This window comes from Botrytis sinoallii (assembly GCF_014898435.1).
Source record: "Botrytis sinoallii strain Bc 23 chromosome Unknown BSIN_013, whole genome shotgun sequence".
NCBI classification, from domain to species: Eukaryota; Fungi; Ascomycota; class Leotiomycetes; order Helotiales; family Sclerotiniaceae; genus Botrytis; species Botrytis sinoallii.
Window position 1 is genome coordinate 837,741 of NW_024066040.1, and position 144,179 is coordinate 981,919.

A 144,179-nucleotide genomic window follows, 5' to 3' on the forward strand; every position below is an offset into this window, starting at 1 on the left:
CCGACCACGACCCCCTGAAAACCTACCTGCTCCGCCTGTACCACGAATCGCCCGCCGCTGGTCACCCGCACCGTACCCGAACCTTCGAATTACTGTCCCGAAACTACTACTGGCCTGGATACTACGATTATGTTACGCAGTGGGTCCGTAACTGCCATAGTTGCCACCGCGCTGCCCCGAATCGCAGAGGCCAGGAGGGAGTTTCTCCGCCCGCTCCCGATCCCGCAGAGAGCTTGGCAAGATATCTCAATAGATTTCATTACGCACCTGCCCGAAAGTACCGGTTTCGATGCTATTATGGTAGTAGTCGACCGATTGACGAAAATGAAACATTTCTTGCCCTGCTATGGTACCTGCAACTCCGAAGAGGTCGCCCGCCTGTTCCGGAAGAATATCTGGAAGCTCCACGGCTTACCCCTGACCATTATATCTGATCGTGGAGCTCAATTCGTCTCTGAATTCTGGAAACATATCTGCAAGCGCTTGGGCGTAGCCGCCAAGCTTTCAACCGCTTACCATCCTGAAACTGACGGACAAACCGAGAGGGCTAATGCGATGCTGGAACAATACCTCCGGTCGTATGTAGCCTACCTGCAAGACGACTGGGCAGAGTGGCTCCCACTCGCCGAATTCTCTATCAACAATGCCTGGTCCGAAAGCACCCGAATGACCCCGTTCTTCTCGAACTACGGGTTCCACCCCCGCCTGGGCTTCGAGCCCGCATCGTCCCAGAGTAACCGTCCTGCCGTACGAGATGCCGAAGAATTCGTCGCTAAAATGGAAGCCATCTCCTCACACCTACAGACCGAACTAACTGCCAGTCAAGCCCGATACTCGAAGAATGCCGATGCCCGCCGTTCCCCTGCCCGTAGATACCTGCCCGGTGACCTGGTCTGGCTGAATGCCAGAAACATCAAGACCCTGCGCCCACAGAAGAAGCTCGATTGGAAGAACCTCGGGCCCTTCAAAATCCTGAACCCGATAGGCCCCTATGCCTATAAACTGGAGCTCCCGGCCTCGATGAAGATTCATCCTGTTTTCCACGTCAACCTGCTATATCCTGCACACGATGATCCTGTTCCTGGGCAGCGTAATCCGCCACCACCCCCCTGTAGAAGTAGACGGCCTCGAGCGTTTTGAGGTTGCCGAAATCCTGAACTCCCGCTGGGAAAGAAGAGGTCGTGGAGGACCTCGCCTGAAATACACTGTCCGTTGGGTCGGCTACGATACGCCGACCGAAGAACCTGCGAGCTACCTGGAAGACGCACAAGAACTGATCCGCAACTTCCACCGTAGATACCCTGACAAACCCGGTCCCGCTTGACCGGGCCCCGCCTGCCTGTAGATTGTAAACCGTGACGTGCCGCCTCGACGGAGCTCGACCCTTAGGAGGGGGGTAATGTCACGGTGTGAGCTCACGTGATATGCTAGTCCTATCGGAGAGGACCGAAAGGAGCGCTCACACCGGAGCGCAAGCGAGCTAGGGCCCGATCGGGTTAGCTCGCTGTGAAAATTCCGTATATCTTCAACTCAGAAGATCCTGTATTGTAGCTCTTTGAGCTACGTCTTAATCCTCAATCTGAACCTATTACCCGAATCAGTATAACTTTGCCAGATTAGGGTAAAGTTACTAGAACCCTATCCCGCCCGCCTGCCCCGTGATAAGCGGATAGAAGTTATTAGGAATCTATTATTATTTGTATTCAATTTTCTATATATCTGTTAAACGAATCTGTATAGATTAGAGTGAATACTATCAAATTCTTTTGAATTAGGGATATATTTATTCAATCGAGTGATTGGAGTAGATATAATGGGTTTGGGGATAGAGTTAATAGAAGTTTTAGGGGATATGGTTTTTAAACGAATAAATATAATAAATATAGATTCGGTAAGGCAATCGAGTAGACAAACATTTTGAATAGTAATCTGCTCGTGTAAAGCAACTTGAATATATTCACGAACTAGGGATTCGGAAATTTTGTGTTCAAATAATCTATTAATCTCCTCTAGTTTGGTATAATATATAGATACCGATTGGAGGTATTGGTATCAAATCTGGGGGTTTTTCGATACAGAAGTATCAAATTCTGAGGAGTCTCTAAACTGGTTAGGCGGGTGTAAAGCAGTTATCGTAAAAGTAATATTTTAATAGGTAAAAAACTATATAATATTATAGAGCAGACGGGCAGGATAGGGTTTTAATAACTTTGTTTTAATCTAATAAGGTTATACTGATTCGGGTAATAGGTTCAGATTGAGGATTAAGATATAGCTTAAAGAGCTACAATACAGGATCTTCTGAATTGAAGATATACAGAATTTCTCCATAGCGAGCTAGCTCGATCAGCTCTAGCTCGCTTGCGCTCCGGTGCGAGCGCTCCTTTCGGTCCTTTCCGATAGGACCAGCATATCACGTGAGCTTCACACCATGACATCCCGCCGGTTCTAATAGATATTGTTCTAGTCTTTATATACTTTCTATTATTCCCCTTATTATTTGTAAATATCCGATTCAATATATCTGCAGATTGTATATATTATTAGATTGTGAAAACTCTATATACTAGTATTCCAAAAAGTGGTTCTATCGATTTCGTTCATCAAGTTAAGGATATCGGCTTATATTCCCAATATAGGTTTCAATCAGATTCAGTTATATTATAAAAGCTTTATTATTTATTATTTCAAGAATTAATTCTATTTGCAAATGTTTTATTATGATATACTTTGGCTTTGCTTTTTATATAGATTTGTAGAGATATAGTTCTATATCAATCCTGTTTTTTATCTCTTTTTTATTGTTGAATGGTTTTTATTTCTATTTGTGCTAGTAATCCTCTATTTCGAGTATCTTTATAATTACTCTTTAGTAATTAGTTGTGTGTACTTTTGGGTCTAATATAATTTCCGAGAATGTACAATTATTATCTGGCTTTAGCTACACTCTATTTAACTTTTCGATTGTATGATCGAAGGTTTGTAGGATATACCACATATAGGTGAGAGTTATCATATTCCTAGGAAGATTAGTAGATTAATAGATAGATATCTAATTATAGTATATCTAATAAGTATAGTAAGTAAGTATAGTAAGCATAGTAAGTATAATATAGTATAGTATACCTACTAACTATCCCGAAATAAAGCTAGTATTTCAAAGCGTCTAATATTCGAAACGTCTAATATTCAATATCTAATAAATCTCTAAACTTTTAATCTCAAAAATTAAAAATAAATTATATTTATTATTCTTATTCTTTATTCTCAATCTCTCATTTCTTAATTCTCTATAATCTTATAACTAATCTCATAATAAAAAATATAATAAAAAATATAATAAAAAATATAATAAAAAATATAATAAAAAATATAATAAAAAATATAATAAAAAATATAATATAACTATCTAGTATTTATATCTAAATTATATCTAAATTATATCTAAATTATATCTAAATTATATCTAAATTATATCTAATAAATTATATCTAAATTATATCTAAATTATATCTAAATATTCTCATATCTAAATTATATCTAAATTATATCTAAACTATATCTAAATTATATCTAAATTATATCTAATTATATCTAAATTATATCTAAATTATATAACCACCTATATATAAATTAAATTTCTAAATATAATCAATATAATTAATATTGTTGGAAATCACATGTATAGTACATATCTAGCACGTGCACACCACTATAAAACTCCTTCTTCGGACTTCCCGGATATATAGATCTGATATACATATTTCAATATATCACTCCTTATATATATTTTACTGTCTATTTCTAATAGATTATGAGCGCTGCATCATTATAAGCTTCATTTTATATCTCTATATCCCCTGAGTCTCGAGTTCTTATTTTCCCTATAGCTATCCCTATTTTTGATATTATGACAAGTAAAACCATTATCAATATAGTCTAAACAAAATGGGGAATACTAATTACTTTTAATAGTTATAATTGAATAGATTTCTATAAAGCTATTCGAATTATTATAATAACAGTATTTGCATTGTTTTTGTGTATAGGGAGAAGTGTAAGACTAATAAACGATTGAGCCGATATCGCTAAATAGGATAGAAAAACAGGAATGTGCATTCTCTATGATCAATTCCTATATTATTCCTATATATTACTCTCAATTTATACATACAATCAATATAGAAGATATTACAGGAATCTGGGCGAAACTCTTAATATTGTCACGGGGTGACACTAAGCCCTTTCTGTCCTGTCCTGTCCTGTCCTGCTATATATGTGAGAGTAAGGTAGAACTTCCAGTTCTACCTCCTAGTCTTTTGGGCGTTTAGCTCAGCGGTAAAGCTTCTGAATACTCCCAGAAGTGATCCCGTGACAAATATTCAATAATAATACAAATCTTTAATACACTCAGAATCTCCAATAACAGTTCATCTACAAGCAATTCGATTTTAAAACAGAAACGATTTAATTCTTCTTCGATTAACTCCTCAACTATTAATATAAATTATCTATAATAATACAATTTCTATTCGAAATAGAGATTTATTCTTATCTTTTGAATATACTGCCAGATATAGAAATCTAACAGATATAGTGAAACTTTATTATATTATTAAATATAAATATACGAAATGTATTATATACTTTATAATAAGCTAAGAGAATTCCTTAAGGTATAATAAGTTATTCAATAACAGTTAATATTGTATAAGGAAATATAAAGGAAAAGGTAATAAAAGAATTCGAAAAAGGGATGGAAAAGGATATAGAGAATATCATAAGAATGGAAGAAAATATATATTTGAGAAAGGCAATAATACTTTGTCAAGTTTTAGTAAAGTTATTAAGGCTGGATTTTATATTTGTAAATTCTATAAGAAGAAAGGATATTAGCAAGATGCTTATTGGGAATATAATAAAGTCAAAGAAGTCTGATATTCAAATAAAAATATTAAGAATAATGATTTTGTGTAAATAACTATAGCAAACGAATATACTAATTCCCTATATTCTAATACTACAATATATATCAAAGTCCAAAATGATATATGAATTTTTGATTTAGAAGCCTTTTATCACTTTATTAATTCTATTGAAAATCTCTTTAATATTATATAATAGGATACTTCATAAAGAGTCAAAACTATGAATAATATATATTCTATAAGTATTATATACAAAACAAAACAAAAAGACCATTATTCTCCGTAAGGAGTGGCTGGCTCAGTAGTAAAGTGATTGGTGCCCACTTCTGCTCAGAGTTATATTCTGATCGATATCTGTTTTTCGAAGTCTAATTATTTACAAATCTATAGCTTATTATCCGCATACAATTAAAGAAAAACATCGTGCCCCTTCCTGATTCTCTAGCTTTAACATGGAGAACTTCCGCTCCATCGCTATCCCACCTCCCCACTAGAAAAAGTGGTTCCACCTGTACCCAAGCGGTTACAATATATCTCCCTCTCTTGATAATAATAATCACCTGCTTATAGTAGCCTATAATTGCCTTAGCCTTCAACAATTTGATTATTTCGGCCTTACTAACCTATAATCATTCCAACCCTTACCGGCTAATATCCCCTACCTTTTCACAAAGGCTCCAAACAATCCCTAGACTCTTCAGTATGAAGTGAGTTGGACAGCCTGAACTTGTAAGTTGGAGTGGAGCGATAAGAGCACTTGTAGCACGACTGCTTTGCTCACTACTAGTATTACAGCCGTAAAAGAATGGAACACTTAGCTATGCCAGTAATTGTATATATATAGAATTGTTAGTTTAGTCCATCCCTAGTACCCCCTGGGAGGTCGTGGCGAGCCCCTGTGGCTTGCCCCCCGGATGTAAAATAATAAATAAATAAATAAATAAATATATACAAAACAATTATTATTGAAAACTTTATACTAAGAGATGTCTGATATATCAAAACTTTTGAAACAATCAATTTATCTTAATTAGAATATTTGCTGAAACAAATCGAAAAGTTATCTTTAAAGGGGGTTTAATATTATATTAAAAAAATGGTTAATTAGAAATAGCTGCAAAATATATTAATGATAGTTATATTATTCAATAATCATTTATTCAATAAATATATATAATAAATATAGATTTGGGATACGATGACTCTCACCTGTACGTGGTATATCCTACGAACCTTCGATCGTGTGATCGGAGAGCTAAGTAAAGTCAGCTAGAGCTGGGTGGTGGTTGTATATTAATCGAAGGCTGTATTGAAAGCGAAGGTACACATAACTGATCACCAAAGGGTAATCGCAAAGATACTCGGAATAAAGGATTATTAGCAAAACGGAGATGAAAATCATTTGATAGTGGAAGGGAGATGAGAATGGGATTGATATGGAATTATGCCTTTACGAATCTGTATAGGAAGCAGAGCCAGAGTATATCGCAGTAAAAGTATTTATGAAATGGAATTAGCTTTTGAAATAATAGATAATGAAGCTTTTATAATATAATTAAGTCTGACTGAAGCCTGTATTAAAAACAGGGCCAATATTCTTAACTTAATAAACAAAAATCGATAAAACATTTCTAAGATATTAGTATACAGAGTTTTTATAATCCAATAATATATACAATCTATAGATATATCGAATTGGATATTTATAAATAATAAGAGGAGTAATAAAAAATATACAAAGACTAGGATAGTGTTTATTAGAACTAGTAGGAGTATATATGGAATAAAAGAAGGGATGTTTTTAGTATTTTATCTTCGAGTATATGGGAATAATATAATAATGAAGAAGTTTTGATATAAAAAGGATGCTTTAGCAAGCTATATTCGATAATACTTAATCGGTATTATAGCAATAGAGGATCTTAGGTAAAGGCTAATTCTATAATATATATATGCAATATGCTTCTAGCGCTCTATTTTCAATTATAAACTATATATTAGGGGAATGGATTTTATAAGTAAAGCTTTGATTAGTAGATTAAAAACACTATAAAGGACTATCTGACTAGGGATTTGAAATAGCAAGCCTGCAAGATATAATCAGCTTTATTGTATAGAAAAGATCTGGCAAGGTAATACGAAATGGTTATTAGTTGTGAGATGTAGTATATAATGACAGCAATAGCGATACTGTCTATATAGCTCGAGAGGACGGATATGTGTATCGATCTATAATCGGATATTATAGGGCAGAGGCATAATGGAGGTATTAGATAGGCTTAAGAAGCAAACAGGAATGGAGGCGTGAAGGAATGGTTTTGGTTCTAACCGGAACTTCCGAAGGTAATTATATAATAGATAATTTAATATAGTCAGAAGATTCTATAGAAGTCTAGTACTAGTGGCTTTATTACAAGTAAGCTGGGAAAGTGTCTGTAGGTGTAGCGAACCTACTTTGTGTTATAATATATTCTAGAAAGTAGTTATAATATAATTCATTTCTGCTGAGGGATAAGAGCCACCTACTCCTCCGGCAGCAGGGAAGGCCAATTGCAGCCAGTCAGAACAAAGGTCCAGGTGATCAGCCAGTGCCTTCCCCAAATCAAGGAGACGACTTTAGCAGGGCCCCACTACACACCAGGGTGTCGAACGAATCCCACTAGAGGCCTTACGAAAGAGATAGCAACAAAGCAGTTTCAGGAATAATGAAACAAGCATACACACGATCAGATCACCATATTCTCTGATAAATCGAAACAGATCAATAAGGATGGTAGGCAAATAGAATATGGATATATTATATATAAAGGATAATGGTAGTATACAAAGAAAACATGAATTGCATTACAACTCTCATATATTCGATACGAAAATAATCGGAGCATATCAAAGCCTCCAAGTAGTAATTAGAAATATCATTGGTATAAAATAAATGGAAATCTGTATATGTATCAATAGTATATTGGTGATATAGGGAATAAGAGGTATAGTCTTTATTATATTGTAGTAGGCTTTTCTCAAATATTACAAACTGATGTAAACACACTCGATTCAGATCAAATGGTTATCAGGCTATACAGGGATCGAAAAGAATGAGTGTGCGAATGTATTTGCTAATAAAGGAATAAGAAAATCAGCCTCAGGGTATACAAATTGATCTATAGCAAACAATATCCGCTTTATAGCAAAAACTATTATGGAATCAGCAGCATAAACATAATAGATCAATAAATACTAATGCTTTTCAAATAATACCAGAAATAGAATTTAAAGAGTATAAATAAATACCCTAAGGAACTAGAACTCTTACAAGCAACTCTCCACTACATATTAGCAATCCGCTTAGTACATAGCGATTTTGAAAGCTACCACTGATAATTTAAATATGAAAAAACAACAATCCATTACTTATACGGAGCATTCAAATCCTCTGAGCATATTGTATATTGCCGTAAAGTCCTTGCGATCTATAAAACCTGGCCCCTAGATATCAAGCCTAAATACCCATTCTGTAATCAAGCAGTTTAAGAATAATTACTGAAACAGTTAATATATACATTAGTCAAATTCGCTAAATTCATTGTTATAATAGATTTCTATAAAAGTATATGCCCTAAAACACTATTAGAAGAATAAAAAGAAAAAAGGAAAGGAATCGATTGATCCAGGCGAATATAAGCAGGGAGTAGGAGGGATAGATCTAGAAAAGCTATGTGGAAGAAAATTGAAGCACATAGCATATTATACTGCAATAGAATATATACAAAAGCTACCCTTACAGGATAAAGCAGCTTTCAAACAAATACTATATAGGAGATCGGAAAGCGTGTATGGAGGTGCTCAGAGGATTGAAGACAAAGCGCAAGTGCACTAGCCATCGCTTGGGAGGTTATTGAGGGTATTGAAACCCCATCCCTAGAAAAGGGGGATCATATAAACTAGAAGATTATCCCGCAGTTAGCCCAACCGTAATGCCCCTGGGAGGCTCGCCTATACGGCCCGGTTGAAAATTACTAATAATAATAATAATAATAATAATAATAATAATAATAATAATAGATTTAAAAATAAAAAAGATTGATGTGAATAATAACAAAGCCAAGATTATATATCAATATTAAATTATTTCAATTATAATTAAATAAACAAGCTAAAGAAAGCTTTAAATAGATTATATTAATATTAAAAGAAAGAAAAATGTTAATCAAAAGCTTATAAGCCTTGCCTTATAGGGAAAATGAATAAGCATTTAATAAACATATAGCTATCCATATATTTACAAAACTATAATATTTATATATAGATTTATTAAAGATTCAAGAATTTTCTGAAATGAAAACAGATACTTTATTATAGTTGTTCATAATGCAACAAAAAAAACTTAATTTAAATTCACAAAAAATAAATCTGCAGAGATTGTTATACTTATACTAATGGATTTTATTATCATATTGAAAAAGAGTTTAATTATAAGGTTGCTATTATTAGATAGATAATAGGAAAGATGACTTTGGAATATCCTTTCAAATAGAGATTAGAAAGAGAGGATTGATATTCAAATTCTTATCCTCTAGAAAGTACTTTATAAATAGAATAGCTGAAAAGAAGATTCAAGATTCAATATTATAGTAAGATTATTATTAAGTGAATTAGATATTAAGCCTTAATATATAGAAACTTATTATAAATTATTTGTATATTTTAAAGAATAGATTTATTTTATTAAAATATTATCTTTTGGAAAGGCAGAATATTCTTATAATAATAATATTATATAAGACTATATACAATAAATAACCCGATTTTAAAAAGCTCAGGAATATTTGGTTATAAAGTATAAACTAGGAATCCCTAGTAATCAAATCTGATAATTAAGAAATTCAAGTTTAGAGTATTCAAAAAAGAGTATATTATAATTGGAATAGATAGAAATAAAATCTATTCTTTTTCAATCTTTATATTAAAATTATTACTAGAATAATAAATACTGACTTCAATAAATATAGATATTTATTTAAAAGAATTCAAGAAAAGAATATTCCAGAATTGCTTAGAATAAAGAGAAAAGGAAACTTATTATATAATAAACAAAAGATTATGAAAAGAAGAATATAATTAATAATATAAAAAGATATATAAGAAAATATATATATTAATAAGCAAGAGAAAGCTCAAAATTCAAAATGAATAAAGGAAGCTTGAATCTATTCTTTATGAATGCTATAGTAGTAATAACTATAGGGAACTGGATATTTAGTACAAAATATATAAATATCTTTATTTTCAAAATAAAGAATATAAATAGTTATAGAGATTCCAAAAGTAGATTTGTTCTGATAATTGCTCTAATTCGAGTACTCTAAATAAAAATTGTAAGAATAATTGAGAAAGATTTTTAGTAATCAGATTATTCAGTATATAATTGTATTGTATATTATTTTTGTATATTTTGAAGATCTTCTAGTTGATGACTATAATTCAATACTTGAAGAATCAATAGAGCTCGAAGATATTATATAAGGGAATATTCAAATATAAATGAAGTAATCAGAAATGAATTACAAAGTCTTAAGGATAATAATATCTTCGAAATCATGAATAAAGTTGTATCTATAAACCGAAAGCGCGGGGGAATACCAGAGGCAACAAGCCCTGTTTAGCTAACATTATACTACTATGAGCGGCTGGAACGCTAGCGGCCCGTAGGCCCGCTCCTTAGTACGTCTAGATACCCCTTGGGAGGTCAGATATTAGACGTTAATCACTATAAATAAATAAATAAATAAATATAAACCGAAAGCTATTAAATAGCAAATACGTTTTGAGAAATAAACTAAATTACTTTAGTAAGTTGATTAGGAGAAAAGCAAAACTAATAATCAAAGGGTATCTTCAAGAATATAGAATAAAATTATTAAGAGACTTTTGCTGGTGTGGTAAGGTATTCGATATTGTGTATTTTATTAACAAAAACTATAATAGAAGATCTAGAGATCAACAATATAGATATTGATATTACTTTCTTAAATAATAAGCTAATAGATATAAAAATCCTTATAGAAATATTAGAATTTTTCGAAGAAATCTTCTCTAAGATTAAACTCAAAAGCAATTATATCTAAACTGAAAAAGTCACTTTATAGTCTAAAACAAATATCAGAGTTTGATAAACTGTAATTCGAAATTCTTTAAAGAGATTAGATTTGAAGAATCGATAGCAGATTCGAATCTCTTTACAAGAAAGGGAGTATATATCCTATTATATATAAATGATCTGCTGATAATAGGAAATCGCATTAAATGTGAATTTAATAAAAAAGACAATTGGAAGTCGATAGAAATGCAAAGACTTAGACAAACCAATATGTTTCTAGATATTCAATAGAACGATATTGATGAAATCAATTACTTAAAATACACTAATCGAATTATATAAAAAAGATTTTACAAAGATTTGGGATCGATCTTATTGATATAAAAGATTTACTCTTACCTTCTAATACAACTATACAAGATATAAACAAAAATGAATTCTTTTATTAAGATAATATAATACTATATCTTCAGATTATTGATAACACTATCTATCTCTCAAACTACACTCAATCTAATATAACATACACCATTAACCAGCTTGCTCATATTATATATACACTAAAAGAAAGTTAGGGATACGATGACTCTCACCTGTATGTGGTGTATTCTACGAATCTTCGATTGTATAATTGAAGAGCTAAATAGAGTTAGCTAAAGCTGGATAATGATTATATATTAATTAGAGACTATATTAAAAGTAAAGGTATATATAGCTAATCATTAAAGGATAATCGTGAAGATACTCGGAATAGAGGACTATTAGTAAAACGGAAATGAAAATCATTTGATAATAAAAGAAAAATGAGAATGGGATTGATATGGAATTATGCCTTTACGAATCTGTATAGAGAGCAGAGCCAAAGTATATTACAATAAAACATTTACAAAATAAAACTAGTTTTTGAAATAATGAATAATAAAGCTTTTATAATATAGTTGAATCTAATTAAAGTCTATATTGAGAGCAAAGCCGATATCCTTAACTTGATAAACGAAAATCGACAAAATATCTTTGGGGTGTTAGTATATAGAGTTTTTATAATCTAATAATATATACGATTTGTGGATATATTAAATTGAATATTTATAAATGATAAAGGGAATAATAGGAAGTATATAAAGATTAGGATAATGTTTATTAGGGCTAGTAGAAGTATATATAGAATAGGAGAAGGGATGTTTTTAGTATCTTATTTTTGAGTGTATAGGACAGTATAATAGTGGAGGAGCTTTAATATAGAAAGGATGCTTTTAGCAAGTCATATTCGATAATACTCAATCGATATTACAGTAGTGAAGGATCTCAAACAAAGACCAATCCTATAATATATATATACATATACTTCTAGTATTCTACTTTCGACTACAAATTATACATTAGGGAAATAGATTTTATAAATAGAGCTTTGATTAGTAGATTGGAAATACTATAGAAAAGCTATCTGATTAGGGATCTGAAATAACAAGCCTGCAAGATTAATTGGCCTTGTTATATAGAAAAGATTCAGCAAGATAATATAAAACAATTATTAGTTATAAGATATAACCTATAAGAATAATGATAGTGATATTGTCTATATAGCTTGAGAGGATAGATATATATATCGATCTATAATCGGATATTATAGGGCAGAGAATATAATAGAGATATTAGATAAACTTAAAAAACAAATAGAATAAAGATGTAAAGAAATGGTTTTGGTTCTAACTAAAACTTCTAAAGATAATTATATAATAAATAGTTTAATATAATTAGAAGATTCTATAGAAGTCCTAATACTAATAGCTTTATTATAAGTGAGTCGGGAAGCGTTTGTAGATATAGCGAACTACTTTGTATTATAATATATTCTAGAAAATAGTTATAATACAATTCATTTCTGCCATCGCAACAGGACGGGGTGAACCCTGGAATACAAGACACCAAAGGAATACAAGAATCTCCTGTAAGACGAAAATCGCATACGGCTGATCACCACACTTGGTACAAATAATACTCAAGCTACAGAGACCTAATACAACTATATTGTACCTCAAGTTTTTTATAACACACTGGGCACACTCACAATATTTCTAGATACAATTATTCAAAAAAAGATCAAAGTGTAGACAAAAAAAAAATTAATGTAATATAGAATCTCTAAGTATAAAGTGAATCCTTTCATAAAAAAGGTTAATTAAATTATTAGTTTTAAAAAGACAATAAAACCATTCCGGTTATTTAATGTTAGTGAATACTCGAAGCCCTTTGATAGGTTGTAATGCTCTTAATTATAATAGTACTCTAATGGGTATTAGCTATACTATAATCTATATATATATTATCGCCCAGCTCACTACTCTAAATATAACAAACTAACTACTAAACACACCAACGGAAAGATCCATAAGCAATATCAAAACGATACTCAATATATAGAATGTTTAGAACCCTTCCGATTTGCACATAATAATTGCCTAGCAATATCACGATTAGTTAATAGAAAACTGATTAGGCTTATTTATTAATAAATAAAAGAAGTCAGGATTGCTAATTAAAGAGAAACTCAGAAAGTATGTAAGGAAAAGGTATCTACTCCAATACTAGTCAAATAGTTTCAAGTGGTTATTCCTAGATTTCTTGTATTGGGGGTTTGTATTATTACTTATGAAAATAAATAATAATTGATAAATCGATTATCCAAATGGGCTTGATTAGGGAAGAGTTTTTTTAATAATCTGATTTATATTTTGGGCTATAATTCTCCGTACTATATTAATAAAGGAATAAACTATAATATAGTAGCTATAATTAAAAAAGCCTTCTTACCTCCCAATTCTAAAATAAGCAAGGAAAATGAGTTAAACATTAACAAAACTATTATCATTTCTATATAAATCATACAATCAATACAAACTCAATAAGGGAAAAGAGGCTCACAATTGTATGGGCAAATGTAGAGCGTGAATATTTTAATTATATTATCTTTTATAGGTTACTGAAAAAACTAATATAGATATTATTTATATTCAAGAACCCTAATTGTATAATAACTTGATAATCCAAAATCATACTATATATAACCAATATCAGCTAATCAACACCTAGAGGATAGCTAATAGCCCTAAGTATAGGCCATAAGTGATCACTTATATACAAAAAGAAGACAATTTGAAGATCAAACAAATAAAATAAACCGAAAACAAGAATCTATTTTAAATCAATATTAATGGATATTCGATTCTCAATATCTATTGCATTCTATTTGATCTGCTGATAATAGAATATATATTCGGATTAGAAATTGCCTCAAAAACTAGTATAATTATTGGAAATGATTTCAATATTAAGTATAATCTATAAGAACCTGGAGTAGCAACTATTAACTAAAGTAATATATTTGTATAATAAATTATTGAACAGAGAATAGAATATATCGAAACTCCTGATGCCCCTATATATACAAAAGAATATATTCTGGATCTAACCTTTTCCAATCTGATTATCATTATGATAATGATTAATGACAATCTGTACAGCAGCTCCGATCACACCACTCAAATCACTACTATCTCGAACAAAGAAACCTCTGAATACAAGTAAGCGCATATCCAGATATACAATTCAGATTTATCCTGCCTGGTAGGTATAATAGCTAATCACTTAATGAATCTTCAGAATCCGGATTTCTGGTTTACCTACAATATCGATAAACTAATCACCAGATTTATAAGTATATTAATACCTCTATAATAGCTGTAGGATAGAAAGACCACAAATCCTATCGATTATCCCCATAATAAATTAATGAGTATAAAGAGACACACCGAATATATATATAAACCAAAAGAACTAGAATTACTAACAGAATAACAATTGCCCAGTAGGATCTACAGAGGGTTATACAAACATCGAAACAAACCTATTAAACTAAGCACTTAAATGATGTACAAAACAATTAAAAACTATATAAAGTTATGAACTGATATAAACTAATCCTAAAAACAAGTTTTAAAACTTCTCCTCTGGTAATCAAAGATTAGAAGATTATTAATATTAAAGAAAAAGCTAAAGTACTTTTTATAATAGTATTCGATTGCTTTAAAGTATTGGATGATTTATAATATAATTCTTTACAGAAATAGGGCTAACCAAACACCTTATTATAGAAAAGAATAATTATTATGGAGAAAGTGGAAAAATATAAATAGAATCAGAAATATATTATCTGAAATTGATTAAATAATTGTTTATCTTTTTAAGATATATTGATTTAATATAAAAAATATAATATATAAGATTTTCGTAGTCTGCCTCAGGCTCAACTATTATTCTAATAAATAAAAACTTATTAAAATAATTATATTATCTAAGATTGATAAGAAGAATAGAATATTCTTAAGATTGTAAAAGCTAATTATATTAATATTATATATTGAAAAAAAACTAAAAAGATATATTATTAGTTAAATTATATAAATAGTCATGAAATACAATATTATCAGCCCTTAATATTATAAAGCACTACCAAAAAGAGCTGGTATTAATCTTACAGCTGTCTTTATCTATAATACTAAGCTTGCTTTAACAACTAGCAAAGTGATTATACTAATAATAATAAATATATAAAGCGTTTATAATACATTTCTTAAAAGATAGCTCCTATACATATGAAGAAACAGAATTGACCTATAGCGTTCTTACAACTTATTGATTATTTCTAACTAGGAAATATATATATATAAGATTTAAGGAAATTATAATATGGATTCCTGATTATATATAATATTCCCCTAGAAATTGTTACTACTCTTTTTATTCTATATACTCTTTACCTTGTTAGCTTTTCAATTAAGATAAAGTATAGCACTTTGAATATATTGATGATATAGCTATATATTATATATTTAAGAATCTATCTATAAATATATATATATTTTGTTAAATTATTTAATATATTCTATAATAAGGAAATCAGAATAAGATCTTTTTACTTTAGAAAAGTTTGAGTTATTTTATATATCAAGAAATATAAAATTGCAAATCTGGCTATAAGAATAAATCGGGATCTACTTATTATATTAATCCCTTTAAAACTTATTAACAGAGTATAATCAATCTTATACTAGTTTAACATCTTTTTTAATCAATGTCTAATATTCCTATAATATATCAAAATGCATATTGCAAAAGCTATATATATTATATCCCATATCCGATTAATAGTTTATATAGTTTATAGATTATCTATAGTCTGCTTATGAAAAGCAATTATTATTTGTATACTCCCTATTACTCTTTTCGGCTCCGAAATATAATTCGATAAGCTATACAAACAATATCCAAATATAAGCCATATTTTGGTTAACATTAAAATCAAGAAACATATTGATTTAATCAGCAAACGATTTATAGTATAGTATAGGGAGCTTTATCTGTTTATAAAACAACCCCAATAATCACATTCCTTGTAAAAGCTAATCTCCTAGCTAGAATTATTATATTAAAGTAAGTCAGATTAAGGTTATATTTTGGCTTTAGATAATAAATGCACAATATCTATTTATAAATCAATTAAAGCTATATATTAGGAAAAGAGAATAAGATATAGATATTCTGAAAGGTTCTAATACAAAACTACAAAGAATGACATAGGCAATCCCTGCTATCAAACGCCCCAAACTCTTACAGTTTCACTTCTCTTCCGAATGCTGTATTGATTCAATAAATAGTGTAAAAGAGTAGAAGGTGATAGGGTCGTAAAGTAGTCCTTCGTAAATACCACAGATAAGTCACTGAGACGTAACTCCTCCAGCAGAGGAGAGGAGAAGAAGGCTCTACATAGCATATCACAAAATATACAAGAAAATAGATAGGAACTAACTGCTTTCTTTAAACTATACAAAGAAGATCTATAAATACTAATTACAAAAAGAGGTCACATAACTAATATTAAGTTTTACTCACATTCCTTTTATATAGAAAGATTGATTGTTCCAATCAAATCAAAGGAAAAAAAAAGCATATTCTAAAGAAAAGAGAAATAAAAAGAATAAGATAAGAAAAAATACAAATACTAATACTTCCAGAAACAGCGATTCGTTAATTAGTTCTTGATATCAATCAATATAACTTTATTGAATTTTGGTAAAGTTATAATAAACTAATAATTCAATAGTTTAAAATCATCTCTGAGACCCTTTATTGAACCCAATTACTCTATTAACTTAAAGTTTTAATACTTTTATCCTATTTGTATTGCTTAAAAGTTCTCTTTTATATCTCAGATTCCAATTCTTTTTTTATTTTCAGGATTCTATTATACTTAGGCCTTTTACATCTTGAAATACTTAAGGATCCAGTTTTGTTTTAATCTAAATCTGGATCTGAGTTTTTGTTCAGATTTTTATTTGAATCTTTATCTGAATCTTAATTTAGATTAGAATTAAAGTTCTTATTATTATTAAACGAAATAGATCTGATTTCTTCTTTACTATCCGATTTAATATTTGTACCTTCATACTTACCCTCCAAAAGATTTTCAATAATTTCAAATAAGATTTGTTTTTATAGCTTTTCTCAATAAACTTAATATTGTTAAATATTTATATAAAAAAAACTTTGATAACTTTTATATACTTTTTATATTATTAATCGAAATCCTGGTTATTTATAATGAAAAGTCTCATCGTTTTATTGAAAACAGATATGTTATTCCAAAAGAATTTATTAACGAAAGTTTGTTCAATAAGGTTTTGCAAAGTTAAATAATATTCAATTAGGAATTTGAGAATTTCGTATTACTTATTATCGGTAATATATTTATTGAAGATAGGTTTCAAATTGTGGTGGGCTTCTATAATGTTTTTGTATTTTATTTTATTTCTGAAAATAGAATTTAAGCTACCATCAGGAGCTAGTTTTATTGTGGTATATAGAATAATGGATACAACAAGCGGTCTATTTCCTTAACTATTTGTATTTCATTTAAAGCTTACCAGATTATTATTAATAATAAGAGTTTAAAATATATTACTTACTTTATTGAATTGTTCAGACTTAACTAGCTTAATATAACCCGCATACTTCTTTTTCAAGGTTATATCTTAAAAGTATCCCTTTTCGAAAAGCCCATTAAACTTCCAAAAGTTTTTTTAACAAGTTTATATTATATTATATTTTGCTCAACTTTTGCTTTTACTTTGTCATAACAAACTTTGCATATCAACTCATTGATACCTTTGTTTGTTGAATGGATAATATACACAATAAGATTATCAGCATACATTATATTATCTTTTATATACAGTTCTTTTACATTACCATACACAAAGATATAATTAAAAGCTTTGCTGATTTATATAATAATTATAAGAAAAGGAATAGAGATTAAACAGAATTTTCGATTTATACACTGTAACGCAATATTTCGCTAAATTTTTAAATCTTGTTGAAAGACTTGCTATTAAAGGGAATAGTAATAATAATAAGCGAAGTCGAGGCTTATCTTTTTATAACAGTTATAGTGATAGTATATTTTCATAGATTCTTAAATTAACAATACAAAAATCTTCCTGTAGAGGTAAAGATATTGTTTCTTTGATATATAAACGCCGATCTTGTGGATATTAATCAACCTAATTGGAAAAGCTTATACTAATATTAATATAATAGCATTTTGATTAATAGGTTTGAATTTGAGAACACCAAGGAATTTATCTTTTTACTCTTTGCTAACCACAAAGCTTTCCTTAAACTAATAGAAATATTTTTCATAAATATAAATATCATCGATTCAATCCCGGTTTTTATATACATATTGAAGGCATTTGAATAACACCTTTCAATTGATATAGACCACTTTGAAATCAAAAATACTAGCAAGTTGGTAGATATAATATCCACAAAGATTAGGAGGCATTTGATTAACTAGTATTATTATTATTTACTAATCAATTTGCTTCACGATATACTTTTTTTTGAGTATATAAAACTAGTTCTGAAAGTTTAGTGTTTTCTGATTATATTTATAGACTTTAGATTAAATAATATCTGCCTTCTTTTTATCCTTTAACACATTACTTTTCTTTTTTAAAAGATTATCTTATCAAAATACAATCTTGTTTATTAGATATTCCTAAAGGGGCTTGATATTTTCATCAATTATTAGTACACTGAGTCTCTTTTACTTTTCTAGATTGATAATAATGTTTTTAAAAGGTAGAGGAAGTGGGATATCTTGAAATTCAATAACAGAATTTCTAATAAGCAGAGTATTCTCGAAATAGTTTATATTAGCCTCTTTCAGTATATCAATTATATTATATCGAAGATTGAGTTTATATTATTATTTATTATTTTATTCAAAAGCAATATTAAGGAGATCTTTATTAAAAATTCTAAAGGCATTCTTGAATTTAAAGAATATTAAATATCTATTAATCTGGATATTTGCTTTTGGTTTTGTTATTAATCTATATATAAGTTCTTTATTAACTAATTTCAATATTATCTCAAAATCGACTATTTTGATTAGTTTAAAGAGTTTATTCTGAAACTTGGTTCTGTAAGTTATAATAAGGATTATAATAAATGTAATATTTTTTTAAAAGCAACCTTAATATACACTAATCTTATTAATAGCCTTTTGCCTCAGCTTACAGGATTTTTCTATTTATATAAGAATATCCTTATTATTGATTTTTATTTGCTTTATCATTACATACACCTTGATATATAGATTATCTTATAGGATTAGCATTATAACCATTTTTGTTAGAATATCAGCTTTTGCCTTTTATACTTTTGTTTAGATATTGAATTCTGTAAACTTTACATATTAAAGTTTCTCGGAAAGTTTTTGGATAACCTCAAAAGTGTTTAATATATTAGTTAATTGGGTGTTATCAATTATTATCACCGTATTACATCATATATATTGTAATTAAACATTCGAATATTAAATAACTAAATCCATATCTTCAAATTACTCTAAAGCATTATTATCTTCGAATTAGTTTGTTATTGTAAAGGATTTTTGTGTAAAAGATAACTTTACTAAAAAGTGACAAAGTTATAAAGGCTTTTGAAATGATTGAAAAAGGGAATCGCTTTGAAATAAGCAGTAAGCATTTTTCTTTAAATAAGATAGAGGGTTATGATTAAAAAGAAAAGAAGTTATGAAGAAGAAAGGACTAATATGATATAAGAAGAATAAAGTGAATATAGATAATCGATTTTGGGAAAAAAGAAAAAGTATTTATCTCTTTATAAAGGATATCTTTATCTAGCTTTTTTAGTTTTCCTTATTCTTTTATAAAATAAAAAAAAAGATATACTTAAAGATAAATTTCGGAAAAAGAAAAGATTTTGAAATTTTCAAATAAGAATAAAAACAAATACTTTTTTTCATTTAAATTTTTAATAAGTATCTATTCTTTTTATTATATAAGAAAAAACACTACTCTTATTAATAAACTAATAATCGGAATTTTCATAAATATATAATTAAAATCTTTTAAGATAATTATTAAAGCTTTAAGAATTTCATCTGTTTATATATAATCTATTATTATTTTTATATTATCAAAATATTAATTTATTCAATCTAATCAATATAGTTCCAACAAGGCTTCCAACAGGTTCTCATATTCCGATTAATTATCCTCCTCCTCATTTCTTCCTTTAAAAATAGATAGATATTCCCCTTTTCTTTTAATAAATTTCTTAAGACGGAAATCTGTATAGGTTTTGTTAATTGGAATGCTATTCATTTCTTCTAGAATATAAATACTTTTATTCAGGTTAATAGTTATTACTCGGTATAGTTTAAGCTATCAATATGCAAGCTTTCTTTTTTACAATATATTAATTTTTGATTATAGATTATATTAAAGTATAATATTCCCTACCATAATATTTTTGTTTGTTGTATTATTGTTTTTGTCAAAACGCACTTTTTTATTTAAATAGTAATGCTTTTTCCGGAGTGCAGCTTCTTCTATATTAATATCCCATATTTCCAGTTATCGAAGGTATAATACTAACAATTCCATTCGGATTGTTACAGATTCCCAATCAAGGATTCTCCAGATATAGAATCTTGTTTCGATAAGCAGTATCAAGTAACGGCTATAGATTATATAAAATAAAGTAAGATTAGTTGATTAATATGTTATAACCCTGTTAGCAAATAATATTATATTGAGATATCTAAATCAACCTCTCTTTTTATTTATTATTTTAAATAATCCATTAGTAATAGATTGATGCCCTCTTTCAATTTGATCGTTTGCTTTAAAATTGTATACAGAAATTTGCATTCGCTATATACTATATTTTTTCAGGAAATATATTATATATACTTTGTTCTTTAGTTTTCCATTAACCAAAACCTTATCAAAAACAGAATATGGATAAACAATACTCCAAATAAAAGTAGCTATAATTTGTAAGATTGTATTCCGAAATATCTTTCCTTCCATCTATTCTAATAAATCATTTTCAGAAATATAAGATATTTGTAATTGTTATTAAAAGATATATATATAATATCTAAACTATATTTTTGCTAATATATATTTATTTATATAAAATATAAAAGCTTTTCTTGAAGGTTCAATTATTGAAATTAATAATTTAAATAGGAATTAACAAATTTCTTAATAGTTTTATATATTCCTATTCAGTAATACAAACGGGATATCTTATCAAAAATACTTTTTATATCTTTATATCTATATGCCTTATATAGATTTTTGATGAGCTTATTTTGTTCTTTCTAATTATCAATTATTTTTCTTAAAAATAACTATTTTGTATTGATCTTGAAGAAGTAATTATTATGAACACAGAAATTGAGAGTTTTCTTTTTGAAGTTTCTAAAGATCTTTTTTGTTATATCTTTAGGCTTTTATAGTATTATTAGATATTTGGCTATTTCTTAACTATTCTTATTATAAATCAATTTTAATATATAACTTTATTGGTTTTTAGCAAAATTATAAGGAATGAGGATATCTTAAATGTTATTTAACTTATCGATAATTTATTTATCAATATTATTATCTTAAGCTTTTTTTTGTTGAAATTCGAATAAAATACTTGATTTATAGGAAAGTTTATTTATTATAATGTGGGTTATTCCTTTTATGTGTTAAACTTTAAAGTTAAAGAGCCTAATCCACACAATCTATCTTGTTATTAGCATTCCTGGGAAATCTATTACAGTTTTGTTCAATTGAGTAACAAGGACTTTAGCATTAATTTCAAAAATGAAATGAACTTTATATAAATTATATCTATACTTTCGAAGAGCCTTGAGTATTTCTTTATATTTTTTTTTTATAGCATTGTAGTTTTTTTTTATATCATTTTATAAATCACTTTCAAATCTAGTTATTATATATTTATTATTGAATTCTTAACCTAAAGTTGTATTTTAATTATTAAGGCTAGTGTCTACACTTAAGATAATTATTCCAATAATCAAGGTGTCTCCATAGTTTAATAACATTAGGACAGGGGGTTTGGTCAATTTAGTTTTTAGCAATTCCATAGTTTTTGCTTGTTCTCTTATCTAGATAAACTCCTAATCTTTCTTCAATAAGCAATACAACAATTCGGTTTTCTGAACAAAATTCTTGATTCATATGCGGTAGTACATATATATTCCCAGAAACATTCATACTTTGGTAATATCCTTAAATTCAGGTTAATCTATAATCCGAACAATTTTCGATTATTATAAAATCCGTCCTTTAAAACCAACTATATATCCAACGATTTCTATATTGTCATAATATCATTTTGATTTTGTATTAATCGAATATTCTATCCTTTCTATATACTCTAAAGTTTTGTTAATCCCTTGAATATATTTGAAAATAAATTTTTGTATTCTAAAAACTACTTTCTTATTATTAAAGTTAGTCTTAAATCTCTTTATTTTTATATTGTTTAGAAACAATATTACTATTCTGAATACTAGATTACCCAAAATTTTTATAATGATTCTGCAGAATTGGGCAATAGAATTTATAATATCTTAAGATAATATAGTATAGTACAATAATCCAAAAGGTATTTGAAATGCAGTTATATCACAATTTTTCATAGCTAATGGAATCTGATTATAATCTGAGAAGAAATCGATTAAAAATACAATTCGATATTCTATGAAATTTTCTGTAAAGATATTAGTATCCGGAGATAAGTTAGTATCTCTGATCAAGTGTTTATTGAATTCTACTATTATATTTATCAATCAATAAACACTAAGAGTCTTTTTCTTAATCAAAAATCACAGATTTCTGTAAAGGCTATCTGCGTACTCGAAAACTCCTTAGTCCATTTTCTTATAAAGCATTTTCGAAACAGTTTCAACTAAAGCTTTTGGAACTGGAAAACCAGGTGTTTACCATACTTTGTAAAGAACAGTCCGGATTTTCTATAAAGAGACTACTTCTTCCTATACACATTCTACATAAATCTAATTAAAAGCAAAAGCTCCTTTTCGATTTAGTAAATATACGAATAATAGTTCTTATTTCTAAACAAAAAGTATTTCTTTAAAATCAATCTTTTTTCATCTTTTTAAAATTAATTGATAGCTTTCCGATTCTTTATTAAATCAAGGGATAAGATAATCTTTCTATTTCCCTAACAAATACAAGTAAGGATTCCATTCCCTATACCTTTCTAGCTAATCACTTCTTCCTCCCAGTCCTTTATCTATCAGATTCCCAGATTGACTTGAAGGAAACACTTTAATCGTTTTATTCTTGTATAGAATATTAACACATAACCTAATATAATTTTATCAGATTTTAGTAAAATTATATTTTGATAAAAAACTCATATTTATTTTAACACACTACTCTTTAAAAACATCAAATTCTAATTTCTTATAAAACAAAAAGAAATGGAAATCTTTTGCCCAATATATTATACACTCACTTAATTCTTTCTATTATTATTTACAATCATAATATATTGACTTCTATTTTTATATACAAAAATAATTTTATCTATAATAATCTATAGTATTTTTAAAAACAAATTATTATATACATTCTCTATTATAAATAAACTGATAATATTTGATATATTATTGAGAGATATTTGTATATCCTTATAAAGTCCTTTAATGCTTATTTCTATAGGACTAATATTAATAATCATAATTTATACTAAACTTATCAGGAGGTTTAGCTTTATTACTAGATTAATATTAATTAAATTGATTATCGATTCGGAATCTGAAATTGCTTTAATAGATTCATAACTATTAAGAAATATTCTAATATAAGGAAAGTCTTCTCTATTGTTCTGAGAGAGTATATTTACTATATTATAAATGATTCCAAATAAATTGTTTCTAGAACTCCAATGTATTCTACCGGTTTGAAAAGAGTGAGAAGTTTATTGATTATCTTTATTATGAAATTATCAAGTACTAAAGATCTTATTAAATCATCTATCTTCATAATCTACCTTTTCTATATATTAAGGTATTCCTTAATAATAAAATCTATAATAACTAGAATCTCAATTAAAAATATCTCTTAATCAACAGCTTCCACCATACTATAACCATTATTTATTATATGGGAAATCATTCTTTGCCTTGGTTTCTTAATCTTATTTAATATCTTTTCAACCATAATCTTTATAATAGAATCTTCTGTATTGTAAAATTGAATATTCATAGGACTTTCTTATATAATATTCTGTGATGATATATCAACGATAGATTGTTGATAATTGAACTTAAGGATTTTATTTACAAATGAAATAAAAGGTTTTGAAAAGATATTTGGGTATACTTTTGTTACTCTATCTGAATTGTTATATAATAATCTACCTTGCTTTCTTTATACATTTTCTATAGCATTGATATACTCTTGGACTATATATATCTTATTATTCATTAGGATATTAATTGGTTTACTCTTTATATCCACAAATTGTATAATCTTCTTATCTTCCTCAAACTTTATCCAATTATTCTGAAAAGCTTGTATTCTGATTTTCTTAACTAGACTTGGATCGCTTCTATTGTTATACATGATTAGGATAGGATTATCTAATTTATCCCTAGGTCCTCAGTTCAATTAACCCATCTCGTTATAATATACGAATCCTCTTTTGATATATTCTCAAAAGATTGAATAATCTTTCTTAAGATTATATTTCTTATCTCTAGATTATTCATTATTGTAATCATAGTATATCTTCTTATAGACTAAGTATATAGCTTCCAAATCGCGAACTCAACAGGGGGAAGGGGGCTCACGATCGCGTGGGCGAATGTGGGGCGCGGATACTCTAATTATATTATCCTTCTATAGATTACTGGAGAAACTGATATAGATATTATCTATATCTAAGAACCCTGACTGTATAATAATTTGACAACCTAAAATCATACTGCATATAATCAATACCAGCCAATTAATACTTGGAGAGCGGCTGATGGTTTTAAGTATAAGCCATAAGTGATTATTTATATACAAAAAGGAGACAATTTGAAGGTCAGACAAATAAGGCAAATTGGAAACAGGGATTTATTTTGGATTAATATTAATGGGTATTTGATTCTCAATACCTATTATACTCTGTTTGATTTGCTGATAATAGAATATATACTCAAACTAGAAATTATCTTAAAGATTAATATAGTTATCAGAAATGACTTTAATGCTAAATATGATTTGTGGGAATCCAGAGTAACAATTGTTAACCAAGATGATATATTTATATAATGAATTGTTGAATAGGGAATGGAGTATATCGGGACTTCTAATACCTCTATATATACAAGGGAATACATTCTAGACCTAACCTTTTCCAATCTGATTATTATTATAACAATAATCGATAATAATCTGTATAGCGATTTCGATTATACTACTCAAGTTATTATTATCTCGAATAAAGGAATCTCTGAATACAAGTAAGCATATATCCGGATATACAATTCAGATCTACTCTGTCTAGTAGGTATAATAGCCAACTACTTAGCGAACCTCCAGAATCCGGATCTCTGATTTATTTATAATATTGATAGACTGATTATCAGACTTATAAGTACATTAAGTACTTTTGTAATAGCTATAGGGCAGAAAGACTGTAAACCCTATCGATCATTCTTATAATAAATCAACAAGTGTAAGGAGGCATACCGAATATATATATAAGCTAGGAAAACTGAAACTGCTAACGGAATGATAACAGCCCAACAAGATCTATAAAAAATTATACAAGTATCGAAACAAGCCTATTAGACTAAGTGCTTAAACAATATATAGAATAATCAGAAACTATACAAAGTTATAAACTAGCATAAGCTGACTCTAGAAGCAGGTCTTAAGGCCTCTTCTTTGATAATTGAAGGCTAAAAGATTACTAATACTAGGGAAAAAGCCGAAGTACTCTTTATAACAATACTCAACTGTTTCAAAGCATTAAATAATTTATAGCACAACCCTTTACAAGAATAAAGCTGTCAGACAACCTTACTATAAAAAAAAACAATCATTACAAAGGAAATGGAAAAATATGTAATAGGAGTCAGAAGTATATCATCCGGAGTCGATCAGGCAATTGTTCACTTCCTCAAGATATACTGGTTTAATATAAAGAATATAATATATAAGATTTTCATAGTCTGCTTTAAGCTCAGCTATTACCCTAACAAGTGGAAATTCGCTAAAGTAATTATACTGTCTAAGGTTGATAAAAAGGATAGGATATTCCTGAGATCGTGAAGGCTGATTGTATTGATATTATATATTAGAAAAGGACTAGAAAGGTATATCGCTAATCAAATTATATAAACAACTATGAGATACAACATTATCAGCTTTCAGTATTGCAGAGTACTATTGAAAAGAGCCGATATTGATCTTATAGCTGTTTTTACTTATAATACTAAGCTTGTTTTAATAGTTAGCAAAATGATTATACTAATAATAATAAATATATAAGGTGTTTATAATACACTTCTTAAAAGACAGCTCTTATAATATATAAAGAAGCAGAATTAGCCTATAACGTTTTTATAACTTATTGATTTATTTCTAATTAGGAGATATATATATATAAGGCTTGAGAGAATTATGATATAGGATTTCCTGATTATATATAGTACCCCTCAGGGATTGCTATTCTCCCCTATTCTGTATACCTTCTACCTTACTAAGCTTCTTAATCAAGATAGAGTATAGCGTTTCGGATATACTGATAATATAGCTATATATCACATATCTAAGAACTTATTTACAAATATATATATACTTTACCAAACCATTTAATACATTCTATAATGGGAAGATCAAAATAAAATCTTTTTCGCTTTAGAAAAGTTTGAGCTACTTTATATATCAAGAAAATATAAAATTGCAAATCCGATTATAAGGATAAATCGGAATCTAATTATTATGTCAACCTTTTTAAAACTTATCAACAAAGTATAATCAACCTTATATTAACTTGATATCTTTTTTGATCAGTATCTAACATTCTTATAGTATATCAAAATACATATCACAAAAGCTATATATATTATATTCCACATTTGATTAATAATTTATATAATCTATAAACTATTTGCAGCCTGCTTGCGAAAAGCAATTATTATCTGTATATTCCCTATTGCTCTTTTTGGCTCCGAAGTATGATTCGATAGGCTATACAAATAATACCCAAATGTAGGCTATATTCTGATTGGTATTGGAATCAAGAAATATATCGATCTAGTTAGCAAAACAATTTACAATATAGTATAAAAAGCTTTATCTATCTATAAGATAACCTTGATAATTATACTTCTTATAAAAGCTGGTCTCCTAATTGGAATTATTATACTAAAGTAAGTCAGATTGAGGTTTGTGTTTTAGCTTTAGATAATGAATATATAATACTTATTTATAAACTGATTAAAGCTGTACATTAGGAAGAGAGAATGAGGTATAGGTATTCTGAAAGGTTCTAATACAAAACTGTAAAGAATAGAATAAGCAATCTTTACCACCAAGCACCTCAGACTTTTATAACCTTATTTTTCTTTTGAATATTGTATTGATTTAATAAATAATATGGATAAAGAGAATACTATGAAAGTATTTAAGGAATAATAGGATTTAATCCCTCAAGAAGACTATTCTGTATTTTCAAATAGGTTTAAATAATATAATAAATACGATCACTATATAGGGTATGGCTTTGTAATCTACTGTGACAAGTAACAAATTGATAGCGATTATAGCTATGTATACAAATAGTCATATGTTTTTGATGCTGAGGTGATCGGTGTGTAGTAAGAACTAAAATGCTTTCTGAACATTATTGATTGTTTCTATTAGAGATAAATATAGTTATATATTGATAGTATCTTAGTAATCTAGGAAATGCGAGGAAGTGTTTGCTGCCTTTTTTTAATGGGTATATTATAAGTATTATCAAGCGATATAATATTATAATATTATAATTAAGTAGTTCTTTAAGTATACTGAGATTGAGGACAACAAGGCAGCCAATCGCTTTACTGATTAGAGTACAACTGGGCCGCTTGACCCTGACCTATTCTGTTTTCTTATAGTTAGCAGTTTTCGTTTTATTCTATATACCAAATATCGGTATTCCGAGAATAGATAATAAAAGGAAAAAAGAGGTCTGATCTTTGAAATATATAATATATGGAAACTGATATATAATATCTCAAAGCCGGAAAGCCTCAAGCTCTCTCACAGAGTATTATACAGACTCATAACAATATGGATTAGATATAATGACTTTATAGCTTATTATATCAGATTCAATCACAAAAATAATACGAATATCTGTATATACAGGATTAAGAAAAGCTTATTATATTTCTTTTAATATTCAATCAATAATCAGATGTGTAGTGATTAACCGCTTGTATCAAATCGACTTCGATCTGAATGGGATGCGATAATATATATTAACCACATCCTGCAAATACAATATAGCTTTACTAATCTTTTTGCTAAATTCAGATTCTATATTAGAATATACTTAAACTATACAGAACTATACAAATTCCAATCTATTCTAATATCCTAAGGATAAGCTCTTTATTCCGATCAATCTAAGATCCATATTGAATAGCTATAAGCACTCCGAGCGCTCTCCCGATTGATAGCGATCGACCTGATTATCTGCCGATACCCGGATAGCATACGAAATAAGGCCTTCTGAAACAGAACCACAAACCTTTAGACAGAACAGTCGCAGGATTGCTATGAGTAATACTGAGCGGGGAAATATCAAAGGCAACAAGCCCTTATTTAGCTAACATTATACTATTATAAGCAGCTGGAATGCTAGCAGCCCATAGGCCCGCTCCTTAGTACATCTAGAATACCCCTTGGAAGGTCAGATATTAGATGTTAATCACTATAAATAAATAAATAAATAAATATAGCTTCCAATATTTCAAGATCGGTAATAATATTGTTGGTAACTATATTAATAATAATAAAAGGAGAAATCTGAACTAGCTTACAGATTACAATCTAAGGTATTTCTACAATACTAAAATCAAAAAGAATCCTTTTTATCTTAATCTTTTCTCCAGTCCTAGATCCTGCTATAGCTTGTTCCTTCAGGAAGAATATAAAATCTTTAGAGTCTCAATCATTTTCTTTATCTATCCACCCTTTAAACCACTAAAACTTTCTTTTTTTCTCGCATTTTCTTAATTAGAATAACAGATTTCAATAATTCATTAAATCAGAATCCTTGCTATTACTAGTATTGAAAAGGATATATTGAAATTCAGATTTCGTATACTATATCATCTAGTTATATACTCTATCCCAATCTATTATATTGGATTACTTTATATTATATTTGACTATAGTAATATATTTTTGAAAAACTTTGGGCTATATACTCCTGAAAAAGAGTTTGGTAACTTTGCTTTTTGTTAAGGCTTTATTCTTAATAAGCTATTATACAATCTAATTAAATTATTGAATATAACAACCAAAATCCTTAACTTTTATATCTTTTTTTTTTTTATACTTTTTGATAAGCTTTTGCAAATAATCACAGAAGTATATCTTTTGAATAAAGTTGTTGTTGAAATATTCTTTAAAAAAACAGATTTAAAATACTTCTCCCAATTCCATTCTTCTGCCTGCTATTCCTTTATAGCTTTAATCTCTTCTCAAAGTAAACATTCCATTTAAAGAGATATGTATATTCGGAAGTTTTCAGCTTGCATTTGATAATTCCAAAGAAAATATTCTATCCCTTTATATTATTCAATAGTATTGAAATCTTTGAACTATAGTATTCCAGTTATTTTAGGAAAAGAAACTGGAAGTACAAGAGCTTTAAAGAAATAGTTCAAACAAGCTACGAACTGTTCGGTATTAAGATTTCTTTTATCTATTTTGGATCAAAACTTTTATCGGGTTTCTTGCCATCACTTATCTTTCAATCAGCTGGAGTTGTATTTGGTTTTGGAAAGTCTTTTTTTTAATTATCAATATTAGTAATATCAATACCAAGTAATGAGTTTGAGAACTCAGATTCTGTAATGGATAGATTATCATCCCGAAACTTAATTCCAAAATCGAGAGTAGATATATTGTTAATTGATTGTTATTCTATACAGGACTGTATTAATATAATATGAGGAGTAATTAAGTAGTTGAATAAATAGCACTTCTGTATACAATATAAGTACAAATTCTCTCATCCCCTCTCCTAATAACTTTACCAAAATTCGGTAAAGTTACATTCTCTGTAACTCCTATTCCCTCAAACCTTATAAAAGAAAAAAAAATAAAAAAAATATAATTAGCATTTGTTATAAAGAACCTCAACTACAAATTTCTTTCAAAATATTTTTGGATATTTTGATCTTAAACTGAATAGGTTTTTCTTATAAGTAATCTTTTATTTAAATTAAATAACAATTCTCCTCCAACCTTATTATAAACTATTTTGAATTTCTTGGAATAATCAGGTTCCATTTAGGTATGAGCGATATCGGAGAGCTAAAAGGTTTTTTAGAGAATTCAAAATTTTCTATATCTAAGTATAAGAAGTGAATCTTGCTTAACCCTTTTTAGATCCACTTTGTAAAAAAGAACTTTCCTTTTCAAATCAGATTGTTTATTCAGATTCCCATAAATACCATCGAAAAGATTCCCACGAATTGTTTTTGTAGCTTTTTCGCAGTGATAAGGTATAATCCATTTAAGGACAATATTATCCTATTCAGGTTTGTACAAGGCTATAAATCGATTTTAAAGAGAGAGGATTGTTTTTCCCCTCTCTATTCGTTATCGGATTAACATCATCCGATTCTTTCACAATATTGGATAACTCCTTATTCCCCTATTTCCTATTGACTTTTCCAAACAATGACTTTCTGCTTTTTGAAGCAATTCAAAAGCTCAGGTTTGTATACAAACTTCCTAACCTTTTAATGTTTTTCTCCCTGTATATTTATTTATTTATTTATTTATATTAATTAACGTCTGTTTTGGACCTCCCTAAGGGTATTTAGACGTGCTAAGATAAGGAACTATTTAAGCGATATGATTGTCGCAACCGAATTTAGCAATTTAACTTTAATACCAGGAGCTATTCGCTTCTCTACAGATACAATCCGCTTTTGTTTCCAAAAGGGAATGTTTGATCCGGGTTGTTATTGAGGCAAAGCTTAGTTCCCAGATGGATAGGCTTGTTATGGGCTTCGATTCTTATAGTAAAGGAGAAGAAGCGAAAGTGGATTACTATTTGTTTAGTCAACAGCAGGGCTCTTATATTATATATTAGATTTGCAGTTTTTAGAGTGTAGTATATTTGAGTAATCAATTGAGTGATAAATTTATAAAAAATAAGCAGCAAGCTTTATTGAAAAGATTATTGCTTTCTAAAGGTCCTTTAATAGTTAGAACAAATCTGAATATAAAACTCTAAGTCAATAATCAACTGAATGAACTTACTAGATATATATAAGAGTTTCTTGATATATATGATCGCCTGTTTGTTAGATTGCATTTCTATAAGGGCAAAGGGCTAGTCTGAACACTTTAGATTGTTTATAGTTGTGTTTAAAGAAGTGATATGGTTCCTTAGCACTACTGCATGAACAGTTCAGCTTGTTGTTTTGATAACCAAATCACTGATGGTAAGCGGCATAGTTGTTATGACCTGTTTTCATAATTATCAATCGATGTAAAACTGCTTTTGATAGAATTAGTTCCTTTGGCTTCTTTATATTATATCTAGGAGACCACTCCTTATAGCCAACAAAGAAAAAGGAGTTCATCTTTTCCCACCAGGTAGATTCTATATATAAACACTTCTAACAAATAATTGTTCGGACCCCATTGATTATTGATAGTTTATTGATTGCCTAATTCATAGGCCCAATTATACCTACATTTGCTAAGCAATCTGCTTCCTCATTATCTTCGATCTCCATATATCCAGATGATCACTTTATCCTGATATCGAATTGTTTTATTGCTTTATAACATTTATAGAAAGCCTATTGTATTATAAACAATGCATTTCTGTGTATACCCCAGATGACTAATATACTATTAATACATATCCAGATCTGGCTGTTTAAGGGATCTTCAAATATAATGATTAGATATTCCAATCCACGTTATACTTTTATTGCTTTTATATTGAATATATATAAGTTGCTTTGGATCTACTTAAATCCAAAGGCTATTTGAGTGCTATTACAATATATTGTATATCTATAGTCAACATAATATTTGCAATCAATAGTTTATTCTGATCTATCAAAAAAGATTGTATAATCTTCAAGTAGGAGTTGTCGTTATTACTCTTTGAAGGCTTGAGCTGCTTTTTTCTTTGATTAATCCTTTTATTGGATTTGTTCTACAGTTACTCGAAAAGTATAAACGGAATAGCTTCAAGTATTATGTTTTTGGGATAAAACGGCTGAGCCGCTGGATTTTTGTAAAAGGCCCTCTTACTATACCTGCTCCTCGTTTGTGTTTTTATATTATTAACTTTAAATGATTTACTAGCAAATATTGATTGTCGATCGTTTTTAATTGGAATGCAAATCATAGCTTGACATGTTCTAACACGACTATCCCTGATAGCAGGTCTGCTTTTTTGATAAAAGCTATGATCAGTATAATCTTGTATACTGAAATCGCTTCTTTTACAGCAGTATTGATTATTCTATTGATATAACGGAGATAACCTTTTATGCCTACACTTATACTTGGATCGCTTTGGCCTAGGCTAGGCTTATATTTACTAGCGTACTATACTTCCGTGCCGAATAGTGCTACTGGGAGAACACAAATGATCATTACTTTTCTTAAAGAAAAAGCTAACAGCCCATATATAATGCAGACAATCAATCTGATATACAAGGCTACTTTCATAGCTTTCGCTATACGTGTTTTGATGTATTGTAAAAACGAGAGCCGGCGATCGAAGAAGATGCCCAGCTATCTTAAAGTAGGCTGAGCGCTTCCACTCGTTGCAATCGGTATTGGAGTGATTATCAGATCTGGATTCACTATTAATAATGGATTAATGATATTATATTATCTGGTAATATAAAGTAGTTCGAACTTCTCAGGAGCGAATAGGATTCTGTTCTCCTTACCCCATCTGATGATCTGCTGTACTTGTCGTTGCAGGATCCTAGCATTCGTAGAGAGATGCTTGGAAGAGTGGTAGATCGCGATATCATCTGCATAGCCGAAACGGAATTTCGTATCTCGATTGAGGAGCTCAGCAAGATAGAGCATATAGAGTATAGGTGATAGTGGGGACCCCTGAGGGGTACTTTCTCCCTGTATAGATTATCAATATAAAAGAGTAAAAAGTGATAGGGTTATAAAATAATTCTTTGTAAATATTACAAATAAGTTACTAAGATGTAGTGCCTCCAGCAAAAGAGAGAAGGAGAAGGCTCTATATAGTATATTACAAAACGTACAAGAAAATGGGTGGGAACTAACTGCTTTCTCTAAACTATACAAAGAAGACCTATAAATACTAGCTACAGAAAGAGGTCACGTGACCAGTACCAAGTTTCGCTCACAATAGTATAAACAAAAAGAATACTATAAAAGTATTTAAAGAATAATAAGACTTAATCCCCTAAGAAAACTATTCTATGTTTTTAGATGGATCTGAACAATATAATAAATATAATTACTATATAGAATATAGCTTTACAATCTACCACAACAAATAATAGATCAATAGTGACTACAGCCATATATATAAATAATCGTATGTTTTTGATATTAAAGTAATCTGTTATATGGATATATATATAGTAGTAAGCTATCAGGAAACAATCCCTGATACTGTGCCTTTTGGACAGATTGCGTGTGTGGCGTAGTGGTAAAGCTTACAACTCCTATTGTGTCCGCTTACGTAACATAATCAGTATATAGCAAGAACTAAAATGCCTCCTGAATATCATTGATTGCCTTTACTAGAAACAAATATGATTATACATTGATAACTGTTGGTTCAATAATGAGATCAGGAATACGGGAGACGTGGTTCCCACTATCATTAGTAGGCCCCTAAATGTCTGTATTGTATTCTGTCTAAAGAGCTAGCTAATGAGGGGAAATAGTAGGCCTTATATAGGCACTACTGAAAGAGCTAGTCTCCTTCGCATTCGCCTAAATATCTTTGATACAGTAGCTATTGTATTGAAGTCATTCTTTTGAAGTGAATTCCCTTGTTCACACACTTGGAACTCTCTTTTATAGCTTCAAATACAATAACTAAAAAGAAATTCGTAAAATCATAAAAATCCTCCATCTGCTGACTAAAGTCCCTGACCTCTTACCAGCAAAACCAATCTCTTCCTTTAATCCCATTCTACCCACTTTATTACCTTGATTATCAATCTTATTCGTATTGATCAGATCAGCAAAAACTTGACATAGCTTTCCTTTCGTTATCGCATTAACCGGATTAATTGGACCATCAATCCAGATCATTTTAACAATCTCCCTCTACTCATAGGATTGATATAATACTATGATATTAATCATTAATCTCTTTCTTCCTAGATTTCTTATACATAATAGAATTCTTAAGATTAACAGCAAAACATTCGGAATAGTAATCTTGTATATAAACTTGAATCTGAGATATAACTACTCACAGAAAAGATATTAGTATAGATATCTGATCGTTCTTGAATAAATCCAAAAAAGGTTCCTCTGGATTTGTTATACATATAATCACTATTCCTAAAGGAGGTAATATAACTTTACTGGAATTTGGTAAAGTTACCTCAGAATCAATATCATAATCCCTATCCCTACCACCTCTACCACCACTTTTATCACCATTATCACCGCTTCTACCATTATTACCATCTTAACCACTATCCCAATTATCATCATTATCCAGATCATCATTATCACCAGATAATCCTGCAGAAACATCAACCGGTGGAATTCTAAAGCCTGATTCTAATACTGGTAAAGATGCACATAGGACTCGTACATCCCCAGATTGGAATAGAACTGATCCTCTATACATATCAAGAGGAATAATCGAACCACTTATAACTTTGCCGAGTTTTAGCAAAATTAGATAACTAGCTGAAATACTATTCTGAAATTCGATGAAAGATTCGGTTTGTGGTCTCAGACCGAGTCCGATAAAAAGGTAGGCCCATTTTGTAAATATGAATAATTATACCTTATTAATCTAATATTCCAAAAGCTAATCCGCAGTCCAATTGTGATACTCTTTGCAGAGAAATGTTTTTATTAAAGCATTATCGAGATTTGCATTCATATTGATATAAATTCCATAACATCACAAAACCTTGCAAAAGTCATATAATATCAATTTATTAATACTCTTAAATAAAGCTTGTCGAATGAATTCGAAATTGAATATAATTATATTCTAAAGAGATATATCGATAATCCTTATATTCGAGTATGTAGTTATTCGAAAAAGAAAGTATCCATTGATCTGATATTCTATCCCCATCTTAAATATATATCCTTTATAGAACTATCTAGCTTTATTGAGATCTTTTGGAAAGGAATAATTCTGAGATTCTCCTTTGAACTTCAAATCCTTAGTAGTTTCCTGAGTTTTTCTTTCTTCAACTATTGTTTTGTCAGGAATATAGAAATTGAAAGGAGTAGGAGGATGAGGAGGAGTACTGGTTATATCTTTATAAAAGAAGTCTTGAACTTCTGTTATAAAAGATCAATATCGTCAATTATCGTATCGATAAATCCTTCTATACCAATAGATTAATCAAATAAAATAGGTTTCTTGCCAGCATCAGGTTTCTTACCAACTTGCTTAGAGCTAATGCTAGCGCTTCCTCAGAATGTTATAATACTAACAACAGAAAATAAAAGAAATAAAAGTGAGAAGATATTTCGAATAAGTAAATTAAGTAATTTATAATATCACTAATTAATATTGATTCAATAATAAGATTAGGAATATAGGAGATATAGTTTCCACTATCATTAGTAAGCCCCTAAATATCTATATTATATTCTGTCTAAAAAGCTAGCTAATGAAGGGAAATAGTAGGCCTTATATAAGCACTACTGAAAGAGCTAGTCTCCTTCGCATTCGCCTAAATACCTTTGATACAATAGCCATTGTATTGAAGTCATTCTTTTGAAGTGAATTCCCTTGTTCACACAATAACATTTCAATAATCTAGGGAATATGAGAAAGCGCTATTGCTTCCTTTCAATAAACATACCATAAATGCCATCAAGCAATACAACACTACAATATTGTAATCAAATAGTTCTCTAAACATATTAAGATTGAGAATAATAAAACAACTGATTGTTTTGCTAATCAAAATATAGCTAGACCGCTTGATTCTGATTTATCCTATCTTCTTATAATCAGTAACTCCTGCTTTATTCTATATACCAAATATCGGTGCTTTAAGAACAAATAATAGAAAGAAAAAAGGGATCTGATTTTCGAAATATACGATATATAGAAACCGGCATATAATATCTTGGAGCCGGAAAGCCTTAAGCTTTCTCACAAGATACTATACAGACTTATAGCGATACAGATCAAATATAGTAACTTTGCAGTCTATTATATCAAATTCAATCATAAAAATAACATGAATATCTGTATATATAGAATTGAAAAAAGCTCACTATACTTCTTTTAATATTCAATTAATAATCAAACACATAACAACTAACCATTTATACCAAATCAACTTCGATTTAAATAAAATGTAATAGCATATATCAATTACATTTTATAAACACAATATAGCTTTATTAACCTTCTTGCTAAATCCAGATTCTATACTAAAATATATTCAAACTATACAAAACTATACAAATTCCAACCTACTCCAATACCCTAAAGATAAACTCTTTATCTTAATTAATCTAAAACCCGTATCGAACAACCATAAGCATTCCAAACGCTTTTCCGATTGATAGCAATCGATCTGATTATTCGCCGACACCCAGATAATATACAAAACAAGGTTTTCTAAAACAAAACTATAAACCCTTAAACAGAATAACCACAGAATCATTATGAGCAATACTAAGCAAAGGAATATCAGAGATAATAAACCTTTGATTAACTAACATTACATTACTATAAGCGGCTGGAATACTAGCGGCCTGTAGGCCCACTCCTTAGTACATCTAGAATACCCCTTAGGAGATCAGATATTAGACGTTAATCACTATAAATAAATACAATAAATTATACTTAAGGGTAATAATATTTATTTTGATTAGAAAAAGTAATACAGCAATCTACAGCTTATATCTATAGAATTTATGAATATATATAATATACATAACAAGATTTGGAAACATACTTTTATACATAAACAATATATTATACAACAAGCCCGTAAAGCATACATTGCAATTATATATCAACCCAAGGCATCTTTCGATCTATTCATAGTAATACAAACGATTCAACCTAACAAGGATGATATTGTGGCGTTAAACAAGTATATCAAATGGCAAAAAGAAAACTCTGTCAGAAGATTTAAATACATATCACTTAACTTAAATTCACTTAAGATTATTATCTTTACTAATATTTCTTTTGTAAACAATAAGAACTATTCATTCCAAATAGACTATATGATTATTATAATGAATAAATACAATAATACTAATATTATTCATTGATCATCCATTAAATGTAAAAGAATCATACACAATATTTTGACATCCAAGCTATATAAATTAATTTAAAGATTCGATATCAGTACAATAATCACTTCTACAATTAATGCTATTCTCAGTGAGAAGATTCTATTAGTTTTGTATACTAATTTCAAATTATTATATAATCTACTTATAAAACTAGGAATAACTAATAAAAAGAGATTAATGATCGATATCATAGCATTATGTCAATCCTATAAATAAAGGGAGATCATTAAAGTAATCTGGATTAATAGTCCAATTAATCCAATCGATACAATAACAAAAGAAAAGCTATATCAAGCTCTTACTAATCTAATTAATACAAATAAGATTGATATCAAGGTAATGAAATAAATGGAACAGAATTAAAGAAAGAGATTGGTTCTACTAATAAAAGATTAGGGACTTTAGCTAGCAGATAGAGGATTTTTATAATTTTACAAATTTCTTTTCAGTTATTATATTTGAAGTTATAAAAGAGAGTTTCGAGTATATAAACAAAAGAATTCACTTCAAAAGAATGATTTCAATATAATAACTATTGTATCAAAAGTATTTAGGCAAATGCAAAGGAGACTAGCTCTTTTAGTAATACCTATATAAAGCCTACTATTTCCCTTTATTAGCTAGCTCTTTAAATAGAATACAATATAGACATTTAGGGGCCTACTGATAGTGGGAACCACATCTCCCGTATTCCTGATCTCATTATTGAACCAACAACAACAATACTAATATCATTCATTAAATATTAATTAAATACAAGAGAATTACTAGAAGTGTACTAGCTTTTGAGCTATATGCACTAATTCTAGGTTTTGATATAAATGCTACTATTAAGGATATTATCAATACTATTCTCAAGTTTAAAAAACAGATACCGTTGATATTATATATGGATTCTAAGTCACTATATGACTTATTAACTAAACTCAATACTAGTACGAAAAAGCACCTTCTAATCGACATTATGGCTATACAACAATACTACGAGAATAGGGAAATCGGGGAGATTAAATGGATTGACAGAAAGTCGAATCCTGTGGACGCTATAACTAAAACGGTGTATATCAAGCTTTAAAAGATTTGATTAATATTAATAAAATAGTTATTAAAGTAATATATTAAATGGAAAGAGAATAGTGAAATGGAAGCTAAGGGAATAGAAATAGAATATTGTGTTTAAGATTAAATAATGGGCTTAGGCATATAATTATATTCAATTTAAGAGTTATTAGTGTTGGGATATCAATTATATAATCTAAAGAGGATATCGTATTATACTAATACTAGTACTAGTGCTTATACTTTTATTATATCAAGTACTAGCTTCTTATAATTAATAATGATCAAGATGAATAATACAATCAATCATATTGATAAGACTGAAGTACTTTACACTTTAATCAACACCAAGTTGATACCAACACCATTCCTTCACGCCTCCATTCCTGTTTGCTTCTTAAGTCTATCTGATACCTCCATTATGCCCTCTGCCCTATAGTATCTGATTATAGACCGATATACGCATCCGTCCTTTCGAGCTATATAGATAGTGTCGCTGTTGCTGTTATTATATGCTATGTCTTGTGGCTAGTAGCTGTTTCGTATTATCTTGCTGGATTTCTTTTATACAATAAGGCTGACTATGTTTTGCAGGCTTGTTATTTCAGATCTTTAGTTAGGCAGTTCTTCTATAGTATTTCTAATTTACTAATCAAAGCTTTGCTTGTAAAATTTATTCCTTTAATGTATAGTTTGTAGTTGAAAATAAAGCACTAGAAGTATATTGTATATATATATTGTAGGATTGGCCTTTACCTGAGATCCTTTATCATTATAATATCGATTGAGCATTGTCGAGTGTGGCTTGCTAAAAGCATCCTTTTTATATCGGAGCTTTTCTGTTGCTATACTGCTTTTGTGTATTTGGAAATAAGGTACTAAAAACGTCCTTCCTCCTATTCCATATATACTCCTGTTGGTTTTAGTAGATATTGTTCTAGCCTTTATATACTTCCTATTATTTCTCTTATTATTTATAAATATCCAATCTAGTATATCTACAGATTGTATATATTGTTAGATTGTAAAAACTCTACACACTAGTGCCCCAGAAATGTTCTATCGATTTTCGTTCGTCAAGTTAAGGATATCGGCCCTACTCCCAACACAGGCTTCAGTCAGACTCAGCTATATTATAGAAGCTTCATTATCCGGAAGATGAAGTTAAAACGAAGATAAATGAAGTTAAAATAAAGGGAAGATAAAGGAAAGATAAAGTTAAGATGAACTTAAGATGAAGATAAAAGTATAATTTATTTATTCATTCGATTTAATTTATATAATATATCAAATCATATAACTTTATATCAAATTATATATATACATACACATATAACACATATAAACACATATAAACACATATAAACACATATAAACACATATAAACACATATTATTATTATTATTATTATTATTATTATTAGTAATTTTCAACCGGGCCGTATAGGCGAACCTCCCAGGGGGCATTACGGTTGGGCTAACTGCGGGATAATCTCTAATTTACATGATCCCCCTCTTCTAAGAATAGAGTCTCAATACCCTCAATAGCCTTCCAAACGATAGTTAACACACTTGCGCTTTTATCTCCGATTCTTTGAGCACCTTTGTACATGCTTTCCGATTTTTTATATAATGTTTTAATTAAAAGTTACTTTATTCTGTAAGAATAGTTTTTGTATATATTCTAATGTAGTATAGTATATTGTATATATTGATTTTATTCTTTATAGTCTTACTATATCAATCGCCTTCTATTCTATATTTGTATTCACCTGGATCGATTGATCTATTTCTATTTCCTTTTTCTATTTTTCTAATAATATTCTAGGGTATATGTTCCTGTAGAAGTCTATTATAGTAATAAATTCAGTAAACTTAGCTAGTATATATATTAACTGTTTCAATAGTTATTCTTAAACCATCTAATTATAGAGTAAGTATTTAAGCCTGATATCTAAAGACCAGGTTTTATAGATTGTAAGAACTTTGTGGTAATGTATGATATACTCGGGGAATTTGTATATACTATATAAATAATGGATTATTGTTTCTTATATTTAAATTATCAATAATAGTTTTCGAAATTGCTATATACTAAGCAAATTGTTAATATACAATAGAAAGTAATTTGTAAGAGTTCTAGTTATTAGAATATTTGTTTATATTCCTTAGATTCCATTTCTAATACTATTTGGAGAACATTAGTTTTCTATTTGATCCACCACATCTATACTACCAATTCCATAGCAGTTTTTGCTATAAAATAGATACCACTTACTATAGATTGATTTGTATGTCCTGAGACTGATTTTCTTATTCCTTTATTAATAAGTATATCTATATATTTATTCCCTTTAATCTCTATATGATTTAATAATTATTTGATCTGAATCAAGTGTGTTTGTATTAGTTATAATATTAAGGAAAGTCTACTATAATATAATAAAGACTATGTCTTTTATTCCCTATATTACTAATGTGCTATTGATATATATATAGATTTCCATTTGTTTATACTAATAATATTTCTGATTACTGCTTGAAGGCCTCAATATACCCAAATCGCTTTTATATCGAATATATGAGAATTGTAATGCAATCTACCGTTTCCTTTGTATATTATTATCTATCCTTTATATACAATATATCTATATTCTATTTACCTATTATTCTTATCGGTCTATTTCAATCTATTAGAGAATATAGTGATTTGATTGTATATGCACTTATTTTACCATTTCTGAAACTGCTTTGCCACTATTTCTTTTATAAGGTTTCTAATGAGATCCGTTTGATACCTTAATATATAATAGGATTCTATTAAAGTCATCTCCTTAATTTGAAAAAGGTATTAGCTGATTACCTAGATCTTTGTTCTGACTGGCTGTAATTGGCCTTTCCTATTGCCAAAAGAGTAGATGGCTTTTATCCCTCAATGATAAAAAGGGTGTTTTGAATTAATAATTTGAGCATAAAGGGCTGCTCTCTATTTTATTTATTCTAGTACTATTTTTATTAATAGAAGAATGCTATTCCTTATTATTACTATATTGGGATTGTTCGCTAGACTGAAAGGACTTTTCTGATTACTATTCGAAGAACCTTATTAATAACTAAAATCGCTTTTTCTAATTAAGTATTTACTATTATTGATATCCCATCTCAATACTATTCAATAATTTTGTTTATCCTGTATATTATATCTCTACCCCATAAAATAGAATTGAATATAAGCAAATAATCACTATTTTCTATAAGAATATTGCTAGGGATCTGTTTGTAATCTAAGCTAGCCCTTAAATATAATAAGGCCTAATTTCCGACCTTTAGCTACTTGTATTTCGATATACTATTTGAATATAAACTTACAATCAAATCATATGCCTAGCCATTATAGAGCCAATCCTGATATAATCGGAGAGATAATGCATCACAGTTTATTTCGTATATCGGGTTAATAAAATGCTTATACTATATTATATATAGGCTGTAAAATGGGGCCCCATGGGTCGAGTTTTCGATCTCACGTCCTACCCATCGAGACCCCATGGGTTGAATGGGTAATAGTATAATAGATGTCCTATCTATGGGTTACCCAATGGGTTGTCAAGATTCTAATGGGTTGTTAAGAACTCAATGAGTATCCAAAATACTATGGATAACCCAAGACCCAATGGGTAATCCAAATATTATGGGTAACCAAAGCCTAGGATCTATTAAGTATCAATATAATATATATAAAGAATTCTACTAATATTCTATTATTATTTTCTTCATATTATATTTCGATTATATTTCTATTATAGAGTTGGAAAGTGTTTTATTGTATTTATAATATTCAGTAATTCTTTTAAAAGAAATACATTTATGAATTTGTAGAATATCAAGATAATCAAGTTAATTCTATTAGGCATGAGAATTAGTTAGTATAGTAAATACTTCTAAAAATACTATTATGTATAGTTTGAACTAGAAGTATATTCTTTTGTTGAATTGTAATTCGTTTTGTATAATTGCTATTAAGATTTATTATATGAAATTAAATAATTAGTATAAAACTTAATAGATATTAGAGAGTTAAATTAAATTTATATTCAAACTTTTTAACTAAATATACTTCAATAGTTTTTTGTAGAGCTAAAATGTAGTTGATTGTTAGCGAGTAACTTTTAGAGTCAATTCTGAGTGATTTTTTCGAACAAAATATTGAAGGAAGGAGCTTGCAGATTAAATAACTCGGTGTTTTTTTGATATCTTCTGATTTCATATAATGTAATCGCTAGAAATGGGTTTAGTATATTATTCTCTAATATTTTTTATTAATCAATTTACTATCTGGCTTAAAGCGATAATACTTTTTTAGGAACTTTTTTAGAAACAGGTTTCTTTTGTATATTTTTTGTTGCTTTATTTGGAAGCGATCGATGATTCTGAGTGCTTGGTATTCTATTGAAATTAGTAGATAAATTAATAGAATGAAATCAATTAATATATTTTGATAATATCTTCTGAATAGTGTATTGTTGTTATAATAGTAAAAAAATAAAGTTGAAAAAGAGGTTATTTGTATTATATACTATTTTGTATGGATATCTTAGAACTTAGATTGTTGTTTTGGAAACAAAAAAAACAAAAACTTTGAAATTCATTATTATATTACTATTTTCCAATTCTTATCTTTCTTTAATTTTTCTATTATTCTAATAAATAATATTCTTCGATTTCTTATTACAGAATCCTTTTTTGTAATCAAATACCTTTCATTTTTTTAATTTTTCTATTAATCCAAAATCTTTATAATATCTGGAAAGCGAAAAACATTAGAGAACTTATTGCAAAATCCTAATACAATTAAAGTATATAAGAGGAATAAAACTTTAGAAAATAACCTTATTCATAGAAAAATTGAAAAGGCTAAAGCAAGAAATCAGAGTATTATTACCTATACAAAAAAGAAATTGAAGATAATATAAGAATATATTAATGCTTCCAATAATACTCAATACTAGATATTAATTGATTGTAATATAGAAACTTGGTATAAATGGTATATATATATCTTTATTCAACTAATTTTTCTATTAATTCGATTAATAGAGTAATGAAAGGCAACGATTAGAAAAGTATTGCTATATTTTTAGACTGGGGAGATTATAGTGGGCAATTTATTATTATAAATAATAACAATAGTGTATAGGAGGATATTGAATATAAGAAAGAGTATAATAGAGTATATAAGAGTTTATAAAAAGATAATAAAGTTTTCAATCAAGAATATAATCAGAAAGAAAAGGATAATAAAGAGTTTGAAGAAAGAAAAGTACTTTTGATTTACAATACCCATAATTCTTCAGAGATAAATAATATTATATAATTAATGGAAAGATTAATAGAAACTGATCTTTATTAGAAATACAAGTATTTGCTATTTCAACACTAGCAAAAAACTTGAAGAAGTACTGGAAAGATGTTATTCAAAAAATCCAGGAAATCGGAGGATATTGTAGAGGCCTTTTCTATTTTTAGTTGATGAGAAATCTAAAAAGGATTAAGATAAGAATTTTTCCTTGTATTGATTTTCATATAAATTGATTAATTTGATTAGATACTTTTCTTTTTATTATCAATTATAAAAGAAACAAGACAAGTTAGTAAAAAATATATACAAATTTCAATTGTAAGTTTATATTCTCACTCTTGAATCTTGTTTCAAAATTTAATTAGTTTAGTTTATTTAATAAACTTCGTGATTTGAGAAAGGAATATAAGAAAGCTGTAGAGTATGATATACTATTTCTACTAATTTTTCTATTAATTTTTCGATTAATTTATTAATCCTTATTAGAAAAACTTTAATATGGAAATCACCTGCAATTTTCTTTACAAGTTCCGAGAAAGTATTCTGGAGAATATATATAGTTTATTTTATAAATGATTTTGAAATGGATGATTGGATTGATCTTTCTAATCCTGTATTTTGATAACTAGAGTTTATTAAAAAGATCGATGATATAGGATTTTTTATTCTAGAGGATGATTGAAAGCAATATATTGATGTAAGGAGATTGGTTTATGATAAGAAGATCAATCAGGAATTGTGGGATTTTTAGTAATTGGTTCTACCTGTAAATGTAAATTTATAAGTATTATCTGATACTCAAGCTAATCAAAAGCTTATTGAGAGTTTCTATAATTAAAACTAGTATTTTAGTATAGAATAATCAAATTGAAGTTTTATTATATACTTTTTACTAAGTTTTCTACTAATTTTCTACTTAATACTTTTGTTCTTTATAAGAATAAATTTTATCTTTCAAAATTTATTAGATATTGAAATCTATTTGAATAACTTTGTTATATCTTCCAGTTATCTTTCAAATATTTCTAATTCTGAACTATTCAATCCTTTTCATTCTTTACCTCCTTATAAATTGTTTTTTGAATTATATGGAAAAAGTAAAAGGTTTTTTAAATGGATATAAGAAGTTCATCAGGATTTTATTGAATAATAGAAAACTATTCAATGATTCAATAACCAGATTAATAACTTAACTAATTTAATAAAGAAGATTTATTAAGATTCAACTATTTGTAAATCAATATATTAAACTAAATACAATCAGGCTGCGAATAAGGGAATTGGAGAGCCAATTTTAATATATCGTTAATATAATAAAGAATGAATCATTCTGGGATTAAGAATACTGATATCAATATATTATCTAAATATTTTCAAAGTGATACATATCGAAAAGCAGTTTTTCAAAATGAATATTAAAAAGAATTAAATGAATATTCTGTTGTAAGAATAAATAATAAACGATTAATAGAAATATTAATAAAAAGCTAATTCTTTTTAGATAGATTTATTAAAACAATTTATAGAAGAAGTATTTTATAATTAACTTTTATAAACAATTATTTCTTTATAAGTATTTTTTCGAGTTATTGAGGATAAAAGAATGATAATAGTTTATTTAAATACAAAATCCTGAATTCCCTTTTTCCCTTTGTATATATATTTCGAAAACGATTGATAACCCAAATCGAAAATCTTGAAAAGAATATATTGCTTTCGAAAATAGTGAAAGGAAATAAGGTTGCTTTATTCTTAGATGCTTGGTTTAGTACAAACAGATTATCTTTTCTTGGAATTTTGGTTTATTATATTTCTAAAGATTGGGAATTAATTGAAGAGCTTATTGGATTTGAAAGTTTAATAGATATTTATTCAGGATAAGCTTTAGCTAAAGTTGTAAAAGATATTATTAATAAATTCGATATTATTGATTAGATTATTTCGATTATTATTAATAATGTATTTAATAATTTCAAGATAATAGAAAAAATCAATTAATATTTTGAGAAGGTATTTAATAGAGATTGATTTCTAGATAAATATATTCAGTATATATTTTGTTTAGTATATATATTCAACTTACTTAAAAGTACTTTTTGAATCAATTTGTTTAACTTAATTAATGAAATATTTATTCGAGATTAAAATAATAATATAGAAATAAACAATCTAAAAAGAATTCGTTTACTTAAAAATAATATTATTCTTTTATTCTTATTAGGTAAGTGATTTGATTTTTCTATTAATCTTTTTATTAATCTTTATCTAGATTCGAAATTAGTTATTACTTTTGAATTCTAGTACATAATGATAATTGAGGTTTCTGAAATATTCAATAAGAATTATCAGGAATATTAGATAAGTTAAGAAGGGCCAATTACTCTTTTGATGGATATTTTTTAACTCGATAGGATTCGATTGTTATATATTGATATATGCAATATGTCTTCGAAAATGCAATCAATAAATACTATCAGGATTATTCTAATACAAGAATATTTTCTTTATCAGAAGTAGAATGAAAGTAAATTGGATATCTTATTGATTTTATTCGTCCATTCAATTTCTATACTATATATATAAACAGAATAAAAGAAACTACTTTGTTATATACATTAGGTATTTACCATAATTTATAAGCATCTGGTTGAAAGTCGTTGTCATTTGACTAAAAAAAGACGAAATATTTATTAGATTTGAAAAACTAATAAAGCTATTGATAAAGCAGAGAGAAAATTGGATAAATATTATAATAATATATATAATGATCTTGATAGTATTTACACAATAGGAGCTTTGCTATATCCAGTTTTAAAAATAATTATTTTTCAATTCAAATTCTTATTAATTGAATTATCAAAAATCGAGATTGGTAAGCTGAATTTGAAGTACAATTTTTGTCGATTTTGGAAACCGAATATTAACAATATATATCATCTAGAATTACTGAATTTCAAGCTTTACAAGATTCAAATAAGAATAATCTAGTAATTGTTTTGGAACAATCTTGTTGGGATACTTCTGAATAATACAGATTTCAAGAAATTGCTATAAATGAAGTAGATTCTTGATTATACTTTTGTAAGTCTTTCTATTAATCTTTCTATTAATCATATCTCTAATATCTATTAGCCTCTTCTGATATAGCTATTTTCTTTTATTAAAAAGCAAAAGAATATAATTATTCAGGTTTAACTAGAATAGCTAGGGATTTCCTCTATATTCCAATAGTAGGAATTAGTATAAAACGAATATTCAATTATGCTAGGGATTTATATTCATATCAACATAAATAACTTACTTCAAAAACTATTCGTAATAATATTTTCCTTTTTCATTATTAACAGAAATCACAAAAGGAAATTCCAAATAGAAATAGAAACTATTATATATTCCGGGATATTATACAAATTACTAAAGAATCTATAGCTTTAACTAAAAAGAAAATCGAAGCCGAAATTGCGAATTTACAAGATAAGATTGATTTTAAGATTAAATAATTTAATAATTGAAATCAAAAGAATTATATTAATAATAAAGAATCAGATATGAATGCTATATATACAGTACAAAAGGAGTTTCGAAAATATTGTTAATTATAAAGAAATATATTATTAATCAGGATATTATAATATCTTTTTCAAAATGATTATGAAGTTGAGCAAGATATATTAAATCAAATAAATAAAAGATTGGAAAACGAAGATCCAGCAATTTATAACGATTTATAGATTACTGCAAAAAATCAAGCTACACAACCCGATTTACCAAGCTATAATTCGAAAAGGCAACAAATTGAAGATAATAAGATTATAATTGATAGATTTAATAGAGAAAGAAGTCAAAAAAGGTTTTATAATATATTTAATAGATATAGATAGTTATCCGAATTGAGAATTGAAGAATATTCTATTAATCTTTTTATTAATTTTGAATAATATACTTTATAATCCTAATTACTATTTATTATTTATTAAATTATTTATTACTCATTAAATTATTTATTATCTATTAGATTACCCATAGTATTTTGGATTACCCATAGTATTTTGGGTTATCTATAGTATTTTGGGTTACTTATGGTATTTTGGGTTACCCATGGTATTTTGGGTTACCCATAATATTTTGGGTTATCCATAAGTAATGGGATAGGTTTTAGAAATCCTATTTATCTATTGGATATCTAATAAAATGTATTACCCACCCATTGGGATTATTACCCAATGGGTGGGGTCCTACCCACTGGGTTTTCTACGCAGACTAATTATATAGATCATCTCCATTTTTTTGAATATAAAGATTATTTTGTTTTTAGTTTCTTAGTGGAATATGTTTTTTATATTTCTTGTTAGTATTACAATATTTTATTGAATACTTGCTAATAATTAATATAAACAGATGTTATCTGTATACCCAAATCAGAGTTTAGAGTCTTACTAGAATAACTCTGTAAGATAAAGTATATATAGGACTAGCAAGAGGGGTAAGCCTTGTAAAATATTATATTTCATTATACTATAACTAATTATTGCTTTATTAAGTCTAACCCTAAATTACCTTTAGATTAAAAAGAAGTCGATTAGAACAATCAGGTTTTGTGAGAACCCCTATCCCCTTATTTGTCTTAGAAGTCTGTTTTTAAATAGAACATCGAATACTCCTTGTATATCCAGTATAACTATTATAATCTTATAGTTTTTGTTGAACACTACTTTGTATTATAAACAAATAACGCTATTAAGTCCATAGCCAATCGTTTCGGAAGGGTACCGCAGTATTATAGGCTGAGTATTTCTTGTGTTAGGGCTATTCACGCTAGACGTCTTGCTATGATCCTTATATAAACACATATAAATACATATAAACACATAAATATAGATATAGATATCTAATTCATTTAATTCATTTAATTCATCACCCCTCCCCTCATCTATCCTTCCTCATCTATCCTCCCTCATCTATCCTCCCTCATCTATCCTCCCTCATCTATCAATCGATACAATTAACATCCCATCCCCATCCATGCCCATCCCATACCCATCCAGTCATAACATATCCATATCCATAACCCTTGAGAAAGAAGCTCTCATTCCTTTCCCTTCCATTGGGATTAAGAAAGTTTTCTCTTCGCGTAAGTGGAAAAGAGGGAAAGTGATAAAGTGGAAAAGTGGATGAAAAACAAAGGAAGATGGAAATGAAAAAGAAAAGGATTTCTTCCTTAAATTCAACTCTGATGGTTCGTTCTTTCTTTTGTGAGAGAGAGTGTGTGTGAGAGAGAGAGTGTGTGAGAGAGAGTGTGTGTGAGAGAGAGTGTGTGTGAGAGAGAGAGGAACAGAGAGGAACAAGAAAAGAGATGATGAAGAAGAAGAAGAAGAGATGAGATGAGATGTACTCAATCAACTTATTAATTGACTGACAAGTCAAAAACTAGCTTTGATTTTATTTAATCGAATGGATATTACATTTCTCCGAGGTTGGATGAGATGGGTAAAAGGACGATGAGAAAGAAGAAAGTTTAGAAATGAAGTATGTTTGTCTTTTTGTTTGGCTATCCGTTTGGCTATCCACCCATCCACCCATCCATCAATTCTCAATCTCCCCTACCCATCTCCAGCCACCAGCTGCACAAGAACCAGAAATAATCTCCCAAAGCAAAATCAATGAAAGCCCGCGCGTTGAATTAGTCTCGAAGCGAAAAGGTATAAGACGCCACCGAAAAAAAAAAGTCATCTAAACATTATCGGAACGCGAAATGGGTTCATGAGTATTCAATTCATGACCACCACCCAACTTCTCCTCATGACCTTCAGGAACCACATCTGCGAGTGTTTCATCGGTGCCTTGTAAATCTTCTTCAACGGTAACGGTATCCTTGATTCTCAAAAAGATAACAGGAGCAGCGATGACGCAAGACACGGAGAGGATAACCCAATTGCTGATGAATTCATCGTGGTAGGAAAGTTTCTTAGCATCCAATGCCCACATGACGGCACCACCAGCTGATTGAATACCCTTGTAAAAACCGACATAGTTGGCAGATTTACGACCAGAGTTAGAGAGGGCACCCATGAACCAGTAAACTGATCCTTGCCATGCGGAGTCGAAGAATCCATAAAAGATGTAGAGGAACATAGGACCAATGTATTTTTTGCCTCCATCAGTCCAGTCGACTGGAATATAGTCTCCGGTAGCTGAGTTGGTGCTCTCACGGGTATAGGTTTTTTCGAAAGCATATCCACCACCCCAAGTAATCATGGTGATGGAGAAAAGGAGAGCGAGAGCGGACTTGGCACGAACCGAACGACGGAAGTTACCAGCATCGAGACCGAAACCGAAGATGATGGCACCGAAAATTTGTGCAGTCCAGTATAAAACGTTGTTGAGAGCACGAGTACGGGTATTGAAAACCGCGGCGTTGATTCCATTTTGTTGATAAGTGTAAAACCAATTGGAAGCCCAGAACATGGGGAAGAGGAGGATGATGAATGGTTCTTGAACAATGGTGTCATAAAGACCGATGAATTCGGATTTCCAGGATGGATGCTTCATGAGAACAACTTTGGTACCATCAGGTCGAACGATATCATCGGCGTTACATAAAAAGAGAGCTAGAACAGCACCGGCGAACATGAGAATGATGAATGCGATGTAAGTTCCATCGGTGACAGTACTGTTGGTCTTGACATTGATATTTTGACCAAGTGGGATCTAAAAGAATGTTAGTATGTGATCTTCTGAGGTTTATTAGAAGTGCCTCAAGTGAGGTCTTCCCCCCGCCCTGAAACTTCAAATAAGAAGAAACAGAAAAGTCGGGGAAAGCAATCAAGTTATAGATAAACTCGATTGCATATAAGGTGAACGAAAAGTATATCGAAACTTACCAAAGCACCAAGAACAGCACCAAAGTTAAACACTGCCCAGAAAACACCAAAGTATTTTCCTTTGTCACCTTCATATGGATAAGAAACCATGATGGTTCCTTGCGCAGTCCACAATAGACCAGCACAAACACCAAGAAGTGCACCGGCAAAGATGTTGAAGCCACCCACATTTGCGTGAACCGAGGCGAGGAGAGAAATTGCATAAATACAATATCCAATACCACCAAAGGCCAAACAAGTCTTGATACCCAATTTGTTGACGAAAGTTCCACCGAAGAAAGCGAAGACTGCAAAGGTGGAGTAGAGAGCGGTGTTCTAGAAAATCTCATGTTAGTAAGAAATTCGTGACTTTGGAACGTCTTGATTTTATATGGGGAAATTCCATCATCATGAATGTCAAGAGAGACAATCAAATTCGAGGAAGCATCAAAGCAAAAGAATAAATAACTCACCATATGATCTGCAAGAGTAGGATCTGCTTTTCCACCACCACCAAGACCACCGAGCGCATTAAACATACCAGGACAGAGGAAGCAGACGAATGCAACCATGGTAAGTTGAACTCGAGGAGATGCATACCAAAAGGTCATGCCAAGGAATCGACGTTGCTTATACTTCCATCCTTGCTGATCGACGGCGGTAGTAGGAGTATTGGTGCGGAAATCGACATTATCTTGAACTGAGGCAACCTCTGGGGAATGCGCATGCGCAGCTTCTTTCTCCATATTGAATGGACGAATGGAGAATTATTGTTTGGGGATATCAGGTATGATTGATGTTATTGAGAAAGAGTGTAACGTAAGTTGAGGGATCGATGTTGAAGGAAAAGACGGTGGATGGGCGAAAAAGTTGTTTGTTGTGGGAGAGATTTGAGAAGTTGTGGGAAGAAACTCTTATGCAAATTACTTGCTGCGGTAGAGATTTTTTTCCCAGCCGTCGTGAAGAAAAGATTCACTCTTAGTGCGTCTTCCAATCCTCGATACGTACGATCCAATCACCTTGTTGACCTGTACACAAATAAAAGTGATACAAAAGGTATCAAGCCGTTCCCAAGCGTCAAGCCGTTTTTCCGATGAGATTGGCAACAAATCTACGGTGAATATTATGATTTGCCTTGTCTCGTCTTTCACAGCCTGGGAAAGTGAATCGGAATGAGAATATATATTCAGGTCGGTGAATAAAGTGAGGTCTAAATGAAGTGACGTTGAGGCGAAGTGAAGTGAGGTGAGGTGAGGTAAGGCGAGGTAAGGCGAGGTCAAAGTGATATTATACTTCTCAACCTACGAAGCACTAGCAACAACTACATCGTATATCAACCACGATGCAGTTCTTAAACTACTTATATATGCAGCATCTTCATTCGTAACCCCTACCTGTCCCTGCACTGTGCATCCACAGTTATATTCCCCCATGTTTTTCGAGATTCGATGTTGGAATCAATCACCCACCAAGCGGTTCTGGATTTAGTCATAAGTTTGATGTAGGATGAATGTGTGAGGATGTGATGATCATTGATACGTTATCTATCTTTGCCCGCCAATTCTTTTTTTTTTCTTTCCTCTCCTCTCTAAAAGGAGTAATCTCATGCACGACTTATCAAAGCCCCGGCGGTTTAATTGGAGCTTGGGCTGGTCTGGTCAGTGAGAAATGATTCAAATTAGTAACTTTCTCCGCACGATAATTGACATGGGGAAGGGAAGGGAAGCGATTTGACTGGTGAGAAATGTAAGTGTAGGGAAGTGTGTAGGGGAGTGAAGACTGGATGGAGTGAAGGCTGGATGAAGTAAGAGACGTACAAAAGAATCTTGAATCATGGGATTTGTTGAATGGAATGAATGGATTGTATGGATTGATAGGATTAGAATGATTGATTCCTGAGTAATTAAGCTTACAATCTACACCACTTGATCCAAATCTGGAGAATACTTTCTTCATTTGGGATTCTACAGGAAGTTCCAAGTCCCCAGTCCCAGGTCTACGATCCACAGACCAATATCCCATATCCAACCTCCAACATCAAATATCCAATATACAACATCCCATATCCAACATCCAAAATTGTGAGAACAACAGTAACAACTCCCATCAACCATACAGACCAAAATGCGGGGCAAGGGTTCCAGTGGATCCATGGGACTTGACCTTTGAATTGATTCTTGGCTGCATGAAAAAATCTCTGGGTTTAACCCTCAACGGATGGTTGCATGGCATACTACATTGAATGGGGGTTGGAGAGTTCATCTTACCACCCATTTGAAGATGCTGATCATTCTATGTAACGTATGATATTAATATTGAGAGGGAGGAAGGAAGGAAGGAAGAAGAAGGAGAAGAAAAAGAAGAAGGAGAAGAAAAAGAAGAAGGAGAAGAAAAAGAAGAAGAACCGGTAGTATGCCTTTCCACTCTTTGTAATGGATTGGATGGGATGGGATGGGATGGAATACTTGGGATGAGTTTCAGATAGGACCAGATGTTCATTTGATCTTTGATATCGTATCAGGATTGGTATCAGTCGTGACATCAATATCAATATCGATATCAGTATCTCTCGAGTATCAACACCCACACCGTAAGGAAACAAAATAGTGGAGAATGTAGTAATCCATATCACGATACCAAACCCAACTGATTGGAAATAAATCGAGTGTGGTATCACCTATCTAGTATCTAGTATCTATAAATCCAGATAGATCAACTAATAGAAACGTCTCATCATCGTCCCTCTACCAAAAACCAACGAATTGAACTGATGTATGGATGTATCTTAGCAATCTAGAATTCACGAGATAGATATTAATAAAATACACCATGTCTCATCCATTTATCATTTTATCGGTCTATCAGTCTATCGTCTACGATATCGTCTCATCGTTTATCCCTTCATCACCGCTCCATCCAATCCCATCCCCACACCTACTACCCATCACACCGTGGATTCTCGCCCGAATGCCTGGTACCACATCACATATCACAATCCATCCGGCCCTATTTGCAACTTTCCCCTGGTGTGCTGGTGATGGTGGTGGTGGTTGTTGCAGCCGATGAATTATTTCCCTCCGTCCCTACTCACCTCATGATTGCCATCTGGCAATTCTGTATCTATCCGAAGAATGATCAGAATATTTTTCTCGCTCTGCAGTGACGGTCCATTTGCTTCGTTCGTATAAGAATGAAGTTTTGTGGACTAGGTATGAATTGAATGGTCTACAAATCCTTGACGTGTTGGTTGTTGGATATCGATCTAATAGAATAGACACTGGATACTAGATACTATAATACACTTAGTCCGCGCCAGAACTCAATTCAAGCATTTCATTTGGCCTGCTCGGTATTTCATGTTCTCTTTTGCGAGACTTGCCGTACTCCGTCGCATCCTCGGAATTGGCTGGCTTTCCTTCCATGGGTGATCGAATACCTAGTACGTACTTAGGTAGGTATAGCTAAATTTATAATATCCCATGGGGTACGAGGCCATGCTTCCTTTATAGGAAATGAACAGAAGGGACTCGTATCTAAAGTTCTGACTGCAGCCCCAAGGGCCAAAACACGGAAGGTCCACCGGTTCTCACCACTCTCCCGAACTTTTCATCCTTCCTTTCAACCACTGGTGAATCCAACCCAATCAACGCAAGAGAAATATTCATATATCCATCCCGAGAAATCATAAGTAGGCATGAGTAACAAGCATCGCCATCAGAACGAGCACGAGACAAAAACAAGGATCCCTAATCGCACAGGAAGCGAGGACTGTAAATCTGCGATCCATTGGTTCTATGCTCATCATCGTGTCTCACCCCTCCAAACTTGAGTCCATGCCAAATATTACATGTCCAATTCATTGCGATTCAACGTCCCACGTACGAGCCATATTCATGATGGATTGATGATCCCGTCTATCATTATGTATGTATATATGTATATGTGTGTAGGTATGTATTCTCTCTCCATAAATGATAAGGCTCGACGCTTGAGTCATGGGAAATTTCAATTTCATGGTAATATGGTGGTAGAATCAATTCAAAATTTCAATTCAAAATTTCAATTCAAAATTTCAAATACCTACCTACCTACCTAGGGAATTATAATTCATCCGATTTGCTATCCACTATCTTTGTACACGAGTAAATAATCCATTCTATCATTCTATCATTCTATCTATCAATCATTCAATCAATCAATCCATCATCAATCAATCCATCCCTCCCTTCCTCCCCATCCTCCCCTTCCCCATCCTCACCCTCACCTCCCAAGACAAGATCCCCAATGTTACAATCAACAAGTGGATCCCTCTCCATACATAAAACCTCACGTTCCCATCCCAAAAGCGATGTTACACTCACCCACCCCATCCAATCCAACCTCATCCTATCCTATCCCATCCCATCCTATCCTCCCAAATTCCAATTCCAATTCCAATTCTAATGAATCATATTTACGATTATCGATAATGGGAATACATACCTACCAGGTAGTATAATGGTTAGTTTCTATAGTATGTACTTCGTTTGTATGTGGGTAGTGATAGTTCACCGCCGTCTCTCCCTTTCATATCATATCATATCATATCATTTCCTATCCTGTCCTTGTAAGGAGTACTGGTAAGAGTATTTGCCTTACAACACTTATTTATGTGCGTGTGTATGAATCAATGGATAGGTAAGATCTTACCTATCCAATACAAATTCCCAATCCCAAATTCACACACCCAGAACAGGACAGGACAAGACAAGATCAAAAAACAAAAGCCCTCGGATATGAATCACATGAGATGAATATGAATACCATACCTAGGTATGAATGATGGATGGTTGGGAGATGGGAGATGGGAGATGGGATTGATTGGGAGATGTCGTATCGTATTGTGAGGTCACTACCCGACACCATTTATTTTCTCGATTCTCCGATTTCTCAATATCTACCTATCTAGTATATTCTACTACATAGCTTCCTTATTTCCGTGCATTTCAATTCATTCATTCATTCCATTCATTGCATATCGCAATTACTATACTATACTTACAGTACACACAGTACAACTACACACAGTACAACTACACACAGTACAACTACACACAGTACAACTACACACAGTACATACTCACAATACAATACACACAGAACAGACATCTCCACACAAAACACATATATAACCTATTATAAACTCCTCACCCACCCTCCAATCCCCATATCCACAAGGTTAACTTAAAGTATCTACCTGCCTACCTAGTATCATTACTCCATCCATAAACTTCTCCAGAGCCTCCTCACAATCCATCTCTCTCGATGACTTGACCACCAACTTTCCACGATATACTACTTACTACAGTACCTAATACATAGATAGGTAGATAAATGCAACACACGAACCATGAATCATTTTGCACCCAGAGTCGCGGAGGTCTTTCCTGGTGTTGATTTTTTGTCGACGAGGTGGATGAGGATGAGGATGAGGTATGAGGTATGATGTTCATGATGGTTGGTTTGTGTTGTGTTGTGTTGTGTTATGTTATATTACATCATGTATCCTAGTATAGTTACATCGGGTTACTTACTTACTTACCGTATCGTATCGTGTCGTATGGCTTGCTTGGTGGATCGAGAGGTTGCAACTTGCCATGCCATGTGTGATATGGGGTAGCTGATGAAGCTTGTCTGGGTAAATTGTCTTGGTAAATTGAGGCTTGAGGCTTGAGACTGGGCTTGGATGGTTTTCGATGGTTTCTTGGAGCGGAGTGTGTGAGTGTGTGATGTTTGTTGTGGTATGTATGTATGTATGTAAGTGGATGAGGATGGGATGGGTTGTTGAGTTTTATGATGATGATGTTTTAGATTTAGATCTATATTTATATTTAGATTCTAAACTTCTTTTCATACCTATCTGTCTGTCTATCTGTCTGTCTGTCGAGCATTCAGTACCTCATCTAACTGAACATTTTCCAAGGTTTCCGAAACGGTAGATATCGATACAGTATCGAGATTCCTTTCATTATACTATTATATCTATATTCTTCTGCATCATGTCATTACAATTTTCATACCATGTCCTCACTCTTCCTCTCTTTTGCGTTCGCATAGTTGCTTACATTATTCTCTCTTCTCTTATATGTAATACAATACAATACAATTCAATGTAGCAATCTTTTCTATTTGTGATCTGATTCATGGAATGATGGAGATGCAAGTGTGTTTATATTTATATTTATATTTATATCTACATCATGCGAGAGAAAAGCTGGAGTGGGAAGTTACGAGCTGGTAGGGAGTATAGCTCTTGGTTTCTCAGTGAGTTTGATGGAACGCGGAATTTGTGAAGGGGAAAAGGAATGGGGTGGGTTTTGGTATATGGTTGATGGGTGATGGGTGGATTGTAGATTTGGAATCTTATATCAATTTGAGAAAATGTCTGGATTATCGGAGGATGGATGGTTGCGGGGAGAGGATTGTATGAGTTGTATAGGATTTCTAAGATGGGGGAAAGGGGGAGGAGAGGAGAGGAGAGGGAAGTCTGATTAACTTGTGGTAATGAGGATGGAGTTGAGGTCTTGATTTTGCTTGATTTGATTTGGTTTGAGTTGAGTTGAGCTAGGCAGACAGCGAGATAAGTGATTGATATTGAATTCTCTTGTCTGAGTAGCTGCGCATCGGTTGTGGATGGAGGGGAGGAGATTTCTGTGACCTCTTTCTTTTTGTGATATTTCTGTTTCTGTTAGGCATGCAGATATCGGATTTGGAATGGAAAGTTGTTACTATTCGGAAATATTTAGAGTAGGTGATTTTTTTTATTTTTGGGGGGAATGGATTATGGGTCTGATAGGTGGGTGATGAGAATATCGAAGATGTTGAGGTTAAAGAGGTTAGATTGGTATGGTATGATGGAAGACAAGGCGGGGTGCTGGGGGTAATGTATAGTTGATCATATGGTTATAGTAAGATTACAAAACGAGTCCTCAGAATTTTCTCAAAAGGAGTTGGAAATTAAACTGCCCGGGCCTGGATAGTTTGGGATGAAACATCTTTCTCGGTCATCTAGTGGCATATCACAATCTAGCCGGCGTTTCTACGCTGTTCTAGACAAGCAGCACATTAGATGGCATTGGGGGTGAATACGATCGCTGATTCTTCACGAAGATCTCGCTATGGTGACGCGAGAGGACATGCGAGTTTGAAGAATTGAACGGGATGGGAATGTCTTCTGAGTGGTAATTGTTGGTTTGAGAAGGATACGAATGATGTAGAAGCTAAAATGTAGGCTCTGGTTGTTAATGTGTATTCCGTTTAATGAGCTAGTTAATTACGAATGGAATGGCCCTTATATAAGGGCTAGCCTTCGCTTTTGCTGAAGTGTGACTATAAAGGCTTGGAAATTGAGTCTATGTTCATATAGTAATTCATATGAGCGTCCTGATATCCTTTGTGTTGGCGTTTGGGGGAAGTTGTGAGTGAATGAATCTGGTTGTGTGTGAGGAAGTACTGGGGTTGTGATGTTGAAGTTGTGGTTAATTGATATATCTTCCTGCATTGGTATTAAGCCAATGCTTCTTCAGTCATCGTTCGTGTTTTCTGTAAGTTTATGATATCATGAATTCATCAGAGTCAAGTGATGAGAAAAGAGATTTGGAAGGGATCACGTGATAGTAGAATTGATTTCTTGCGAGTTGTGGTTGTGGAGGGGTTCGAATGTCAGCACCCTATTTCATGAGTTTTGTTATCGTTCTGGATTACAATAAGCTAGTTTATACGCAGAGTAAGATAATTATGATGGTTGATGAACGTCATTGTTCCTATTCCTTCATAGATTTCTCAAGACAGAAATGGAATGAAGGAATTGCGATGCAGGGTTGTGAGAACACATCTACTGATGTCGGTTTGAGGACACATAATACCCAAATCATGGGGCAATAGTTGCCTAAAAGGATGACATGATGAAAGAAACGTCTATAAGTACTGGAAGTATCAGCGCGATAATGATCAAACTGCTCAGTATCATTAATGTCCATCATGGCGTCTTCGTGTGGTCATACCTTTCCTCGCTCGAGTATGCTACTTCTCGTGGTTTTGTTCTTTTTGATGATACAGACAATGGCTCAAGAGGCTTTTGATGAACAAGACGACCTGACGGCACTTGAAGAAGAATTGACATATTTTGAAGAATCGGATATGGGTCTGTCAGATGAAATCTACATTTCTTCACCAAGAGCATTCAAACCAGAATCGCCAGAGAAATACCAAAACCTTCACATCTATTTCGAGAGCCCAGATGAAGCACCGTATTCCAACGAAGTACTTCAATTCTTCAATCAACCCACATCCACCGAATACAGGAAAGCAGTCCAAACATTCGAAATTACAGGTTACTATGAAAGTTACATCCAACGCGCAAATTGGACCGGCGTTACAAATCTCCTTACCAATCTTCCCAATCTCTCAATAGTGCACTGGAAAATTTCTAAAGCTATCTGCCCCGAGATACTCTCCAATCTCAGCATAACGAATCCAGATGCCCGCATTTACTTACACGATCTTCCCCCCACGGGAGATCCCAATGATCATCATTACGAAGCCTCAGGTGATTCCATCGCCACTATAAATCATCTAAATGAAGATGCCCGTTCGATCCTTGGGTCTCCGTTATTATATTCCCTCAATGCCGATATTATAGATTCCTACTGGTCAGATCCAGCGTCGATGCAGATTCTCTTCGAAATTCTGCGCTCCAATCCGCCGAATATGCGAGAATTGCAGTTGAGGTTTTTGCAGCAAGGATGTGAGGTTGGTAATCAGGTTGAGGCATTTCCTTTCCTTTCGAGCAAATTCAATACCGATCAGGAAAATATGACATCGATACAATTTCCCCCGCTGGAAAAATTGGTCATCGGCGGATATGATTTTGAGGAATCGCCTGATGGTGGAAGTGGATGGTATGAAACGCCCAAAATCGATTGGCGGACACTTCTCGAGTTTCCTTGGAATATACTCCCAATGTGGTTTATTAATTGGTTGGGAGAGTCTCATTTGAGATCTGTGTGGGACGCTATTCGTTATATACCGCTTGAGCGACTACCTTCTCCTGATGGGGTGTCGAATTTGGCTGTGTGGTTAAAAGTTATGGATTGGTCTAAGTTGAAGACTTTGCATATGACACGTCCTGGTCCGGTCGCGATTCAGGAATTGGGGATTGTGGGTGCATTAAATGGATTGAAAGAGCTGAAAATCGACGGAATGAAAAGTCTGCGGGAATATGACATAGAAACGGAATGGGAAATAGTAGTGGATTTTCTGGAGGATATAGCGAGTAACGGGACAAGTCTTACATCTCTCTGGATCCGTGATATTCCGTTCCCGAAAATGATGAACGGCAACAATGCAACAACTGAATATAAAGCTACGGAGAAATTGCTGGGTGCCTTGTCACGACATACGAATCTCACAAAGCTTCACTTGTACGATGGAATTCAATTTTCCTCTTCGGGATCGTCTTCGCAATTGCCGAAGCAATTTTCCATACTGGTTTCTGCTCTTAATTTGTCGTCGATTGAAGATCTCGCGATTGATATACCGTCACTCCCCGGTTCCAATTCCTCAAACTCCGAGAATGGTAATTTGAAGACTGATGGAATTGATCCGAAAATTTCAGATGAAGAGATGTATAAATATTTCACTCCTTTTACTCAAAATTCTCGGTTGAAGAGCGTGGAATTCCATGTTCCAGCACCTGAATGCTGGAGACGTCAAATTAAACTTGTTACAGAATCAGGGATACAGGACAGAAATTTTAGTAAGCCGGGGCATAAAGCGGATGTATTGGAAGTGGAGAGATGTGAGAAGGAAGAAGAAGAGTTGGGGAAGAGGACGAGGAGTTTGCTTGAGTGGATGAATGAGGAGAGAGAAAGGGTCGGGGAAGATGCGATTAGAAGTTTGAGGGTTGTGGTGGGGGAGGAGATGGGTGGAGGGAAGGAGGGGGTGGAGTTGGAGATGTTGGGAACATCGGCGGGTTTTGAATTCACGGGGAGGACTGGGGTTTGGGAATGTTGGATCGAGGAGAGAGCAGCGGTGCCAAGGTGTAAAGGGGGGAGGAGATGGTGGGACTATGGAATCTGGGGGTGGTAGGTATGTGCTGAAACATTTCAATGTGTTGGACGAATAATGAGGGGTAGGAACCAGGAAAGAGGAATCTAAGATTGCATTAACAGACCGAGTAATTTAATTTTGATTGTCATTATAATTCGATTTCGAACACGTACGCAATTCCTAGCCAGTAGACTCGGAGAGTTTCCCGATTTTTTTCGCGGGATATGGATATGAATGAGACCGGTGGGTGAATTTTACACTTATGACGCCACATAAATAATGGTACAATATTAATGTAGTCAGTACTTTTCAGAAGAGAGTACTGCAGCTAAACTTTGAATTGAAGCATATTCCAAAGAACCATATGAGAGTTACATGGCCGATATCATAGAACAAAATGAATGTTTGATCATATGATCAATACAAGGGAGATATCGGGCAAGTAACTTTAAAACAAAATTCACCAAAAAAACATTTTCCAAATGTACCAGGGAGCAATCATTAATAGACTGTTTTAATCGATTCAGAGATCGATATCATACAGATTGAATACGATATTGTATATTTGAAGTGATCTGTATTCTCTTTGACTCTACAAGTAAATGATACTCGGCGGCAAATTGACTATGAGTACTATCTCATCAAATGATAACCAAGAACAATCGGATTCGCAATCACTTGATTCCGACATAAACAAGAAATCATTCTACATGAAATCAATGATATTTGAAGGATCGACGGCGAGATGAAAACCGTTATATGCCAGGACAAAACACAAGAGAAGGCTGAGACAAGTGGATAAGAGGGCTCTCGGTTATCTTAAACGGGCGGGACTGATAGAACCCTTCGAAATCTCCCGGTGAGGCTGTTCTCGACTTTTCTCCAAGGCTGTCGTCTTGCTGTCCTTAGAAATTATTCACTCCACTTTTCTGGCCGCTTTTACATTTCTCCAATTCTGCCACTTTCAAACCTTAGTACGAAAGGATACAATTAGATACCGGTCAATCAAGCTCAAGACGACGAAATTGATTTGACAACAAACGATTCATTTCTGCACATATACATACATACATACTTCCTCATTAATTGTACCTTTCTCACACTCATTTTCTTGCTCACATAGTCATGATAACTACAATACTTATAATCTGTTAATGCCGAGATTATTAGAGGCATTGCGCCTCAAATCCCCCTTGATCTTTAAACCCTTTTCTATAAATCAAGAATTACTAGGCAAACCGAGGAGCTGATCCCGAGTCACCAAATGTCTTGGGATTTGTTAAAGCGATTTATCGAGTCCGATGTCTTCAATCAGAATCCATTCCTCTCCGTAGCCTACCTTTCGTATGCCAATTACCCCTTTCCATTCAATCGCAGACTCCCTTTACTGATTGCTTGAGTTGGCAGACGGTATGCAGACCATGTCGGGATACATTATGTTCTGTGCTCGAAGTTGCGACAATTTAGTTATGAGGAGATCGAGTTCTTCCTCCCGCAGCTATGCCACCTAATTATTAGTGTCGACAATGAGTCTGTGGCTCTGGAGGAATTCATTCTGGATTTGTGCGAGGAATCGGTCAATGCTGCATTATTGGTGTGTTTGGAGACAGGACATAAGAGATTGGACATATCACTAACTAGAATCGCAGACATTCTGGTTGTTCCAAACGTATCTCCACGATCTTTCTGCGAATCCTCAATCCGAAGCTTTCAAAACATGCAGACGAATATATAATAAGGTCCAGCATATCGTATTTGGGGTATCGGAGACTCCAACGAAGAAGATTAGTGAGAATGTCTTACCTGTTACTGTTCTAGCAAGTTTCGTCCTAGCGAGTATTGCAGTTCCTTTTCTACCAAAATGGGCTGGGCCATTGGCTATTTCACAAGCACGGAAACCTCAAAGTACAGGAAATGTGGTCGCAGATACCAGTCAGATGCAGACACAAAAGATTGTTCGAAGTCATACAACGACACCGGGATCTACACGAACAAAGCAGAGGAGAGAAGCCGCAAGGATTGGCAGCGCTCCAGGCAGTGGTGGTCTGAATAGTGCTGGACCCTCTGAAGCCCCACCAGATCTGGCTCGATCGAACTCCTTAACAAGACCCACCTCATCAAAATCTAGCCGAAAGGTACCCCTAGATCAAATACGGCCTTCGCATTTAGACCTCAAAGCATTAGACCCTCGAAATTCAAGCTCGGCATCTCTTCCAGAATTAAGAAATCCAAATCTACCTAGTAGACCAGCAACACCCGTTACAGCTGGTCTTCCAACGAGACTGACCGAACCTATCAATAAAAGATACTCTCAGCATTCACATGGGGGGAAAATTGTGACTCCAGCATCATTAACTGACAAGCAGAAAGTCAAATTACTAAGGCAAAACTATTTTCGTTCTGAGACACAATTTTTAACGGCTCTGGAGGATATATCAAATCGTCTAGTTATCGTCCCAAAGCCAGCGCGTCTTAGTGCGTTGCGTGCTGAACTTGCACTTATTGCTCAGGATTTACCAGCTGAAGTTGATATACCAGTTATTTGTCCCGCCACTCTCGTGGATGGAATTCCTAGCAAAAGTAAACATCACCGGATTGTTCGTCTGAACCCCGCGGAAGCGACAGTATTGAATAGCGCCGAAAAAGTACCATATCTTTTGATGGTAGAAGTACTTCGGGATGACTTCTCCTTCAACCCGGAAACTTTAGATAATGAACGTTTGTTGAGCCGATTAGTGTCAGAGGAAGGAACCCATAAGAGACGAAGATTTGACCTCTCGGAATCTGGACGATCGTACGGTAGTCACATCATCAAAAGTACGGATAATACCCCCGATAGTGTTTTTGAGCCAATCAGTGGCGATTTGGGCAGCTCACCATTAATCAAAGAAACAGATCACGACGAGGAGGACATACACACCCCAACCTATAAGGAAAATGCCACGACCTCCCGGCCTACGCGCAAATCAAGCGGTACAACGACTTTATCGAGCTTATCCGGCGTTGCAACACCTAGGACATCCGGAACATCAACGTCTGGATCCATCAGTCCTACGCCGAAAAGGAAGATGACTATTCCTGGAGCAGGTCGATCGGGAGAGAAAGATCAACCAGACTTTTCTACCTTAACAACACATATTAGGACTGCTACACAAATGCTCACCCAACTTAATTCAACGAGTGGGAAAAGACCCAAACATGAGGTTGATGCAATTCGTCATAAAATTATCGCCAGTATACAGAGTCTTGAAGAGCAAAACTACGACTCAGAAGATAACGTTCAATCACAGACTTTTGACATGATTATGGAAAAAGCGAACGCGGCAGCAGCAAATGTTGCACCGGAAGATATCGAAGAAGAATCACCAACCGACCCAGATGCTGTTATTAATGTTGGAGCTGGTGCAGCTCGAATGGAGAACGATCAAAAGACTGGTGGTGTTCAAAGAAAGGGAGATAGAGACGATCCAAGCGCTGCAACATTTGGAGAAGCGTGGAATGTCAAGAAGGAACGTATCAGAAAATCCTCGCCATATGGGTGGATGAAGAATTGGGATGTTTTGAGTGTCATCGTGAAAACAGGTGCTGATTTACGACAAGAAGCATTTGCATGTCAGCTCATTCAATGCTGTGATAAAATCTGGCAGGATGCAGGAACTCCAGTTTGGGTCAAACGAATGAGGATTTTGGTCACTGGGGAGTCATCTGGTCTGATAGAGACAATTACGAACGGTGTATCCTTACATTCGTTAAAGCGTAGTCTCACACTTGCGACGATTGAGTCAGGACAAAATCCTCGAAGGAGAATTGCCACGTTGAAAGATCATTTCGTCAAGACCTTTGGACCACCCGACAGTGATGCATACAAAGCTGCGGAAGACGCATTCAAAAGATCACTCGCGGCATACAGCATTATCTCTTACATTTTACAATTGAAAGATCGACACAATGGTAATGTTCTCATTGACAACGAAGGGCATATCATTCACATCGACTTCGGATTTATGCTTTCGAACTCTCCTGGGTCGGTTGGGTTTGAAGCTGCTCCTTTCAAATTAACACAGGATTACGTTGATGTCCTAGGAGGTGTTGGATCACCTGCATTTGACGATTACAAAAAGTTATGCAAACAAGCTTTCCAAGGTATGTTTTTCAGGATGTTCATAGGCGACTCATGTCTAACAAAGTGTAGCATTACGTAGATCAGCGGATCATCTTATTGATCTTGTTAGTATGATGGGACGAGAATCAAAGATGCCTTGTTATTCGTATGGAGTTGCTCAAGCAACAAATAGTCTGAGGCAGAGGTTCCAGCTGCAGATGAGTGCCGATGAGGCAGAGACGTTTGTCGAGACAGACTTAATTGGAAAGTCTCTGGGGAGTTATTATACCCGATTGTATGATTTTCCGTCCCTTTACTGATCGTGGATGAACGCTAATTGAAAATGGGTAGATACGATACTTTCCAATATCGTACACAGGGTATTTATTAGTAGGTGGAGTGGGTATGCATGCTTAACAGTTTCTTGGAGAAACTGGTAGCGTTTGTAATTGAATGCATTGTGACTGGCATGGCGTTGGATAATATCATTGAGCTGATTGATTTATGTGTGGCATTTACGGGAAGCGAATTTCAGGGGGAGCGAAAGTGTCTTGCTGAACGGAGACATTACGAAGGGGGAGAGAGCAGAAATGACCCGATCTTTAGCATTAGAAGTGATTTGACTTGATCGTTTGAATGGAATGATAGTTTCAGTTCAATGAAATCGAATGAGGATTTATTGTACTCGCAATATTAGTCTAGGTCATAAGGACATACGTTGTTTTGCCTGACTGATTGAGATGGGGAGAAACATTATTCAACTTTTCTCTCCTCTTGTCATCCTATTGCGGCACCAATATTAAGAAACTGTTCGAATTGAGAATTCTGGTTGCTGAGACGAAGCTCAGAGAGGATCAGAGTTTCGTCCATTTGTTAAAGTTTTCCGCATGCATATTTGTATATGCAACGTTTAGGAGGTCTCGAACGTGTGTTCGTGAATCACCGACGTATCAAACTACCTACAAGCACCCAAAGTGTTCGACTGCATAATCAGCCTACCGGTTCTGGAGCGTCGATTTGATTGGTCTATCGTAAAATCTGTAGAAGTGATGGTTGATCTTTCAGGTTTTGCCTCATCATTGTTGTGGTTCTTGGGTCGTTTATTCGATGGATGGAAAAACCTTAGTATTGATACAAAAATACAACGAAAATGCGACATAATGGTGTTTTGCCCCCAGGACACAGCAGTTCTCGACTCGTCTGTCCCAGGGATTGAAAAGTCCTTGACTCATAAGATCGGTGAACAGATAACATTCTTGGTCTCGTGCGTACCTCGCGTTAATAAGTACCTAGTAGTGGCAACACGATACATGTGAGAAATGGTTCGAGACCGGGTAAATGTAAACGTACTCATGTACTCGCGATGCATTAAGCTCTTTGCATCCATGGAAGAAGATGATCCGATGTTTTCTGAACTAAGATGGAGCGGAGCCAATTGGCCAAGCGGTTGGTAAATCTTACCTTGGGAAAACCCCGCATTGAGGCTTACTCCATGGGGTTGAGTAGATTAGCAGGCGTCTATGGTTCGGCAGGGTAAGTGAAGATTGCCCCCTGTCCTGCGAAAATGTGGAGAGAATAATTAGGCTAAATACAAATATCACCAGCCTTTTCGCTTCGTGATGAATAGCACAGAATTTCCACCAATAGAGTAGCGTCAGCATACGGACTGGATTATATCCTCGGATGTGCAGATGCGGATACGACATGGTTTTCTTCCTCTGGTTGGGGAATCGGGGTGATGGATGGGGATAGATACTCGTTGTATGGTGAGGACATAGGCGTGGATGGGAAACAGACGAGCAGTTCCAGTTATCCATGTTCCAACACAGAGGTTCGTTTTATCCGGTGCAGTGCACATGCTACCTAGACGTACCAATTGAGTGAATGGCATGACAGGGTCGTGTTGTACTCTTCATATATAGATATAGTACCATGCCACTCCACGTTGTACTTGCCAAGAATTTTATTCTTGAAACTTTTTTTCTCGTTGTTGTCTCTAAGCTTTACGATTGAGTAGTGCCAAGGGAACAAGGACGACAAGATGGGAAAGATTTTCAATCTCTCGTTGGCGGTGTTTGCATCGACCGGGTATGTTTGAGCATTTTGTTGACATGTTGTCTCAAGCGATGTGCATGCAGGTTTCTAACCACTTCTCAATTATAGATCGTTTCTTTTTGGTTACGATGCAGGTGTTATGACAGATGTGATTGCCTCTAAGAACTTCCTCACCTTCTTCAACACTACACAAGATTCTTCTATTATCGGTGCCATCAACTCAACTTTCAATGGTGGTGCAGTGTTTGGTGCCCTTCAGGGCGGTCTTACTATGGATCGATATGGACGAAAGATTACTATCTTCATGGGCGCATTGATCTGTCTCGTTGGAGCAATATTACAGACTGCTGCACAGAATCTGGCCATGATTCTCGTGGGTCGTATCTTTACAGGCTGGGCAGTCGGCTTGCTTAGTATGGCTGTACCGGTTTACAATGCTGAATGTGCGGATCCGAAAATTAGAGGGTTGATTGTGGGATTGAGTCAACAGATGATTGGAGTGGGTTTCATTGTGTACGTTGCTTCTTTCTCTAGAACTTTGAGAGAGGTTACTGACGTGATACAAGATCAACTTGGGTAGGATATGGCTGTGGTGTTACAAAGGACAGTCCGGTTCAATGGAGAGTACCACTCGCTGTACAAATGATTCCTTGCCTCATCCTCGCTTCTGGCATTCTCTTCTTCCCTGAATCGCCTCGCCATCTTATGGAAACCGATCGTGAAGACCAGGCATTGGCTATTCTCCGAAAGTTGCATTTCAACGGTTCGAATGATGAATTTATTGTCAAAGAATTCAACGAGATCAAGGAAACAATTGCAGCAGAGAAAGCAATTACGGTACCAGGATGGAGAGTCATGTTTACAGTACCACAATGGAGAACAAGATTGGGTCATGGAGTTGCTGTTCAAGCATTTACTCAGTTCACTGGAATTAGTAAGTTGAAGAGATTACAGGGAGTACTTGGTTGCTGACATGAAATAGACGTTATTGGTTACTACCAAAATACTATGTACAAGGCGTTGGGAATTACTGGAAACAAAGCTTTACTCGTCTCTGGAATTTACAACTGCATGGGACCTTTAGGCAGTAAGTCAAATTTACTACCGCCCAAGATAAAATACTACAGCAACTAAATAAAAAACTCCAGATCTCATCTTCATCACCTTCATGATCGACCGAGTCGGACGTCGCAAGCCACTCCTCTGGGGAACCGTCGGTATCACTATCGCTCTTGTCTGCCAGTCCATAATCAACAGCCGAATTGATCCCGAAAACGCACAGCGCGGCCTCTCCATCGGAGGAGTCTTCTTCATTTTCTGCGTCACAGTTATCTTCTCATTTTCATGGGGACCCATCTCTTGGGTCTACATGTCCGAAGTCATGCCTATGCAAATCCGTGCTCGTGGAAATGCATTCGCAACTGGTATTGGTAATTGGCTTGTCGCTACCTTCTGGGCACAAGTTTCGCCTACAGCTTTGAAGGCGCTGACGTGGAAATTTTATTTCTTATTTGCGGGTGAGTTTTTTGTTTTCCTTCGTCGCTGACCTGGAATCTGTACTAATCAGACCTATTACAGCGTGGAACGTAGTAGTTACCATCCCCATTGTGTTTTTCTTCTTCAAAGAAACTAAACAACTCTCCCTCGAAGAAATCGATCTTCTCTTCGGCGAACGTGCACTCGGTACTCTTCCCGACGATATCTCAAAGGGAATTGAACATAATGGGGCCGCTGAGACGGAACATCATGAAATGCATGACAAAGGTGCAGATCGGGTCTAGAGATTCAAGTGGAGCGGGATTTTAATATACCCTGGAGAAATAAGCAGGAGATGAGATAGGCAGCGGACACTATCGTTCTTGGATTTCAGGTATCGGGATTTGGCGCCTGGGATAGTTTTGGTTGAAAGCAGATACCTTGATTATATTCATATCGTAGGAATTAAAATGATATATATATGTATGGACTTGATTGTTCTTAAAAGAGAATCGTTTCCTACTTGTAGTGAAGTGCCTCATAAGCCCCTGAGATCTAGATCTCGAGTTGATTGCATAGGTAGCAATCGACCATTGAAACTTTTAGAGGCCTATATTCCAACTAGTAAATAATATGTCAAAAGAAACTAGGATATTACCTCGGTATCGATGATCAGATCGATTCACGTAGACTTGAGAACAATAGCGACCGAACTAACGAATAAATTCAGGAGAGAAAAGCGTAGCTTTTTCGTCCCTCCCAGCTTTCAGTGTAATTTTTGCTGCAAAGATTTCCATGTACTCTTGTGAAAATATTTCTTTCATCAGACTTTTATATCACCAAGAAGTCCTTGTAGGACTTACTTAATACACACCAAAGAACAAATTATACAAAGAAGCATTATTTGTTATCCAAGAACAGCCACCATGTACAGAAGACAAAGGAGATATCTTCCACAAAGCAACATTCATTGATTATCTCCAGTATCACGAAAAACATATCGATATGTTATCAAATATTTCGTGTTCGAAAGCTAGTGTATTTGTTGCGTATAGCTAGTTGTAACCCGATAGCTTAGTCAATCCTCCTGGACGTAACATAAATCCAGAGTCAGGAATCTCACACAGCTTGACATCAAGATGGCTTTACTACTACCCGGCGAAACGTGGGACGAGGCAGAGCTACGCCTTGGGTTCCGAGTAGAGCGGCCGCCTCCAAAAATGTTCGTCGGTACTCCACTAGAAATGGGTGCTCGTGGGAGGGCATGGTTAGCATCAGAACCACTCTGGTCCGCGGAAAGTCGGATGGGTCCTGAGCCCTCATGGACCGGGGTGAAAATCATGGGCGAAGGCGGGAATGGAACAGCGGGAAAATGGAGATTGACATATCGCCAACCTCCGGAGGGTACGCCGGGGAGATTGCCCTTCGAAAGTATAGTTGTGAAACAGCAAGCTGGGGGCTGGGGAGATCTGCGAGATGAATCGGAAATATACGAGCTGCTGCGTCATACGAACTCTCAGCATCTGGTGAAGATGTTTCGGAGAATGTATGAGGATCGAGGTCTTAACACGGTATATGCGGACAGAGATGGTCCTGTACGCAGGATATATTTGGAAGACTGTGAGAAGGGCGACCTCTCAAGTAGGATATTTGAGCGCTTCAGTGAAAGGTAGGTTTGTTATATCGAACGATATGATATCAACTGACTTGATAGATCCATATTTGAGGAATATGAGATATGGGATACCTTCCATTGTATAGCCCGCGGTCTATACGCTATGCATTCTGGACACGAAGATCTTAACGAGGACAGATGGGATCGGGATGAGATAGTTCACTTTGATTTCAAATCTGAAAATGGTAAGTTAAAGCTTGGAACACACATTCAAGTTCACAACTGCTTACCGTTGCTCAGTTTTCATGGGCGCTGGTCCCAGAGATGATGAACATAGAGGAGCATTGGTAATGAAGGTGCGATTGTCAATTTACAGTTGTAAGACGACTCTAGCATTTATCATATCCCTAACACCCAAAATAAATAGGTTGGTGATTATGGGCATGCCGGAGAGGTGCCCCTTGAGCAAGACCTATTCTACAATTTCAAACATAGACGCCTTGGAACAGAAAGATATAAATTACCTGTAAGTCAAATTTTGGATTCCTGAACATACAGCGACTAATTTTTCCTGCAAGGAACAACTTAGAACTCGAGAACGTCCGTTGGAAAGACCGTGGATGGATCCGATGGTATGTGCAAAACCAATCATGCTTCCTCACTCCCAACTCCACCTTTTATGTGCACTAATCCTCAAATATAGCCTAAATCCATGCGCGAAGCAGGCGATGGAAATGTGCTCAATAATCTTCGCTATGGAACTCACTCGAACATATGGCAACTCGGACTGATAATATGGCAAATGATACATACAACTGAATGGTGCCAGGATGGAAATCCATCACTTGCATATAATCATGAGCCCAATGTGGTATGGGAAGGGGAGGCAAGGCGCCGACAGCCTGGTCCCCCGGGAAGATTTGAACTTAAACTTTATAAAGTAGCAAATACCTGGCTAGGATTAAATGAAGAAGTAGGTGGAGTGCATACACTTGCTACACAAGACGATATAGATTTCTACAGTGGATTGTATGACGCACTGCCATTTGAACCCGAGGCCGACATAGATCCAGACCAGACTGAAGAGCAAAAAGCTATGGCTAAGACAAAGAGAAGAATTGAAAATCAAGCTAGAGAAAAAGTTCGCCAGGATCGGTTATACAGTGACACCCTACACAAATTGGTAATGGATTGTCTGATCGTACAAGGCGAAGCTCGAATTCATATCGAAGATCTATACCGAAAGACGCAACAACTTAAGAAGGTGTATCAAGACTTAGTACCTCCCTTGCTTCCAGCTCCCTATTCCCCCGAACCCGCCCTCGGAGACCTTCCACCCCCATGGAACGACATCACAACTCAACCAGGAGGAGGTCTCGGCAAACCCGTGGTTGAAGAAGAAGAAACCTACCCACTCGATCTCTTTGAACTATTTTATGCGACCGTGGAGCATGAAAAGGTAGAAGATGTCATAAAATGGGCACGAGAAAATCCTATTGAGACCATTTCCGATTATGAGGCTGTTCATGCAAGAGAGCTCATTACGAGAAACAGACAATCTTTTGCTAACTACATGGCGGAATCAAGGAGAGCACGGGGCCAAAGAATAAAACCACAATACAAAGTGCCCGCTCCATTTCCAGAAAATTGGAGACATGGAGTACTCCAGGACAACTCAAGAAGACGTGTTTTTCAGGTCGGTGTTTCTCCGTCTGGTCTTTCTCAGCAACAACGCGGTGCGCTGAGAGTCATGAATCCTGGCGGAAGGCCCCCACTTCCTGTGATAAGTGAAGATGATGAACGGCCAACTCACAATCAAGGCAGCCCAAAGGGACCCAGAAATTTCTCATATGAAACTGACGCCACGCCAAGTCATTTAAGACACTTTGAGTCTACGCCTGAACACATGAAACCGGTGGACCTTAGGGAAACTCCTGACTATATGAGAGGGGTAACAAGACCAGTCGGGTATGCGGGAGGAGATTTTGGAGGTGTTGGAGATGCTGGAGATTTCGGAAGCATAAGGATAACAAGCGCATCAGGTGAAGGACAAGAAAGGCGCCCTTTTGGAGATCAGTCTTCTATGGAGTCTATAGATCTCGGAGGAGGAATCGTAATAGGTGGAGCAGGAAGAAGAAGGGCGTCCCGGAGAAAATCTTCCGAGAAAGTCGATTGGCCCGAGTTCCCCCTTGGCTTACAAAAAGATGTCGACAAACCCTTTCTACTCCGTGCCCTTGCAATCCCTGAACTCGCGGGTTCGATTTTATTTTGCACCGTCATTGAGTTCAAGGGCACAGAGGAAGTTCTAAAAGGCATCGTATATTTGACCGGATTACTGAACGGGACCACGATATATGACATGAAAGAAATGCTGGACGAGAGAGAGACGGGAATTCCGTTAAAACAGATGAAGTTGATGGGACATGATCAATTATCGGTTTTTAGGGAATTCGAGGATGAGGAGAAGAGAACAGCGATTGGTGGGATTGAGATTTTTCTTTACGATGTGGGACAGGGCTGACGAGAAGGAGGAGAATGTTTAAGATTGGGTAGGACGTGAGAGCACAGAATTGTGTTGCCTCTCAAAATTATGCTTTGATTGGAGAAAGGGAAAATTGACAAAACGCTGTCAAGATCATGACATCAAATAGTTGTAAATGGCCAACATGATCCATCTCAATTGGACATCTCTGATTAAGATAACTTATGAAAATCTTTCCTCTTTGGCGCCTTGATGTTCCCACGTATGAGATGAATGCCTGCTCCCAATCAAACCTGTGAAAGAATCCACATTTTCCTCAGAATTAGTAAGCTTGAGATACTCAGACACTTATCTGCGGGCAACTCCTTTGGATCGAACTGTGCGTATCACTTTACAGTCAGCGAGATGGAGTGAGAAATGGTATGTCATTTAGATGTCTCATTTATCCAGTATAATTACAGCCATGATAACGCCATGAAATGTATCCGCCATTTCGAGTATTTTTCTATAAAATAGCCAAACATAAGGGCACATTATGATTCTTCCATCCAGCCAAACCCAATGCAAAAGTCCCTTCCGTCCCAGTTTCCTTAGATCGTAACACCATTGATTCCATTTGACAAATCCCCATTGACGCTGTTATCCAACTCAGCTTTCAAACAGTCCTCCGTGATCTTTTCCAAACATCCCGCTGCTGCTGCTACAAATCCCAAGTATGATTTACTTGGAGCCAAGACTCGGGAGAGGTATTCCGGATGGAATTGTACACCTACGTACCAAGGATGATCCTTGATCTCAACGATTTCCATTCTCTCACCCTTGTCATCCTTGCCGACGAATTCAAGACCACCATCGTGTAATCGGTCAACATACTCTGGGTTGACTTCATATCGATGACGATGACGTTCGTGGACTTCGGTTTTATCGCCATAAAGCTTACGGAGACGAGACCATTCAGATCCCGGCTGGAATTCAGTAGGACGTAATCCGAGACGCATAGTTCCACCAAGATTTACCTTGTCAATCTCTGGCATGTAGATAATAACTTTATCGGTTGCGTTTGCGTTAAGCTCCACTGAATTAGCAGAAGTGATGCCACAGACATTACGAGCAAATTCGATAACGGCAATTTGCATACCCAAGCAGATTCCCAAATAAGGCGTCTTGTTGGTACGTGCCCACTTTGCAGCTGCAATCATGCCCTCCGTTCCACGATCACCAAATCCTCCAGGAACGAGAATACCATCTGCAGTGCAGACCTCATGCCACGCCTTGTGAAACTCGGTTGGCTTGGCATCATCCTCGAGGTGCTCGGCTTCAACCCAGATCAATTTGAGCTTCTTTCCACATCGCATCGCTGAGTGTTCGAGTGATTTGATAACACTAAGGTATGAGTCGTGAAGTTTGGTATATTTACCAACAAGAACAATGGAAACGTCATCAAACGAACGTTCTTGTTGGCTTGTGAGGGACTTCCACTCGGCCCATGTTCGCTGTCCCTTTTCAACAGCAGTTTTCGCCATGGAGATTTCGTTGAGATTGAGAATTTTGTTCAATGTCGAGATAAGGCCTTGCTGTTCGAGAAGTAAAGGAACGTGGTAAGTAGATTTGACGTTGTGTACACCAACGACTTGTTCGCCTTCAACTTGACAGAACATCGCGATCTTTTCGATGGTACTTTTCTCGAGCGGAACATCGCATCGGCAAGCAATCTAGAATAATTAGCCCCCAAAACTTCAGGAATTTCAGTTCAAAGATTTACCAAATCTGGGACCAATCCAGCTCTACCAACATCTCTGATGGCTTGTTGAGTTGGCTTTGTCTTCTGCTCGCCTTGAATGACAGGCACCAAAGAGACATGAATTTGCAAGAAATTGCCTTTTCCAGCTCTTCTCTTCAATTGTCTCATAGCCTCAATGAATGGAGCACTCTCAATATCTCCAACGGTACCACCCAACTCGATAATGCAAACATCCGGAGTCTCCTTTGTGTCATCAACAGGAATTCGCGCGACTCTCTCGATCCAGTCTTGAATTGCATCTGTCAAATGCGGCACAACTTGGACAGTCTTTCCGAGATAATCGCCTCTACGCTCACGCTCGATGACATGCTGATAGACTTTGCCCGTGGTGATGTTGTTTTCGCGAGTAAGGGTGATATTGAGATAGCGCTCGTAGTTTCCAAGATCGAGATCGACTTCTCCTCCGTCATCGAGAACAAAGACCTCTCCATGCCTACACACTCGCCCATTAGCTCAATCCCAGATTTCGTAAATAGACATATTAGACGCACTCGAGAGGGTTCATGGTTCCGGCATCGACATTCATGTAAGGATCGATTTTAATGGATGTGACGTTCTTTCGAAGTTAGCCTAAAGATTCTGCCTAATTTTGTGGTTTATCGGGAACATATCTTCAATCCAATCGTCTTAAGTAACAAGCCGGTGGAAGAGGCTGTTGCGCAACCACTTCATCAGTATACTACTCATCTTGTATCTTTCATATCTCTTTGTCGTCATTCCTCAAAATTTGGTTACATACCGATAACGCCCTTTCCAATGCCGGAAATGACACCTAAAACCCATGTTAACCTTCATTTTTTCTCGATTCAAAAGCAAAAATTATGAATCAATCAAATACATACCTCCAGATACAAGAACGTACTTCATCTTGACAAACTTGATGAAATTTATGGTACCCTTCCTGGCTTATGCCAGAGGGAAGGAGGAAAGGAAAAGGAAAATCTCAATCGAAAGTTTTAAAGTTTTTGGTGGTGGGGTCCCAGAGCCTATCACATGCTAAGCCTATCTCGGATTAGATCAGCCTGTCGGACTCGAAATTTATTGGCGGGGTCAATGTTTGTGGCTGATCAATCTCAGCCTTTTCAGCCTTGTGTGGCACACACTGCTTGGGTTTTCAGGTTGACATTGTTGTCGTATTTTCTTCCATTGGCCAGTCAAAGAATTAGAAATTATCTGCACTCATTCACATTTCAGAATACTGGGTGGTCAAATAGCAAATCAGGTAAAACGATAGCTTGAAGGAGGTTTGGAGGTTCCAGGTATACCTAATCAATATAATATTGTGGATCATGCGTTCAGAATCGTCTAGATCAACGTACTCATACATCGAAGTGGTTTGATATACAAATAATTAGAAATCTATTTCTGAACCCCCGTTGTCAAGGTTTTTGTTGACGTGGAGAGTAACATGGAACAAATAGGGCTATCTCTAGATGAATCAGCCTTTTATTATTATTACTATAGTAGTAGGAGAAGATGGATTCGAAGTTGCCTAGATCCATTTAGATATATAGGCAGGTACCTAGCAAGACGAATAGCTAGAGCTAATTGAAGAATAGGAGAAAAAAAGTAAAGAATAGAAACTAATCTTGATATACCATTTTCAATTGATATCTGATATGCGATGTTTAACATTTATTTATATTCATTGATATATCTTCCACTGCCACATAACAATTTGTAGAATGCAAAACTTGGGGTGAAGTTTGATCATAATACCAAAGTTTTCACCAAACAGCCAGTACAATTACCAGTACAGCCCAATACTAACGTTGTTGCTCTTGCTCTTGCTCTTGCTCCTCATAAATTCATAAATTCATACTGTTGTCCAAATCGCTTCACCAAAAGAGTAACCATTTTGAGACGCTAACTCCCGCTTTCAAAGGATCAACAACGAATCCTATGCAAAAATCAAAGCTCGTAAATCTTCGCCCTCACTATCAAAGCAGCCATTCACTAGACTTTGGCTGAGTCCCGAGGTCTTTATCATTGCGCTCAGCTAGAACTGGCTTCACGTGCGTTCCTCACTTATATTCCTCCCATCTCATCATCATCATCTTCGTCGTCCCCTTGGCCAGCCATTGCAATTGTTTTCGCATTCCCTTTCTTGATCTTGAGGATATTAGGATAGCCTTGGCTGACAAGAGATTTTGCTAGATCAGAGCTCGGTCTCATACCCTCAAAGTCTTTGGCATTGTGTACCTTAAAGATATTACTTAACAAGGGACTCATGATCCCGTTTCGTTGACCTTTTCCCATTGCAGCTGGGTCGATCAACGTTAATCTGAACATCAATTGATAGTCACCCGGGAATCGAACAGACAAATCGGCAAAAGTGAAGAAGAATCGTTCATCGCCATGAGGATCGAGTGCTTTAAATCCATTACACACCATCGTTCCTACCATCCTCCTCTGGTTTCTACGGTCACTGCTTCCCTCGATCTTGTCATCTTCGCAATTCGTGTAGGGATTCCATAGTGTGCAATGCACTATCGGCATGAATCTATTCAAGACTCTCTTTCTCTCTTTCGGATCAACGGCCTGACCTGTATCCTTATCGAATACTTCAAGTGTCAGGATTGGCGGCGGATCTATCATTCGACGGTCCTTGTCTCCATATCCACAAGCTCGTGCTGATATCGGCTGTTGCATGACGACCAATCTACATTCTGGCTGAGGTAGGAGTGGTGGCGGAGCCCTTGGAGTACAATGAGCCTTCATCCATTGACAATGGATACCAAAATAACATACCTAGGAGGGGCAAACGGACCGTGGTGATGAGCTGCAACAGATCCTTCCCTAGTCGCGAATGCATCTGACATGGGTGTCGGTGGACATGTCGAGTATGGAGATAGCGGGCTTTGGGAATGCTTGAAAGTACGTTCAAGCTCCCGAGGACTACGTTGTTGCTGATGTAGGTACATTGGCCTGTTCAATGCCACTGGAGACCGTGGTCCTTGTGATGGCGGGCGATATGAGCCCTCGAATGCCTGACCCTCCTCGACTTGTTCCGGTGGTAAAGAGGATAGCAATGAAGATATGGGAGGAAGCCTGAGAGGATTGAAATTTGGCATTTGCGCCCTGTCGTCGCCATTGTCGTGGTAGGGTAGCGGCTCTCGTCCATAGCTGATGCTCCTACCATCAGATGGCTGGTGAATTGGTAGCGCATCATGATTTAAATGATACATATTGTGGGAGATTGTCAAATATATCGTGATATTATAGACGTTCGATTGAGTGTTGTCAGGTAGAGGTATCTGCATAGGCTACTAGTAAGTATTGGACGCATTAGAGCTTAATAATTGACGATAGAGATGTGGAAGGATTGCTACCTTTAAGTATCATTAATGTCTTGAGATGCGAAATGAAATGGTGATAGTAATTGCTCAACCAGAGATGTGGTGCTATATAAGAGTGGCCGAGGAGGGCGAAGCACAAGATATTTGTTTGATTGTTCGAAATCTGATTGCGAGTGCATGAATGAGGGTTGGAACCAAATTTAATATATGTGTAACTTCAAAGTACAATAATGATAGAAAGGAAAAAAGAGCAGCTCTCCATTGATAGTCGCGGGGAAAGCTGGGGGGAGATATAGAAACCCCAATGGAGGACAACCCTGGAGTGATAGGAAGCATGGTGATGGCTGGAGGCTTCAAGGAAGCTGTGAAAAGTCCCAGGAACCGGGTGAGTGATATTGAGAGTGCGACCTGCTGTATGGAGAGCTTTTTGGTTGGCTGAGACTCCTACTTTGCGGGATAGGGTGTGGTATGTTTGGTGGATGTGTCTTGAATTGCGATGAATGACTAGCGGACGACTTCTATTGCAGCATAATTTAGCAAGCCCGACCTTCCGTGTTTTTGAGCATGCGGATAAAGTGTCAGGCAAGGGGTTGATTCTTTTTTTTGGGTCAAACCTAACCAGCTGGGTTAATGAACTTGAGCTTTTGCGGTCTTTTCTGGTCTTGTCTTTGACAGGGCTTGAGGGGTACAGCCGTGATGTTGGACGGTTCGAAACATCTCCGGGATTGTAACATTTTAGTTGCATTTGGGAGTGGATGTTGAAGGTGCCGCTAAAGTTCTAGTTCCCGTTCTTCGATCCGTGCACTATGCACTATTAGCATTAGAATTGATAATGACATATCTGCACGACTCTACGATATAATACTTTGAAAAATCCTTTGAACATGGCAACTCGATCATATCAGAGGAACACCAAGGTGCTTCGACGAGAGAGAGAGAGAGAGAGAGAGAGAGAGAGAGAGAGATCGACTGTTTATCCCTATTCACATCGTCATCATACTTACGACTCTTACTCCACGCAAACGCTCGCCGACTTTCATTGGCCTTTTGCATGGATTCTCACGGGATGCTTTTGCATACTCAATCAATCACAGAAGTTTTGGGGGCTAGTTCATTGCAAGGAAAAGTTGACCGACTAGCCCAATCAATTCTTTCCGACATACAGCAAAGCTGCAAAGTATACAGAGTACCTTGAGTACCTTGAGTACCTCGAGTACCTAGATACCAACACAATGCCGGTGATGCACTCACAGACAGTGGTGGGTGGTAGTGGTGGGTGGTAGTGGTGGGTGGTAGTGGTGGGCGGTGGTGTCAAAAAGCTAGGAATTACGATTATGATCCATGGCTTAAACCCCCGAGCTGTTCATCCACAATGCATCTAATCATTAACCAATATCCACCTACTCGCTCCCATCCGCTACCATTGTTTCTGGTGCTACTCATTTTACTCCTCCCCCTCTTCTCTCATCTCTTTTTACCACCACACCGCCAGTACATCATCACTCTATCTGTTGCGCAAGGTCGTGCAAGAAAGCCATCTATCCAGAGGATCGTTCTTCTACTTGTCCACTCCCTGGATCTTACGTCCATTGGGAGGATGGCAAGCGTAGCTGCTGGTGACCTTACTCAAGGCTTAATGGAAAAATCATCATCTTCACTGTGCATGTACTCTTCCCGCTTCGGAGCTTTAGTGTCACGTTTCACGGAAGAGGGTGACATATACATATTCACTATCAATTGGCCGACTAACAAACAGACTCGGAGAGACATGAGAGGTCTTTCAGGGCATATCCCGTCATTGATGCTTCTTTATTGTCTCTTCTCTTCTCAAAGTTATCGTGGATTTCGATCATTCGTTATAGAGATTCGAGCCAAGGTCATAAACCTACCAAAATGATTCAATACGATGTAGATCTGTTGCGCTCGCCGCTCACGCTGCCTCACAGACTCAGTTATTGTAACTTTTGTTGCCTATTACCATGGAGGTATGCATCTCTGATGGTGTAATACCTTGATTCCTTTTCTCTCAGCTCATGTTCTACAGAGTCAGAGTTTAAATTGCTTGAAGAGGAAACTTATGCCGAGGTATTCTATCTTCTAGCAACCCCAGCAACGGATCTTTCCCAAAACTATCAAACGATCAACGAAGTTTAATTTGGTACATAAGGTTATCAGAGCAGGGAATAATCAGGCCATTACTGAACTTAATCAGTGGCATTATTCCTTTTTTGAATAAGAAAAAATGGGTGCATAGAAGGTCATTGCCAACAACCAAGGTCTGCAGCGTCCAGATAATAATCACAACATATATCTACCAAGAAGAATGCTGTCTAGTCACTCTCACATGCAGTGTTCGGCATCCCTGAGGCCTGAATTAGACAAGAAATTGAAGAAAATAGAATCTTTATCGAAAGCAGAGCCTGGTCAATTCTGCACCACGTCCCGCACTCACTCAACAAAATTCTTCAGGCACCACCTGGAACATAATTACCTACACTCACGAACTCCAATTTTTCAAAACTTGCAATTTCAGCATCCTGATAGAATTTTGGTTAGCCAAGGTCCTTGCAGCATTATGGAGATTCGGACGATTAGCTTTAGTATATGTTACCTTACTCGCGATGAACCGAGATCAAAGATGCTGCCACTACTAAGCTAAACAGGGCTCGCAAAACCATTCCATCTCCAGAAACATGGTTATTGGCCATGCATCCGACTTGGAGGCCCATATTCTTCCTTTCTTGCTGGCCACCAAGATATTTTGTGGATAAGGAAAAATGGTGCTCTCCAGTTTGTTCCTACTCCTTTAGCTTGGTGTCGCAACTGAAACGAACAGGGCCTCCGTGTATTGAAGGGAATACAGAATAATTTCAACGGATCAGAACATAACAGTGACAGCCGTTGAAATACGCCCCGTCCCCATTCTAGAAGAAACCCTCCGGTTATCTAGGATGAAAAAGTTGATTTCCTTTCCACAGATCTCGGTATTACAATTTATCAAAATGCCGTAGCCCCGACGGCTCAAAATGGGTTCGTCCGGTAAAAAATTGGGTAACCGTGATTGTCGAAATTCATTGGTCCCTCTCGCCGGGTTGCTGGATTGAATGGCCTTCCTACAGTAATCTCCAAAAAGCTTGATTTGTACGCCGCCGAAGATGAGAATGAATAGCTGGCTGGTTCGTGTGTAACATCGGGACTACCCCGCTCTATTCAATCTTTGTTCCTAAAATCGATCCCCCTGTGTACTCTATTGGCCGTTTTCAAAGTCTTTGGAATTCAGCCTAAAAACTGCCAGGAAGGAGGGTTGTTGTATAAATTTACGGGGCAAATTCGTTATGGTTTGGTTTTCCGGTTCTTGCACATGGTTTCGAGAATTCAAAGAAAACACAAGGGTACTTGAGAAACTTCAAACGGGAACAAGCACAGATACAGGGCGATACATCTGTATGCTTGTCCCTTCTGGTAACCTTCCAAAGCCTCAAAGATACAGTACCCTATCAATACCTACCAGGCTGTCATTTGTATCCGAGCCTCTGTCAATTGGCCAAGGTGGTTAATAGTCATACCCAGAAAGCTCCTGGGCTCTGGATTTCAAATGCGATGAATGGATATGCCGTGAAGATGCATACAGTGCATACCTATCTTGAGTTACTTTGGCTCTGAAGAGCATATCATCTGATCATAACATCTCTTGATTTCGGAAATACTGGGAGATGAACTCGTTTTGGGGTTACCTTCTTTCGCCATCAATACTTCTATACATGATGTCAGCTGTTAAAAATAAAGGATGTGTGTTTGAAATATCAAGTTGAACCTTGTCATTGGACACTCACAGTTCCACTTATGCTCTCACGGCTGACCTAGCGGTCCATCTGATCTACAAGCACAGCGTGGGATGAAAGATGGTAAAGTTAACAACGATGAATCTGTAACGCACGGTATACAATATGAATCTCGTGTTACTCGTTAGAAGGAACAAGTTTGGGAATCCTTGCCACGAAGGCTCAATGCAGAATGCAGTGTACCTTCAACCCTCAGACGAAGGAGTCCTGTGGAAACGGTAAACACGTTGACGGATGATACTTTGCATTCGACTCGGGGATTTTCCATTGAGTCTTCTGTCGCCAGCAAAGCAGATTCTGGATAATTGCACTCCATGAGGCTCGCCTTATTTTCTTGCATGATTATTCAATCCAATCTGTATGCTATACGAATTCTCCACTCACCGAATACCCGCCTGGTACAAAATACATCTTACTGCACAAACAAGAGCACCAATCCTCTGCAATATGTTTCCAGTCCCTCGCAGCAGAAACAACTCTTTTCACCACGCCATTCCTCATCCAGCACATACATGTCAAAAGAACTGTCACTTCCTCATACTCTTTTGTCGAAACTTTCAAAGACGAAAATCACTACACACACTAGACAGAATATACATCACACATGTCAGGTCTAAAAGCGCCAATTTCATTGAAATGGTGCACTGTGCGCGTGCGGGACGATATAACCTCCGGACGGAGTGTGAGAGTCGTATGGAGTTACGGAGCACAACTAGGAGAGTAATATCCGAAATTTATAAATGGACATAGAAACATAAAGCGGATGGGAACTGATACCGCGTAACATAAATCGGGGATTTGCACAATATGAATCTGACCAGCACACAAGAAAAAACAAAAACAACAGTGATGTCAATTGACCATTAAACAGCTACCAGGTTTCAACAATCACAATCCCTATCTACTTGATCCTAGTGCAGTATACTTACCAAACTTCAATGGACCAAAGAATCTCTTTCCGGAAGCCCGCATGTCATCCCGTGCCATGACTAACTTACCCCATGCAAACCGAGTTTCACAATAGATTCTTGTGCTTGTGTTGCCATACGCATTCCATGGTCCAGGGGCGTGGAATGACCGAAGTCGGCTGGATGTTTTGGGATCGTCATGCATTGTTCTTAATTTGTAGGGCTTACTTCCAATGGTATCTTGTAATCGAGGGGTCTTGTTCTTTGTGTTGTGGTAATGTATTGGCGGAGTGTGGTCGATATATACGTACTTGTCTTTACAATTTACTGTTTGTTTGTATAAGATAGCGTTCTACTGTTCGATTGGATAATTCATAAGATATTTGCGAAGTGGTCATGGGAGTTGAGTACTCGAATTCATGAATGAGTACCATTTCCTACTGTCGCTTACGTGTTAATAATCCTTGGACGTCGAGTAGTTGAATTTATGCTTTTCCTTAAGGCCTTCAAATACCAGCATGCATTATTTCACACTCGGAACTCTTAGTAGTCAAGTACTTTATGAGGAATTTACGTATATTTTAGTACCAAAATGGCTCACACTTGATGTATGAACTGCCTGGCTATTCAAAATTTGTAAGTTATTAAATACGTATTGTGCTCCGGACTAATGGAAAAGTTGATCTCGTTTATCATAACAAGCATATATCCTCGACCATTCTGATTCCACTATTGACTTCTTCCTGAATTTCGCCACTCATATATCCAGGGAGGTAACATTCTCCAATCACTTGATAGCCTTCATTATCCTCCCACTTTCTCAAAATTAACGGAATACTACATCCAAGCAGGATCCAAACTTGATCGCTTTTCCGTGCTCGACACGGAACCATACCAATGAGTCCTTGGTTGGTGGTCATAAGTCTTCGCGCCATCCATTTGGTGGTATCTCTGAAACGAGAAATGAATCCTTGTTCGTTGGTTGAGATATCCATGAAATCATAATCAGTGGAGAACTCAGGCTTCGAAAGTGGTGTCGCTTTGCATATCTGCTCGAGTGAGTGGGAACCAATTCGGAGTGTCCGATTGCGTTCAAACCAATCGAGAAACAGAGGATGTACATCACCTGGTCTTGTCATTGCCGCAAAACAAAATGCTTGGAATTCTAAGTACGAAAATTCTTTGGCTGATATACCCTGACTAAGATATCGGTCTTGTCGGTTCAGCATCAAGCAGCGAAAGATGTGATCCATGTATTTAGATGCCTGTTCAGGGTCCAATTTAGCTTGGGTTAGTAACTCGGCGTTGCTTTGAGAAGCTTTCGATGTTCCATGTATGCTTGTTGACTCGACGCTCTGATATATCTCGGCGATTTCGTCGTTCGTCTTATCTTCGTCTGTGTAGACTACCTTGAGGCCGCCAATACCGTCGACAAGATCTACGAAGACTCCTTGGCAGGTCAGTATCCGCAGATCGGTGGAGAAACTGTATTCCAGAGGGACATTGCTCTTTCCAGCCATAAAAACATCGTAGTTGTTGCCCTTGGGATACCAGAACATTATAGGACGAAGGTTTCCAACGTGTTTTGCACCACTTTGAGCAGCTATTGCAGGAACCATCCATGGCTGTACATCAGCTCTCCAATCTGGTACCCAAGAGGGGAGTATTGGCTGGCCATGCGAATATTCTAAACAATGGAACCGGTCCACGAAGCAGATAATATCCAAACTCTTGTGTTTCTCAACAATACTTTTGACCAAATTTGAGTAAACTACTTCAAAGCTATCTTGATATCTCGGCGGGTCAGCCAAGAATCCATCCGCAGCCAAGCCGAGAACAGAATAAACTCTATCCCTAGGATCAGAAGCTTTGTAATCCGAAATGTATCCCATCAATCCTATCAATTGTATCGGAGCGCCTCTTTGATACCAATGAAATACACGACGACGTATCCATGGAGCTTCGAATGCTTTGTGAGCCAGCAATGTCTCATCAATTCTCCTGCATGAGCCTATCGTACTCATTGCTGTAGTCAATTTCCGTCTATCTATGGTCTCTTGTCCGCACTGAAACACGAATTTTCGTGGAACAAGATACTCTTGAAGTGTCCATACTCTCGTCCACCAAGGTCTCAATAATAACTTTTCCAATGCAGCCCATTTGCTCCTATCACTCAACTCATTCCCTAGCTCTTCCTCTTTCGCTCTTTTGTCTCCGGCTAGTCTTTTTTGGTGAACCAAATCTAACCTTTTCTTTTGGTTTGCTAATATCTTCAAAAATTTGATTGCTTGCTCGCCCTCCTCGTCTCCCAGACCGAGCCAGCCGATAGTCCTATCTGATTTCTCGTAAATTCTCCTCATCATAGCGACCTGGATATTGCGCTCCACTTCTGCAATTGGTCCCACATTCTGATCAATGCAAATTGAATCAATCCACCACCAACTTTGCTTTAATTTTTCTTCATCACAGATGATCTCTAAGAATGGGTGAAGACTGCTCAAAACAGGAAACGGATACCCGTTGATAAAGATGTTATAAGGAAACACTTTAGGGCCCCAAACGTAAGACAAAGTCCTAAAGACAGGACGCTCCAAATCATCAAGGGAAAAACTTTCTAACAAGCCGCTGATTGAACCTTGTTCGTTGCGCTGGAGACGGAGGAGACGAATTGAAGGCTTGGAGGTGTCGAGGGGTGTGTAAGAATATTTTGGGAGGACTTCCATCACCGCTATTTATGGACTATGCAAGATTCAAAACTTTTGATGCGCAATAACATGAAGAAAACAGGAGTTATCGTTCGAACGGCTGAGCAGTTGCACGCCATGGCTTGAACATGGTCAGGTCAGCTGTCCATTATGATTTTCCTACACCGCCTTTGTTTTGCCATAATATAATGGAATTGAGGTTTTAAGATGATGAGAGTAGAGAAATCTCGATAGCTCATCAATCCGATTTCATGTCATCATAATTTCGATCAAATATACGTATCAAGAGACAGGAAGAATTGTTGCAGAAGGCTAAGACCGCAGTAGTTCCACATCATAACACAACAAGATCAATCGTCCCACCAAATACTTTCACAATCTCTTGAAATTCGTGAAAATTTCTTTAAAGAGCCCAGCTCCCAAAACCAATCACTGCCGTCATCAAAAGAATCGTATTGATTGTGCCTCTTCGAACAATTGTTCCCATCGACTCAATCTTGTCCATCCCCGTACAGAAGAGGTCAATCTGAATGCTTGAATTGCCACTGAGGAATACATCATTGAGGCATCTCATAATCCTGTCGTCGCCATTTGGTGGAGGGAAATGACAATACTGGATTACGCAGTTATATTGGTCATTGAGCGGATAATCAAAGAGGTCGGAAGTACCACAACATGCTTTTATCGCGGAAATTGACACATTGCCAAACTCGGTGCTATTTGGATCGGTCCAAACAGAAGGCCAGTAACAAGCTGATTGGTTGCCGAGAGTGCTGGATATATCATTGTTGTCGTTGATGCAATAACTGTCGTTCGACATTGTGAAAGCTGGTGAAAATTGACAAATATCAGGACTCCAAGGTAAAGTTGAAAACACCAAGTGATGAACAACGAGGCTGGAGGTAGAGCTTTGAAGGTAGTTGTGGTTTCAGTTGAATGTTGACTAGCAAGTGCTCTGGATCAGGACGATATCGTGTTGTGATTCTGGAGATGTCGACAGAAAAGAAATTAAGGTTATGATACGCATGGTCGAGGAGAGTCAGACTTCATTTAACCCAAAGTCCTTTGTTATGTGCCACCAACATAAGAAACCATACGATGTTATCAATGCTACCATTTTGAAGTTGGTACTAGGAGTATGGGGCACATGCGGCGCAGACACTTTCTTCGCACTGCCACCATTTTATTCGGCAAATCAGCATCCACAGTTCCAAGATCTATAGAAAACCCATTGGTAGGAATTCTAAGCGAGTCCTTTCCTCATGACTTCCGCAATCAGTGTTGGAAAGTTTAATGGTCACTAACTACATCAAATGTTTGTCCAGCTTCCAATCTTGGTACCTTGTGAGAGCAACTCACAGCCAACAATCACCGATGATGAATGACCCAGATAGCAAACATCGATTTCATAGCCTTACAACCATTCCATTTCCTTCCCTGATATTCTCGGCATGTGTAAAATTAGAACTTGGTGCCGCAACTTAGAGGCTCAAGGAAAAGTTCGAGTTCATAGAAAGGAGTTTATGAATCGAATAACGTCTTGGCGTATCAAGGTTCGAAATCATGTTGTAGGATTAGAGTAGCAATATTCTTCCTGAATCTGCGACTCACCCCCTTCCATCACAATGTTGGCGCCTGTAAAGGCTGTCTATCAGTGTCCCCCTTGCTGTACTGGCGATCACAACCGAGACATACCCTTGATGCTAAGGATGAGTCTATTATTCAGTCTTACATGAAGGAATTTTGATGAATGTGTTGTTGAGGTAGATGAAAGTTGCTTTTGAACTCGTATCTGATGTCTGTCGTAGACAGCAAGTTCGTTATTAAAGGAGTGGTATATCGGTCCAGGCCCCTCATCTTACAACTCAGTCAGTGCAGAAAATATGAAGGTAGACATCAGCGACTATAACTGCCCCAAAAAGAACACGCTCAACAGCAAAGGTTACTGCTCCAAGCCAATTCCAAATGTACCTGGCAAGGAGGGGTGCTCAGCGTACTGTGAAATACGCGTGACTTTGAAGTATGGGCAAGAGATGCCTATGTCAGGAGGGTGAGTACAATAAGAATCCGAACTCAAACAACCCACATTTATTTGGCATAATCTTCCAGGACTTTGCGCTCTGCACTGCAGTCCGAAGCAATTGACATTCTCTCACTATCATGATTAATGTTTCAGTCTGTTTGGTGGAAACCACTCGCTAACATCTCCAAATTTAGGGTCATGTGGAAGTATCATATTGAGACTGGAACAGATATAGAAAAGAGTAGGTAGAATACGAATGTTGATATCAGTCATTCTTGTGGAAGTATTGATTCGTGCTTTTAAGCTCACTAGAAGAATGTGGGGAAACGGGAATTTTCCGGCAAGATGCGCGCAGCCACATGTTGAGCAGCCACAGATCCAATTTCACCGAGAATACCATACTCAGCCACACCACCAACCACGATTACATAGGTAGCGCGTTGTAACCACTACAATATCGAGAACAAGTTTATGATCGAGAGGTCTCAGTATAGTATAAAAGAAGGCTTCCTATAAATACAAGAGAACAGCGATGACTCTATATCGATTTTCGGGATTGAATCCAATTACACCTGCATGGATGGATAACACTAGCTACGGTAGCCCCGCGTACTAGCTACTGCGCTTCTGGCGAATTTAGGCAAACGTAGACCATGATTTATATAACCAAATCCAAATCCACCATCTTTTTCGCTTCGTGAAAACAGTGTCTTGCTTACATTCGTCTCCACTCCGACTTCATTTCTCCACTTCTATCGTCTTTATCGATCATTGCAATATCATCCACTTCATACAAAGGCTATATTCTTCAGTATCTGCTGTTTGGGAACAACCCTAATACAGCTGCACAGTATTGGTGGTTAGGTTCCTCAGTATTTACTGTTTGGGAACAACCCTGATAAATGTACAGTATTGGTGGTTAGGTTCCTCAGTATCTGCTGTTTGAACTATCCTGATTCCTACTTTCTTTCTCGATTCGTGGAAACAGTATCTTGTTTTAATTCATCTCTATTCCTACATTATTGCTTCACCCTATCATCGTATTGAATAAAGATTGTATTCTTCAATATCTACTGTTTGGGAACAACCCTGATACAGCTATATAGTATTGGTGGTTAGGTTCCTCAGTAGATATTGTTTGAATCATTCCGGTTCGATTGATACCAAAGAGTCAAGGCTGCTCTATTAGCCTGGGTGGGTGGGATACACATCGAGTGTGGGATCATTTATCTCCAAGAAAATTGTCCCTTATCATGTTCATCACTGATCACAATTATAGTACACGGTATGGCGGTTCCGATCGAAAAGCTTGGGCTAGAGAATCTCCTCCAAGAGAGAGTATATATAAAATGGATTGATGAGGGCCATCCTTATTCGTTAGGTTCTTGCTTAGTCGACAATAAAGAGAACACCAATTTTCTTATGAAAGTGGTCTGCGATTCAGAAAAACGTATTCATGTCTATTTCTCCCTGAAGGTGACTCACAAGCATACTGGCAAAAATCGTTCAATGGAGATGTTATTGGTCGTCCCGCCGCACGGTAACTTTGAATGTTTCTCAAAATCTTTTCCAATATCAGGGCTCGATGATTTGTCCTCCCATGACGCATCTGCCCTCCACGAAGCCGGTATAAGTAATCTGGAGCATATCATTGTCCTATCATTCGATCTACAGTTTACAGGATTTGTTGTGAGAAAGGAGAGGGAATCTGCGAATATTTTACCTTCCAACTCTACCTCGAGTACATTGATGCAGAAACTCAGATCTTTATCTGTTACGAAAAGTTTCAAGGTTTATATCAGACCTTCCGATTACGCGCGTGCAAGTTTGAAAACGGTTAACGAGCGCTTGCGTGATAAGGGCTCATGGATCTGCGAACCTGATATGCGGAAGACATACTCTCAACAAGGTATTATGCTAGTCGACTGGGCCCAAGTTAAATATCGAGAACTCAAAAGCAAACCACTGTCACTGCCACCACAATCGCAACCGCAACCACCACCATACACCGAACATGACGCACAAAGGTCGACTGAGGTGCAGGTTCCTCGGTCACCACCAGTCGCAGATGTATATCTAAACAAAGACATTGTGCCGGCAACGCCAAGCCTTCTACCGGTGTGCCATGGTATTTTCTCGCCCGACTATGAAGAGCCGCTAGATGTTGCAGACGACTTGGATCTTGACGATATTCGCAAAGATCCAGGACATATCGAACCATATCTTGAGATGGACTCGGATGAGGAATACCTTGCCGCGTTGCATGCTCAACAATGTAGTCAACAAGTCAGACAAGACACAAACTCGGAGGTTCTTCGGTTAGAATTCAAAGAGTGGTTAAAGGCAGCGATGTCAATAAATGAAAATGTGTACGGACACAGCGGACTAACCAAAAAGTTGTTCGCTCTTGGTGACAGTGTCCATGCGTCCAATATTGGAATGTTTGACGCTATTAGACCTTGGTGTTCTGCACTGTTCTTATGCGACCCCGCAGATTCAAGCAGACTAACAGATGAATGGTTTGTCTCGGATATGGCTGGGCTCATTAAATGGGTTAACACATTTCACCGTGGCGCTGAGATGTCTATACTAATGGACGATTTTTTAAAGCTTGGTAATGCTGCTCGCGTGCGTGACAAGAGTGAGTACAAGCGTTACAAAGCTGACTTTCTGCTTCGCATATGGATCGAATTTGACTGCTCAAGCATTAGTATCAACGGGGAGAGCAGAAAGGTCTTGTCCCGAAAAAGGAATGTCTTAGAGACTTGTAGTGATGTTACTAAACGAGCTAAAATAACTACATAACTATCAGGTATATATTCTTTATTTCAAATCACGGATAAGAGAGAAAGGAGGTTTGGGTGGTTTTACATTATATTAATGATTTCTTATATGTACAAGAGAGAGTTCTGTACAATGATCTCAACAGGTAGCCATGGCAAAATGGCATCTAATTTAATGACATCACTACTATTATTTCCTTCAACGGTCTACTACCGGAATTTCTGTCCTAAAGCAATTTATCCCCATGCCCTATCAGGCTTTCACACTTCTACATTGGAGACAAAGTTGATGTTTGCATTGAGGTCGTTCGAGATGGCATGAGACTGTTCGCTTTCCCGTTCCCTTTTCCTAAACTTGGAAATCTAATCTGGTGCATGGACTTCCTCTTGATGCTCCTGGCCTCTATTTGACATTTTTTCTCTATAGCAAGAGCCCAACGAGACAAATGAGCCATTTCTTGTGTTGTTGACAGTGTCTTTGCTGAAGTTTATCTCTGCCACAAGAAATCAAGGACAGTGACTAAAGAGTGAGTAGGGAGTTACTGACTTTAACTTTCGCAAAAGCATCGTTGTCAATTATAGCACCGCTTCGTTATGTTGGCGGCGCATGTTCATACAGAGATGATCTGGTGTTCCTCAAGTCCCAGCCTGTGGTTGGTCTCCGCATTGAGTGGCTTACTTGGATGCGAGCTACTGTTCGATCGCTTTTTGACACGCAGAAATGGGCATTTGAAGGATACTCGAAGGTAATAACCATTCTTTCTTTATCATGAACTTACACGCAACATTTCTTCCCCCGCGAGGTTCATGCTCACAGCGTTCAAAGTACTCAAAAGTCGAATATACTTTTCGTCGTACCGAGCATCGATCGTGGCCCAACGGTGGTGATTCCACCACGGTAAATTGAAAAGGGATATGGCCTCCCAGAGAACGTCCTTGATGTTTATATGACGCAAAACGAAACATTTCAAACGAAATGCACTGTTTGGGACGAAGAGGTTTGGGTGAACAACTTCCAAATAAAGGTCATTCGTCACCGGATGACACGAAATCTGGATCATCTAGCATCACTCATTGCGATGGAACTTGAGTTAGGATTCGAGCGATGGTGGGGCACCGGGGCCAAAGAGTGGAAGGAAATTCAAGTCTGAGACTCGTGTTTGAAGTTAATTGCAGGAGCTGGAAATGGGGCATTCTGCGAAGCTCCTCGTATGTTCAAAGCCGACAAATGTTACTCGATTAGGATGCTGATACATGCCTTTACGTAGATCGTGATAATCGCTTCTTGAAACGGCTTCGAGATCATGTCATGAGTATCATCTCCGGTGCCATATTCATAAACTGTTCGCCCACAATATTGAAGCCAGTTTCCGGGATGTTAGTTGCATGGACCTGTGATTATTCCTTTCAAAGAACCCTTAAGATATGCCTTCCTTATGTTAAAGAGCGACTGGATAATACGGCGCAATTGAAGCAGAATTCTAGTTATGATTGGATTCCTCGAGTAAATACCAACCGCCTTTCTCTCCGTATTATTACGTGAAAGCTGACAATCGATCATCCGCAGAAAGATGCCCTCAGTGGATAATTGATGAGTGCTATGCAACCAAGGAAACCTCGCAGTTGAACCCCAAGCGCGTTGCCCACCGCCTGCTTCTATTGAATGATGTATCTCTACATTCCACGAGCTTTACGATACAAAATGTACTGCTAGATCTCTTCAGCCATGACCCTTCGAGTGGTATCGTGGATGCCTTACGGGAGCAATGCAAACGCGTGCTGAAAGAAGCAGGCGGGTCTTGGACCCGCGATGCAGTCAGCAAGCTCACGCTTGTGGACTCAACCATTCGAGAATCCATGAGACTTTTATTCTACTATTCTAGTATTAATAAACTAATAAATTATGTATAAAAAGAATAACAAGAATTAGAATCTAAATTGATATCTATATAAAAAGCTTAATAGAAAACTAATCAAAAATTTAGATGAATCTAATAAATCTAATCAAAAATTAAACTCGAGCGTAGGGAGGATCGAGGGCTTAAGGGGGCTGGCCCTCATATTATTATTGTTATTATTATTATTAGCCGTCGGGGAAAAAGAATTTGAAGTCTACGAAATCGTAAGATCTCAAAATTATTACAATAATTAATAAGAAAAAAGAAATTCTACGAATTCGTCGACTAAAAATTCTTTTTCCCCGACGACTAGTATTTTTGATGTCTTGTTTCTTATACATAAAATAGATAGTAAACATATTTTTTGATTGAAATTTCAATAGAATATAATGATTGATTGATTATGTATTGAATTTAGAATATCATTTCAAAAATAAATAAAAGTATACAAGATAGAGGGTTGTAATCTTACAAGATGTAGGGATATCGGTTACATAGACAGCTTGCTTGAGCTTGGATCGTTTCACGTGATTTGAACCCAGTCAAATTGTCGATAGCTGTGGACCATGTCCTAAAACCCTTTCACTTCGACTTACCATACTTCGTACTGACATAATTAGTAGTTACAAGCACAATACCTCTACTTCGTTCATCAACCCATCAAGTGTCAAGCATCGAGAATTGAAGATTCAGACGTCATCGATACCATGCTATTCAATATGTTAAAGTTATATAACGTGTTTTATCATCGAGTGGATCATATCACCGAATGGATCACTCAATTTACATACAAAATTCGTCTGTGCGTAACCGTGCACTTTCTTTATTTATCGATAGAATTTTTTAAAAATTTAATATATGAAATCTAATTAAAAGTGTACTATGAAAATCTAATTTTTTTTTTGAATATTCAAAACACTATAAGAATTATTATAGAAATAGTTTTTTTGTAACGAAAATCGTGACATTTTCGAATTTTTGTCGAATTTAATAAAGATGTTTATATTAAAACTAAATTTCTAAAAAGCTAAATTATTATCATTATTTTAAATCTTTCAATTTTCAGAAATAATGATTGGTTATTAAAATAAGAATATTTAAAAATAGTTGATTTTGGTGTATTTTCAAATGATCCATTCGATGATATGATCCACTCGGTGATAAAACACGTTATGTTCTTAATTGCGCGTCTAAATATAGATACCTTCTCAGCCAATATTCCTTTCAATATTCCTACTTTCCAGCTCAATGCGTTCGCCAATTTGGGATATAAGCAGGCCAAAGTATCAAAAATTGTCGATCAAAGGTCTAAAATATATCAAGACAGGAAATGTTTGCGCATTTGAATCCTGATACGGATCCCCTGTAAATCACTTGTTCCAGCAAGGCTGTAAAATGTCGCAGGTGTTGGGGTCCGAATTATCCCGCCGGTACTGACAATTGAGCCGCTTGCTGGTTTTGGAGAGACCAGAAAAGTGTGCACATAATTGATTCACATACTTTCAGCTATCAGATACAAAGAACAAGGTGCTGCTCCTGGCCAGCTCCATGTTGATGCAGTCATAGGATGAATTGAACCATGTTCAAAACAGAGCTTATACTCCACATCGTATCTGAGAGCTTGAAGTTATCGCCGACGAGGATTTGCTTTCAATTCTGTTGAACTCACCGACCGGGGACATTTGAATCTATTCTCGATTTACTGGTGCCTGATCTGATATCATGAACATTCCGGGTCCTTTTGTCCCCTTAGGTTATGTTTTACTTTCATAGCCTTAAATGTATCAGAAATGATTACAGCTAGAGCTGTCGAATCTTATTCTGTACCTCACTTGATGACTGGCTGGCCGTTGCTGATTCTCCACGTCTCGTGGGTTATCAGTAGAGTCATTGAGAAGACAACGACTTAGCCAATAATCTCCCTGCAGTCTATAAGCCTCGAAATTCTCCGATTATGTTGGCAATAAATTCCGATTCTAATAGAGTGAAGAGATAATTTCTAGAGGTGCGGTGAGTCTTGATGATTATATGACTGAAATTGACTGGAACGGCAAGTGCCTTGCGCATTTATGACACAGAAGCATTAACGAAAATGCAAAGAAGAAACGCTTCACTTATCATTGGTTAATCTATCGTTTAGTTTCTTGTGATTCACAGAAATATGTTGTGGCATGTGTTCGAATCTGGGTATTATCCGCTGTTAGAATATGATACGTTACCCATTTTCAGGCGGAAAATTGATTTGCATGGATGGCCTGTTCACCAAATGATGCAGAATAAAAGTTTTGGCAGTTTTGGACCAATAGGTACGACTGAAACATTTGTTCAATTCCTTACCTTTCGTACCAAGTATGAGGTTTGAAGATAAAAATATCTCTTGGTGTCTGCCAAGATGCTGAAACTATTTACACATACCAAAAGGAATTTTCCATAGGCTCATCATAGTATTGCTAAAGCAAAATCTACGCCATGTTATGCTCATTCGTCCATTCAACGAAGCTCCAAATCCTTCACCCCATTTCGACGACACCTCACTTGGCTTACAAGCATTACCATGCATTCTTTGCGCCAACTCTAACCGATTTCGTCAAATCACCGAAACTGTACATTACCATGTACCGAATGTACTCTCAGCCCTATCAGCCGATTGTAACTTTCGTAAGACATAAAAAGTCGAATTCCCACGAGGAAATGAAGATTGAACCAGAGTCATGTAACAGGAAAGCCTAACCGAAGACATGCAGAAATCAGATGAAGCATCAAAGCGAACAGCAAGGTCAAGGACGCCGACTGCGTGTTTACAGTGTCAGAAAAGAAAGCAAAAATGCAGTAGGGAACAACCGTGTAGGCATTGTTCGAGGAGATATCCACCAGTGGATTGTATCTATACCTTTGAAGGGTAGGTTCTGCATCAATTTTATATGAAAGCTGCTAATACGTCACTTTCCAAAGAAAGCATAGGATGGTGACACTTACGTCTCCGGATAGGCTATCTGTACCCGACGACATCCCTGCATCTTTCTATACAGATCAAAAAACCTCGGCGGGTCGACTTTCTTCCATTCCTTCCTCTCAAAACTACTCGAGCACAGTATCGAACGAAGCACATCATCAAGCATCTGAACAGAATTCACAAGAAGAGAATATGACTTATATGCCCACGTTTGATATCACAAACTCGGATCCATTCAGTTCTAAGCCTCCTTACCAGGGAGTCTTGAGCAGTGCAATACCTGCCTCTGTCTCTGGATCACACGGCGAGCAAGAAATGGACCCAAATGAATTGGATTTCCGACCTGTACCACAAGTTCCGACAAATACGCCAGACCAAATCCCATTCTACGATTATATGAATGGTCCGCATATAGAGACGGGAAGCTGGAACCAGTCTTCCAATTTGAATCCAAATTCAGGAATGGTCGATTTACAGAATTTCGATCAATCATATTTCGTTTCAGATCCAATGCAAACCTCAAGTTCTCAGTCAACTGATGTTAATGGATCTCTTGCTTTTCATCAAAGTTTTGAGCATAATGAGATGTCTAACTTGGACAATCCGCCGAATATCTCCTTCTCGCCAGGAACACCAGACCGTCAGAATCTAGACTATGGAACAACGGATGGGTATTCGGGATCTTACTACTAGCCAACAGCGATTGAGAATTAGAAAATCGACAGCCTTTTAACGTGTTTAAGCCTTCGATGTTTCAGTTACGACATTGTTTTGCGTGAAGTAAACTAGAAGCGTCTTATAATTACGTGTGGGTTTCATACCGAAAATCTTCAACCACAATTACCTACTTGAATATTCAACTGTGTAGTTATCCAAAGACAGAGTTTTTAACTAGGTTTCCAATAGTCCAAAGTGCAGTTCAACAATTCGAGCTACTAGATCCTGGTCCTAATTCGAATATTCGAATATTTCAAAGTTTTAAATCCATTCCAAGCACTCAAAGCTTCTATCCATTCTATCAGTCCAGTTTACCGCATACCCTGACACCAAGCTACATACCTTCATTCTGATTTATTGCACCGGCTGGGAGCTCAGGATGGATGCTTGTGACGTCTCCAAAGCTGGAAGTATTCCTATGGTATCAGGAGGGGGCAACAAGATACCAAATATCAAAGGCCGCCGAGGATTATCATCACTGACCTTTACACAACTACCAACGTCTCGTTGCATATTCTTGGAGGACAATCATGTTATTTGGATGCTCAGATCGCTTCTCAATTCATGTCCACTTGATGCTATACATTGTTTATTTGGTTTCGCGTCGCATCAGATATACATCAAGACGTCCGTTATTGAACGCAGTTGATCTTGCCCAAAAAGAAACAAGGGGAGGATAGACTCATCGCATTACGGAACCAAGAACATGTTAGATTCTTTTTCACAGACCTATTAACTCTCAAAGTCAGACACACAGTCGCTGTTCTTCTATTTTCTGGTAGTGTCTAAAACAAGGAGTTTAGAGCGGAAACTTGGGATGAGATGATATAAATGACATAGATTCCTATCAAATTTTTATCTGAATAATGTAGAAATTTTGTTAAACTTGGATACATCCTTTGATTTATGGCCGTGATGCGAATTTCCTGTGATGAGTTTCTATCTATGCAGAATATTCTAGCTCCTCTTTTTCTCACCGTTTATTTTCCTCATTTTCTACCTCTCACAATCTTGAATCTGAGCTTATGACACACCTTCTATAGACTTCGAGGATTTCCCTTGCGTGGAAATCCAAAGATGAACTACCAACCTACCTACCTAGGTAGACGTGCAACCAAATATTTCTCGAGGAAATCTAAGAAACTCGATAGGCTGATAGTAACAACGTGTGCTAACACCGACATCTATGTCATCACTAGAATATGGGATAAGAGTAGCGACGGCGATAAGTTTGATCAATTGTATCCTCTTGCCCAATGGATGCTTTATTCTCCTCATCATTTCAAACATGGAACTTTTCCAGAAGACCCGTGAGCTCTGAACATACCTCCTAGGTATTGTTTTGATGGAATGAGTAATAAGCATCACCACTTTCTTCCTCGAAAAGAAAAGTGAAATTGCGATATGCAACAAAATTTATCTTGGGAGATTGAGGGGTGACCATTAGTCAGAATAAAGTGAAGCGTGAGAAGAGTGAAGTTTGAAGTGAATACTCGTACCTACCTACCTATCCCTATATAAATACTCAAAGGATCAATAAAAATCCCAATTCAATCTTGATCTCCCCATGGAAGGGAAATTCGATCTCGACGATCCAAATCTCAAAAAAATGAAGCTTTTCATTTTGGTAGAAAGCGGGTTTTGGGAAAGTATCGCGAGATCTGATATTTGTAGATGCGCAACAAAAGTTTTTTGCATTTAGAATGAATAGGCAGGGAGGGTATCTATCTATAGGTCGGAGTTGAAGTGAATCTCGAGACGGAGAAGTGAAGCTTGCTGCTGGAGAATAATAAGTGGTGGGGGACGACGAGGGGACTTTCAGCTTTTGGGAATTTGGTAATTGAGAGGTATGGGGTTGGAAAATTGATCTCCTCTTGAACCCAGATTCGTAGGGATTGGAAGTGAAGCTTTTCGTTTGGGTGGAGAGGCCTCTTTGGACAACTATCGTGAGATCTATTTTTTGTAGATGTGCAACAAAACTTTTCTGTAAGGATGAATGAGAATCTATTGGCTGGAGTTTAAGTGAATGTTGAGATAGTCGGTGCCTAGTAGATATGGAGAAGATGAAGCTCATTAATAAGCAATGAGTAGTCGGCGACGAGGTGCCTTCTGGCTTTTGATATTTGATGATTGAGATCTACGGGTTTGAAAGTTAATCCCCTCTTGAACCCAAATTCATGAAAAGAGAAATTGAAGCTTTAAAGTTTGGCGGGAAGGCTTCTTTTGGAAACTATCGTGAGATCTTACTTTTGTAGATATGCAACAAAACTTTTTCAAGTGGACAAACGCATGACTTTTATTAGTCGGTAGAGAAGCGAAGCTCGGGTATATAGATGTATGTATCGAGTGAAGTTGGCTATAAGAGAGTCTCATGATATCAGATCCAAATCTCTGGTAGGGAAGCTCAAAGTTGTTCTCCTCATCAATAGAGAATTCAAGGTAATAGGGAAATAAAAATGAAGCTTTTCATTTTGGTAGGAAGGCGTCTTTTTGACAACTATCGTGAGATCTGACTTTTATAGATATGCAACAAAACTTCTCGAGAATGAATCAGGATGAGGTTGGGCGGTGAGAGGGTGACGTCAAGCGAAGTGAATGCTGGTGAAGTGGAGTGAGTTGTGAGCCTTGAGACATGCAGATGGAGATGAAGTCAAGCAATTCTATGTCGAAGGCTTCAATGAACTTCAAAGTTGTTCTCCTCATCAAGCCATATTTAGAGGACGAAAGATGAAGCTTTTAATTTTGCCGTGGAGCCTCAAAATCTGAAGTATCATGAGATCTGTATTTTGTAGATGTGCAACAAAACGTTTTGTTGTACTGGATAAGAGATAGTAGATAGCAGATACTGATGGCAAGTGAATATGAGTTACGTGAGATCAGACGATAGAGGCAGTGATCTCTTGGAATTTCATATAGGTGCTCCTCAAAAGCTTGATAGTTGATCTCCTCATCAATCTAGATTCAAAGGATCAAAAATGAAGCTTTTGTTTTCGCTGTGAAGCCTCAAAAACTCGAGTATCGTGGGATCTATATTTTGTAGATATGCAACAAAATTTTTTCATACAACAGATAGGAGATAGCAGATAGCAGATACCGATAGCAAGTGAATATGAAATAGGTGAGATCGGACGACAGCGGCAGTGATCTCGTCGAACTTTGTATTTGTGCTGCTCAAGGACTTCAAAGTTGATCTCCTCATGGATGGGAATTTGGGAAGAAAAAAATGAAGTTTTTATTTTGGGTGTAAGAGATGAAATTTGAGGGTATTCCGAGATCTATAATTTTGAGATATGCAACAAAATTTTCTTGTGCAGAATCCATTGCGTATGAGTGGATGAAGATAAGGATGAATAGAGATAGGAATGCGGTGAGGGTGTGAAGTGTGTTTGAGTGAATTTGGGGTGAAGTTTGAATGAAGGAAATTTTCAGCTGTGCTAGGGAAAGTCGAGGGAATGGGTGAGTGGTATGAAGGAAGGCGCTTGCACAGGACATACTTGGTATATGAATGATGTACCTACAAACTCTGAGAATGATAACTATTCAACTCACAGGGAATGCAAGACAGAACAGTGAAATACAAACATGAAGTTGCAAACATGTTGGGTCAATTTCTTGGCTCCATGGCTTGCTGGAGGTGATGGGACAAGTCCTTTTTTGCCGTATAAATCAACATACCCTGCGGTGCTTTTAGAGAATATTATGAGGTATTTGTGTCAAATTTTTCATCCGTTTGGGGCATCCCATACCCAATCTTTTATACAGAATTACCCCTCAATCAAGAGGCGAGCCCTTCTTCAATAGCCATTTGTAATTCCCCAGTACGTATTGTTCCAATAGCTTCAGTGGTTTTGTCATACTCATTCAGAGGACAGTCAAACCCAGACAAAAAGACCTCGCCCCGTCCATATTCATAAATCCGAGGGATGTTCCGATTCTCACACTCTCCCACAAGTAGCTCGAATCTTTGCAGGCTCCCATACAGCTCGCGGATCATGTTGTCAAAAGCTTGTATCCATATGCGTAATCATTAACGCCCCGAATTAATAATTTCAGTATTAAGGCTTGCACACAAAGAGCAGAGAACACAATTGAAGTCCCTGCATTGCCTCAGTCTCGTGCATTCTGGACAAACAATGTAGTGTAGGAATTGCTGAGAGTAGACAATCGATTCTGAATGCTGTTATGTATATCATCTAGTTTGTTTTCCTCGGAGTGTCACTGTTTCGTTATAGTTGTCAGTGGAATCCAAATCTAGTCCATGATGCGCAGTGATCATCGAGCTAGCTACCTCTCAGACATTGTTCTAGATGTTGATGCATATCATTACATCTCCTGTCGATCGAATCCCGAATTACCACTTTTCCATAGCTCTATGACCTGCATACATTCTGACATGTCGAATACGGGAATTAAACCATAGATCTTGAACAGAGTCTGTAGATAATTCGACATTCGTTGGATAAGGCTTTGTGATTCCAACTTCATCTGCAAATGATTTGACAGTATCAGCTATCACTCAAGCTTGACAGGTGAGGCAGAACTTCCTATCGCAAGAGTCAGGTAGCAAACAAATAAAATGAATCAAAAATTTGATCGACAAAACATGAATGCGTCCGTGAGTTAACTTAACCCTTCATCTCGAGATGCAGAACCCAAACTAAGAAGGGTGGCGGAGTCGTTGATTGAGATAGATGAGCAACTCAACGGCCAGTAAGTAAATCAGATTCTTCACGGCAATAGAAAGCTATTTTTAATGCACCCCTTATCAGCTCAGCAAAAGAATGAAATGCGGAAAATGAGGTTTTGTTTTTCACCTCGTCAAGCCTCACACGGCAGCGGCGCATGTACGTCGTAACGTTATTACATAATCATGCATTAACCTTACTAAGCAAGCCTTCCATCTGCTGAATTCTTCATCTCTACACATGGCTACAGACGTCGACAAATCCTCGATGTATCGTTCGATTTGGGCTCTTTACCATTCAAAATTTCTGAGCAATGCGCGATGCAATGTTCAATATCTCATGTCCTGTCATTGATCACCGTTTTCGTGTCATTTTGTTCGCGTTTTCCCAACCTCAATCATCCAATCGACTTTCACAAACACGATATTTGCCAGCAGTACCTGCACATCACTTAAATTTTTGATTTCAGGCTGAATATTAAATTTCGTACTTGGTGTGGTGTATGAGTGACCACTTCACTGGGCTCTACTTTCAACAATGGTTGGCTACTCGGAAATGACTTGATCTTCATCCATATTTGCATCCCTCCTATTACAGAGCCAATATACCTCGGTGTCGATGTGTTGTACTTCAAAGGACGTAAGGCTTTGTACTTTTCAATCAACAACAACATCAAAATAATGTCAAAAAGTTACTTCATCTTTTCTTTTTCGAGATGTCATTGGATGAGGTTGACGATGTACTACAATGAATGATCTTGATCGGTCATTTCGCACATGCTTCGGTCAAGCGACCAGAAAGTATTTTGTCTCCGAGTACATACATACACAAGTAACCTCACGCGGAGATTGTCATTCCTTCAACGCGACTCAACCCCAGCTTTTGCCCCACACCCCGCAAGTAGCGGGTAGTGAATTCAAGGATCGGTAGATCTTCCGAATCCCGAGTTGTGGTCTTGGAATATGTATTTTATCTCTCGCAGTACCTCCTATGCTAATAAGATGACTCGGCGAAGGAAGACACTTGATAGAGATCCTAGCAATGTTGTAGATCATTTCCTTTGTAAATGTTAGACTTATTGAATCATTAAATTGATTTACTTCGGCACATTTTAGTTTTCCGAACAAACTTTTTCAACTCATGAAAGCCACGTTCTAATGATCCCGAGATCTCGTTAGACAAAAGGTGACTGCATTACAACTCATGTCAATGTTATGGGAAGCCTTATTTTTTGAGTTTTCTTGAATGTATTGGTTGCTGACTTAAATTGTCTAACATTGGAAATTGAGATGAATAATAAATCTGCAAAGCTATTGATTGTTTCTGATGTTATTTGGCCTATAATGTTGTTCGCAAACTACTAATCCTTGCTACAGGCCTTTTTACTGCCTAGCTAACGTTGTAGCGTGCTAAAGGGTCAAGGACCATGCCTCGCATGCTTTTCGCTCGCATTGCGCTGGGATGCGATCAGATTTCACTAAGGACACGGGGCGCAAGATGATCATCAATATCAAAATGGTTTGCATCAAATGCCATTTTGGGATCAATTCTATTTCCTTGTGATAGTAAGCCAAGGTTAAGCTTCCACACAGAAGTGCTTCTGTGAGCTTCGGGCCTTTTGACCCTACGGATTCACTTACCCCTTTATGACGTGAGCTAAGTATCAAGCGAAATGAATTCACTCAAATTGTTCATGAGCGCATGTTCGTTCTTGGCATCTTGAGTATCTATAGGTTCATATCATATCGTTCCATCTTTAAACTAAACACCCCTCATTGAGAGCATCATTTGGACAATCTTTACCCCTTGTTCGAGCATATAATTCACATCATTTGCTACCCCATTTGAAATTATTAACAATATCCCGTTGCTACCCCTCCTTTGAGGTCCAACTAGCTTATTGTTTGGTTCTACAAAAGAGCTCCAAGTCCCCTCCTCCCCGTCTTCTTCACAACCACAAACTCAACGACCCCTTTCCTTCTTTCTTGATTCAAGAGCATAACTCTTTCTTAATACCACTTCTTACATTGCAATACCTTTAATCATTAATAATTATTTGATTCTTCTTTGGTGATTACCATCATGAAGACTTCTCTTTTAGCGGGAGTGCTAGGCACTGTCGTCAACTTCGTCTCTGGCTCTACATTTAGTCCAGTTAGACCTCCTGCGATTCCTTTAGCTGGTATTTATAACAATCTCTCGATTTGAGGATAAATCTAATTTGAAGTAGTCAAATCACCATACATGAATACATGGTTGGAGGCAGGAAGTGTTGGTGCTAGTGGAGGTATTCTCCCAGGGTATTGGCCGTAGGTTCCTCCATTCATTGAGTATCAGCGTTCAAAACTAATATTTATGTAGTCGTTTCTGGGCGTAAGTCGAAATTCTTGGCTACATGAGGTATGCTCTAACAAAGTGAATAGCGGACCTCAACCTGACGGTTCGGTTGCTGGAGGAGCTGGCTCCGTCACAGGTTGGGCTGGTCTCATCAAAGTGTAAGTGCCCTTGGACTATTGTGGTTATCGATTTTGGATTACCCCTGATCATTCTTACTAAACTATACCTAGGGATGGTACATCTTACACCTGGATGGGCGCTGCAGGCGTCAATGGAGTTGTTCCACCAAGTGTTACTCAAGATCGTATGGAGTATACTTCCACCAGATCCACTTTCTTGATGTCTGTCGCCGGAAAAGTATCAATGAACGTTACTTTCTTATCCCCGCTCACACCAGATGATATTCGACGACAATCGGTTATCGGTACATATCTTTATGTATCTGTAAAATCATTGGACGGCACTACTCATGCTGTTGAGTTGTACTGTGATACATCTGCAGGTAAGTTTGTTGTGGTCTAGAATGAAGGGGTCATGCTGACGAAGACATAGAATGGACTTCCATCCACAAATCGGATACCGCACAATGGAAGTGAGTTGTTCTAATTTTGAAATTCTTGAGAAAAATCATTCTGACTTCTATATAGTTATACCGTAAATGATGGCATTGGTTCCCATCGAAGTTGGAGACAAGATCAAAGTGAATTCAATGAGGACTATGCAGATGATCAAGCTCATTGGGGTTACTGGCTGTGGTCTACCAAAGCCGTCGATGGCATGTCATACCAATCGGGACAGGATTCCGTCGTTCGCGGAAATTTCCTCAATAATGGTTCTCTTCCAAACACTCAGGACACAGTTTACAGAGCTATCGAAGATGCTTGGCCAGTATTCGGATTTGCGAACAATCTCGGAAATGTTGGAAGTACTATGGTCGAAACACTGTACACCATTGTCCATGCTCAAGAAAATGCAATCATTTTCCTCGGAGATGGTGGACTGAGATCGGTTTCTTCTTTATGGGCTAGTTATTGGGATTCTGATATCTCTATGGTATGCAGATTCTTTTCTCCTTTCTATACTATACCATGCTGATTGCTTTAGGTCACCGATTTTTACAACGATTGGTCCATGAAATGGGGTGTCTGGGACCATAAAATTGCTGTCGACTCTCTTGCAGCCGGTGGTCAAGATTACTTGACTATCACTTCTCTTTCAGCTCGTCAAGCATTCGGAGCTGTCCAACTCTGCGGAACTCCCGATAAGCCATACTATTTTCTCAAAGAGATTAGTTCCGACGGCAATACTCAGACTGTCGATGTCATGTTTCCAGCCATGCCTATCTTTCTCTACACCAACCCTGCTTTGCTTAAGTACTTGCTTGATCCTCTTTATGAGAACCAAGAGGCCGGTCACTTTCCTCAGGAATATTCTCTCCATGATTTAGGTGCCAACTATCCTCGTGCGATTGGACATCCAACGGGTGATGGAGGTAAGGTTTTCCCTTGGTCTACAATCATTACATACTAACTATGAATAGAACCTATGCCTCTTGAAGAATGTGGAAACATGATTATCATGACTCTCGCCTACTCTCAACATGCTTCCGATACCGCATATCTGACTCAACATTACCCATTGCTCAAACAATGGACTACTTTCCTAGTCGCTGAAGCTTTAATTCCAGCAAATCAACTTTCCACCGATGATTTCCAAGGCACTCTCGCAAATCAAACCAATCTTGCCCTCAAAGGTATTATCGCGATTGAAGCAATGTCAGTGATTGCAAATATTACCGGAAATTCCGCTGATGCATTGAACTATACAAATATTGCACACGATTACCTTACAAAATGGGAGAAACTCGCTATTGTCCCAGCAACTGCATCTGTTCCAGCACATACCAAATTGGCCTATCAAGATAATACTGGACATGGTCTTTTGTATAACCTTTACGCAGATACACTTTTGAAGCTCAATTTCGTCCCAAAACGCATTTACGATATGCAAAGCGAATACTACCCAACGATTGCTAATGTATATGGTGTTCAACTTGACTCCAGAAATGTTTGCACCAAATGTAAGTTTCATGCACATCTTCTACGCCGCAGCTACTAACATTCTTTCCAAACAGCCGATTGGGAAATGTGGGCAGCAGCAATCGCATCTCCATCCACAAAGTCCATGTTCATCTCCAAACTTGCAACATGGATTGGTGTTACTCCAACCGACCGCGCCTTCACCGATCTTTACAATACTCAAACTGCAGAGTAAGTTATCACATCCATCACTACTTATATCATGCAGATTATACTAACACAATCACAGCTGGTGGTCAGGTCCCTTCATCGCTCGTCCAGTCGTTGGCGGTCACTTTGCTCTTCTTGCAATTGATTGATCACCAACAACAATAACTCATCTGTTACGATACATGGCATACGGCGGTTAGAGATTAATTACGGGGTTTTGATGACATCTCCTTTTGGGTAATTTGTGGGAATTTTGGGATATTTTGGCATTTACATAGTTTTCTAGCTAGAGATACCACGCTTTATTTTACTTTGTCAATGGGAGAGCTCGAATTCCACATATTTTGATTTGATTCAATTTCTTTCCGTTTTTTTGATGGAAATTAATTGATTAAATGCAGGAGGATACTTCATTTGTACATAATTTATGAGCGTTGCCGTGCAACTTTCAAGCACAACATTGCAGTTGGTTGGTGATACAGAGTACAATAGCAAATTTTTCTCCTTACATATCGCGACTGCTTATACTTCATTTCATTTCATTTCATTTCACGTCTAACCATCTCAATTTAATCTCTTGTACTAATTCCTCTGTTATGATATACGTAGATACTAGGATTGGGTAAAAGAATGATTCATACGAGCGCATCATTTGATGTTCCAACTGAGTCAAATGGTATCAGGTGTTTTGTTCAGAACTCATGACTTGTCAGATGATTGTGCGACAGGCGAAGAGTAATGTAGATGTATATCGGCAGTTGATTGACTTATCTCGTTGCGAAAATTGAGTTGTGCTGCGTTGGGATATAATTACTCCCGAGTCGTGTGTGTATTTTTAGGTGTCTTGTGAGATGGTGTGAGGATATCTGGGTATGTACCTATGTATATGTATGTGAGGAGGAATTATTATCTGTAGATTGAAACTTGGGCTGTATGATTGACTGATTGAGGTTGGAGAGATAATCAACGAATGATGTTATAGAGTATAATTAGTAATCTCTAGGTATCTCGTTTATTTGTGAAGGACTGTCATAAAAGGATTCAATTCTACCTTAGAATCTAAAACTAAAGAAGGAAGAAAAGAATAAGAAGAGAACTGTAAGGGCTCCGGACTATATATACCAATGAGTCACGTGCTAGGCTAAGGTCCTAGAAGCTAAGTGACTGAGAAAGGAACCTGAAAGGGACTGAATCGTCACATTATTAGAGATGAGAATGAGAATGAGAAGCTTAGATTTTGAAGAGAGACTAGATAGCTTGTAGAACTAAATAGATAATTAGATAGTTAATAGATTTGTATTCTTTTCTTTTCTTTTTAAGGAGAAGTTATCTAAAGAGAAACTTATTATTATAACTTTTTCTAATAAAAGCTTAATAGTTTATCTTTTTCTTTTAATAAAGAGTCATTAATATAACTTTATAAGTTTTTCTATTTAAAACATATTTGTGAAGGACTGTTATAAAAGGATTCAATTCTATCTTAGAATCTAAAACTAAAAAAGGAAGAAAAGAATAAGAAAAAAATTGTAAGGGCTTCGGACTATATATATCAATGAGTTATATGCTAAGCTAAGGTTTTAGAAGCTAAATGATTGAAAAAGGAATCTAAAAGGGACTGAATTGTTATATTATCTTTTTATCTGAAAAAAGCTTGTCTTTGAGTACTTATCCATCTTTTTATTTCTAATAATATTATTATACTCATTATCACTATCTTCATAATATTTTAGCTATTAAGATAATATCTTAGGCAAGCCGGAAAGGTTTTAATTGATTAGATAATACTTTTTGAGTTTGTAAAAAGAGTATTTGAAATTATTAGTAATATATCAGATAAGGTTAATATCATAATTATATTATTATACTTGATAATAAATATTATTATAAGTACTTTTCGAAATTATAATTTGTTTGATTTTCTATTCTTCTTTATTAATAATATTGATTAAAGGGTCAGGATTGTTTATTTAATTAGAAAGAGAATTATTCACAACTTTTCATAACTTTTCAACTGAAAATATATTGAAAATTTTCATTATATCTGATAATATTAGTTTAAAGAAATGCCCTATCTTTTTGATAATAAGGAACTTACTATTTATTAAAAAATCTAACTTTTTTGAAGGGTATTTGGTTTAATAATATTGTATATCAAATTATACAAAAACGCCTACTTTGAAATCGATAAATTATCGATATGTGTTAGTTTTGAACTGAGCTCTTTTTTGAATATTTATAAGATGTTTTGTGATAAGTTTTTATATATCATAATATTATTAAGCTATAATACAGACTTTGTTTACACTAAGCTTATCCTTAGTTTCAGTATTATGGAACTTCCAATTTCAAAAGGTTTGTAGAGGATAGCTATATATAATTTCAAATGAAGAAATACCACCAAGAGAATTATGAGATAAGATGAGTTGTGTGTAGTCTATTATTGATAAGAGCTTTGACTAATTATTTTGATAATAAAAAACGAAGGATTGAAGTTTCTTTTGAAAATATTGATTATAGATTTTAATTTGTTCATCAGTTTGAGAATGATTTATAATTGAATAACTAATATTAGTATCTAGAATTTTTTGAAATTCTTTTTAAAAACTTAATATGAATTGGAATCCATAATCGGATATTATAGAAAAAGGAGAACCAAAATAGTAATAAATATAATAAATATATAATTTGATTATTATAATTGAATCGATTATTTTTTTATAAAGAATAAAGATAGCTTATTTACTAAATCAATCAATAATAACAAATACATTATTATATCCATATTTGTCTTTATTGAAGCTACAATAATTCATAATAATATATTCCCAGAATCGGCTTGATATTAACAATAGATATAGCAAGCCAGAGATTTTGTTTTAGAGAATATTTATTTTACAATAAATATTATAATTTCGATAATATTGAATTACTATTTGAAAGATTCCTTATTAATAATAATAATCAATTAATAACTTTAGAGTTTTTTGAATACCTGGATATACAATAGAGATATTATTATGGGCTTCTCGAATTAAAAGGATATAAAGATTATCTATATCAGGAACTACTAATTTGTCTTTATATAATAATAATCTATTTTCGAAACTAAAATGATTATCGTTTTTCTATATTTATTTCTGTAAAACTTTTAAAAAAAGAATATAGCAATTAGCGAGTAGAATACAATCAATAATCCATAAAGCTAGGAAAATCGAAATTAGATCTAGGGTTTGGATAAGAGCTTTTTTAATAAAATCTAATCGAAGCTTGTAAATTAAAATAAAAGAATCAATTTAATTATCTTTCAGGAATTACTAATAGTATTACAACTTTTTCTTTTGATTTTGATTATCGAGTTTATTGATACAGCAGATAAAAGCATCGGCTAATAGATTGTCTTTTCCTGAATGATAATATATTACAAAATTATAGTCCGCTAGGAGTTTGGCTTATTGTATTTGCTGAAAGTTTAAGGCTTTTATAGTTATAAAATAGACTAGTACTTTATAATCAATATAGACACAAATCTAATATAATATATTAATAAATTCAGTATATCAATATCTAAAGGATTTTATAATAAAGAGTATTTCTTTATCATAAACTTGGGGTCTCGAGTACATCCCCGGGGACAGACCGGATCACAGTGAGATTACTGAAAGCTATCTGGACGGAAATAGGCCTAGTTCTATATACCATTTTCAACAAGTATCTACAGCTCAATCACTTCCCTATAGTATGGAAGCAAGCAGAGGTAATTATGCTACCAAAAGTGGGGAAGACAGACCGAACATCCCCATAATCATAGCAATCTATCGCCCTCCTCTTCTGTATTGGGAAGGGCCTTAAAAGGATTATAGCAAGATGTCTAGCATAGATAGCCCTAACACAAGAAATACTTAGCTTACAATATTATAGTGCTTTTTCGAAATGATTGGCTATAGATTTAATAGTGTTATTCGTTTACAATACAGAAGTAACACTCAATAAAGACCACGAGATTACAATAATTACACTGGATATATAAGAAGCATTTAATGCTCTATTTAAAAACAGATTCCTAAGACGAATAAGGGAATAAGGATTCCTATAGAATCTGATTGCTTTGATTAATTTCTTCTTAACCTAAAGGCAATTCAAGGTTAGACTTAACGAAGTAATAACTGATTATAGTATAATGGAATATAGTATCTCACAAGGCTTACCCCTCTTACTAATCCTATATATACTTTATCTCATAAAGCTACTCCAGCAAAACCTTAAACTCCGATTCGGGTATGCAGACGATATCTGTTTATACTAATTATCGGTAAGCGTTCAACAAAATGTTGTAATACTAGTAAGAGATGTGAAAAGTATATTCCGCTAGAAAATTAGGAATAAAATAATCTTTGTATCTGAAAAGATGGAGATGATTTATATAATACGGTATAAGTATTTTATCAATCCAGTATACGAAATAAATCGCAATTGTACTATCTTTCCGATTGTATTAGGATTAGCTCTATGATAATTAGGTGTATGGTTTGATTATAAGCTTACATTCAAATAGTATATCGAAATATGAGTAGCCAAAAACCAGAAATTGGTTTATTATATTTAAAAACTAATCCGAATCACAAATAGACCTCTAATAATATTCTTATGGAAAGTAGTAATCACTTGCTTATACCCAGCCCTATTCTATAGGATAGAGATATAATATATAGGATAAACAAAAATCATTAGATAATATTGAAACGGAATACCAATAATAATAAATACTTGATTAGAAAAAGCGATTTTAGCTATCAATAAGATTCTACAAATAGCAATCAGAGGAATTCTTCTAATCTAGCGAACAATCCCGAATATAGTAATAATAAGAAACAGCACTTTCTCATTAATAGAAATAATATTAGAACAAATAAAATGGAGAGCAACTCTCTATACCCAAACTATTAATCCAAAACATCCGCTTTATCACCAAGGGATAAAAGCCACCTACTCCTTTGGCAGCAGAGAAGGCCAATTGCAGCCAGCCAGAATAAAGGTCCAGGTGATCAGCCAATGCCTTCCCCAAATCAAGGAGACAACTCTAGCAAGGCCCTACTACATATTAAAGTGTTAAACGGATTCTATTAGAGGCTTTATAAAAGAGATAGTGGTAGAATAATTTCAGGAATAGTGAAACAAGTATATATACAATCAGATTACTATATTCTTTAATAAATCGAAATAAACTGATAAGAATGGTAGGCAAATAGAATATAGATATGTTATATATAAAGAACAGATAATAATATACAAAGGAAATAGTGAATTACATTATAACTCTTATATATTCGATACAGAAGCGATTGGGGTATATCGAGGTCTTCAAGCAGTAATCAGAAATATTATTAGTATAAAACAAATGGAAATCTGTATGTGTATTGATAGTATATCGGTAATATAGAGAATGAGAGGTATAGCCTTTATTATATCATAATGAGCTTTCCTCAAATATTACAAACTGATGCAAACATATTCAATTCAGATCAAATAGTCGCTAGGCCATACAGGAATCGAAGGAAATGAATATATAGATGTATTCGCTGATAAAGGAATAAGAAAATCAGTTTCAGAGTATGCGAATCGATCTACAGTAAGCGGTATCCGCTTTATAGCAAAAACTGTTATGGAATCGGCAACACAAGTATAATGGATCAAATAGATATTAACGCTCTTCAAACAGTATCAGAAATAGAATCTAAAGAGTATAAACAAATGTCCTAAGGAATTAGAACTCTCACGAGCAACTTTCCATTATATACTAGTAATCTGTTTAGTATATAATAACTTTAAAAATTATTATTAATAATTTAAATACAAGGAAGCAACAATCCATTATTTATACGGAGTATTCAAATCCCCCGAGTATATTGTGTATTACTACAAAGTCCTTGCGATCTATAAAATCTGGCCTCTAGATATCAAGTCCAAATACTTATTTTGCAATCAAGCAGCTCAAGAACAATTACTAAAATAGCTAATGCATACACCAGCCAAATTCGCTAAATTTATTGTTATAACAGATTTCTATAAAAGTATATACCCTAAAACATTATTAAAAGAATAGAAAGAGAGAAGGAAAGGGATCGATTGATCCAGGCGAATATAAACAGAAAGTAGAAGGGGATAGATCTAGAAAAACTATATAAAAGAAAATTGAAGCATACAGTATATTATATTACAATAGAATATATACAAAAACTACCCTTACAGGATAAAGCAGCTTTCAAACAAATATTATATAGGAGATCGGAAAGCATGCATGGAGGCACTCAGAGGATCGGAAACAAAGGCACAAGTGCGCTAGCCATCGCTTGGGAGGCTACTGAGGGTATTGAGACCCCATCCCTAGGAAAGGGGGATCATATAAACTAGAAGATCATCCCGCAGTTAGCCCAACCGTAATGCCCCCTGGGAGGCTCGCCTATACGGCCCGGTTGAAAATTACTAATAATAATAATAATAATAATTTATCATAAACTTTATAATTAAGCTTAGCAAAAACTATAGTTTTCAAATAGAATTCTATAAATAGCTAGTCTTCATTATACTTTTGTAAAAGAATATTTGCTATTATTTTATCTGAAATATCTGTTTCCAGTATATATTCGAAATCTTATTAATAATATTATAAAATAGGAAAGAAAATAAAAAAGTCCTTAAGAGTATCAAAAGTATATATATAATCGTTATCAAATCGAAAGGGAATATTATTTTTGATTAGATTAATTAAAGATTTAATTAATATATTAAAGTTGTATATGAATTAGTAATAGAAATTATAAAATCCTAAAAAGGATTAGATTTCTTTAATTATAGTCGGATATATTCAATTATATATAATAATAACTTTCTTAGAATCTATTTTAATTCCTTTTATAGAGATTATAAAGCCAAGATATTTAGTATAAATAATATTAAATTCGCTTTTCTTTAGATCGACTTGAAGATTAATATTTTTTAAGCATTGTAAGACCTTTTTTATATGGATTTAATATTCTAAAGAATCTGAAGAGTAAATCAAGATATTATTCAAATAGACTGTATAGAAGTTATCGAGATAATCAAAGAGAATGTTATTTATATAACATTGATAGATAATAGAATTATTGGTTAGGCTAAAAGGAAGAATATAGCACTTGTAGGCTTTATAATATATACGGAAAGTTATATATTCTTCAGATTAAGAATCTATTCTAATTCGATAAAATACTTAATGAATATCGAGTTTAATGAAAATATTAATATTAATAAAATAGCTAAGGATTTCATCAATCAAAGAAAAAGAATATCAATCTTTTCGAATAAATGAATTTAATACACAAAAATCGATATAAAGTCAAAAACTTTCATTTGCTTTTCTTATAAAGAGAATAAGGATTACAAATAGAGCTTGATTAGATTCAATAAAGCCTTTATAAAGATTATCAATAATATACTTCTTGATTATTTCAAGCTTTTTAAGAAACATTTTATAAAGAGAATTGTATTTAAAAGCTTTTTTATTATTATTTTCAAGAATAATCTTATAATTATATAATTGATATAGTAATAATATATCCGACATCTCCATTGATTATATTATATTGTTATTAATCAGTGAACGTTATGGTAACAATGATATTATAAATTACTTTAACAAAAAGCATCAATTTCATGATATATATATATGGACTCGATTCAATCTTACAATACCATGATACCGTCAATGTGCGGTCGTGAGCGACCTGTCGCGCCGCCGAGCGCGTCGGGTCGCGACCCAATCGCTCCAACGACGACGACGACGACCACATCGACAACTGAAGCGAGTGGAGATGGCGACACACGGTCTATCTACAAAGCAATAACCGATCAATTCTATAAGGAGGACGGAAAGCGACGAGTAACCCTAAAGATCGCGAGCGCGATCGACGCGTGCATTAAAACCCTGAGCAAGACGGAACTGAGCCACGCCGACGCGCTGAGGTCTGCGTGCATCGATGGCATGATCAAGACTATAAGACAAGCCGGGCCTACACAGAGAACCCCTACACCAATCACAAGAGCAACCCCAGAGGGAACTGCTAAATCCTATACTGATGCGCTCAAGACTGGGGGGGCGCCTCAGGCACCGAAGGGCGCCAAGGCGAGCACGCCCAAAACGACGGAGACGATACAGGAGCGCGAACGACGGGAGCGAAACAGCCGCACGATCCTTATAAAGATGGGAAGTGGGCAACAGATGATCGCCAATAACCCCTTCGAACTGCGACTGAAGATTATAGAAGCAGTTCCTGGATTAAGGCTCGAACTGATCCCCTCGCTCCATCGCAACAGGACGGGGTGGACCCTGGGATGCAAGACGCCAGAGGAATGCAAGAACCTCTTGCGAGACGAAAATCGCATACGGCTGATCACCGCGCTTGGTGCGGATGATGCTCAAGCCGCGGAGACCTGGTACAACTATGTTGTGCCTCAGGTCCCTCACAACACGCTGGGCGCGCTCACAACACTCCCAGACACGATCATCCGAGAAGAGATCAAGGCGCAGGCAGGAGAGGAACCAATGCAATACAGAGTCTCTAAGTACGGGGTGAACCCTTTCACAGGGAGGGCCAACTGGATTGTTAGTTTCAAGAAGACAGTAAAACCATTCCGGCTATTTAATGTCAGTGAATACTCGAAGCCCCTTGACAGGTCGCGACGCCCTCAACCACAACAGCACTCCAACGGGTGCCAGCTATACTGTAACCCGTATGTGTGTTATCGCCCGGCTCGCTGCTCTAGGTGCAGCGAACTGACTGCTAAACACACCGACGGAAAGATCCATGAGCAATGCCAAAACGATGCTCAATGTGCGGGATGCCTAGGACCCTTCCGATCCGCGCACAGCAACTGCCCAGCGGCACCACGATCAGTCAATGGAAAACTGATCAGGCTCACCCACCGACAAGTGAGAGAAGTCAGGACCGCTGGCCGAAGGGAGACTCAGGAAACACGCAAGGGAAAGGCACCTGCTCCAACGCCAGCCAAACAGCCTCAAGTGGTCATCCCCAGACCCCCTGTACCGGGGGCCCGCATCACTGCCTACGAGAACGAATGGCAACTGGTGGACCGATCACCCAAACGGGCCCGATCAGGGGAGGGCCCCTCCAACAGTCCGATTCACACCCCGGGCCGTAACCCTCCGCGCCGTGCTAACAAAGGGGTAAACTATAATGTAGCAGCTATAGCTGAAAAAGCCTTCTCACCTCCCGACTCTGAAATGAGCGAGGGGAGTGAGTCAAACGCCGACGAAACCGCCACCACCCCTGTATGAGTCGCACAACCAGTGCGAACTCAACAGGGGGAAGGGGGCTCACGATCGCGTGGGCGAATGTGGGGCGCGGACACTCCAATCATATTACCCTCCTACAGGTCGCTGGAGAGGCTGATATGGATATCATCTGTGTCCAAGAACCCCGACTGTACGATAACTCGGCAACCCAAAATCATGCCGCATATGACCGATACCAGCCGATCGACACCTGGGGAGCGGCTGATGGCCCTGAGCATGGGCCACGAGTGATCACCTACGTACGAAAAGGAGGCAACTTGAAGGTCAGACAAATGAGGCAGACCGGAAGCAGGGACCTACTTTGGATCAATGTTAACGGGTACTCGATCCTCAATGCCTACCGCGCCCCGCTTGATCCGCTGACAATAGAATACATACTCGGACTAGAGATCGCCCCAGGGACTGGTACGGTCATCGGAGGTGACTTCAATGCTAAGTATGATCTGTGGGAACCCGGAGTAGCAACTGCCAACCAAGGTGACACGCTTGCACAATGGGCTGCCGAACAGGGAATGGAGTATATCGGGACTCCTGGTGCCCCTACGCATGCGAGGGGACACGTTCTGGACCTGACCTTTTCCAACCTGATCACCGCTACGACGGTGATCGATAACGACCTGCACAGCGGCTCCGATCACGCCACTCAAGTCACTACCATCTCGGACAGAGGAACCTCTGAATACGAGCAAGCGCACATCCGGATACGCGATTCAGATTTACCCTGCCTGGCAGGCATAATGGCCAACCGCTTAGCGAACCTCCAGAACCCAAACCTCCGATCTACCTACGATGTCGACAGACTGATCGCCAGACTCACAAGCGCACTGAGCGCCTCTGTAGTAGCTATGGGGCAGAAAGGCCGCAAACCCTACCGATCATCCCCGTGGTGGACCGACGAGTGTAAGGAGGCACACCGAACATACACACAAGCCAGGAGAACTGGAACTGCTAACGGAATGGCAACTGCCCAGCAGGACCTACAGAGGGTCGTGCGAGCATCGAAACGAGCCTATTGGACTAAGCGCTTGGACGATGTACAGGACGATCAGGAACTATACAAAGTCATGAACTGGCACAAGCTGACCCCAGAAGCAGGCCTCAAGGCCCCTCCTCTGGTGATCGAAGGCCAGGAGATCACTGATACCAGGGAAAAAGCCGAAGCACTCTTTACAACGGTACTCGACCGCTTCAAAGCATCGGACGATCTACAGCACGACCCTCTACAGGAACAGGGCTGCCAGACGACCTTACCATGGAAAAGAACGATCACCGCGGAGGAAGTGGAAAAACATGTAATAGGAGTCAGGAGCACGTCACCCGGAGTCGATCGGGCAACCGTTCGCCTCCTCAAGGCGTGCTGGCCTAGCACGAAGAGTGTAATACATGAGATTTTCGCGGCCTGCCTCAGGCTCAGCTACTACCCTAACGAGTGGAAACTCGCTGAAGTAGTCATGCTGCCCAAGGTTGGTAAGAAGGACAGGACGTCCCCGAGATCGTGGAGGCCGATTGCGTTGATATCGTGTATTGGAAAAGGACTAGAAAGGTACATCGCCAGTCAAATTGCATGGACGGCCATGAGATACAACGTTATCAGCCCTCAGCATTGCGGAGCGCTGCCGAAAAGAGCCGGTATTGATCTCACAGCTGCCTTCACTCATGATGCTGAGCTTGCTTTAGCAGCTGGCAAAGTGGTCACACTAGTAACAATGGATGTACAAGGCGCCTATGATGCACTCCTTAAAAGACGGCTCCTACAACGTATGAAGAAGCAGGGTTGGCCTATGGCGCTCTTGCGACTCGTTGATTCATTCCTGACTGGGAGACGTGTGCGTGTAAGGCTTGAGGGGATCACAACACAGGATTTCCCGGTCGCATGCGGTACCCCCCAGGGATCGCCACTCTCCCCTATCCTGTATACCCTCTATCTTGCTGAGCTTCTCAATCAAGATAGAGCACAGCGCTTCGGATATGCTGACGATATAGCTATATATCACACATCTAAGGACCTATCCACGAATACACGTATGCTCCGCCGAACCGTTCGACGCATCCTACGATGGGGAGATCAGAATAAGGTCTTTTTCGCTCCGGAAAAGTTTGAGCTACTTCACATATCGAGGAAGCATGAAATTGCAAACCCGGCTATGAGGATAAGTCGGGACCTAGTCATCACGCCGACCCCTCTAGGGCTCACCAACGGAGCACAACCGACCTTACGCTGGCTTGGCGTCTTTTTTGATCGGCGCCTAACGTTCCTACAGCATGTCAAAACGCGCACCGCGAAAGCTATGCGTGTTGCATCCCACATCCGATCAATAGCTCATACAGCCCACGGACCATCTGCAGCCTGCTTGCGAAAAGCGATCATTACCTGTGTACTCCCTGTCGCCCTCTTCGGCTCCGAAGTATGGTTCGATGGGCTATACAAACAACGCCCAAATGCAGGCCATGTTCCGGTCGGCACCGGGATCAAGAAACACGTCGACCTAGTCAGCAAGACGATTCACAGTGCGGCACGGGGAGCTTTACCCGTCTACAAGACGACCCCGACGACCGCACTCCTCGTAGAAGCTGGTCTCCCAGCTGGAATTGTTGCACTAGAGCAAGCCAGACTGAGGTTCGCGTTTCGGCTTCAGACAGTGGATGCACAACACCTACTTGTAAACCGATTGAAGCTGTGCATCAGGAAGAGAGGACGAGGCACAGGTACTCTGAAAGGTCCCAATACAAAACTGCAAAGAATGGGACGGGCGATCCCTGCCACCGAGCGCCCCAGACTCTTACGGCCTCACTTCTCTCCCGAGTGCCGCACCGATCCAACGAATGGTATGGACAAAGAGGACGCCGCGAAAGCATTCAAGGAATGGTGGGACTTAATCCCCCAAGAAGACTACTCTGTGTTTTCAGACGGGTCTGAACAATACGACGAACACGGTCACCGCGTGGGGTACGGCTTTGCAATCTACCGCGGCAAGCAACAAATCGATAGCGGCTACGGCCGTGTACGCGAACAGTCGCATGTTTTTGACGCTGAGGCGATCGGCGCGTGGCGGGGACTAGAACGCCTCCTGAGCATCATTGATCGCCCCTACCAGGGACGAATATGGTTATGCATTGATAGCACCTCAGTAATCTGGGGAATGCGAGGAAGCGCCGCTGCCTCCTCTCAATGGGCATACCACAAGTGCCATCAAGCGATGCAACACTACAATATTGTAATCAAGTGGTCCCCTGGGCATACTGAGATTGAGGGCAACGAGGCAGCCGATCGCCTCGCTGATCAGGGCACGGCTGGGCCGCTTGACCCTGGCCCATCCTGCCTCCCCACAGTCAGCAGCTCCCGCTCTGTCCTACGTGCCAAATGTCGGCGCTCCGAGAGCAGATGGTGGAAGGAAAAAAGGGGCCTGATCTCCGAAACGTACAATGCATGGAAACCGGTATATGATACCTCGGAGCCGGAAAGCCTCAAGCTCCCTCGCGGGGTACTACACAGACTCATAGCGATGCGGACCGGACACGGTGACTTTGCAGCCTATCACATCAGATTCAATCATGAAAATAGCACGAACACCTGTACATGCGGGATTGAGAAAAGCCCACTGCATTTCTTTCAATGTTCAATCAATAATCAGACGCGCAGCGACTGGCCGCTTGCACCAAATCGACTTCGATCCGAATGGGACGCGATAGCATATGTCAACCGCGTCCTGCGAACACAATATAGCTTTACTGACCTTCTCGCTAGATCCAGATTCTATACTAGGATATGCTCAAACTACGCGAAACTACGCGAATTCCAACCTGCTCCAATACCCCGAGGATGAGCTCTCCACCCCAATCAACCTAAGACCCGCACCGAACAGCCATAAGCGCTCCGAGCGCTCTCCCGATCGACAGCGATCGACCTGATCATCCGCCGACACCCGGATGGCATACGAAACAAGGCCCTCTGAAACAGGACCACAAACCCTTAGACAGAACAGCCGCAGGATCGCCATGAGCGGTACTGAGCGGGGGAATACCAGAGGCAACAAGCCCCTGATTAGCTAACATTACACTACTATGAGCGGCTGGAACGCTAGCGGCCCGTAGGCCCGCTCCTTAGTACGTCTAGAATACCCCTTGGGAGGTCAGATATTAGACGTTAATCACTATAAATAAATAAATAAATAATATATCCGATTCGGCTTTCGAGAATATATTGATATAGTCTTTATATTCTAATGAAATAGAAGGTTTTGTATTTAATACAAATAATAAGACTAGTAATAAGTATACAGCTATATAGCATTACAATAAACTAGAATAAAGATTTTGTAATATAATATCAACTAATTTGATTAATCTTTCCTCTTTAAAGTATTGATCGATTAATTTGCTAATTTTATAGAAAGAACTAATTGTCACGGGATCACCTCTGGGAGTATTCAGAAGCTTTACCGCTGAGCTAAACGCCCAAAAGACTAGGAGGTAGAACTGGAAGTTCTACCTTACTCTCACATATATAGCAGGACAGGACAGGACAGGACAGAAAGGGCTTAGTGTCACCCCGTGACACCACCCCCCTCCTTAAGGTATGGTCTCCATACCATCACCTACTAGGAGGTTTCAGGATTCAGGATTCTGGATTCTAATGCCTCAGGCATTCAGACAGGCAGACAGGATCTATATATGCTAGCCCCCAAACCAATGAAGGCTTGTAAGCTATAAGTGGGCCCCCCACACAGCTCCACTTATAACCAAGGGTAGTTCTACCTAATGTCACGGGATCACCTCTGGGAGTATTCAGAAGCTTTACCGCTGAGCTAAACGCCCAAAAGACTAGGAGGTAGAACTGGAAGTTCTACCTTACTCTCACATATATAGCAGGACAGGACAGGACAGGACAGAAAGGGCTTAGTGTCACCCCGTGACACTAATAAATAATTCATCATTTTATTAGTATATACAGATTAAATAGAATACAGGATTTATAATAAAAGTAATTCGATTAGGCATTTTAAAACTATCTAAGGAATATAAGATAGAAAAGTGCTTTTTATAAGATATAGGTATAAATGAATTATTCTTTAAGACTTTATATAATAGATCCTTCAGAATTTCGTTTATTCGCTTAATACTTTTAATTATTAATTTCTTAAAAATATTACCAATAATAATCAAAATCGAGGATATCTTTTTTAAGGTTTTTTCGAAATTCTTTTTTAAAGATTTCAAGATTTTAAAGTTTTTTAAAAAAAAACTTCTAATACTTGAATATCAGGGGATATATTGGATTTTATTGAATTATTCAAAAGAATGATTTTATAATCAGAATTAACTTATAAAATTAAATTTGAAAAATAATATATATTATTAAAAATAGGGGATTTTCATCTTCTCCAATATTAATCTAACTTTCAATTTCTTTACTTAATATCTGCCTCAGGGCATGCGAATCGACCTACAGCAAGCAGTATCCGCTCTATAGCAAAAACTGCTATGGAATCGGCAGCACAGGCGTGGTGGATCAAACAAATACCAATACTCTCCAAACAGTACCAGAAATGAAACCCAAAGAGCACAAACAAATACCCTAAGGAACTAGAACTCTCACGAGCAACTCTCCACCACATACTAGCGATCCGCTCAGCATATAACAACTTCGAAAACTATCACCGACGATTTAAACACAAGAAAGCAACAATCCACTACTCATACAAAACATTTAAATCCTTCGAGCATATTATGTATTACCATAAAATCCTTGCGATCTATAAAACCTAGCCCCCAGATATCAAGTCCAAATATCTATTCTATAATTAAGCAGTTCAAAAATAACTACTAAAACAGCTAATATATACACTAGTCAAATTCACTAAATTTATTGCTATAATAGATTTCTATAAAAGTATATGCCCTAAAACATTATTAGAAGAATAGAAAAAGAAAAGGAAAGGGATCGATTGATTTAGGCGAATATAAGTAGGGAGTAGGAGGGGATAGATCTAGAAAAGCTATATAGAAGAAAATTGAAGCACACAGCATATCATATTGTAATAGAATATATACAAAAGTTACTTTTACAGGATAAAGCAATCTTCAAACAAATATTATATAGGAGATCGGAAAGCGTGCACGGAGGCACTCAGAGGATCAAAGACAAAAGCGCAAGTGCGCTAGCCATCGCTTGGGAGGCTACTGAGGGTATTGAGACCCCATCCCTAGGAAAGGGGGATCATGTAAACTAGAAGATCATCCCGCAGTTAGCCCAACCGTAATGCCCCCTGGGAGGCTCGCCTATACGGCCCGGTTGAAAATTACTAATAATAATAATAATAATAATATCATTACCAACAGAAACTTGTATAAATGAGTTTTAGATAATATAAAGGACTATTATAAAAGAATTCAATTTTATCTTAAAATCTAAAACTAAAAAAGAAAGAAAAGAATAAGAAGAGAATTGTAAGGGCTCCGGACTATATATACTAATGAGTTACGTGCTAGGCTAAGGTTCTAGAAGCTAAGTGATTGAGAAAGGAATCTAAAAGGGACTGAATCGTCACAATATTTCTATAGCTTTTTTAAAAGAAAGCTTATAGAGACTACTCGAAATAGCTCTCAAATACTTTAAGAAGTCTTACTTATTAGTCGAAATTAAATAATAACTACTCATCTAATTATATTATAAGTAGGAAGATTATCTCCTAAAGCTTTTATTACTACTCCTTATAAAAGAAATCTAGGACTCTATAAAGAATACATTCCATAGCCTGTTTGTAAATCAAAGACGCCAAAATGTGTGAGCCAGTCGAGTACCTAGCCCCATTCCCGAATTTGTCCTATACTACCTTTGGAAAAAAAATATCGACATCCTTTAACTTTCCCCAGGCATGAGTTGAACCATGCGAGCTTTTTCCTTGCCATCCTGATCGTAATAAGATAAGTCAGCCAGTAGGGATATCTAATTAAATTAATGCACGTAAGACAACGAATTAAGATCTCCATCTAACTCATTTATAACGTTCTCCGACCGGAAATGGCTGCCTTTGTCCAGAGGTCGCTGAGCGTTCGGTGGGGTAACATTGACCTCACCAAATGTTAGCTTCCAAATGTTGGTGATTTTTTGGTGCATGACGATTGCTAACACTCACCGAAAATCGAAATTTCTGCAAAACCCGCACTTTTTGACGTGAGTCCTGCTTAGTTCTTTTCCATAATGTCCCTTTTAAAAACTTACCTCGAAACAACTAACCATTAGCAGCTTTCCGGCTTCTAAAATAAGTCGAAATGGCTTTCGCTCAGCTTTTAGGCACAACGTTAATTTTGTCATTGATTGTGACGATTGCCGAAGCCATTCGTCGTCTCTATTTTCATTCCCTAGCTCGTATTCCAGGACCCAAACTTGCAGCACTTACCTGGTGGTATGAATTCTACTTTGATGTTATTCAGCCAGGACAATACGTCTTTAAAATACAAGAAATCCATAAAACTTATGGTAAGATGGAAGAATTATATATTGATCACTACTGACCTCGAAATTACAAAAGGACCTATCGTTCGAATCACTCCAGATAAACTTCACATACAGGATGTTGGTTTTCTAGATACTGTTTACGCTCCATCAACCTCACCCAGAGACAAGTATGAATATCAACTGCGAACTCTTAGAATCCCAGGAGGTGTGGGAACAACAGCTCGTTACGACCTTCACCGAAAGCGACGCGCTGCATTGAGCCCCTTTTTCAGTAAACGAAATGTTCTACACCTTGAACCATTAATCCACGAGAAGATGGAACAACTGTGTCAAATGATTGAGAAGCATGTGAAAGAGGAAACGCCCGCTAATTTATCAGATCTATTTTTTGCTTTTTCCAATGAGTACAGTTTGATTGATATATATGTGTATTATGGAGCTAATTCTTAGCAGTGTCGTTACAAACTTCTTGTTCGCTCATCAAGTTGATGTTCTATCAGATGAAACCCAAGCTGCTGTTCTTCGTCATAATAGCTGTCAGCTTCTAATGGGAATAAATATAAACAAGCATCTACCTTGGATTCCAGATTTCTTAGAATCCCTTCCATTATCAATAAGCAAACCAATCATGCCACCGGGTCTAGTAGATATGCATGCACTTTTCGATGTAAGTTTCTAGTGGTCTTTAAACGCAAACAACCATTATTGACTTGAAATGACAGAGAGTCCGCACCGAGTTGACCGGTATTATGAGCGAGAAGTCATCTGAGGTCAACAGTGAGAAGTTTCTAGGTCCAAGAAAGAAAGAATCTGTCTTCGCCTCAGTACTTGATAGTGCTATTCTACCGCCACCAGAAAAGGCCTTGCTTCGTCTTCAACAGGAAGGATCACTTTCGGCTTTAGCTGGGACAGAATCACCTGCCCAAACGCTAAAAATAATCTTTTACCATCTGCTTAAAAATCCAGCAATCATCAAGAAACTTCGGGTTGAACTTGATATGACTCAAACCTCTAGTTCCTGGACAACACTTGAGCATCTCCCATATCTCTCAGCGGTCATTGAAGAAGGAAATCGTCTATCTTTTGGTGTAACAGCTAGGACGGCTCGTATCGCACATGAACAATTGACATATACTCCTTCCTCACATGTGAAATCGACGATAAACAAAGGAAAATCTTACAAGATACCCGCTGGTACACCTATTACCATAACAACTTTGAGCGCCCATACAGCCGAGACTGTTTTTCCAGATCCCTTTGTGTTTAATCCGGAGCGCTGGCTGGGTGATGAGGGCCGCGAGCGTCGCAAGTATCAAATGGCGTTTGGTAAAGGTGGTCGTATCTGGATAGGCATTGAACTTGCTCGCACAGAACTATATCTTGTTACAGCTGCTCTAGTCACCAGGTTTGATATGAAGCTATTTGAAACGGACGATAGTGATGTGGCTTTTATTCATGACTACCAGGTCGCGATGCCGAAGATAGATTCGAAAGGGCTTCGAGTTATAGCAAAGAACTTGACGAGAGTATAGAGCTGCATGAAGGCATTTATATTATGTCGATATGTTCAACTTAGTACTTGATTAGACTATAATAGTAGATGTTCAGAAAAATTATATATAAAATCTTTTTTATTGAAAGTTTATCCTTAATAAGTCTCTTTTATAAGTTTTGCTAGTAAGTTCTTCTTAATAAAATATACTATTAAAGCTTTTTTTTGAAAAAGAAAATCAGATTAAGAAGTATATAGATGACTTAGTATCTATAAAAATAGATTTTAATGATTAATTTTTAATTTTTAATTTTATATTCTTTTTAAAGAACTAGTCATACATAGAGAGAATTAAATCTTAAATATTAATACTAGTACTCTGGTTTAGTATGCTATACTAAAAAACATATAATCTTATATAAATTCTTATGCTATAATGTTAAAAATTAATAGTCTATTAGAAGATTGGGTGGAAGAGGCCTCTATATTGACTATATTACAGTGTGTATTGATCTTGATCCCTATATTGTAGGGGATCAATATGCCTGCCTTGCCTGGTCTAATTTAGTAGGCTTAAGTAACCATATTACTAATCTCGTTATGTGCTTAGCGCTGGTAATTTCTATTCCTTTTAATATTCTCCTATAGGAGTTACTACTCTTCTCAATCTCCGCTCTTCTAATCCTCTAGTGCTTTTACCTTAATCCTAATATACTCTTGAATCTTTCGAATACAACTCTTTCCAGTGGTTTGGTCATCTCATCTGCTATTATATTCAAGATGTTGATATAACTAATTACAATCTTTTCTTTCTCAATAAGATCTCTAATAAAGTGATAGCATATATCAATATGCTTTGATTGTTCATATAAATGTAGATTCTTGGTTAAAGCTATTGCTTTTTGATTATTATTTAGTAGTTGAATAGTATCTTCTTATATTGATATATATTTTGTTTTCCCTAGATCTTTGAATATCTGAATTAGCTATCTCCTTTGCTTAGTAAATATTGCTATTGATATATATTCGGATTCAATATTTGATATTGCTATTGAATTCTGTTTTTTACTAGCCTATAAGATCGGTCCTCTATAGAATATAGCAATTCCTCTAGAGATACTTTTCTAATTGTATTGATTACTTGTTTAATCTATATCAATAAAGACTTTTATAATATCTATTAATAAATTATATTCTTTTGTAATCTGATATTATATTCTTTTAGGTTTGTATTTGAGCTTTTAAGTAATAGTTGATTTTAGGTATCTTATTAGATTCTTTATTTCTATTTTATAGTATTTTACTAGTTTTGCTATATATTGTAATAGTCGGTTTAACACAAATAAGATATCTGATTATATATATATTATTGGATAAATGAGATTGCTTATTGCTTATTGATATTTAGTTATATCGGCCGGGCACAACGGCTGTCCCGCGATGCCACGCCGAGTCAATGGGAAAGTCATGCGCCTCACGAAATCCGAAGTCCACAAGATTAAGAAATATAGTCGAAAAACTCATCTAACTGCTGAAGCATTAGTTAACAAAATACCTACCTCGACTACAACAGCCTTTCGGAATATTGTAGTAAAGATACCCCCCTTGATTTACAGGGAATATATTATTATATATGAAAATCTAAATAGCTCCAAATATACCCCTCAGAACATCTCCCTGGCTAGTAACTCGTTTGAGGACTTTTGCTGCCCTAAAAGGAAACACCTAAATGAAGACAGTCTAAATGAGAAAACACTCTTCAACACCGCATTATCACAATATACTAATATGGATATCAATATCGATCTGAATGAATAGCCATTCCTTTCAGTACTGTGGCACCAGCCGTCAGATAGTTGCAGCCTGATCCATACAGATCGGCTGGGCAAATGTATAGAAAAAGATAGAAGCATATATCGCGATACTGCAAATAGTATATGAACAAGATTTGGAGATCCTATACATACAGGAACCCTCCACATACCCTGGAACTCGGATCCAAAACCATTTGGGGTACAACCTCTTTGCACCGATGGATAGCTGGGATAGTCTAAACAGCCCCGAAAGAGAAAGGGAGAGACTAAGAATGATAACATATATACACAAAAGCAAGCAACTATATATTCAACAAAGATGTGTTTAATTATGCCGGAATCTTTTCTAAATAGAAGTGAATAGTATACAGATTATTAATATATACCAATAGCCAAGCATCAGGGAGATAGTAGATCTAGTAGTCTCTATAGTGTTCCCCGATCGCATAATAGTAGGCAGCGACTTCAATACCAAGCATAATCTATTCAAGCCTGGTATAACCTTGGCTGATTAAAAAGCTCTCCTTACAAAATGGTTTATTTCAAGTGGAATGGATTTTATCGGAATTTCAGGAGTCCCTACCCACAAAGCAGATCACACGATTGATCTGATCTTCTCTAATATCCCGTTCGCTGGTATTGTTATTGATACTAATCTGAAAAGCAATTTCAACCACGAAACACAGGTAACTACAATCCCGAACCTTATTTTATCCATTACCAAGCCCTTTAGTTGTATAATTAGCGAAAAAGGCTTTTTAGTTTTTTAGAGAATCATAAAGAATAAAGTTCCCTATTTTTCAAGCTTAGTGAATATATCTGCTGGGCAGGTTAATGAATTAATAGGAATACTGGATTCTTTATTTAAATCAGCAATTCGCTTAGCAGGAAAGAAGAAAAGCGTTTTCGGATACTTTGCCCCCTAATGAATAAGCGAATATAAAACGGCATATCAGAATTATAGAATAGCTAGAGCTGAGGGTACCGATTAGGCGGAACAACGGCGGTGGGGATTGATAATTACGATCAGAAAAGCGAAACGCTAGTATTGGCATGGGATCATTAATGGGGTTAGCTGTAATAGAGATCTATACAAAGTGATAGACTGGTATAAGCTTACTGTCAATCTTAAAGCACTACCCCTAATTATTGATGGTATAGCAATCGAAGACACTACAGAAAAAGCCTGGGTTCTACAAAAGGAGATCCTTGAGCGCTTTGATAGCAGTGATGATCTCATAACGGATCTATTCCGATCAGGCTGCATATTCAATAAATTTCTATAGAATATAAAAGTGTTTCTCGAAAAAGTGGAAAAGAGTGTTATAAAAGTTTCGAGCATTTTACTGGGGTCTAACCAGGTTACTATTTGTTTTCTGAAGGTTTGCTGGGATTCTATTGGATTGGTGATTGCTGGGATCTTTAATAGATATCTGTAACTTAGCTATTTCTTAAACAGATAGAAATAGGTAGAGGTAATAATAATCCTTAAGATTGGAAAGAAAGATAAATTGTTAATATAATCCTAATGATTGATAATCCTATTCTTATGCATTTCGAAGGGTTTGGAATGCATAATCACTTGATGCATCTTATGAACTGTGATGATAGTAAATATATTCAGTTCCCAGTATGGTGGAATGCTCTTTAAGCAAGCAGCAATGGATCTAGTCACTTCATTTGTATACAATATTGAAAAGGCCTTTGCCTGCAAACAAGAAGTCATGATGGTTACACTAGATGTATAAAACATATTCGATACATTTCTGCTGAATAGGCTATTGGAATGCATACGCTAGTAAAGGTGGCTTTGTTCACTTCTGTAATTAGTTCAAGCCTTTCTGAGTAACTGTTTAATGAGAGTTCGGCTGGAAAACGTAACTATAGAATATAGCTGTGTCAAATGCGGTACCCTATAGGGCTTTCTACTCTTACCCATACTATATATTCTATATTTTACTGAGCTTTTGAATCAAGATATTAAACTATACTTTGGGTATATTGATGATGTCTATATCTATTATATATTCAAGAATATTTGCAAGAATGTTAGTTTTCTCAAATACAATCTCCATTAGATTTTCTAATAGGGTAAACGAAACCGTATAATATTTATATCAGAAAAGCTAGAGATAATATACCTCTCCTAGAGGAGAGAGGTGTACATTCTGTATCTGGAGATAAACGATGAGATAACAATTCGCCTAATCAGTAAGACAAGCAATGAAATTGTTCAACCAGCCTTATACTAATTGGGAGTCTGGTTTGATTGAAAGCTTTTCTTCAAAAGATATGTAATAAAACGAGAAGCAAAAGCCTGCAAGGTTGTAAGGTATATTAAAGGATTCGTATAGATATAATATAGTTTACCAACTATGGTGCTGTATAAAGCGGTAATCACTTGCGTCTTCCCTACTACTCTCTATAGATTCGAGGTATAGTATACAAACCGAACAAAACCAAACCGGACAGGGGGAGCTGCTTGTAGCACAATGATAAGTATAAGGCTAAGCAGTCATATTATCAAGGTCGATCAAGCAATCGTTCTAGCAGCAAAAGGAGTTCTACCCGTTTGGCGCACAACTCCGACCATTGTGATCCTAAGAGACTCTGGATTACCGCCCAACGAACTAGCACTCGAATAGGTACGAATAAGATTCGCACTCCGATTCTACAAGGTGAACGAAAACCACCTACTGGTGATTCGTTTAGCACGAGCATTTCAATGTAAGATAAACAATACCAACCTTCATAGATTAATCGGATTAATCCCGAAAGCACTGAGACTAATACTCTCCCCGTTGCATTTCTTCATAGGGAACTGTAAAGACCTTATAAGAAGTGTGAAGAAAGAAATAGCCGTACTTGAATTCACATAATAATGAAACCATTTGCCTGATAGCCATATTATAGTCTTTTCGAACAGCACTGAATAATACCACCGAGAATAAAAGATAATCGGCTACAGCTATACAATCTACTAAGAACAATTTCCAGTAGTATCCAGCTATAGAGCGATCAACCTGCTCTTATATATTTTCGATATCAAGGTAATAGGTACTCTAAAAGGTTTGGAGCGTACTGTCCAACTAAAGCCGACTGAGCAGATCACTATATGCATTAACAGTATCTCAGTTATCTGATATATCAAGAGCAATGCCTTTGACTTATCTCAATAGGCATTTCTATATTGTTATAAGATTATAAGGAACAGGCAAGTAGTGATCTGATGGTTGTTTGGATATACTGGAATCCTTGAAAACGAGAAGGCTAATCGGCTTGCCGATCTAGGCACTCGTAATAATTGCATTGAGAATGATAACTTATCGCTCTCTACTATCAGTGGGATAAGCTCAACAGTTAGAACTCTCAGATAAGGAGCAGAATAGAGATAGTGGAAGCGAAATGAGGTTACCCTCACCAGCCGATACTGTCGCTGGCACCTCAGCTATCAAGTCAAGGAATCTGAGGAACTTACTCTCTCCTGTTCTATTCTTTAATGACTGGTGGTGTTTAGAACCGGACACGGGGACTTCGCGTTCTACCACTAACGCTTTCAGCACAACAATACCATTTTAGAATACTCCTGCGGATACAACAAAGAGTCTAAGCACCTAATACTTTGCCAATACTTTCGCATCCAATTCGATAACTGACTAAACAAATCTGGCTTAATCCTGCAAGACATAAAGAGTGCAATCGATTATCTCTCTCTTTTCTTGAAGACCCCAACAGATTTCGTAATTTTTCTAGCGATTACTAATCATTTCGAGTAATCATGTTTAGTCTTTTCAGAGATCTTCTGATCTTTTACTTTTATATTATCAATTAGGGCTGTACCTTTTTTGAAGCTGCTTTTCCTTTTCTATTGTTGTATACAAATTGTATTAAACAAAAACTGATAATATAGGGCCTTTTGGCTAACTACAAATCTGAGTTATCTAGTATAAAGTGAATTGAACAGTACCGACATTGTAAGTGGGAGATAAGCGGTAGAAGTGCGTATAGCACTCCTGGCCACTTCTTCTCCAGCCTACATCATAATTGTAGAAGAACGGAACGTATGGCTATGCCGGCACCCCCGCTAGCATAGTCCATCCCTAGTACCCCCTGGGAGGTCGTGGCGAGCCCCTGCAGCTTGCCCTCTGGATGTAAATTAAAATAAATAAATAAATAAATAAATTTAGTTATATCGATTGGTTTATTGTTTTTTATAATAAATTATAGGTATAAATAATCTATAACAAGTATTTTTTTAATATAATATTAAGTATATAAAACTCCCAATTTTGTGAATATTGCTTTTAGATATTCTTTTTGATCTAATATGAATAATTTGTTTATTCGATCTTTTATAATCCTAATATCTAGAATTTTATTTATCTCTTTCAGATTCTTAGTATTGAAATATAAAGAAAATATTATAAAGAATTAGATAAATTAATCCTTTGAAATCGAGAAAGCAATTATATCATTAATATATACAAATAGATTGATTTGTCGAATTGTATATATATAAAGATATAGATCAGCAAGATTTTGTTTGAAACCCTATCTGATCAATTCTGATTTCAAGAACTAACTCCAGTCCCATCCAGTTTATTTAAAACCATATAAACTTCTTAATGTTTATAAAATATATCTATTTAATATATTTATTTTTTGAAGTGATACAAAGTATATTTCTTTTTTGAATTAGAATTCTGTAAAAGTATTTTTTATATCAAATTACTAGTATTCTAAATTTTCTTTTATAATAATTACTAAGAACAAGCAAAGTGTATTGAGTTGTATTATAGGAGTAAAGGTTTTATTATAGTTTTTTCTTAAAACTTAACTAAATCCTTTTGCTATTAATTATACTTTGAATTTCTCAATCTTATTATTCTTTATCTTTATTATAAAGACTCACTTTGTAGAGATAAGGTTTCTTTTTTTTAATAAAATATACTCTTTTTAAGTATTATTTGCAATTAATAAACTGATCTCCTTTTTAATAGCTTATTTCTATTTCTTTTTATATTCAGAATCCAAGATTGCTTAGTAATATATAATAGAGATAAGGATTTCAAGAATTTATTTTATAAAGAATATTTAATCTTTATTTATTGAGCTCTTCAAGATTATTGAAGGTTTTGATTAGTTTGGTTTTGATATTCGAATTGATATTAGAAATGAGAGGTATAGAGATTATTATATATTTAATAGAATTCCCATTTGAATCAGATAATAATATTGCTATTATTATTTTTATGAATTTCTGGATATACTTGTTTAATTTATTATTGTTCTATTTGCACTTTTGGAGAGAATATTTTTCAAAAGGATTTATATCTATAGATATTGTTAGGATTTCGATTGGTGATTGATTTATTATAAATATAATATCTGGTATTTTTATCTTTTTCGTTTTTAAAAATAATATAGAATCTGTAAATAGATTTATCTTAATAATATTCTTTTTATTATTTTTATTGAATCTTTAGATATTATCAACCTTAAATATATTAGAAATCATTATTCTCAATAATTCGAATTCAGAAGTAATAATATTTTACAAGAATTCTGAAGATAACTCTTGTATCTTATATAATCTACCTCTAGGCTACCTATCTGATATAATATTTTCTATATCTTGAGATTCTAATACTGAGTTTCTTATCTTTAAATCTATATCTTCCCTTTTTTTAGTTTTATTTATAATCACTCGACTTGCTTATATAATATAATCTAATTTAGATAAATATACTTTTATATATTTATTGATAATATACAAATATCCTATAAAAATACCTACTCATACTATATCTTGTAATTTATTATATTATTAATCCTTTGAAATTATTTTCAAATTGATATATATATAATACTTGCTCCCTTATATCCTATAATAGCTCATATTCAGGGTTAATTTTATAAAGACTTTAATTGAACTAATTGTTGGTTCAATAACGAGATCAGGAATACGGGAGACGTGGTTCCCACTATCAATAGGCCCCTAAATGTCTATATTGTATTCTGTTTAAAGAGCTAGCTAATGAGGGAAAGTAGTAGGCCTTATATAGACATTATTAAAAGAGCTAGTCTTTTTTGCATTCGTTTAAATATCTTTGATATAGTAGTTATTGTATTAAAGTTATTCTTTTAAAATGAATTCCCTTATTCACATATTTGGAATTCTCTTTTATGACTTCAAATATAATGGCTGAAAAGAAATTCGTAAAATCATAAAAATCCTTTATTTGCTAACTAAAGTCCCTGACTTTTTACTAATAAAACCAATTCCTTTCTTTAATCCTATTCCACCTATTTCATTACCTTGATATTGATCTTATTTGTATTGATCAAATCAGTAAGAGTTTGATATAGCTTTCCTTTTGTTATCGCATTGGCTGGATTAGTTAAACCATTAATTCAAATCACTTCAACGATTTCCCTTCGCTTATAGGATTGATATAATATTATAATATTAATTATTAATCTCTTTTTACTAGTTGTTCCTAGTTTTGTAAATAGATTATATAATGATTTAGAATTAGTATACAAAACTAATAAAATCTCCTTACTGAGAATAGTGCTAACTGTAGAAGTGATTGTTATATTGATATCGAATTCCTGAATTAATCTATATAGCTCGGATATCAAAACACTATATATGATTTTCTTATATTTAATAAATAACTAATGAATAATATTAGTATTATTATATTTATTTATTATAACAATTATATAGTCTATTTGAAATGAATAATCCTTATTATTTGCAAAAGAGATATTAGTAAAGACAATAATTTTAAGTGAATCTAAATCAAATGATATATATTTGAGTTCTTTAGTAGAGTTTTCTTTTTACTACTTGATACATTTATTTAACATCGTAATATCATCCTTATCAGATTGAATTATTTATATTGCTATGGATAAATCGAAAGATACCTTGAGTTGATATATAATTATAATGTATACTCCGCGGGCTTGTTGTATAATATACTATTCATATATAAAAACATGCTTCCAAATCTTATTATATATATTATATATATCTATAGATCCTGTAGATACAAGCTATAGATTATTGTATTGCTTTTCCTGATCAAGATGAATATCATTATTTTTAAGTATAAAAGTAATACTATTAAACTTTAATAAATAATCGTAAATAAGTTCTTTACAATCCTTAGCCATAAAGCCAGGTTTGCTTGAATTGCTTATCCTCAGCTTATATAAATATACTATCTCCAACGATAAGCATATCATCTATCTGAAGCTCTACAATACCGAATCCAGTCCCCTTATTATTAGTATACAAAAAACAAAGGTTATATATGGATTACTGTATTTTAAGCTTCTCATAATAATGAATATGTTACGTAAGCGGACACAATAGGAGTTGTAAGCTTTACCACTACGCCACACACGCAATCTGTCCAAAAGGCACAGTATCAGGATTGTTTCCTGATAGCTTACTACTATATATATATCCATATAACAGAATATGATATATCCGGAACTAATGGTTTCCTGCCTCAGGGAATATTATATAATAACTTAACAACAAATAAAATCATATCAATTGATAAATTCATTTCTTCCAAAGCATAAGCATAAAAAGTACAATATAAATTCGAAGTAGATTGAGTATATACCTAAGTGATATCTCGAATATACACTCCTATACCTATTTTTCGAGTACTTGCAATTAATAAAACTAAAATGCATTAATACAATTATTAAATTATCAGGGATTGTATCAATACAGATATCTTATCAATATCATTATATATTTGAATAACTAATCTCGATTTGCGGAATTCAGTATCCATTTCTTTATTCTTGATTTCATTGATAAATCGCAACTTAAAAATACATATATCAAAAAGAATATTTGAAAGTGATATAACCTTGAATATACCTTTAACTATCAATTTATCAATCTCTTTCTTTCTGGATTCTTTATATATAATGGGATTCTTAGGATCAGTAGCAAAACATTTGGGATAGTAATCTTATATATAAGCTTGAATCTGAAATATAATTATTTGCGAAAAAGATATTAATATAGGCATCTAATCATTCTTAAATAAATCCAAGAAAGGTTCTTTTGGATTTGTTACACATATAATCACTATTTCTGAAGGAAGCAATATAACTTTACCGGAATTTGGCAAAGTTACCTCGGGATTAATATTATAATCAATTTCTTCAATCTTCTCAATATATCCAGCTTTTAAACACTCATAATACAGCTTTATCGATATAGATCTAAATCTTGTAGATCTATAAGATAGATCAAGAATATATATCTCCTCTTCCATACTAATAAGTAAAAAAGATCCTTTCCATTTACCAATAGCTATTTCATTACCCTCTTTCTAGATTAAAACCTTGTTATTTAATAGCAAGTCATGAAATACAGTCGTAAAGAGTTTATTATATATATTCAAAGCCTCTCATACTTATATAGAACTATGTAATCTGCAAATCTCTATCATAGCTTTAGAGATTACAATAATATATTATTGAATAGTAGATATCAGAAGGCTAATATCGATTATGCAGAGAAAAGTATTAAAAACAAATAAAGTAGGCATTAAATTATCAGATCTGATAATATCATTGATTGCCTTTATAATTATTTGGAATATAGCTACCTTGCAAATACCGAGTTTATAAATCTTTTTGTAAATAATTTTGTAAGATCTTTGTAATGGTATATGAAATCTCTCAATAATACTGATCGAATGATGTGCTTCCACAAGGACTGTTTTTGTTTGAATGGATATTAATATAATATATTATTGAAACTCTTTTCCAACAAATTGATATCAGTATTATGAATAATATACTCTAGTGAACCAATATATATATCGATCCAGCACTCACAGAGTTTTATCCTATATATACTTTGCAGATATATTACTTAGCTATCGAATAGCTTGAAAAATGTATGGCTTTATTAATAATATATAGAATCGAATCATTATTGATATAAAGTATATCAACAAGTATAATATAATTAAATTCAAAATCCTTATCGGGTAAAGAGAATTTGAATCTACTGAGCGATTTGCTATGGATTTGATAATAATAACAAAACTTGGTAAACTATTTAATTATTTCAAAGTTCTCATTATACCCAAAGTGTTTAAGTATTTTATGGAATTTGTGTGTAGATGAATAACCGAATCAATAATGAATTCGTTATAACTCGATTTTGATAAAATAACAATTATTATGTGAAGGACTATCATAAAAGGATTCAATTCTACCTTAGAATCTAAAACTAAAGAAGGAAGAAAAGAATAAGAAGAGAACTGTAAGGGCTCCGGATTATATATACCAATAAGTTATGTGCTAGGCTAAGGTTCTAGAAGCTAAATAACTAAAAAAGGAACCTGAAAGGGACTGAATCGTTACATTACCCCCCCGTTTGAAAAAAGCTTGTTCTCGAGTGCTTATTCATCTCCTTATCTCCAACAATATTATTATATTTATTATACTATTTTCATAGTGTTTTAGTTATTGAGATAATACCTTAGGCAGACTGAAAAGGTTTTGATTGGTTAGATAATATTCTTTGAATTTGTAAAAAGAATATTTGAAATTATCAGTAGCATACTAAATAAGGTCAATATTGTAATTACGCTATTATACTCAATAATAAATATTATTACAAGTACTCTTCAAAATTATGATTTATTCGATTTTCTATTCTTTTTTATTAATAATATTGATTGGAGGGTCAGAATTATTTACTTGATCAGGAAAAGGATTATTTGTAGCTTTTCATAGCTTTTCAGCTGGGAATGTATTAAAAATTTTCATTATATTTGATAGCACTAGCTTAAAGAAATACCCTACCTTTTCGATAATAAAAAACTTACTGTTTATTGGAAAATCTAGCTTTTTTGAAAAGCACTCGATTCGATAATATCATATATCAAGCCACACAAATTGTCTATTTTGAAATCAATAGATTGTTAATACATATTAGTTTTGAGCTGGATTCTTTTTTGAATATCTATAAGATATTTTGTAGCGAGTTTCTATACATCGTAATATCATTGAGTTATAATACGGGTTTCATTTATACTAAGCTTATCCTTGATTTCAGTATTATGGAACTTCCAATTTCAAAAGATTCATAAGGGATAGCTGTATACAACTTCAAATAAAGAAATACTATCAAAAGAATTGTAAAGTAAGATAAGCTATACGTAATCCATTATCAGTAAGAGTTCTAATCAATTATCTTGATAATAGGAAACAAAAGGTTGGAGTTTCTTTTGAAGGTACTGATTATAGATCTCAGTTTGTTTATTAGTTTGAGGGTAATCCGTAATTGAATAGCTAGTATTAATATTTAGAATTTGTTTGAAATTCTTTCCAAAAACTTGATATGAATTGGGATCCACAATTGGATATTATAAAAGAGGAGGATTGAAATAGTGATAAATATAATAAATATATAATTTGACTGCTATAATTAAATCGATTGTCTTTTTACAAAGATGAAAATAGTTTGTTTGCTAAATCGATTAATAATAACAAATACATTGTTATATCCATATTTGTTTTATTAAAGCTACAATAATCCAATAATAATATATTCCCAGAGTCGGCTTGGTATTAGCAATAGATATAGCAAGCCAGGGGTTTTGTCTCGGGGGATATTTATTCTGTAATAAGTATTGTAATTTCGATAGTATTAAACTACTATTTGAAAGATTCCTTACCAGTAATAGCGATCGATTAATAATTTCAGGGTTTTTCGGATGCCTGGATATACAATAAAGATATTATCGTGGGTTTCTCGGATTAAGAGGGTGTGAAGGTTATTTATATCAGAAATCACTAGTTTGTTTTATATAATAGTAGTCCATCTTTGAGGCTAAAGTGATATTATTTTTCTACATTGTTTTTACAAGGTTTTCAAAGAAAAAGTATAGCGATTAGCAAATAGAAATACGATTGATAATTTGTAGAGCTGGGAAAATCGGAGTTAGGTTTAGGGTTCAGATAAGACTTCTTCGGCAGGATTTGATCAAAGCTTGTGAGTTAGGATAAGAGAATCGATTTGATTATTTTTCAAAAATTGCTAACAATATTATAACTTTTTTTTTTGATTTTAATAATCGAGTTTGTTAATATGGTGGGTAAGAGTATTGGCTAATAGATTATCTTTTTCTGGATGATAGTATATTACAAAATTATAGTCCACTAGGGAATTCGGCTTATCATATTTGCTGGAAATTTAAGGCTTTTGTAATTATAAATAAACTAATACTTTATAATCAGTATAGATACAAATCTGGTATAATATACTATAAGTTAATATGCCAATTATTTAAAGGACTTTATAATAGAGAGTATCTCTTTATCGTGAACTTTGTAATTAAGCTTAGCAGGAGCTATAGTTTTCGAATAGAATCCTATAGATAACTAGTTTTCGTCATGTTTTTATAAAAAAACACTTGTTATTATTCCATCTAAGATATTTATTTCCAGTATATATTTAAGATCTTATCAATAATATTATAAAATAGAAAAGGAAATAAAAGAATCCTTAAAAGCATCAAAAACACATATACAATCATCATCAAATTGGAAGGAGACATTATTTTTGATCAGATTGATTAAAGGTTTGACTAATATACCAAAGTTGCATATGAATCGACAATAGAAATTACAAAATCCTAAAAAGAATTAGATTCCTTTAATTATAATTGAATACGCTTAATTGCATATAATAGCAACTTTTCAGGATTTACTTCAACTCCTTCTATAAAGATTATAAAGCTAAGATATTTAATATAAATAATATTAAATTCGCTTTTTTTTAAATTAACTTAAAGATTAACATTTCTTAAATATTATAAAACCTTTTTTATATAAATTTGATATTCCAAAGAATCTGAAAAGTAAATCAAGATATTATTTAAATAAACTATACAAAAGTTATTAAGATAATCGAAGAAAATGTTATTTATATAATATTGATAGGTAGTAAAACTATTGATTAGATTAAAAGAAAGAATATAGTACTTGTAAGCTCTATAGTATATATGAAAAGTCATATATTCTTCAGATTGAAAGTCCATTCTAATTCAATAGAATACTTAACAGATATCGAGTTTGATGAAAATCTTAGTATTAATAAGGCAGCTAAGGATTTCGTTAATTAAAGAAAAAGGATATCAATTCTTTTGAATAAATAAATTCAGTATATAAAAATCGATATAGAATTGAAGATTTCTATTCACTTTTCTTATAAAGAGAATAAGGGCTGTAAATAAAGCTTAACTAGATTCAATAAAGTCTTTATAAAAATTATCAATAATATATTTTTTGATTATTTTGAATTCTTTAAAAAATATCTTATAAAAAGAGCTATATTTAAAAGCTTTTTTATTATTACCTTTAAAGATAATCTTATAATTATATAATCAATATAATAATAGTATATCCGATTCAGCTTTCGAAAATATATTAGTATAATCTTTATATTCTGATAAATAAAAGGTTCTACATCCAATATAGATAATAAGGCTAATAATGAATATACAGCTATATAACATTGCAATAGGCTAAAATGAAGATCTTACAATATAATATCAACTAATTTGATTAATCTTTCCTCTTCAGAATATTAATTGATTAATTCGCTAATTTTATAGAAAAAGTTAATAAATAATTCATCGTTTTATTGATATATACAGATTAAATAGAATACAAAGTCTATAATAAGAACAATTCGATTAAACACTTTGAAACTATTTGAGAAATATAGGATAGAAAAGTGCTTTTTACAAGATATAAATATAAATGAATTATCCTTTAAGACTTTGTATAATAAATCCTTTAGAATTTCATTTATTTGCTTAATACTTTTGATTATTGATTTCTTGAAAATGTTATTAATAATAATCAAAATCGAGAATATCTTTTTTGAAATCTTTTCGAAATTTTTTTTAAAGGTTTTAAAACTTTAAAGTTTTCTTAAAAAGGAATTTCTAATATTTGAATATTAGGGGATATATTGGATTTTGTTGAATTGTCCAAAAGAATAATTTCATAATCAAAATTAATTTATAAAATTAGATTTAAAAAATAATATATATTATTAAGAATAAGAGATTTTTGTTTTCTTCAATATTGATTTAATTTTCAATTTTTTTACTCAATATTTAATTATATTACTAAATCTAAAAGCTTAGATTTAAAGTTTTTCTAAAAAAGAATATAATTGGAAATAAAAAAAAGAATTGGAGGATAAGAATGGGGTTAAAGCAGTTTTTACTTTTTACAATCAAAAAGAAAAGAATATTTAACTAGCCATTATTGTTTTAAATAATATTATTATTTTGAAAAATAATAATCAGAAAAGAAATGTATAATTGAATATATTTATTAATTATAAATATAAAACAAATATAATAAATAATTTGTTTACTTACAATACCATTATACTCTTTAATAAATATTAAAGCGAATAGTTTAGTAATAAAGATAATGAATATTAAGGAGATTTATTATAAAAAGGCTTTATTAATAAATATATAGCTATTAGCTTTGGAATTAATAAAAATTTAAATTTGAAAAGTAATTCCTTATTTCGAAATTATATAAAAGTAATTATATAAGAATCTCTTATTAGCTTTTATAGATCAAAATATTTCATATTTCTCAGATATTCTAAAAAGAAGACTTTTTCTAGAATTTGTTTTTTAAAGACTTTATATTTATTATTTTTTCTTTTTAAACGAAATCCATTAAATATTGAATATCGGAAGAATTACTGGTAGATTCACCAAAAAGTTTATTAATACTAATAATCTCTTGAATTCAGGAATCGGATTGAGCTGAAATTGAATTTCTCGCTAGACTATTAGATTTTTAAGATTAGGAATTATAATAAGGATTATTCGAAATGGAAACTGTATTGGATTAGTAATTCGATAGTAAGCAAAATAGAACGATATTCGCAAAATATTATGGGATCTTTTAACTAATCTTAAACATAGAGCGTGATTATTATAAAGCAATTATATAATTATTAACAGGGTTTGATTGGGTAGCTGATATAATTGTATATTCCTTAGCTTTAATAAATCGGTAATTCATATTATAAATTTAAAGGAAAGCTATATAATCATTAACACTTCGAAAACTAGCGAACTTTGTAATACAAGTATATACTAATCTGATATTAATTTGATTTCGAAGGTTATTAAAAAGAATAAAGCTATCTTGAATTCCGGTAGTATTAACTAATTATCGAAATTTTTGATAGAATTCCCAAAATAATTGATTTGCATTTTATCTCAATGTTTCGTATTGATCTAATGCTATTCGTTGTTTAATTGAATCAATAGTAATTTGTATAGCGGCTTCAATTAATCCTTGTGCATTATATTTGAGAGATGGATTAAGGAGTAGGGGCTGTAAATGATTATAAGCTATGCTTTCGGTATTAGCAATAATATAAATCCTATATTGTTTTTTGCTAATAAAAGCATATACATATTATTTCAGGTTATATTTAATTAGATATTTCTATAGTTTAAGCTTTAAGGCTTTATCATTCAAAAGCTTTTTTATAAAATAAGGGATTTTTTCTATTTTATAGAGAATAGAGAAAGTTATGTTTTGTTTATTAAATATAAATTGTTGAGAAAAATCGAATCAGAAATAAGATGAGTATTCTTTTTGTATGAAGGGTGTATAGTGGCTTTTGTAGAATCTATAGGTTTAATTGTATTAAGAACTAACTGATATAGGGCTTTTTGGGGAGTAGGGAATTGATTTTGAGAGTTATTTTTAGAAGAATAAGAGATATAAATATTATTGATTTCCAATCTCAATTTAATAATAATAGCATTTTACTGAGTAATAAGATTAAGAAGATTATTAGCCCAGGCAGAAAGTTTTTCTTTATCTGGTTCTTTGCTTTTTTGTAATATAATTATTCCAGGAGTAGGGAAATCCGAATCTTTTTTGTTATTATCGAGAATAGCAAACTGATTTGAGATTAAAATGAAAGAATTAGTTTTTATTTGAAAAAAAGAAATATGTAATAGTTTTTTGCTTTGAAAGACTATAATCATACTGAATTCTTCAAAATCGTAAGGAAAAGCTTAAATATATTTCTTTACAACTCTTTTCAATCTTTTTGAAGAATTAATATAAGAATTAGGGGATTATTGTTGATTAACCATCCTTTAGAAATATTTCCTTATCTTTTAATATAAGTTCTTCTAATTCATATAATATCGATATTTAAATAATCTAAAAAAAGATAAGATATTATTTGGTATACCATCACCAGCAAAGGCTTATATAAATGAGTTTTAGATAATATAAAGAACTATCATAAAAGGATTCAATTCTATCTTAGAATCTAAAACTAAAAAAGGAAAAAAAGAATAAAAAGAGAACTGTAAGGGCTTTGGACTATATATACTAATGAGTCACATGCTAGACTAAGATTCTAAAAGCTAAGTGACTGAGAAAGGAACCTAAAAGGGACTGAATCGTCACATATTATTACTAATGGAATGGTTGATTAATCTCTCGATATTGATATTCTATAGCAAAAATGCATGGCCGAATTGTCAATACACAGGATAGATGCCTTTAAGTATAATAGCAATATTATCAAGGTTATTATACTTAAACCTAAATCTATCCATATCAATCAAAGAAAGCAAGAATGGAAGGTCGGCTTCCATCACGTTCCATTCTACTTCTTCAAATAAAAGCTTGATGTAAAACGAACCAATAGAAATCATCGCTTCAATGCTGTATTGGATTGTTACTTGTTCAGCGATAGCTTTATTGTACTCAACATTCTTAATCTTCTTTTATATCAAATACTGATTGTATTTGATAGATAATCTCTTAGCTATATTTGTATCGATTATAATGTCAAAGAATATATTAGTATTATATCGCTTACTGTTTGTAGTGAATGCTTTAGCTATTAATTTATAAATGCTTATAGTATTATTAAGATTAGTTGTTACTGAAAAACTATTATAAGTATTTATTGAGATAAAAAATATCCTAAAGACTTCTTCAGAATCGCTTGTATTAGTAAGATATTGATCAATGAGATGGTTATCATTATTATCACTATTACTATCTCGATTATCTTCTTATTCAATATCAGTGATAAACTGATTATATTGTTTCATAAAGCTTTTGTTATCGAGATTATTATATTTAATATAATAATTCATTTTAAGTCAATCTTTCTCTTCTTATATATACTTGTAGTATCTATAATCTTTCTTCTTGTAATCAGGAAAATAACAATTGTTCTTACTTTTATTAATTAGTGCAGAAAAGGATTATTGACTAATATATTTATTATAAGATTTTCGAGAAAAAAAGTTTGAAGATATATTATTATAGAAATATCGATCTATAAGGAATATCTTAGATAAAGGATATAATTTCAGAAATGCTTTTCAATAAAAGTCGATAATCTGTTTAATCTAATTAATAAGCTTTATAATAATTAAATAAGGATTGTATATCACAAAATGGCATTCCGGAATATTATTATATACAAACAAAATCTTAATATAATATAATTGAGGATTGTGCATTATTCTGAGAATAATATGCTAGAGGAAGTATAAATCTATAATTATTGTATTAAATACTTCCTAAGACTTTGTGGATAGGTTTTTTCTTGATATAATTCTTGAAAATAATGTTATTCCATTTGAGAAGCATATTCCGTTGATGTTCAGATCCTTCGAAATTATTGATCATTATGTTATACAAGTCTTGATATAAATCAAGAAGATTATTAAGATTTGCCTAATAATAATCTCTAGTCGTATTTGTAAACATAATCAGAAAGACTATTATAATTATTTTTATTAATATAAATACCCTATAATAATACTTTTCGAATATAGAGATCTTCAAATCAAAAGAATTATTGATATCCTTATATCTATTATCATCCCTATAGATTTTCGAAAAATTAATAAAACAATAACTCTAATTACATTAATTATCATCCTTACAATTGAAACAATTAGAATAATCCCTATCCCTACTATCTCTACCACCATCTCTATCACCATTACCGCCACCTCTACCATTATTGCCATCTCGACCGCTGTCCCAATTATTATTATCATTCGGATTATCACCATCACCAGGTGATCCTATAGAAATGTTAACCAATAGAATTCCAGAGCCTGATTCTAATGCTAATAAAAATATATATAAAACTTATACATCCCCAAATTGAAATGAAGTTAATCCTTCATATATATCAAAAGGAATAATCGAACTACTTATAACTTTACCGGGTTTTGATAAAGTTAGATAATCAGCTGGATTACCATTTTGAGATTCGATGAAAGGTTTGACTTATGGTTTCAAATCGAATTTGATAGGAAAATGGGTTCATTTTGTGGATATAAATGATTATACCTTATTAATCTGATATTCCAAAAGCTATTCTGCAATCCAATTATAATATTCTTTATAAAGAAATACTTTTATTAAAATATTATCGAGATTTGTATTTATATTAATATAAACTCTATAATATTACAAGATCTTATAAAAGTTATATAATATTAACTTATCAATACTTTTGAATAGAGTTTATCAAATAAACTCGAAATCGAATATAATTATATTCTAAAGAGATATATCAGTAATTCTTATATTCGAATATATAGCCATTCGAAAAAGAAAGTATTCATTAATCTGGTGCTTTATTCTTATCTTGAATGTATATTCTTTATAGAATTATTTAGCTTTATTGAAATCTTTTGGAAAAGAATAGTTCTGAGATTCTCTTTTGAATTTCAAATTCTTAGTAGTTTCCTAAGTTTTTCTTTCTTTAGCTACTACTTTATCAAAAATATAGAAATTAAAAAGAATAAAAAGATAAGAAGGAATACTGATTATATCTTTATAAAAAGAAGTCTTAAACTTCTGTTGCAAAGAATCGATATCATCAATTATCGTATCGATAAATCCTCCTATACTGATAAATTAATCGAATAGAATAGGTTTTTTGCTAGTATCGGGTTTCTTACCAGCTTGCTTAGAACTAGTGCTAACGCTTACCCGAAATATCATAGTACTAACAACAGGAAATAAAAGAAGTAAAAATGAGAAGGTATTTCGAATAAATAAGTTAAGTAATTTGTGATATGACTAATTAATATTAATTCAATAATAAAATCAGAAATACGGGAGACATAGTTCCCACTATCAGTAGGCCCCTAAATATCTGTATTGTATTCTATCTAAAGAGCTAGCTAATAAGGGAAAGTAGTAGGCCTTATATAGGCACTACTGAAAGAGCTAGTCTCCTTCACATTCGCCTAAATACCTTTGATACAGTAGCTATTGTATTGAAGTCATTCTTTTGAAGTGAATTCCCTTGTTCACACACTAATTATATTATTATCAATAATTAATTTAGTATTGATTATATTCCTATAATATATATTACATTTAATAGTTTCGTTTCAGAATTCTAATAGTAATC

At 34.9% G+C, this 144,179-nt stretch overlaps 14 protein-coding genes across 14 annotated transcripts; 9 read left to right on the forward strand and 5 right to left on the reverse strand.

Annotated features, from left to right (window-relative positions):
• Positions 1-50,384: 50,384 nt before the first annotated feature.
• On the reverse strand, positions 50,385-52,260 carry EAF02_007652 (uncharacterized protein; the record flags this gene model as incomplete). The annotated part of the gene is made up of 3 exons (XM_038903700.1): positions 50,385-51,362; positions 51,536-51,850; positions 51,988-52,260. 3 exons carry the CDS (start codon positions 52,258-52,260, stop codon positions 50,385-50,387), a joined length of 1,566 nt encoding a protein of 521 aa, XP_038756514.1.
• A 7,273-nt stretch (positions 52,261-59,533) lies between these two features.
• EAF02_007653 (uncharacterized protein) lies at positions 59,534-61,642 on the forward strand (the record flags this gene model as incomplete). Its single annotated transcript, XM_038903701.1, has 1 exon — positions 59,534-61,642. The coding sequence occupies one exon, from the start codon at positions 59,534-59,536 to the stop codon at positions 61,640-61,642; it is 2,109 nt and encodes a 702-aa protein (XP_038756515.1).
• Positions 61,643-62,867: 1,225 nt separating this feature from the next.
• EAF02_007654 (uncharacterized protein) lies at positions 62,868-66,096 on the forward strand (the record flags this gene model as incomplete). Its single annotated transcript, XM_038903702.1, has 5 exons — positions 62,868-62,947; positions 63,011-63,197; positions 63,253-65,746; positions 65,796-66,000; positions 66,057-66,096. 5 exons carry the CDS (start codon positions 62,868-62,870, stop codon positions 66,094-66,096), a joined length of 3,006 nt encoding a protein of 1,001 aa, XP_038756516.1.
• Positions 66,097-67,746: 1,650 nt separating this feature from the next.
• On the forward strand, positions 67,747-69,541 carry EAF02_007655 (uncharacterized protein; the record flags this gene model as incomplete). The annotated part of the gene is made up of 6 exons (XM_038903703.1): positions 67,747-67,793; positions 67,869-68,273; positions 68,327-68,694; positions 68,743-68,847; positions 68,909-69,277; positions 69,339-69,541. 6 exons carry the CDS (start codon positions 67,747-67,749, stop codon positions 69,539-69,541), a joined length of 1,497 nt encoding a protein of 498 aa, XP_038756517.1.
• Positions 69,542-70,375: 834 nt separating this feature from the next.
• EAF02_007656 (uncharacterized protein) lies at positions 70,376-73,372 on the forward strand (the record flags this gene model as incomplete). Its single annotated transcript, XM_038903704.1, has 6 exons — positions 70,376-70,905; positions 70,951-71,096; positions 71,152-71,207; positions 71,279-71,377; positions 71,430-71,483; positions 71,555-73,372. 6 exons carry the CDS (start codon positions 70,376-70,378, stop codon positions 73,370-73,372), a joined length of 2,703 nt encoding a protein of 900 aa, XP_038756518.1.
• A 368-nt stretch (positions 73,373-73,740) lies between these two features.
• On the reverse strand, positions 73,741-76,108 carry EAF02_007657 (uncharacterized protein). Its single transcript, XM_038903705.1, has 6 exons — positions 75,977-76,108; positions 75,874-75,906; positions 75,746-75,786; positions 75,626-75,687; positions 75,096-75,567; positions 73,741-75,045 (listed from the first exon to the last, which is right to left on the reverse strand). The coding sequence occupies exons 1-6, from the start codon at positions 75,999-76,001 to the stop codon at positions 73,924-73,926; spliced, it is 1,755 nt and encodes a 584-aa protein (XP_038756519.1). The 5' UTR covers positions 76,002-76,108; the 3' UTR covers positions 73,741-73,923.
• A 604-nt stretch (positions 76,109-76,712) lies between these two features.
• Positions 76,713-79,351, reverse strand: EAF02_007658 (uncharacterized protein). Its single transcript, XM_038903706.1, has 3 exons — positions 78,467-79,351; positions 77,886-78,391; positions 76,713-77,832 (listed from the first exon to the last, which is right to left on the reverse strand). The coding sequence occupies exons 2-3, from the start codon at positions 78,320-78,322 to the stop codon at positions 77,163-77,165; spliced, it is 1,107 nt and encodes a 368-aa protein (XP_038756520.1). The 5' UTR covers positions 78,323-78,391; positions 78,467-79,351; the 3' UTR covers positions 76,713-77,162.
• A 4,524-nt stretch (positions 79,352-83,875) lies between these two features.
• On the reverse strand, positions 83,876-85,906 carry EAF02_007659 (uncharacterized protein; the record flags this gene model as incomplete). Its single annotated transcript, XM_038903707.1, has 1 exon — positions 83,876-85,906. One exon carries the CDS (start codon positions 85,904-85,906, stop codon positions 83,876-83,878), a length of 2,031 nt encoding a protein of 676 aa, XP_038756521.1.
• Positions 85,907-86,291: 385 nt separating this feature from the next.
• EAF02_007660 (uncharacterized protein) lies at positions 86,292-86,708 on the reverse strand (the record flags this gene model as incomplete). Its single annotated transcript, XM_038903708.1, has 1 exon — positions 86,292-86,708. One exon carries the CDS (start codon positions 86,706-86,708, stop codon positions 86,292-86,294), a length of 417 nt encoding a protein of 138 aa, XP_038756522.1.
• Positions 86,709-87,771: 1,063 nt separating this feature from the next.
• EAF02_007661 (uncharacterized protein) lies at positions 87,772-88,160 on the forward strand (the record flags this gene model as incomplete). Its single annotated transcript, XM_038903709.1, has 2 exons — positions 87,772-87,938; positions 88,106-88,160. 2 exons carry the CDS (start codon positions 87,772-87,774, stop codon positions 88,158-88,160), a joined length of 222 nt encoding a protein of 73 aa, XP_038756523.1.
• Positions 88,161-88,813: 653 nt separating this feature from the next.
• Positions 88,814-92,649, forward strand: EAF02_007662 (uncharacterized protein; the record flags this gene model as incomplete). Its single annotated transcript, XM_038903710.1, has 6 exons — positions 88,814-88,829; positions 89,191-90,723; positions 91,230-91,440; positions 91,521-91,903; positions 91,963-92,198; positions 92,262-92,649. The coding sequence occupies 2 exons, from the start codon at positions 88,814-88,816 to the stop codon at positions 90,714-90,716; spliced, it is 1,542 nt and encodes a 513-aa protein (XP_038756524.1). The 3' UTR covers positions 90,717-90,723; positions 91,230-91,440; positions 91,521-91,903; positions 91,963-92,198; positions 92,262-92,649.
• Positions 92,650-95,330: 2,681 nt separating this feature from the next.
• EAF02_007663 (uncharacterized protein) lies at positions 95,331-96,238 on the forward strand (the record flags this gene model as incomplete). The annotated part of the gene is made up of 2 exons (XM_038903711.1): positions 95,331-95,491; positions 95,545-96,238. The coding sequence occupies 2 exons, from the start codon at positions 95,331-95,333 to the stop codon at positions 96,236-96,238; spliced, it is 855 nt and encodes a 284-aa protein (XP_038756525.1).
• Positions 96,239-103,029: 6,791 nt separating this feature from the next.
• EAF02_007664 (uncharacterized protein) lies at positions 103,030-105,682 on the forward strand (the record flags this gene model as incomplete). The annotated part of the gene is made up of 11 exons (XM_038903712.1): positions 103,030-103,129; positions 103,178-103,256; positions 103,309-103,320; positions 103,371-103,442; positions 103,515-103,786; positions 103,837-103,876; positions 103,932-104,337; positions 104,389-104,776; positions 104,825-105,364; positions 105,419-105,554; positions 105,613-105,682. 11 exons carry the CDS (start codon positions 103,030-103,032, stop codon positions 105,680-105,682), a joined length of 2,115 nt encoding a protein of 704 aa, XP_038756526.1.
• Positions 105,683-122,154: 16,472 nt separating this feature from the next.
• EAF02_007665 (uncharacterized protein) lies at positions 122,155-123,873 on the forward strand (the record flags this gene model as incomplete). Its single annotated transcript, XM_038903713.1, has 4 exons — positions 122,155-122,362; positions 122,415-122,745; positions 122,795-123,008; positions 123,064-123,873. 4 exons carry the CDS (start codon positions 122,155-122,157, stop codon positions 123,871-123,873), a joined length of 1,563 nt encoding a protein of 520 aa, XP_038756527.1.
• Between the last annotated feature and the right edge of the window lie 20,306 nt (positions 123,874-144,179).

Coding starts and splice junctions, on each gene's coding strand:
- EAF02_007657 (XM_038903705.1), bottom strand. CDS start 76,001: ATGAAGTACGTTCTTGTATCTGGAG. Junction 75,688..75,745: donor TTAAGACGATTGGATTGAAG/ATATGTTCCCGA, acceptor CTTCGAAAGAAC/GTCACATCCATTAAAATCGA. Junction 75,046..75,095: donor CTGGATTGGTCCCAGATTTG/GTAAATCTTTGA, acceptor TAATTATTCTAG/ATTGCTTGCCGATGCGATGT.
- EAF02_007658 (XM_038903706.1), bottom strand. CDS start 78,322: ATGTATCATTTAAATCATGATGCGCTACCAATTCACCAGCCATCTGAT. Junction 77,833..77,885: donor GGTCCGTTTGCCCCTCCTAG/GTATGTTATTTT, acceptor TTGTACTCCAAG/GGCTCCGCCACCACTCCTAC.